The 144,179-nt window shown below is 40.0% G+C and overlaps 4 protein-coding genes, 1 long non-coding RNA gene and 1 pseudogene across 5 annotated transcripts; 3 read left to right on the forward strand and 3 right to left on the reverse strand.

Moving 5' to 3' along the window:
* Positions 1-5,036: 5,036 nt before the first annotated feature.
* On the forward strand, positions 5,037-48,236 carry LOC131676093 (uncharacterized; annotated as a pseudogene).
* Positions 48,237-48,361: 125 nt separating this feature from the next.
* LOC131676412 (uncharacterized) lies at positions 48,362-49,392 on the reverse strand. Its single transcript, XR_009303175.1, has 3 exons — positions 49,256-49,392; positions 49,023-49,191; positions 48,362-48,911 (listed from the first exon to the last, which is right to left on the reverse strand). It is a non-coding gene; the product is annotated as an uncharacterized LOC131676412 (long non-coding RNA).
* Positions 49,393-57,918: 8,526 nt separating this feature from the next.
* On the forward strand, positions 57,919-59,513 carry LOC131681657 (uncharacterized). Its single transcript, XM_058962594.1, has 2 exons — positions 57,919-59,158; positions 59,210-59,513. Exon 1 carries the CDS (start codon positions 58,116-58,118, stop codon positions 58,992-58,994), a length of 879 nt encoding a protein of 292 aa, XP_058818577.1. The 5' UTR covers positions 57,919-58,115; the 3' UTR covers positions 58,995-59,158; positions 59,210-59,513.
* Positions 59,514-117,062: 57,549 nt separating this feature from the next.
* Positions 117,063-119,894, reverse strand: LOC131681664 (nucleic acid dioxygenase ALKBH1). The gene is made up of 3 exons (XM_058962609.1): positions 119,640-119,894; positions 117,774-118,315; positions 117,063-117,541 (listed from the first exon to the last, which is right to left on the reverse strand). Exons 1-3 carry the CDS (start codon positions 119,748-119,750, stop codon positions 117,151-117,153), a joined length of 1,044 nt encoding a protein of 347 aa, XP_058818592.1. The 5' UTR covers positions 119,751-119,894; the 3' UTR covers positions 117,063-117,150.
* A 610-nt stretch (positions 119,895-120,504) lies between these two features.
* Positions 120,505-121,673, forward strand: LOC131676413 (nuclear nucleic acid-binding protein C1D-like). The gene is made up of 3 exons (XM_058955480.1): positions 120,505-120,567; positions 120,632-120,918; positions 121,212-121,673. Exons 2-3 carry the CDS (start codon positions 120,661-120,663, stop codon positions 121,413-121,415), a joined length of 462 nt encoding a protein of 153 aa, XP_058811463.1. The 5' UTR covers positions 120,505-120,567; positions 120,632-120,660; the 3' UTR covers positions 121,416-121,673.
* A 9,158-nt stretch (positions 121,674-130,831) lies between these two features.
* LOC131681669 (uncharacterized) lies at positions 130,832-133,737 on the reverse strand. Its single transcript, XM_058962621.1, has 2 exons — positions 132,501-133,737; positions 130,832-132,437 (listed from the first exon to the last, which is right to left on the reverse strand). The coding sequence occupies exons 1-2, from the start codon at positions 133,680-133,682 to the stop codon at positions 131,994-131,996; spliced, it is 1,626 nt and encodes a 541-aa protein (XP_058818604.1). The 5' UTR covers positions 133,683-133,737; the 3' UTR covers positions 130,832-131,993.
* Positions 133,738-144,179: the final 10,442 nt, after the last annotated feature.

The following is a 144,179-nucleotide window of genomic DNA, read 5'->3' on the forward strand; positions in this document are numbered from 1 at the left end:
ACCACTTGAAGCAAACACTTGTACGCTTTCGCTGAGTACAGGAACGGCCGTTTTGGAAGTTTGGGTCTACGCCTAAACCGATGAGTTCCCCGGCGTCTGCGAGCACCGTAGATAAAGCAACCGCAAGAAATGCTGCATTACTCTTAGAATTTTGGCGTGGCGTAACTCAGCAGAGCTGCCACCTTAAATCGATCGCTATCATCTACTTGATATGGCAATCTGGAATATATTCAAAACACTATTTCTTGAGAAAATAGTTACTGGTCAAATTAATGTCTCATATATTATCTCACAAATCAATAACAATGCTCAAATCTACAGTGACTGATGTAAGAAATTCGTGAAATAGCCAACTCGGCAGCTTTGGCAGCTCTTCGGAATTCAAATCGGCAATCACACCGTCGATCTCGACTTCGTAGGATGACACATATACGCTGTTATCCGGCATTAAAAGCATGTCGCAAGAAATAAGATCCGCTTGTGTCAAACTGCTCACCAACACTCTGAGCTTGTCTGAGCGAACCTTCGAAATTTCGGTCACTGCCAACTAATATTTTGTCGGGGCTCTGATTTTTTTTGAAAGATTCAAATCTTCTACCTATTTTGCCCGGAAGAAGACAACAAACGGTTAGTTCGAACGAGTTGGCTGGATATAATTTCAACCGAGCAGTGCCACTCTGAATTATTCGAGTCGATTCCAATCCGGTCTAGTGAAGTCTAGGGTTTTGTGACAGGAAGTATGGCGGGATTTTCTGTGAAACTAGTTTTTATTCATGGTTGCCAATTTTACTGCTTTTGTCTCTGCAAGTCTGTGTGTAAATAGTCTATATCTAAAACTCCTGTGTGGGAGAGCAGTGATAGTTTGATAATTTTCAGTTTCAAATTCTAGGACTGCCATAAATTATAAATATAGTACTGGACCACTCCTGAACATGCTCTTATAACTGTAAAACACATGGACGCTCGATTTTATTTTCTTTTATTTGTTCTATTTTTTAATAAAGACCCAATCGCAATTTATTAGTGTAAAAGACATTTCCCAGAGCATGGTTTAAATCACTTAATCGCATACAATTTTCAAAAAGCTTATAATGAATGATGCTTTTTCTGGTTTTGACATAGACTTATCTAACTGGGTTAGTATTGAGTAGGATGACCATAAGTCCTGATTTCCCAGAATATGTCCTGGTTTTCACTGGCTGTCCTGGTGTCCTACTGCTTGATTTGCCCTGGCTTTTCTACTGTAAGCCTAACATTTATTAAATCTTCTCTTTATTCACTCTGCTCCATATCGCAGTCACAACCAATCGCATCCATAACTGCAACGAATACTCATCCTCAATCAGAGTATGACAAACAAACAGTTATTAAAGGACAGACTTAAGTAAGTCATCGTCATTCAATTTCACCACACTCGTAATGCTGTACTGATAACCTTTAAAACATTGGCCATGGCGGAAACTTATGCTATGCAAAACAATCGCAACACATCGTTGAGCATTACAATGTTAAAATCAATATTGACGATGATAAGATTGATGTGCGTCTGCACGATCTATCCCCACATACTATCAATAAATTCCTATGCACCATCGTGTTGAAATACGTAACGGTGGAATCCGTTAGGTTTGAAACCCGGAGAAGTTTTTTTCAGGTATCTCCAACAGTGTTCATTACGGAGAATGCAAGTGACGAAGCCTATTCCTTCATACCTCAACTTTCAATACGAAAGAGAAGGCGTAACCAAATCTCAAATCACGATGTGCACATATGAAGCACAGATCCTCACGTGCCAGTTATGGTACCAAAAGACGACACACTACGGGAAACCATCCACTAAAACTTCTAACGAAACAACATCAACTGCAAACATACATCAACATCAACTAAATCACAAGCAACCAGAGCTGCAGCTCAGGCACCAACGAATACTGGAACAACAGAGCCTACGCACAGCGTGTGCGATCCTTGTAATGAACCTACTACTTCCCAATCAACTGCCAGAAGTACTGACAAAGTAAATGACAAAAACACGGCTACACGTTCGTAGATCCAACGAACAACTCAAACCAGGTAATCGTGAAAACCCATACATCATCAATAATGAAGACAACATGGACGAAAACGATCAACCGAGAGAAAGCGGATTAAGCGATCTCCGAGCAACGACATTCAATACTGCTAACCGATCTCAAACCAGAAAGAAGATCTTTACGTGAAATAATATTCGATTTATTCATTTTTATTTACGCATTGTAGGTATTAAAAGATCCACGGCTCCGGTAAGCTAACGCATTGAGCGATGTCAAATAAACGAAATTATAAAAAGTACCTAATCCTACATAACATACATCCGCCAGTATCTCACATCTATCGATAAATTAGTATAATTTGCCAGGTATAGCGCAGGGAAGCCACTTGGGACCGTTGATGTTTCTGCTTTACCTCACTGGCGTGTATTTAGTGCTGAAAACTCCTCGACGGTCCTGTACAGACGATCTTGGCATGAAACCTTTACTGCTGGTGGTGTAGCTAGAACTGCGTATGTGTAAATCCGAAAAAGTGCTCGGTGATCGAATTCCACCGAAAGACTTTCTGGCAGAGCTCTTCGTCCCAGACCCCCGGAACTTTTTTTATTGCCTGTCAGACCCCAGAACTTCTGAAACCTGTGGACACAGCCGATTGAGATGTAACAGAAGGAGGCAATCTCCTTTCGGCTGTCCTGAGTTTATACTCGCCTGATGTGGTCAACCTAGTATTGAGCCATTTTGACGTTTTAATTTGGAGGTAAACAAATGATGTACGTGGCGAATTTGGAGGTAAACAAAAGACTTCTACGCAGTAATGCAAAAATGCCAAATTGGAAATCTCGGTGGGCTTATTTTAAACGCAATATATCTGTTGTATTACACTGGTGTAATCGTCGTGTGTTATCAGAGTATCTCTTTTTAACACTGCACCGGGTTGCATAGTGGTAAAGCGAGAAAGGCTATAAGGTTGTATAACTGAAAAAGTACTTTCTAAATGATCCTGTCAAATAGCAACATATATGTATCGCTTCTTTGATAAATTAATATTATGAAACAGAACAAAATAAATGCTTTTGTGGTTGAATTAGACCCTTTATTTGAACTTCGTTTGGCGCAAAATAAATGCAGTCACATTACTACGTGAATCGACCGATTGGCAGCGGCCATCCATTGTAACTCGTTATCACTCGAACTTCAAAAGTTCCATCACCACCAAAGAGCAAATGTTAAACTACCTACCGGCACGCGAATCCATTCCGAGCTGCTAGTTTCAGCCCATATCCTCCCGGATAAAGGCTTGGTATTAGCAATAGCAGATCTAATCGTGGTGCCTAATCAAAGCAGTGGGTGTGAAATTCGACTCACGCCAATTTCCGCAAACATGAACACTCGTAACCTGCTGGAACGGTACAGTGTGAACTATTACTACCATCGCGGCACTCGGTTCCTGATGCGGAAGTTTGTAATTTCCTCCGTGAGGGTTTTTTCCTCCTTCTGTGTAAAGTCCCGCGAAGTACATTGTTCCTCGAGCGCGCTCGCATCGGAAAATCGTTTGGCAAGCAGGAAAGCGTGAGGCGATAAAATAAATTTCCCTCTCAAATGAACCATTCCGGGGCAGTTCGGAAAATACAAATTGGCTAATTAATAGAACGCTCTAGGTGGGGAAAGGCCGAACCGAAGCTCTCGGCCCCCCCGGTCTCAACATGGTGGACAGCTTCAGCTAGAGCGCGAGTCACTGATCAGCAGCCGGTCGCATCGAACGGATCGAAATGCCCATGTGACTAATGATAACGATTGTACCGTTAATGACAATCATTAGTTTGAATTGTTTTCTATGGCTTAATGTGGACAGAAATAATTGCTCAATGTAGGGAGATCGAATTTAAAGTAAAGGTGGCTTATTGGATGGTGTAGGACATTCAACTTTGTTGTTTCAGAGATTGACATTGGGATGTGAAATTGTGTAGACAATTTTCCAGTCTTTTAAAAAACAGTAAATCGCTGCATTTATGAATATATCTACGTTGGGAAATATTTTTGAGTCAAGTAGTGCTTAAGACATGACGTGAAATGCATTTGAAACTAAATAGAACACCCGCTAAAACCGGTGATGAGGTTAGCATTTTTTCAGGTTTATATTGTATAAATATTCGAATTATTGTCGTAGTTGTAGAGCGTAAGAAAAAGCCGTTTTGATAGCGTAAAAGTAGCAATTAGTTATGGAATTCGCGTTTCGACTTCATCTCATCAGGATCCAACACTAACTTAGTGACAGAACTAAGCTAGCGCCGAATTGACGCTAGCTCCAAAAACGGAGACGCAATTCTTTTTTCTGAGCAAACCCCCAGTCACGCGTGATGTCCCCTTTCCGTGCCCTTTTCACGTCTAATGTGGAATAAACCCTTCGAGGAAAAATGTAGTTTTACCGTTGAAAGTTTAATGACGTATCATAACTGTCATCAAACGACGTCTATCGCCTATTGACGCGACATCTCACTGTCATCGTGTTGCTTCCGATTTCTGCGTTGACAGTTCCTCCCGGATGTAGTTCGAAATCCTCCGGTACTCTATTGTCCTTGATGTCACCAACCGCGACACCGGTTGAACACAGGTCCTCTCACATATCTTCACGATCGCTTGTCGATTTCAGGCCATCCGCGTGCTGCTTCAAGTGGATTATTTTCCCCCTCCCATCCATTATGTTTCATTGGCTCAACACCCATCACCAGATCGCCTGGTACCAGTGATGGCAGCTGGTTAAACCATTTCGGTTGTCGGTGGATCACCCCAGAACACGTCCAGCCGATGCTGAATTTGATCCTAGGAATACCTCGGAATTCGTCCACGACGAGCTAGTTCATCGAACGGTTAAGTTTAACAACAAGAAGCGGTTCGGGTGAGAGCTTCGGTTTCCTCATCCCCCAGTGGAAAATACGTCAGAGGCCTTGAATTGACTACATTTTTAGCACGTCTGCAACCCCTCGTTTTTCAAGCTTCCCTCGAAATATGCCTGCGGTTTCAACGGACTGTACTAGGCGTGCTCCGGAGATGTATGACGCTCCTGGTGGTATGAAGTTCAACTTCACGTTGGCACTGGTTTATGATGCGGACAGTCCCTGCCTTATATGGTACTGTAATACTCGATCAGCTTCCTGGAAATTTGTCCCAATGTCGCTGAACAGCTCCACAGGAGGTCTGTGCCGGACGACGAATCGGCGAACGTACGAAATGCAGAACTTTGTTGACAGACTGTAAACAACTTCAAGGTGAACGGTACAAGGCTAGGCAGATGAACAGTGCAAGCCATCACTTTGCGAAGTAACCCACCCCTGTGTAAATTGCATTTCGCTCGTGATGCCCGCCAGGGTGGCCACACCTACCGATTTTGGTCTTCCCTACCGATTCACAGACGACCAAGGAAAAACTACCGATATTTTGTTATCCCTACCGAAAGCTACCGATTTTTATTGATTTTGGACACATCCTACTCAACATTCATTTTTTAGGTTGGATTTGGTCTGAGATCTGTGTTTTCAGTATTTTACAATTCTATGTCAATACTACGTTTTTGGGACAACAACCCGGCCTACCGATAACTACCGATAAACTTTTAGTGGCCCTACCGATATTAAGGAATTCTATCTGGCCATCAGGGTGGCCAGATAGAATTCCTTAATATCGGTAGGGCCACTAAAAGTTTATCGGTAGTTATCGGCCGCTTAGGGCAGGTGGCAGTGGTGCCATACTGCCATTGGAGGGGTCATTGGTCGTACTCGACGTATTTTGCAGGACAAGCATTCTCTACCCTTTTTCTTGACCACCAATCGATGCCTCGGAATAGCGTATAGCTAACGAACTTCGTATACGACCATTTCGAGTTGCCGTGGCGAAAATGGTGGTGGAATGGATACACCAAAAGTTCCGCGAAACGATATTTTCTCGGTAGAGTCACGGGATGACGTACATTGCAGGCGACGCTCTTAACTGATTCAGCCCTGTTCTCGTAGCAAACCTTTCTCGACCAGCTACGGGACATAGATGAAGCTCTTTTTCCAGATGTCTTCTTTAGCGGTTCCAATTGCAGTGCTATCAAAAAACGGGTTCCAGCACTGCAATTTCATCCGGGTTGTGTTTACGTTGGACCAACTTGAAGATGGTTTCTTCAGCGACCTTCAATTACTACTGTGGCAGCTGTGTTCTTAACCTTCAGATTGGAGTTGGAGGACATCCATCGCCATTTACTTACCGACGTATGCTTCAGCATCTCACTTACTCTACAGGACACGAGCTGTCGATAGTTTCGAGGGTTGTCATTAATCCAGGACAGTGCTGCTCTGGATTCGGTTCGGAACATTTCACATCGACTAAATCGTCTGCTTGTTCGTCCCGGACTTCTCGCCACAAGTCACTATTTCTCCGTAGTGATTGAATTGTTTGACGGGCGCACACCTACTTCTTCGATAGCGTAAAACTGCTTCACCTCACTTTCAATGATAATGCCAGTCGCACGTTGTCGATGCATATGAGGACCATAGGCTTGGCATTATGGGAGCTGTTAAACGCAATTCCCCTCGTGTACGCGTTTTTCTTCGCCGGAAACTCTGACTCGGCAGATTAAGACATTGAACTGTTTTATTCACTAGGTTATGTCTTTTGTGCTCCCTTCACCGTTGCGATCCCTTCCGTTCACATACAAGAAGTATTTTTCATCCAGCGGATATACAACGACCAAGGGCTGCCTTTCAGACCCAACAATGCAGCCAAACCATTTTCCGTGAGCGTCAGATTTGATTCCTCATCCAAGAATGCAAATGTAGCAATCGAGATTTCACTCCCATGTGGGGTCACAGGGATTATCCGAAACAGCATTGACGAAGTCAGACGACAATGGAAGAGATTATTCGCTACAGGTGCGTTGGATACCGGAGCTTTGGAGGTCTCCCTTTCGAGAGTGCAGCAGTGGATCATAGACAATTCTAACAAACGCCAACAACTTGAACTCTTAGCCATCGGTTGTCAAAGTGTAGCACTTTAACTGCAATGCATTTACTCGATGAGAGTTTGCTGCAGTGAATGCTATGAACTCTCTGCTCCATCCAACGCATGAGAGTTCAAGATAGCTTTATTCTTCAGACGTTTAGTATCGACGCGTCTTGCAAATAGTGGATGATCCTAGCTATCGAAGAGACTGCGGCCATATGAAACTACGTAATGAACCTTACTGGGTTCCAATAGGAAAAAAAACTGAAGTTGGTTCCTCCAACGCTCAGTGGAACTACAATTATCTACGCAGAAGAAACTCCTAGGTGTTATCCTAGACAAAAAACTGTTGTAATCTTGAGAGAAAAAAGGCTCGCTGACCCACTAACAAAACCGAACAAAGTGCCTGAGGAACGAGAATCTGTGCAGACTTACCGCTCTACCGTCGTTGTTTCCTCCTCCGTCCCTTGGGTGCAGGGGTTCTGGCGTGCGGCCTGGGCACGCGATTGTTCACCTCCCGTACCTTGAGCCGTTCCACAGCGGCACTGACCAGCAAAAATTCCCAATGGCTCCTTCGATGTCGTCCCACCGAGCGCGTCTCTCGATCACTTTAGTGTGTGTGACCCACAGAACGCCGCGACCAATTATCACACAGGGTTTTCACTTGAGTCTCGGTCAGTCGTTTGCACTCGTTCAGTTGCTCGAACAATTGGCCAAGATACTTGAGTGCTGCCTTGTACTCCATCCGGTCGTTTTCACTCTTCGGTACTGCTGCCTTGATCGGCCAAATCAGGCCACTTTCTGCTTCTCGCCAGAATACCGAGTGTACAATTGCACTACAAAACGACAGAACCGTGCGATCACGGCAATACTTGGGAACAGGAAAACGAAATAAAACACCGACCGCAATTTAAATCCCGAACAAAAAATCTGAAGCAGACTTTCACCGCCTTTTGCCTCGGTGGGCCGTCCGCACTCCACCGGCCCAGAAAATGTATGAACATGCGGTTTGCTTTTTTGGCAGCTCCAGTGCTGCCGTTATTTCGACAACCCATCGCGGGTGTGGTGCGTTCACGTGCGTGCTACACACTCCCGTCTAATACCTCATTATGGCACTTATAATTACTCTTTACCCACTTTAAACGGAACACTGTATTGGAACTCGCACCTTGTATATGCCGTTAATAAAGTAACAACACTGTGGGCATGCAGTAAACTCTTTGGAAAAACTTGAGGTCTCAAACCAAGGTTAGCTTACTGCTCTTACATGACCATCGTCAGAACTCGATTAAATTATTCCTCCATTGTGTGGTAGCCTAAGGTTAAACAAAAGACCGCTCAAACTAAACTAACTTAAGTTCAGAGACTAGCGCTATGAAATCAACACCCACTGCAGCTAGGGAAGCCATGCTTCATCTACCAGCATTGCACAACCATGTTATGGGGGAGGAAAGACTAAGCTCTCTGAGAGTGCTAAACGGTAAACCACTATTTGATGGGGATTTAACTGGTCATCCGAGTATAGTAAAGGAACTCAAACTAAACCCTGTCTTAACTATAGTTCAAGATAAAATGGAGGCTAACTTTGACATCTCATATGAGGTCCATATAGTGGATCGTCAGATATGGGATGTAGGAGCTCCCATGCTACCTCAAGGTACAATATCATTCTATACGGATGATTCCAAAATGGACGAGCTGACTGGCTTAGGAGTCTACGAACTAAAGAAGCACCATCAATGGAAAAGTTGCCTACAGTTTTCCAGACAGAGGTATACGCATGGTTTATTTACGGAACATTGTCCTGCTCAGTATAATCTGAAAAAAATTGGCAACAGTCAAGATGACATTTGTCGATTCTGTAACTACGACCCTGAGAGCTCGGAACATATTCTCTGCCATTGTACAGTACTATTTCTTCGAAGGGAGCGTTCACAAGGCATCTTATGACACCTTACAAGGTATGGCATACCTGTCCCAAACGGATCCTCAGCTACTTTAATAATGTACTAGCCGGTTGGGACGACACATGTGAACAAACAACTAACTCGTTTACAACTACATTGGATTCGGGAAATTTGCACCATGTAGAGCAAACAAGGGCAGCCACAAAAGATAACTTGAATAGTGGTCGCAGTGACAATGTTTCCCCTAACAGAAATGGTTCCGTTGGTTATACGCTGTTTATCCAACAATGACTGCACCGATGATGGCTTGATCATTGCAGCCATGTTTTTTGCATCCCTCCTGCTCTTCTGTCAGGAGGTTATTCTGCTCACAATGGACCCATATATATGTGGTGATGATGGTTCTCAGGATCTTATACAGATTTCATAGAAAGGTAATTGATCTGTACTTTGATGGACTGGACGTGTAGCAATCCTTGGCAAAGAGAATTGTGATACCACGGGTGATGAAACCCGGAAATAAACCTGGTTCGTGTACCGCCCTGTTGAAATATACAGACATCGTGGGATGTGAAACGGTAAGCTTCTCAGTCTTGGACACAGTCTGGTCCAGGTGCCGCCCAATTCCTAAGGTACGACGTAGCCTCGCATACACCAGAGGGTTTCGACGTTGATAGCTCACATCTCATCATTTTCTTCGCCTGCCAATTACTCCTCGCGTCTTAACCACGGTTACTTTTAGCGATGTTGTACAGAAGACTCCCAAATACCGGCCCAAAAGCTAGTGAAATCGCCGATATCCGGTAGACCTCGTAATCACAGAACATCCGATTTCATTGTCGTCGCTTCGCAGAGTCTGTGTAACGCCTGAGCCTTTTTGATAAGACACTCAATTGGTGTGCTAGTGTGTCGAGTTTCTTTGTAACCTGGTGAGTAACGTTACAATGACGGATTCGATCCTCTCCTTGCATATCAGTTCGAGAGCCGTATACGGTAGGATGTTTTTATGTATAGATCGTGAGACGGGCTGCCACCTATACACTCGTTACCGTTGCTGCAGGCTTGCTATGATCAGAAGTCCGTCGTGAGGTGGTCCGTGTTCGGTCACCTACAGCAGCTTTAACAGTCCATGCTTGCCTAGAACTTCCACGCTCAGCGAAGACCAGGGTACCCTTCAACTGGCGCATTCTAACCTTTCCAAATGCGTAGTTCAGCTGGTTGAAGCCTCATCTACCGCCAGGACCGTACCTCTTTTCACGACCCTCCAGCGCTCTGTGCAGAAATTCTCGTTCAGATTCTGCACAAGACTGAGGATGTTCCCATCGGACCTGTCGATGCTGTCGGGGAAATACCAAATGTAAAGCGCTTGTTTTGGAATCTGCGACGCTTCAACGGCTTCCAATAAAGCGCCTTCCCAGGACTTGATCGCAGGTGTGGCATCCTGCAGCCAGTTTATGTTTATGTTTATTACCTTCACCAACAGGCCCCTTGGCCCCAATGGTGGTTGCTTAAACTAATTACATTTTAAAATTGACAACATTTTCACTTTTATCGCATTCCGCGTCCTGTTGAAGTCAAACGCCGTCGCCACACTGTTAAAAATTCGTTGGAGTCCGGTAACAGCGCTCTGGCAACCATAGTTGGTTCTCCTGAACGGAACTCGCAGAAGGGAGTTATTGCGTAGAGCTCGAACGCGGGCTTGAAGATCCAGACGTCCGAGGATTGTAGGGCAATCCACTCTGGCAGAGAGTAAGTCCGAGACGAACAGGGCCCGAGAGCAGTCCCTCCGAATGCTGAGTGTATCGAGGTGTATTAGCTGGCAACGGTTTTCATAGCTCGGAAGCTGAAATCTGTTTCGCCATGGGAGATGACGAAGGGCGAAGCGTATGAACCTGCGTTGGACAGCCTCGATTCTGTCAATCCCGTTCTGGTAGTACGGATTCCAAACAGCCGAACAATATTCTAACGTTGAGCGGACCAACGCGCAGTAAAGCGATTTAAGACAATATACATCCCTGAAGTTTTTCGCTATTCGGAAGATGAACCCAAGCTGTCGTGATGCCTTATCCACGGTGTTCGACGTATGTGGTTTGAATGTTAATTCCGAATCCATGATGACTCCGAGATCTTTGATGTGAGAGTGTCTTGGAATGCTCGAGCCGAAGAAATGGTAGTTAAACTGAGTCGGTTGCCGTTTCCGCGTGAACGTAACGATTGAGCATTTGCTCGGGTTTAAAACCATTCTGTTTAGATCACACCACGTACTAAAGCTGTTCAGTTCCCTCTGAAGAAGCTCGGCATCGGTTTTATCCCGTATTTGTTGAAAAATTTTCATGTCGTCGGCGAAAGAAAGGCGGGGTCCTTGTAATGTGAAATTGACGTCATTAAAGTAGAGGTGGAATATTACTGGACCGAGATGGCTTCCTTGTGGTATGCCGGATGTAGCGAAGAATGGTGCAGATAGACAGTCCTCAGTCCTGTATCTTAGTCTACACAGGCGATTTCGAGATACCCTTGTTTGTAGGCGCACTTCCCAAACCCAACCAGAATGATGGCCTTCGAGTACGACTAGGCCATTTCGTTGAAGGTTGTGCGCTGCTCAGTTTTCAGTGTCTGTCTAGGATCCTAACCAATAATCCTCTTCGCTTGCGGTTCCTTCCTACATCCACTATTGTTCGGCGACTCCGTGTCTGTCGAACACTGTCGCTTGGATGGTGCCTTCACTATTGGGGTTTTTTGCCAACTCTAGCGCTTCAGCGGGTTTGTGGCCGTTTCTCAGCAGCCACCCACAGCGTTTTTTCGCCGCTCCGCTTAAGTAACAAGTTCGACCTGTTCCTCTTGTTTTATTGTCGGAACCCTTAGACCGGCCGGTTTCTCTGCCGGACTAGTCTGTCTCCTCCATGGTCACTGCCCGATCCTCGTCTCTATTTGGAGAGTTGAGAATAGACGAAGTGCAGGATACAACATTCTCCAACGAGCCACTATTCAGCAGCTCTCAAAGATTGCTTTCCGCGCAATCCTTCTCCTCTTCCACGACCATCGTTACAATCTCCTCCAAACACATGTTTACAGTGTTCTTAGTGTTTTCCGTTTTGTTCCCACGAATAGCTAGGGAATGAAAGTCAACCCCGTCAGAGCCCCGCCTGACAGGGTAAGGGCAAAAATACTATGGGGTGCGCCCTGGTATCCCAAAGGTTTCGTGCGCGGCTTGGTATTTGTCATCACTTCGGATCCCAGTCCGGTTCTAAGTGTTGATGTCCAGGTTCGAAGTGTTGATGCCCCCGCCCTCGCCATTCATCCCTTGGCACGGGTCACGTCACACCTTGGATTGGGGCATAAATTTTACGGTACGGATTTTGAGGCCCGCCCGTTTGCACCCTCTTATTTCGATGCTACAGCAGAAGGCTGATAGCAACCAACCGACACCGGTCTAACGACCAAGTGTCATCGATAGACTCACGTGGAGGTATGAGATAGGAAACATGTGAGTACTATGTTATCTCGCCATTTGACGGCACAGCTGCTGTTAGTCACCTCCTACAATATAGGGAACACGGAAACCTTAATGTGGCCTATATTAATTACAAGAATGCATACGACTCCATACCGCACTCGTTTCTCATCAAGGTTTTGGAAATATATAAAGTTGATCCTGAAGTAGTGAAGCTCCTGCGGCAATCGATGGAGAATGTAACCCGCCAGGGTAACAATTTAGCACTGGGTGGAAATATACCCTTTTTTGCGTATACACTCCGTAGAGTGTATTGTTTACGTAAAATTATGCTCACCGCTGTTCGGTACCGTTCACATTTAGTTGTAAATTTTTGTTCATTTTCGCGTTTGTGAACGGTTTTATTCGTACAGATAGGTTAGATAATTTTTGTTTTACGTTTGTGAATTAGTAACATAGGGCTTAGGTAGGCTACCGCTCTCCTCTTGCAAAAAATTAGTGTGCGTTGGTTATGCTGCTCACCGATGACAGCTGTGCGACGAGGCGGTTGGTGTTTGTTGTAGTCGAGTGCGGAAGGCGGCCATCGTGTTAGAGTGGACAGAAAGTGACGAACCACGGCGTAGAACAGACGTCCATTTAGAAGTTTTTTTCTCGGGAGTTTTCCGCCACTAGAAAACGTTTCAGTGCGCGCGTGCGATGGCAAGTAATCCCGTCGAAAAGTGTCGGTCGTGGTTCGGTTACCTTAGTGTTTTGTGGTGTTGGGTCACCGGATATCAGAAGCTAAACGCAAAGGAGCCACTCGCTTCCCCGGCTAATTACCAAGGACCCAGTGACACCACGCCGCCCTCACTGTGGAGGATCAGCCGAACGAGCATAGCTCTCCTCCACAGTGAATCGCAAAGGAGGTCGAAGCAGGTAGGACAACGGATCCACCTAAGGTAGTTTACTGCGGGATCTACCTGGGCCATTCACGGGGAGTGAGTGGACCCGGCGATTTATCGCCCCGTCGCTAGGGAGGTTCCAACAAAAGAGCCTTGCTCACCTCCCTGGCTAATTGTAAAGGACCGCTGCGATAGCAGCCAACGGTACCTGCGGGAGAACACGGCCATCGGAGTCCCGGCCGGTCGGATACACCTTCGCCTTCTGCCATCGCCGAAAGTAGCTGATTAGTTTCACCGGCAGAGTGCAGCACAGAGGAGAGGAGAATAAAAGTCGGTAAATTTAGTTTATTTGTTTTTTTTTCTTTTTTGTTTGTTATTATACGAAAATCCGAACTTCCGGTAGGAGCACCTAGGCCGCCCTGAAAAGAAGGGTACGCCGGGCAAACAAGAACCCGAGTAGCGGGCAAACCCCTACTTACAAGAAGTGCACGACAACACTGTTTCTGGGGCAAAACGATGTGCCGGTTCCAGAGGCTTACCTGAAAAAAGTTTTAATGTGTTTTGTGTTAAATTTTGAAATGTTTGTGTCAAGAATCTTGTATTTGTATCAATATATTGACGAATTGACCAAATAAATGTTTGTGAATACTGTAATAAAATGTGTACAAAACAAATGCCTAATTTACAGTATTGTACAGACATGTAATGTATTTTTTCGCAAATTGTTTAATAGTCTGATTAACAGCCACTGTTATCATATATGCAAAGAGAAACACTCGGAATGAACAAACTGCAATATCACAAGCTCGACGCTAATGCTCGCCATTCTAATTGAATTTTGGCTATTGTCCGAAATAATTCAGCTTCACACACCCGGATCGGGTAAATTGCAGAGATTATTCAATAATATCACACTTCCTTCTGAATCACACCCGTTCTGGCATGTCGCAACATCCCGTCCGTAATTGTAGCTCAACACACGAATATATATAGGAGGACTATGAACAAACACGGCGAAACCCTTCTCCTGGCTATACAGTTGTTCGTCACCCACATACCACCCGACCATTATAAATCCGAAGTGATTGCGAGGAGTGATTCATATTCACATGCAAATTTGCTTTTGATCAATAATTAGATAATGTGTTCCTGGCTGCAACTGCAACTACACTTGAGTTGCACATTGCATTTCCCCGTCACGCCTGCACGCACACGGTATATTGGACGATGTACCGAAGGAATCACTCCAAAAAAGTCATTATTAATGTTTGGTGTTTGCGTTAGAAAATTCGAATATAATAACATGATTCGCGTAAAATTATTAAGATATCAGAATCTCGAACCTAGCACCACGATGAACAACGCAGCTAATTCCGATAAGCACAGACAATGGCAAGGTTCCTCCGCGTGTTGTGACAAGGGAATACGGAATAAACACGACTGCGTTTGCTCATCTAGCGGAACGATCAGACGCACAAACAGCGATAATTGCATAATTTTTCAATTATAACATGCACTTGCATTTCACACATTGCAATTGGTTCCTTCGTCATCATATCGCACCCTTGCCTGGTGGCCCTAGACAGGTTCAAGTATATGATGACGCATCAGTCCGATTCATATTGAGATCATGGTATGTGTTACATAAACAGGCGTAGTGTTAATCCATAATATTTCTTGAATTTTTTTCGTTTTTCAGCTTGTAAGTTCAGATGTGTCAGTTTAGATATACCGCTTTGACAGAGCTGCAATATTTAATCTCGTAATGGAGCTACTATCGCGGATACGGCCGTATTTCCTATTAATCAGTCCCGCTCCGAGTCAGACGCTATTTTGAGCCGCTCCCAAAGCCATGGGGAGACTCTCCTAACACATGTGGGCAAACAAACAATTAACTTCCAGCAACAATGGATTCACTCAATTTGTAACACGTATAGCAACAAAAGAATAGTGGTCGCAGTGGCAAAGTTTCCCCTAAGAGCGAAATTTAACCATTCGATCCAAAAGTCAGGTGCAATAAGCTGTTTCAAATTTGAAAGAGTAATGAAATCATTGGCACTCCCGGCTTTTCTGTTACATTCAATGATAAGAACTGCGCCACTAACAAGGATCGAAAAGCCGATCCTTCCAACAAGTCTGTCGCATTTGTAAAATAAACAATAAACATGCGAACCGACCGAGTCGCGACGTGGCAACGAATGTAGGCCAGTGCGCCGAGTGCAATAACATTGGTCCTTCCAACCGTCCCTGTCACCACGTGTTTATGTCGCAGAAGGTGTGTACACCCACAGGATGCAATTCTATGAACGCGTTGAACGCGATTTCGGAGCCGGCGGGGCACGGGAAATTGTTAAGCATCGAAAAAAAGCTGTCCACTCACAAAATGTTGACCGAGTAAACATGGGAGCTAATGGATCTGGACCGTTGGCTTTTTGGCACACACTGACCGGGTGGCATATTAATTGGGTTGTTTTTTTTGTGGGGAAACTTTCAGAATAGTTATCTCTGCAATATGCATAAAAAATTATCACTACCGTATGCGTCTAGAAGATGTGAAACCGTTGATATTTATTTTTGTTTAGTTGAACACATTTTCTTAATAAGTTATGGAATTTTCGTTTCGACCTCGTCTCATCAGAATCCGACACAAACTTAGTGACAGAACTAAGCTAGCGCCGGATTAGTCCTGTCACTAACTTAGTGTCGGATTCTGATGAGACAAAGTAGAAACGCAAATTCCGTAACTAGTTCAGTTATAGGTTTTGTGATCTTCACACGCAAAGATGATTTTAACAATTTTCTCCATAATGGAGCAAAAATAGTTTTTACTTGAATCGTCCTCCACTAAGTAGTAATATAGCATAGTTCATTTTTGTTACAGTTCAATTGCTTTCTACCAAAGATTAATTGATCGGCGATGTTTCATGTAGAGTTCCAGCAATTCTGAAAAAAATTCAGATTTTGCAATTTAAAAAATATTACATGGCCTAATGCATAACTGTATTTTAAATATTTATAAGAAACCCAAAAAAACTATCGTGAACTGTTGAATTCTATAAACTCAGCTACTATAACTGTGCTGAGCCGTATTAATTGAAGTAACTCTCCGCTAAACATTCCGTAGTGATGAAGCACCCAACGAAATTCTCCGAAACCATTTCTTAATTAATTCTACCAGACAAATCACTGCAAATGCGATTATGAATTCATGCAGCCTTTAAAAACGATGCCCCGGAATGAATCCAAAGCTGGATCCAATTTTAATGGTTCTTGCTGGAATGGTATAAGTAGAAGATGAAAAAAAACCCGGAGCACCCGCTTGATCCAGAGGAGAATTTGACGAACGTTATGAGTTACGTGCCTTTCAGGATATATAGGATCGAAATCATTAGCGAAGTTTCGTGCGGGTCTGCCACGATAGTTCTACTGCGGTGGCTAACGATTCCGGGTAGCCAGCCCAACTGCCATCAATTATCCTCAATTTTCGATTGGCGTAGCGATTTTATAATCATTTTTAGTCCTCCGCTCGGCGGATCTCGTCCCTCCGCCGGAGACTGAGGTCCGACTGACACAACAGCACAGCACTGGAACTGGACATTTAGGTATGGTGTATTCCGTTCCGCAAAAATTCCACTGAGTCAGTTATAATAAATTATGATTTAATTTCAGGGTTCGCTTGTTTTGCCCCGATTTGGAGATCGATGCGACGGATTTTTTTTTTTGCTGATGTGTGTGCTCTGCTCTTTGCGAACGTGTGCGCGTCTTCTGTCGCTCTTCGCTTCGCTGCTGCTGATGATAGTTCTTCTGCAAGGTGCAACGGCCTGGAGCGTCGCCTTGGCCTTATAGTTTGCTGTGTGCACATCAAGTGTCTAGTGTTGCACTAATTTCACTTTTCATGGTCAGCGATTTGCCGCAGGTCGATTTATCACGGCGTTTCGGATTGTGGATGTGATGGGATAAATGCTTACAAACATAACTTTAGGAGTTTTAAATTTATTCGTGATCTAACGCTGGATGCCGTCCGTCAGATGGCACGAGAGTGCAATGAAGATGTTTTGATTTTCATCTGTCAAAACGTATCGAAACGTAATTTTTCAATTTCATAAACTCAATCAATATTCAAACTAAATTGTTCTTCTTCTAAGTAAAAGTAATATTGACGAAGAAAATGTGTCTGCTACCTTTGAAAAATATAAAGAAGATAAACTTCTTGTCCCCCTTAGTTAAACATTATTTGCTCCAATAATCTCACTGATAAAAATGCCAAGCGATATTGCCATAAAAACCAAATGACCCCCTAATCTTACGAAAATAATATTATCCCCTTGTGTAGATATAGGGTAACTGCTCCCTAATTCATCTTAGCTCCTCTATTCATCTCACCCACTTGAACACATTAGTTAGAACAGTATCTGCTATCTCTATTCAACGCATTAGCTCAAATGGTAGGATGAATAAGGGTACGTTGTACTCGACTTTTCACTTCGCTCAAACACGAGCATTTCACATTTTCCAGGCAAAAATTTTAACTGTTCTGCTTCTTAGGAACGTAGCAAAGATGATGACACCTATTTAACCGCAATCCAGTCACTCTAAGTCGAGTTATCAACGAAATAGTGTGACATACTGACTAATGAGATGAATAAGGGCTCGTCTACCCTATAAGATAGCTATAAAATCACATTAGTTTCATATAAAAAAAATCAATATGTATTTCCCTAGTTTTAAGCAATTTAAAGTGTAAAACAAAACAAAATTGGCACCTTTAAGCTAACGCAACGTGCCTTATCAAATAAACGAATTGAATAAAAAAAAACCTATTTTAATCCACCTAGCGGTGCAATTGTGCCTTTCTCGATCATGAATCACGAGAATGTGTGCGTTGTTTATATTCATTAAAGACTTTTAAATGCATATATTACATTTTATTATTATACATCACATGACAACTATATACAGGAAAATAAATCATTATTCGAGTTCTAAAATTTTGAAAAAGAAAAACAGCCACGGTAATATTGAACTGAAAAAAGATGCGAAATCGGCAAAGTCCCAAAAAGTCGATCTTTACAAAAAAAAAAATTTTTCGAGATAACATAAAATCTCGACGTTTCATGCATTTTAAAGATGTTTGGCATCAAAAATACGAATTCGATTTCTGAAATTTCATGGGGTCCCCCCTTTGAAAAATTTTTTGAGTTCCGGCTTATATGGGAATTTCATATGTGACCGGACGATTTAGTCTATATTTCCGGAACCATATAAGCGATCCGTACGAAATTTTATGGACATCTGTGGGGATATTATAGCTATCATTTGGGACTAAGTTTGTGAAAATCGGCCCAACCATTTCAGGGAAACTGATGTGAGTTCGTAAATTTTGAAAGTTGGCCGCTTTTCCCGGGCACTTCCGGAACCGTGTATGGTGGTCATTGTAGTCAACGAAAGTTTGGTTGGCCGTCGGTGACCTAGAACAGCAAATTTAAGTTGTTTGAGAGACATTTTAGCGAAATTTTTACCTTTTTTGCTTTCATCGGAGTATCGGTTTGAATCACAATTTGCTATGTGATCGCACGCCACAACCTGTAACTCCGGAACCGGAAGTCGGATCGGGATGAAATTAAATAGCCATTTACGGGGACGCAATACCTTTCATTTCAGGCCAAGTTTAGTCGAATCGGTCTAGCCATCTCCGAGAAACCGATGTGAATGTTATTCTGAATTTAGATACTTCCGCCGGGGCTTCCGGAACCGAGGATGGTGGCCAATGTGGCCAAATAGACTTTGAATGGATGTTAGTGACCTAATACTACAAATCGAAGCAGTTGTGGTCATATTTTGGAAAAATTTTCACCTTTATACATTCATTGCAGAATTTATTAAAATCGACATTTTCTGCGTGTTCGTACTTATCACCCTATAATTCCGGAACCGGAAGTTGGATCCATTAGAAATTCAATAGCAGCCTATGGAAATGTTGCACCTTTCATTTGAGACTAAGTTTGTCAAAATCGGTTCAGCCATCTCTGAGAAAAATGAGTGACATTTTTGGTCACATACACACACATACACACACACATACATACATACACACATACATACACAAACAGACATTTGCCGAACTCGACGAACTGAATCGAATGGTATATGTCACTCGGCCCTCCGTGCCTCCGTTAAAAAGTCGGTTTCAGAGTAATTGCAATACCTTTCTATTGAGAAAGGCAAAAAGTTAAACTTCTTGTTACATCACTAAGAAATTATTCTTCCGGTTTCAGCTTATACTAAATTGAAATTCGGAAAAAAAATTGAAATGGATAAAAACACAATAGTGGGCGCAAATCACTGGACAAAAGAATGCAGGTGTTGATAGTCGAGGTTGTCCATTGAAAAATTCAAATTCTCGGTAAACATTTCTCGTATCTAAAACAACCAACCTAATCTCAAAAATATAAAAATAATTCCGTGTTTTGATAATTCGTAGCATAATATCGATTTCCACTGAATGTTTTGATATCAAGCGTTTTCTAATCACCTGTAATTGAAATTTTTGTAAAACTATGTTGTGTATATGCTAGAATAGCTGAAAAAATAACCATCCAATGCCATCAACGCAAGAAAATACTTTCGTCGTTATTTGATTGGTACCAATAACGATGGTCGTCCAACGGTGGGATAACAAATTTCTCACAAGTTTCCTATCTCATGCCTCCACGCGAGTCTAAGTCTATTGATGACATTTGGTCCTTAGACCGGCGACGACTGGGTGCTATCAGCCTTCTGCCGATAGTAGCAGAATGAGAGGGTGCGAACAGATCTAGTCGAGAAAACATTACCGTAAAAATGAAAAGTTGATCGGAAATTAGCCCCAATAAGACTTTAATCTGACTAGTATCGATGATCACGGGTCAATACGTATTGAAAATTCGCCGCGTCGGATTGGTATGAATTCCTACTTACCATTTCCTAAGCAACTCTTATTAGATAATCAGCAGTTAAACATGATGAAGTCAGTGCGCAATCCGCCAAAATCATCGTCACAACGCAACGCAACATTTGATTAGTACCAATAATGATATCTAGCTGGCGCGTCGAGCGGATAAATTTCATGTTTAAGAGCCAATGCTACGTAGAGCACTCTAGTTAGAGTGTGGCCAAGAGGCCATGACGTATCCAAACGAACTTGGAATTTGACGTATACACAATAGAAATACGTCAAATTTCATGTTCGTTTGGATACGTCATAGCCTCTTGGCCACACTCTAACTAGAGTGCTCTAATGCTACGTACCAGAAACACCTCGGTGGCACTTCTGTCATCTACATACATTTGCCTTGAAGCCCAAAATTTTGGTTCTTTGGTTCCATTGGCTGTCAGAAAATGCGTTTAAGCTATGTTCATATCTAGTTTTGTACGACGTCGACTCTGTGCGTAATAAATATTTACTAAGCAATTAATTATTTTAATAATGCTAACTTTTATTGTTTAAGATCATATAAACGTAAAAAATGATTGCAGTTGGTAATAAAATCGCAAAGCAGTGATATCTGAAGATTTAGTAAAAAGTTTTATTGCTAAGTTTCATGTTTAAAGTTTATTGGCTTTCCGCGTAGCTTAACAACTTGTTTAAAAACAACCAAATTTCTTCCGTGATTTAATTTCGATTTTTACACCGATGCACAAACAACAGGGACAAAAAATCTCAAGTAACAGATAATTTACAAATATTTCTCGGGGGTTGAAATCGATTTCGATTCTTAATGATTACAGAAAAACAACGAAATCATGAATTCATTTTTTCATTTGTAGGGAAAACTTCTAATGTTCTGTGTGAAAAATTCAAAATGGTAGAATTAGAGTAACCAACTAGGTTTGAACCCCTAGAGGTAGTGACTTTTCGTTTACGTCGAAAAAGATGTATTTGTTATCTCTGGGTCTGTTCGAAAGCTACTCCGGTTAGAGAGAAACTGCCAATGGATGTTTCACTAATTGGAATTAACTTGAAAATGACATTTTTTAACATCATGAAATTCCTCATTTAAAATTTTGACAGTGTCAAAAATATTTGTTGGACACACTGAATGTGATCGAATAAATTTTAGAAACAGTATTGTTCATTCCACTAAACCGTGATACTGACTCGTTCTTATTGCAATGTATTTGAGATAAACTTAGTTAAGAGAGTTTTCAAATAAAGTGTGCATGGAAGAATATCATAAACAAGTCAAACAAAACATCTGTGTAACTAATATGTCATTTTCTTCAAGTGTCCAACAAGCTTAAGTTATGCCGCAAGGTTTAGTGCCGGAGCAGCTCCAGATATTGGCTGATGTTCATAGCGTTTAGTGAGAACTTAGTGATGGATATTGGAATGCCGTACCATCGACAAGATGTTTTGATTGTAATATCATTGCGGATTTCACTCCAGCTATTTTTAAGAACTCCTCCGTACGAGAAACTCGTCGCCTTTTCCCAGGAAAGTTAAGCCTTGTAGTTATAATCGGTTGTGTCACTCGAGCCGGAATAGTAATTGGAACCAGCTGGAATTCCGGCTCATTTTAGGCTGAACTTTTTCTGGGTTGTTATGTTTTCCACTCTGCATCAACTGGCAAACAAGACTGTTAGCCTAACTAACTTTAACTTTAAAGTTCACATAAAGTTCTTACCCGAGCAGAAGAAAATAACTTCAGAATACCAAATTCAAGTATACTCTACCCAATGCAAGAACAACGCAATAAAGTATTGAAGAGCCTTGCATGTTCTACGAATAACTAGTTGATGATGTTATTATAATACCTGAATAATAACAAAACCTTTCGAACCGTCCAATAATAAAAATCACTGTATTTAGGTATTCAGTAAGGTATTGATTTGGTATGTGTAAAAATCACTGAAATATATAAATAATACTAAAATAAAGTATTATACCACATAAGCAGGTATTGAAGCATGTTTCTTCAATACCTGCTTAATACCTCAATGAGGTATTAAATATCAATTAATATCAGGTTTTGGTATGATACCAGAAAGTAGTATGCTTGAGTTATTGATCAGTTATTTTCTCCTGGTCGGGTAGAGTACTTTCAAACAGCCTATGCTTTGAGGGAACTTGAAATCATCTTTAAAGGCTATCATTACATCATATGGTTAGAAAAAATACTTAAAAGGGAAAACCAGACCACCTCTCTTACATGAACTATTGATTGCTTGGGAAAACTCCGTGTAAACTACGTTTATAGTTAACGAATGCTTAGCAACGGCATTGTTAGGAAAATTCCTCTGTCAGAACGATACTTACTTTACTTTTTACCCCACAATAGAGAAACATAATCAAACATTTAATTGTCATAATTTCCATTAAGATGCTAATTATTTGGGAAGAAATCCATATATTCGTATTTCGTACTACCGTTATTTGATTTTTTACATTTTGGTTATTCTAATTTGATAAAACGCTGCTATTAAGAAAGAGAAACTACATGTGTTCAAACTAATTTGGTACCAATTTTTGTGCGACATATTTTGGACACTACTTATTTTATACTTCTAAGTAAAACTACAAAGGAACCTTTTCAAATGCGTAAAATGCATAATCCAAAGAATTACTATTAAATTGTACTCTTTAATCTTATATGAAAGAACATAGCTACTACCGATTCTTCTTGGCAACCGTGGAATTATGAATTGTTTTCAAGAACTGTGAGTTTTTATTGAATAGCAATTAAAGATAAACTAACGATGCTGTGACTTACACAACAAACTAAAGAGTGGGAACGGGCATAGCGTAGTTGGTAATTCGATTGGCTTGTACGCAGCTCACCTGGGTTTAATTCCCAACCCCGCACATAGGGTTAGAGAATTTTTCAAAAGAAATTTCTCTAACTCGAAAAGAGGCGAATGACCCTAAGGTTAAAATTTCTATAAGCAAAATAAGAAAATAAAAACAATCTAACGATCTAGTTTCCTTCATAGGGGTCCAAATTAGGTAGCATTCCCAACATGGCTTTGAGGCAAACATTATAAGTCTGTAGAGCTATGTGCTACCGAAAATGCAGCAAGATACAAGCATGGTAGGTCTGTTGCTGAAACTTTCTCCAAGGAAACGATTTCACAATCACCTACTGAGCATTTTAATCCGATATATTCTAGTATATATCCGTGATCTCTATTTAGTTTGTAGTTTAAATAATAATGCTTTCGTATAAATTGACCAACTTTTCATAAATCTCAGCAAACATACGCAATTTCATTATAATAGTGGACTACTGTTTTAAGTACTGTCAAATGTCACTATTGACATAAGCTTACTTTTTTCATTAGATCGTGTTCTATCAACAGCGTTCTTAGTATTTCTGTAATAGGCGATTTAATTTTTTCAAAAATATCTCGTTTGTGGTTGTGGTATTTTAAATATTTTCTGGTCACCATCATATGTGACTAGTTGCACGATTATTACATTTCCTCTACGAACCATCCTCGACAAGATCGCATGGATGAAATAATAACACGTTGAGGACATCCGACATCAGTTTCCCTAGTTCTAGTTCTTTACTTAGCTTGAAGATGCTAGGGTAGATTACCTCTGCGAAAAAGCTTTTCCAATGTTAGATAACATTATAGTGTCAATATCCTATGTAGAGTTTCATGTCTAACTGAAACATTGGAATTAAATCCCATATCCTATTAATAATGTTGTTGAAATGCTCTGTGCCTCTGTAAAACTAAAGCCGGAGACATAAAATACTCCTTCAGGTTCAATTACAAAAATAATTCGGCTATTTTCCTCCACCTATCAGAAAATTATAGTAGGTGGATCAATTCAAATCGACAATCACACTAATACAGCTACATATTGGAAAGTACTCTATTTCCCTGAAGATTCCTATCAGACCGCAACGCTAGGTAGGTTTATCACATACTGCTTCTTCAATCGATATTTCCACCCGTTTCTTATTTCACCTAATTTTTTAGCTCAGTGTTTGTGTCGAAACAAGTGTAATGTATTCAAATAATATTGCAAACCTTTTAATAGATTTTCATATCTCAGTCACTCGATCGCCATACGTAGAAACAGTGTGAATGTAGCTTAATAATTTGTTGACAACAGCGCCACCACAACAACAAACGGAGGTTTCAGGAAACTATCACCGTGCCACCGGGGTGACCAGAAACCTCGCGCGTGCCATCAATAAAAAATATAACTTATGAGATTCACAACAACATCATATAGGGGAACATGGGGAGACTTGACCAAGCGCAAAATTCTATTTTTGGCTATGGCGTCTTCTATTCGATTCTTAAAAAATTTTCAAAAATATTTTTATACTTGTTTCGATCCCTTAAGGTAATTTTAAAAGTTTGGAATGAAAAATCCTTTCCTTACAGAAAATATTACGTGAGTAATTAATTTGCATTAAATGATGTAATTTTTTATCAAACTTTGTATGGACATATCTACTCGACTCCTAAATACTATTAATGTACTAATATACCATCTTAATTCTTGTGAAGCAGTAAAATGATTTTACATAAATTGGAACATTGGAGTTAGTTATTACTAGAATTTGCATTATATTGAACGCAATAACTAATGTTGGGGAGACTTGACCAAGATTTTATGAGGAGACTTGACCAAGCGGCAATTAGCTAAAGAAAGATACAAAATTCTTGATATTTATTATGCCTTGATATCTACTGTTAATGTTAATCACGACATAAAAAATCCCACATCAAACATAAGTCTTTATATTTTAGTATTAGTAAACAAAGTTTGCAATAGTAGGAATGATTTCGTGACGTGTGAAAATGCAATGCAAGCAGTCCAGTTAAACCTTAAAAAGAAATGCATTAAAAAATCGAAATTTATCAAATGCACCCCTTTTTTATTTTTACTGCTACCTAAGGATCTCAACAATATGGAAAAATAATTACAGTATGTTTTTTGTCATTATTTTTTGTTATGATTTTTCAAAATTCTCTTGGTCAAGTCTCCCCACTGCGGGGAAAAAAACGATCTCAGAAAAACTTTTGTAACTTTTCAAAAATTCAACTAAAAATTCTGCAAAAAATCATGAAGACGCACAATAACTTTGCACATTATATCTCAATAACTTTTGAGGGATTGAAGGCTTTTTAAGAGATTTATGCAGTTTTAGCTGAAATCCTGGTCAAGTCTCCCCATGTTCCCCTACAGGAAGCATACCAACATTTTACAGTAAGATTCAAATAGCAATTCCACGTGCCTACATAACATCCCAAGTAACAATTTTAGTTATATTGAAGTTTTATAGCGTTTAATAAAACTAATATTTAAAACCTCCCACGCTAACTTTATGTTCTTATGTACTTTCTACAGGCTGCTATAAACCCATGTCACAAATTGGCCCAGTTGTAATCAGTAGAACTTGGTATGCAAACTATCATAGGAGTAATAGTTTTGTTACAGTTCTATTCTACTCTATAGGTGTGATATAAAACCAACAGCATAAAACCTTCTCCTGACCTAGCAGTGTGGAAAACCACTATATGAGTGCTATTAAACCATCATAAAACTGTGTAAAGTCTTCCTGAAGAAGTCCATAAAACTTCGTATGCTATCCATGTCAGAACTTTCAGTTTTAACCTTATTTTTTTACTGATTAGATTATTCAATAAAATTTTATCGTGGTTTTATTCCTTAACATCGCATGATGCCAATCATCGAACAAAATGTCATATTGTAAGGTATACATTTTTCTCAGAATAGTGAATAAAAGAACTTTATTATTGTTCATAACACATCCATGCGTGTTTGAAGGCATGCCGTTAAGGATTTATGGTGAAACATCAGGAAAGAGCAACGCAAAATAAATGCGCCCCATGAATTCTACTAAAAAGAGCATTCGGTAATATTTTTCTGCAAATATTTAAACAACAATTAATCAAGTTTTAGTAAAAAATGTTAAATGTTTTGTTAAAATTTGCAGATTCTTTCAAAAAATGTCTCAAAACGTTTGATTCCACCCATCATTCGAACAAGAAGGCGTATATATGAGAAATTTTACTTTGCAATTTGCTATTTTTGCTTCTCTCTCTTCTGCTTTTCTTAAATAAAATTTGGTATACTTGAATCATTCTTTCATAAGACAATTCCTCCTAAAACGGTCATAACTGAGCAATTCATATAGCAAGCGTGTTTATCATGGCACTTCTGCATCTATGTTGAGAGTGACAAGTTTTATGCTGGACTAAACCACAGCTTGCTGGTTTTGATTATTTTGACAGTGACTTTGTCCAGGATGGTAAATGAAAGGTGGGAGTTTTTACTATGTAACGGTGCGGTTGTCAAATTTGAGTATCGCAATAGATTAAAATAAACACACTGAATATTCGCCATCTCTATAGTGTGTTCATCATTTACTGTCAGTGTCATTCCAATCGAACACGAGATTTGTCAATAGTCCTCGTTCGATAAAGATTCGCAAATATTTTCTTCAAATTGTGTACCGAAATCTAGGGACAGATCTCTTGAGATCAGGGATGCCAACGGTACCGATAAACTACATTTTTTTCGGTATATTTACATTTGTACAAGCCGTACAGCCCGCTACGGCGACGCATCACTACAGCTCTTGTCAGAACGGTAGCCAAACCGAGTACATTTTCCCGTACAGCAGTAGAATACATTTTTGTTTTGCTGCTGTACTCCGACTGCTCGGTGAGAGTGTGGCGTAGTAAAGTTTGTTCTCTCGCTTTGTACATTTTTCTCTCCATAGTCAAAGGGAGAGGCCCGCACACGAAAGCGTTGATGCCGGCCGTGGCGTAAATAAACCGCATTCATTGTCGAAATTTTTGAATAAAAATATTAAAAAATGTAAAATAAGGAAAGAGAAGCTGTACCGCTCGCGTCTGGTGGCTGTACTGGGGACAGTAGTTTTTTGTCATGTTACTACTTTGCACACAGGCAGCCGTACAGCGCTGGGCGTCCTGCACTAGCGAATGACTGCAGCATCGAGAGAGAAATGAGAATGTAGGCAGAAAAATTACAGACGCAGAAAAGGTAGGCATTTTGCATCCTTGCTTGAGATACATTTTTAAAAATCAACAAAATTAAATATTTACTTTCCTTCAAAATAGGAATTTGAAATGCATTTTGCGTTGCGTGTGAGACGTCAAAGCCCTGCCACAAACTAACTCTACTCCAACAAAATTTTGAACGAAGTAGATCAGCGTAAGACGCTAGTTGAACAAATGTTTCGGCAAAAAAGTGAAAATTGATGCAATAATGGAAATGAAATGCATTTTTTCAAATTGGATTCAAATTTGCTATGCATTTCTAGTGATCTAACTCTAGACCGAAAGGCATTTGTATGAGCTAATTGTTTATAGTACTAAAACACCGATGGACTTCCTTTTTTGTAATATAATGCGAGAAGTGGTTCTTAAAATTGTTGCAGCGGCTGTTTTTATCGGCAAAGTCAATTTTTGTAAACAGTCAAAAACAAATCATTGCAACCCTCCCAGGTAATTTAGCCACTGTCAGTGATGTATTCTTCATCACACCTAGAAATAATGAAAGTCCATTTATTACATTGCTGCTTTCAATATTAAAAATTACCATACCCTTTGAATCAACTACCAGTTTTTATTTAATTGTCAATAATGACACAATTTTCACAAATGATCAAATTTCGATACTTACTTACTTTTCACACGAATTTTATTTTAATAAATGTGTTTTCCAGCATCAACATAAGTCACCAAATCGTAAATCGTTTTAAAAATGAAACAATTAAAGATTAATGAGCTTCTCGTGATTGACAACTTCATCAGCACGCACAAAAAAGCTCTCACCTTTATTTACCATCTTGATAATCATCCTGGAGAACAGAGATGCCAGATTTGCAGACAAGTCTGCAAATTCGCAGACTTTAAATTTAAGCTGCAGATTTTTTCAATGACGCAGATATTTGCAGATTTTTTAGTTTGGTTGCAGATATTTGCAGATTTTTTAATATAAAGGCTTTTGGTTACACTAGCTTTCCTGACATTTTTTGTTCCTTCCAGACTTTTAAAATTATTATTGCAGACATTTGAAAAAAGTACCTGGCATCTCTGCTGGAGAAACGAGAAAAACAAACCAATCCTCCTGTCAGCGGTTGTTCAGAAATTCTTAAGAGTTATTGTGCCTTGCAGGATAATCGCTCGATATGCGATTATATGAAAGCTCAATTCAGATAGGCGCTTGACTGCCGCCTATAGAAATTCATAGGAAGCTTTTTCCTTGGAGCTTTCGAAAAGCATACAGGAGGCAGAAAAATAAACAAAGCAAGAGAATACCCTCTACATTTATTTGTAATAGAGACTGCTTCTCACTCCTATAGTTCGCTTATGTTCGACTGTCTCATTGGTTAGTGACTCCACTGTAATCGGCTTGCGGAGCAACTGCGGCTATATTTGATGCGCCTTTATTATAAGCGCGACAATAACCTGCAAAGACGAAATAATCCTGACTTGGTTCGTTTTCTGCTTTGGGTCAAAAGAAATTGAGGGAGAATTTCATTTCCAAATGGTATTTTCGAAGTAACTTATTTGCACTACAGTTACTTCATTACATGCAAGTAAACAAAGATTCGAGCTTCTAATGACAATTTTGTAACTCCTTAGTATAGCTCATGCCTTTCATAAGAGTAATTATTTTAAAGAGGTTTTAATATAGACATTCCAAAACCTGAAAACGTGCAATAATCTCCGATAAAACTGTCTTATAACTTAAATTCTTGTTTTATGTTAGTTTTATTCCAGTTTTAACAAAGTATATATAACCGTCTCACAACCACTATATAAACTTGTAACCTAAAGCTTTATCGTGGAAGTCATAACATAGTTTTATAGTGAAATTTAGGAACAAATGAAATGACAGCTACATAAAACCATAATAAAATCACCGGTTTCAAGGATTCTTTCATAAAACCAGGATAAAACAATAATAAATCCCCGAGGCATTTTAATTGTTACTTGAGATAATTTACATAGATTTGGCAGCACTCGATAGTGCATACTGTCAGGTATCAAATGCAAACAAACAGTGTTGAGCAATTTGTTCTGCTCCCAGTCCCAGTTCGTTGGAAACATTCGATCAGAAATGTACATTTACACCTGCAAGAAGCAAATTGTCAAAAATGTTACAAAACTCTGGTTTTAAACTGTGAAGTCCCGTTCCAATTTTTTTCAAAAATTTCTTCACGATGATTTAGTTGAAACCGTAGATCCCTGCCATCTTTTTATTTGTTCTGCTCCCAAGCCCAGTTCGTTGGAAAAATTCGATCAAAAATGTCAATTTTCACCTAAACGATGTTATTTTTTTAAATTTCACAAAACTTTGGTTTTAAACTGTGAAGTCCCGTTCCAATTTTTTTCAAAAAACTCTTCACGATGATTTAGTTGGAACCCCAAATCCCCGCCATCTTTTTATTTGTGCTGCTCCCAAGCCCAGTTCGATGGGAATTTTTTTTTTCAATCATTGTGCATTGCAGTAAAATTTTCGATTTTGGAATCATGGTTGCAAAAATTTCCAAGTCATTGGATCTAAAAAATTTTTATAATTTGTTTTCAGCGGTTTTCAGCGGTTTGTTTTGAGGCAAGATGCTGATGTTTCATGCTATTTTTAGACATATTTCGACAAAAAAAAATCGATTTGGATTTTTTCTTATATTATAAAACAATATTCAAACGCCGCATCCCCTTAATGATGTCCTATTGAGCTAAAAAATTGCATAGATTACTTTTTCGATGTTATAAGCATTTTATCTAAGACTTTATGCGAAAATTTAAGATAATCATTTTCATTGAAATCTTGCCTCTTGAACACCCCTAATTCTCTATACAAACTTTGGTTTTAAACTGTCAAACCCCGTTCCAATTTTTTTCAAAAATTTCTTGTCCAGGGGTTTCCTAGGACCTCAAACTTCCGTATGTCAGCAAATCCGAAGATGTGCTCGGCGATCGAATGCTCACGAGAAACATTCTGACAGAGTTGTGGCTGCGAGACTAGGAAGCGTTCGTTTAAGGTTGGACAGAGAAAGGGTAAAATTCGCAAACGAAAAAAGCATTTTTTTTTCCACACCGTATGTCAGATCTTCATAAAAATCAATCAGCAGTACTGTAACAACATTCTACATACGCTGATTGATTTTTATGAAGATCTGACATACGGTGTGGAAAAAAACTGCTTTTTTCGTTTGCGAATTTTGCGAATTATCTGTCCAACCTTAATAAAAGGGAGGGGGAGGTCTCCTTTTAGACTGTCCTGGGTTTTTACTCGCCTGATATGATCAGCCTCAGTTAAATTCTACAATGGTGTAACAATTTAAATTCATTGGAACTTTCTAAAGTTTGTAGATTTCTTCTGATACACTTCCTCGAAGCTCCGAGGGCTAACTTGAAGTTCGATCTCTAAGTTTTAAAGAAATTCTGTAAAGTTGCTGTAATTCTGTTGAAGTGCGCAGGACTTCCATAAGATTGTGCTGGCGTCGAAGTAAAGCTCTCGAATTATTAAGGGTACGTATCGAGGCACAGGTGTTACGTGTTATGAGAACTCATGGTAAGTGACTACTATTGGATATGTACGAAATTTCGTTAAAATGGGCATCAAACTTTTTAATTTTACATTTTCATTTTACGGGTTGGCTACCTGTTGGCAAAATTCTTATGACCCCCGGGTAGTTTAGTATTCAAAACGTAGTTTCTTCATAGGAGGAAGGCTTCCAGGTCCTGAAAGTCCCGACTTGCCCTACTTTTATACCTTAGACAAATAAACTTAACAACCCTATTAAAAAGCGATACGCGGTCAGAGATGCCAGGTTTGCAGACAAGTCTGCAAATTCGCAGACTTTTAATATAAGCTGCAGATTTTTTCGATGATGCAGATATTTGCAGATTTTCTAGTTTGGTTGCAGATATTTGCAGACTTTTTTGTTTTGTTGCAGATATTTGCAGATTTTTGAATATAAAGGCTTTTGGTTACACTAGCTTTCCTGACATTTTTTGTTCTTCCCAGACATTTAAAATTATTGTTGCAGACATTTGAAAAAAGTACCTGGCATCTCTGTACGCGGTTTATAAACAAACTTATAAACTCTGCATGCCGTCGCACCGCACCAAAAACACCAGTTCCCAGCGGCCGAGAAAGCAAAAGGGGCAGGAAATATTAGTGCAGCGTGGCCGAAAGCGATTTTTGCTGATTTATAATTATCCTTTTAAAATAAATTATCATTTATATGATGAGGCCCGCTTGGCTCTGCCCCATGCTGTGTCTGGCTTGGTCAGCTCTCTTCTCCGTGACGAGCAACTATCAATCATTTCGTCCTTCGTTAGGCACGTTCTGATGATGATGACGACCACAACTACGACGACAACGACAACGACGATGATGACCACGGGGTTTAACTGAAACTGAACTAGATGTTGATTGTGGATACGAATCGGTAAAGGTAGTAATTAATGAGTTCGGAGGTGATTTCATATGGGGGTCCAATGTTGGCCACTGGCTAACGGCCAGTTTAGCGCTTTACGAACTTGCTTGAAGCTGCAAGGATCGTGTTTAATTAACTAGAAAATGATCGGTGCATGGTCACAGAAAATAACCGGCTCAATGATCCGTGGCATTAGCAAAGCCTCCCAAATTAATGATTTCGTCTGATTGAAAGGGAATTAATGACTCAGATGGAAATTGGTTGTTTGTTTGTTCGTAGTGATATAAATTAATATTTCGAACATTCTTAGGTTCGAGGTTTTTATGACTTCTGTGGTCTATAGAATTCAAATTAATTCCTCACGGCAAGAGAATCTCAAAAGCGAAATTTATTTGTTGCGATCTCTCTCGAAGGTAGCTTTTTATTCGATAAGTGTAAAATGGAGGAGCACAATAGTTTCTTTTTCGCGGCATCATGAATTTCTTATCGCTGGAAACGGGGATGGGGTCATTCTACTATCTACAGCACAGAAAGCTCAAATAAACCTAAACGATGGCATAAATAACGTTTAAAAAAGATAATCAAAATGTAAAACGCGGTCGCAAAAGTCGGTGGCCAGGAGTGCGCGATAAGTAAAAAAAAAGTTTTCGCCGAGATCAAGCGCGGAAGCAGAAGGGAAAAAGTTAATTAATTTATAATTTTCGAAATAAATTCTGGTAAATGCGGAAAGTGCAAGGCAGGAGAAAAAAAAACCGTCTCTGGAACAATGTGGTCGGTCGTTATAGTACTTACATTGAAACATGAATCGAAGTAATTTCCATCGCGGTGATGATAAATCCCATTTCGGATCTACTTGGTAATTCCTAGCAGAGAATGGAGATGCGATAAGCGACGGTTCACTTGAATGTACCTATACAATATGGCGTCAATTAAGAAGTTTTTTCGTAAACAATGAAAATCACTTAAATTTCCATGGAAAAGACTGGCATTCGCAGAGGGTCGATTGTGAAAGGCGGGAAACTCAAAAGCGGAGAATAATAATGAGCGACCCAATTATTTTGGCTCCAATTTCGTAGAATCGCCAATGCTCGAAAAGTTATGACAATCATATATCCATGGATCGGTAATCTGATTCCTACATATTTACTCTTTTATCTATCATATTACCATCTCCCAAAATACAGACTGTGTGCGTGTCAGTTAGCCAAACACAGCTATCGATGATTCACGGTACCCGAGAACATCAAAAAGTGCTGATATGACACCGTAATAAGCTGCTTATTGCATCTCAAAGACCTAAGCTCCAGTACACCATTCTCGGAAAAACACCACTCCATTACCCGCACATTGCTGCATCCGTCAGAAAACTCACCATGCCCAATAAGTCTCAGTATAGAATGTTGATTGCCTCGCGCCGAGATCGTTCATCTCCTCATCAAAGCAAAATTCGGAGGACATTTCGGCTCAAATCCCAAGTGGCAGTTTCAAGTGCCAGAAGGAACAATACCGTACTGCTGGACCGCGTGGTTTGATGATGGTCGAAACTCGCTCGGAACAAAAGAACTAAGAAGGAAAACAACAACCATTAGAGCCGCTTCTCTGCCGAGCAAAAGAAATAAAAAAAACGAACCAAAAGTCCGCATAATTAAACGCGAATGAATGCGAAATTGAGTACGGCTAATTTAATAAGATGAAGGTTGTTGTTTGGTTCGCCAAGGCAAACGAAGGGATGTCGTTCGACGGAGGACCCTTTTAGACATTCCTTTGAAGTTTTCGTCCGGGCCCAGGTTGGAACAGGCAATGGAAGCGTTCGTATGCCGACTGCGAAACGAGATTAATGGAGTTGAATGAAGAAAGTCGATGAAGTTGTGAACTAGGCACTCCTGATATAAGGGCACGAGTGCGCTTGAGCATTTATTGTACGGGAGTGGAGTGGTCGGGAGATTCGTATCTAGAAACGGAAGCTTGTTCGAGGCAATTAACGGAAAAAATAAGTCCTCCATTCATTATGCATATTCAACTGGCGACAAAAATTTATTAACTAAATATTCCAGGTTTGAGATATTTAAATCAGTCTATTAGCACAGACTAACAGACATGACACTACGAGGGAATTCCCTCAAAAAACATCGATCTGACAATTTTTCCAGAACACTAGCCCCACCTTTTATTCACGGTCTCAAACACTCATTTACCCAAGAGGGTGAATGTTTTGACGTTTCTTTGAAAAATGAGTGAAGCCAACATAAGCTGGCTTCCTGTCTCGGATAGTTGCCAAAAATGACAGCGAACGCGCTTTAAGTAACGTTCACATTGGTAGGAGCCAAAATTGTTGACACGACCTGAATCTTGTCAAATTCAAACAAACTTAATTTTGATGTGCTTAACTGCAACTGAGGTGATAAAAACGCTCGGATTTTATGGAGAATAAGCAATGCAAGGAAAATATATTATTATTGTTAATATTTACTTATTTTGATTCCCACATTCAAACAGTGTTGTACAGTTCATGTGAATAGACCTTAATCATTTGAAACGTAGCTAGCGCTACTTGCATTTTGTGACAGCTTCAGGCAACAAACAGTTTTCACGGGGCTGCATTTACCCCTCAGGTTTGGGAGCAATTTTTCACTAGTGGTCTATCCCCCACAAGCTTGTTCATACGTCAGTGGCGCCATAATTTCAAATAAGGCCACAGTCCCAATTAAAAATATATTTAAAATGACCGTTAAAGCGGGCGAAACTTTGTCTTTAAGTATTATGTCTGTTAGTCTGTCTGCGCTATTACTAACAGCTTGTCGATTGTAAATTTTGATTTAAATGCGATTCTTTTTCGTCAAATAGAACACTCAAAATTTGCAAATTTGTTCAACAGCAACAATACCAACCGTTACGGATTAGTTAATACCCTAAATTTGTAGAAATATTTATGCAACATTAAAAACAATGACAACTGCCGTTGAAAATCTAATCCTGAAGCTCGTTAACGTTATGGCTTTTGTTGCGATTGTTTCAACTTTCTCCATTATAGCGTAGGCATTTACCATCCTACACCAACCGTTTCAGCTAGTACATTTCGGACAGAATAAGAGACCGACGCTCAGTTGGAGAGCGAACAACCGCCCTAACTGCCACATGCAAAAGTTAGCGAACGAAATAAACCTACCGAATAAAGGTCCGTTTTCAATTGGCGTGGAAATTTGTGGATACAATCGAATGAAATGGGGTGCTATTCTCGGTTTCATTAACAGTTTTTTGTTCTCAGATTCCAAAGAAATAGTAGGAAGGCTGTAGATGCCAGGAGGAACTTTTAATCGATTGTATTTAACGATAAGAAATGTAAGGAACTAACTACTCTATTAGAGATGTGTAATTCCGAAGAAATATTGAATGTTTGGATTGGTGCCAAACCAACATTGGATTAACAGATTGATGCTGCATACTAAAATACTTGAAAAGTTGAAGTAAAGGGTGAAAAAACAACATTTTTTCATGCGCAATTTTTTGATAAGTTAGCTGACTGGGTTGAGTCTACAAATTTTGTGATTATCGTTCAAAAGAGATCGTTTAGTCAGGCAAACTTATCGCTATTTAAAGGGCGAACACGAAATTATTGCGATACCGACAATGTCATGCCAATTTTCTTATAATGTTTAAAATCAAACCAAAATTTTAGGGTAGTTTTATACATATATTTACTTCAAAAATCAAAAGAAAAGTTAATCGATGGAGCCTTGAGTGTAAAATTGAACGCATTTTCGCTTGATGCCCTCCATCAAAGTCTTTACAGTGTCATCCGGTACCAGTTTCTCAGTTTTTTTCCATTTTCTTAACATGTCCTTCTCGTCTTTGACTGTCTTCTTGCTCTTCCGAAGTTCCCGCTTCATCATTGCCCAGTACTGCTCCACCGGGCGCAGCTCCGGACAGTTTGGCGGATTCATGTCCTTTGGAACAAAATGGACAGAATTGGCCTCATACCACTCCAGGACACTTTTAGAATAGTGGCATGATGCCAAATCTGGCCAAAATAGCGGAGCTTCGTCGTGCTGCTGCAAGAACAGCAAAAGGCGCCTCTCGAGGCACTCAGATTTGTAGATCTCGCCATTTACTGTGCCCTTTGTCACGAAAGGCTCACTTCTCAGTCCGCAAGAGCAGATGGCCTGCCAAATGAGATATTTGGAGGCGAACTTTGACATTTTCTTCTTCTTAAATTTGTCGTCCACATAGAACTTGCTCTTGCCGGTGAAAAACTCCAACCCCGGAGTTTGCTTAAAATCGGCTTTTATATACGTTTCGTCGTCCATCACACAGAAGCCATATTTTGTCAGCATCTTCTCGTAGAGCTTCCGTGCCCAAGTTTTAGCCGTCGATTGTTGCCGCTCATCGCGGTTTGGGAAGTTCTGTACCTTGTATGTATGTAGTCCAGCTCACTTCTTTGCATTCTGGGCGTAGCTCTGCGACATGCCGATCTTTTTAGCCAAATCACGGCTTGAGACGTTGGGATTTGCTTTAATCATCCGCTTCACCTTTCCCTCCGTCTTTTTGTTCTCCGGTCCCGGTTTTCTTCCAGCTCCTTTGCCGTGGTCCAACGTCAACCGCTCCTGGAACCGCTTCAACACTCTGGAGACGGTTGAATGGTGAAAGTTCAAAATTTTCCCCAACTGCCGGTGCGACAGGTCAGGAAATTCCAGGTGTTTGGAAAGAATTTGTTCTCTCGACTCGCGTTGGTTCACCTCCATTTTCGTTGAATCGAAAAACACGACTTCGAGTTTGACAGCATGTAAACAATACACATCAATGAGAAAGTGTGCAAAATTTGGTTGATTTTTACCCAATGGTAAAAAAGTTATGCCCTGTTGAATGCGTCGCAATAATTTCGTATTCGTCCTTTACTGCTAAAATATCATTTTTTCAGAAAAACCTCATTTTTGTTATAGGGGACACATACCACTGTTGGTACATTCATTAGTTTGTAGAGCTCATGCAAAGTAGGCGCCCTAATAGAGGTGGGATAAACACAGTAAAACCTCAAATAAACTGAATAAATTATAGAAAATCAAACTAAAAAACAAATGAATTTCAAAAATAATTAAAGCAGAAAATTAATAAATTCAAGAAATGAGTAGAACGATTAATATTAGTGGTTGGTAAATGACTGGACAATGCGTTATATAGACCGGTAATTCGCCATTCCTTAGCCTCTTGTTCAGTAACTCCTATCCCTACCTGCCCGCGGTACCAGCTGCGGTACGAGTAACCATACACTCAGGCAAAAAATACAGAGAATTTCATAGGAATATCGTATAATTTATAGCCGCAAGTAGCACGTATGTAAATCATGAGATTATCTTATAAAACGGCATTTATTTGATCAAATCAGTTTGCTATGATTTCATGTTCCATAAGGCATCTTTGAATTATCTTAAGACAATATTATACATTTCTCTTATGTTTATGAGAATCATAAGATGCTCGCATGAAATTCGAACGACTGGCATATGCAATAACTTATAAAATGTTAAGGTAATCATACAAGTCGTATGTTTTTCATATTAATCTAGTTTTACTACTTTTCTAGTCATCATAAGATGAATCTTATGAATTTCGCTATGTGTTTTGCCTTAGTGTAGGAAAGATCGGGTGGGACCATGGTCGTATGCTGACTGGGAAGGGAGGGCTCCTCTTTTCGGAGGGTGAGTCCATTCGAGCGTCTGTTTCCCATGTTAGGGGCGACCCAAAACAGCGTCTGTTCCCCATGTTAGGGGCGACTGATGTACCGTCCACGAGCCAGTGTGGGACTCTAAACAGAGCTGACGCGATGGTCCTTCGGCGAGACAGGGGGTTGAGGAAGGCCCAACAAGCCGCCCTGGAAAACTAACCGTTACGAACAATGCAGAAGAATACACGAATCGGAACAATCGGCAAAGACCTATGCGACGAAATAAGGACTACGATTGGAAACTCGGAACATGGAACTGCAGGTCACTCTGCTTTCCAGCTTTCGACAAGATAATCTACGATGGACTCTAACCACGCAACTTTGAAGTCGTGGCACTGCAGGAACTTTGCTTGACAGGACAAAAGGTACGGAAAAGCGGGTATCGGGTGGCTACTTTCTACCAGAGCTGTGTGGTACCACCAACGAGCTGGGGACCGGCTTCGTAGGGTTGGGTAGGATGCATCAACGCGTGATTGGATGGACTCCGATCAACGCAAGGATGTGTAAGTTGAAAATCAAAGGCCGTTTCTTCAACTACAGCATCATTTCCATCATCAACGTACACTGGCCACACGACGAAAAGGAAGCGTTCTACGCGAAGCTGGAGGAGGTGTACGACGGCTGTTCGCAACGGGACGTGAGAATCGTCATCGATTATATGAATGCTCAGGTAGGACGGGAGGCGATGTTTAGACCGGTAATCGGGCCAAACAGCTTGCACACCGTATCGAATGACAACGGCCCACGATGCATGAACTTCGCAGCCTCCCGTGGCATAGTAGTCCGAAGTACCTTCTTCCCCCGCAAAGATATCCACAAAGCCACCTGGAGATCACCTGACCAACGCACCAAAACCAAATCGATCACGTTCTAATCGACGGGCCATTCTTCGCTGATATCACCAACGGTAGGTACGAACCTACCGCAGTGCGAATATAGATTCGGACCATTACCTAGTTGCAGTATGCATGCGCTCAAAACTCTCGACGGTGTACAACACTCCTAGTAGTCGGACGCCAAGGCCCAACATCGCGCAACTTCGGGACGCCCAAGACTACGCACAGCGGCTGTAAGGAGCACAACCCACGGAAGAACAGCTGGGCGCAGCTACTCTTGAAGATGGCTGGAGGGAGATCCGTTCCGCCATAGGAAGTACTGCTATAGCGGCACTAGGTATAGCGATTCCGAATCGAGGAAACGACTGGTTCGATGACGAATGTAAGCAGTTAATAGAGGAGAAGAATATAGCACGGGCGAAGATGCTGCAGCACGGAACGAGACAGAATGTGGAGCGATACAAACAAGCACGGAACAGGCAAACCTCGGTCCTCCGGAGAAAGAAGCGCCAACAGGAGGAACGAAATCGCGAAGCGATAGATCAGCTGTACCGCGTAAACGGCACACGAAAGTTCTACGAGTAGCTGAACAGTTCGCGCAAAAGCTACGTTCCGCAAGCCGGCAACCTTCTTACGAACGAGTGTGAGGTGATTAAGAGGTGGAAGCAGTACTATGACGAGCACCTCAACGGTGAAGCAGCAGAGAACGAAGGCGGTATGGCAACGGATCTTGGAGCACGCGCAGAAGACGATCTCCAAGAAGTCAAGGAGGAGATCGGTCGGTTGAAAGCAACAAAGCTGCTGGTGTAGATCAACTACCCAGCCAGCTATTAAAATACGGTGGTGAAGCATTGGCTAGAGCGCTGCACTGGGTAATCGCCAAAATTTAGGAGGAGAAGATTCTTCCGCAGGAGTGGATGGAGGGTGTCGTTTGAACAATCTACAAAGGGGTGACTAGTTGGATTGCTGCAACTGCGATCACACTACTTAGCACCGCCTACAAGGTCCTCTCCCAAATTCTTTGCCGCCGAATGTCACCATTTACAAAGGAGCTCGTGGGGCACTACCAAGCGGGATTCATCGGTTCTCGGGCCACCACGGAACAAATATTCGCGATTCGGCAGGTTCTGCAGAAGTGCCGCGAATACAACGTGCCTACACATCATTTGTTCATCGATTTCAAATCGGCGTATGACACAATCGATCGAGATCAGCTATGGTAGATAATGCACGAGTACGGGTTTCCGGATAAGCTAACACGATTAGTCAAAGAGACGATGGATCGGGTGATGTGCGTTGTTCGAGTATCAGGGACACTCTCGAGTCCCTTTGAATCTCGAAGAGGGTTACGGCAAGGTGATGGTCTATCGTGCCTGCTGTTCAACGTTACGTTAGAAGGTGTACAAATGGCACGATCTTCAGGAAGTCCGTCCAGCTTCTTAGCTTCGCCGACGACATTGACATAATGGCACGGAACTTTGAGGCGATGTCGGAAACGTACATCAGACTGAAAGCTGCAGCCCTCAGGATAGGACTTGCCATCAACGTTTCGAAGACAGAGTACATGAGAGGAAAAGGTTCTAGAGACGACAATGTGAACCTCCCATCCCGAGTTCGGATTGACGGTGACGAAATCGTGATGGTCGACGAATTCGTGTATTTGGGCTCACTGGTAACCGCCGAAAATGATACCAGCAGAGAAATTCAGAGATGGATCTTGGCGGAAAAGGTGAAAAAAAATTGATGAGAAATTTCACATCTATCTTAAAACTTAAGACAAATTTGATTTTTGTAACAGGAGCAGCACTCAACAGTTGGATCAGGGACAGGAGAGAGTAGGCAAACTGGAGATTGGCGGCATGAGTTAGAGCCTCACACTACCAAGATGTCAAGGAACGGGTTGACGTGTGGAATTCTGCCGAGAGGGAACTCACCGTGTAATATTCATACGCACTTTTCAGTGGGTTCGTCCGTCTCACTTTCGCAATAGCTTGGTTCTTCTCACATTCTCGTTCGCGGGAACAGCGATCGTACAGAAGTTCTGAACGGTGGGCACGCAGATGTATTCGTTCGCCCCGCTTGTTTTTTCTACTGACGATGCTTTTTCGGGGTAAAAAAATCTTTGAGGAACGCCTTTTCGAAACGCGCAAAAAACGTCCCGAAATGACAGCAATTTCATTAATTTATTTAGTTCAACATCAATTTCATGATAACACTGAATCAACAATTTGCCTCCACAATACTCGATTTGTAGCTGCAGCTCTCCAACGTCGGTTACGCCCAACACTCGCCAAATCACGTTCCACCTGGTCCGCCCATCGTACTCCCTGCGCTCCTCGCCTGCTTGTACCAACCGGATCATTAGCGAACACCATCTTTGCAGGATTGTTCTCCGGCATTCTTGCCACATACCCTGCCCATCGTATTCTTCCAGCTTTAGCCACCTTTTGGATACTGGGTTCGCCATAAAGTGCAGCGAGTTTGTGGTTCATCCTTCGCAGCCACACACCGTTCTCCTGCACACCGCCGAAGATCGTCCTTAGCACCCGTCGCTCGAAAACTCCTAGCGCTTGCAGGTCCTCCTCGAGCATGGTCCAAGTCTCGTGACCGTAGAGAACCGCCGGTCTTATAAGCGTTTTGTACATGGTGCATTTGGTGCGGGGTGAATCTTTCTTGACCGCAGTTTCTTCTGAAGCCCATAGTAGGCCCGACTTCCACTGATGATGCGTCTTCGGATTTCACGGCACACGTTATTGTCAGCCGTTAATAAGGATCCTAGGTAGATAAAATCCTTCACTACCCCGAAGGTATCCCTGTCGATCGTAGCGCTGCTTCCTACCCGGATCCTGTCGTTTCCGGTTCCGCCTACCAGCATATACTTTGTTTTGGACGCTTAAACCACCTGTCCGACCTTCGCTGCTTCGCGTTTCAGTCGGGTGTACAGGATAATGTCCATGTCGTCCGCGAAGCATACCAATTGGCCCGATTTCGTGAAGATTGTTCCCGGCTGTTGAGCTCGGCTCGTCGCATCACACCTTCCAGAGCGATGTTGAATAGTAGACATGGGAGTCCATCACCTTGTCTCAGTCCCCGTCGAGATTCGAATGGACTGGAAAGTTCACCCGAAATCCTTACGCTATTTTGTACACCGTCCATCGTAGCATTGATCAGTCGAGTCAGCTTCCCGGGAAAGCTGTTTTTGTCCATGATTTTACATAGCTCTACGCGGTCGATACTGTCGTATGCCGCCTTGAAGTCGATGAACAGGTGATGCGTTGGGACCTGGTATTCATGGCATTTCTGGAGGGTTTGCCGTACGGTGAAGATCTGGTCCGTTGTCGACCAGCCATCGATGAAGCCGGCTTGATAACTTCCCACGGACTTATTTACTTTAGGTTATAGACGACGGAAGATAATCTCGGATAGCACTTTGTAGGAGGCATTCAAAATGATGATCGCTCAGAAGTTCTCACACTTCAAATGGTCGCCTTTCTTGTGAATTGGGCAACTTTTCCGGGCCCAACTTGATGAGTTGTGCTGCAATACCATCTTTGCCAGCTGCTTTGTTGTTCTTGAGCTGTTGGATGGCATCCTTAACTTCCCTCAACGTGGGAGTTGGTTCATTTCCGTCCTCAACTGCACTGAGGTAGACAAATCCTCCGTCGTTGCCTTGGTCATCTGTACCTACATTCTCCTCGCCGTTCAGGTGTTCGGTGCTGACAGCAACTTATGGAAGAGTTTTTCACATCACACACGACGAACCGACTGAATAGAGGATCCAGGTATACTCACTTTGTAATATTAATACTAATATTAACCCTATGCTCATGTTGTTTGTGGTTGTTTTTAAACAACTATAACTTTTGATTAATGCAAGATTTGGTCACAAAATGAAATTAGGCTAATAAATGTAATGGTTGCCTTTCATTTGAGTATTAACAGTTACAAGGATCAGCTCTAAAACTGAAGTTATTGCAATTAGTCTAATTGGGTTCCGATGGAGCAGTGCTGCCAGGGACAGTTTTGGCTGGCTGGATGTTGTTGGCTCGAATCAAAACTTGTTGAAAGTAAACAAAGTTCATTCCGTAGCATCAAACTAGCGCCCAAAAGGGCGAAATCGTTAGAGATCAACGGGGTGCTGGAGCGTCGCCAAAAAAATTTTATTTCCCAGATTAAATTTTAGGAAACTTCCCAGTTAAGCTCAGCCGAAATGCTGGCTGGTTCTAATACGTATTCCGGCCCGCCGCCGTCGGAAGCAAGCGAACCTGTGATCCAGGGGCTATCCCTAGTTTAAATCCGACTGAGCAGCACGCACAAAAGCGGTGTGGCGTAGCCACATTGGGCGGTGGATTCAAAATAAAATCGGCAACGCTAGTAAAATGTAAACACAAATGAACCTATCGTCAATTGACATTTCGACGAGTTTTGATACGAGCCAATAATAGGGGCCCGTTTACGGAAAATTAACTTTTCATATATCTTCGTTATGTTGCAATATTATCGAAAACTGATAAATTTTATCAATTTAGGCTGTCTTCGGCTACGTTTTCCACGCAAGTGGACTATTGCAAATATTCTAGGAGAATTGTATTGAGCATTGGGCGGTAAAAATTGAACAGCTCCTAGCACTGCGAGAGAAGCACCAATCTTTATGAAAAAAGGCTTTTCGTGTTTCTTAACCACAGTTTTCAAGAAAAAATAGTTTTAAAACCCTACATGCACTAGAAAAAAGTTGGGCATGAAAGGGTTAATATTATTATTATATTTCGGGATTTTTTTCCTAGTACCTTAAAACAAATCTCATTATAATGTCGGATAGAAATGTTGCAAAGGTCAAATAGAAGAAAAACTGATGCTGGTTTTCGTTCGAAATATGTGGAGAGTTACTTTAAAAAAGGTCACATAAACTCCGAAAAACATGACACAAAAAATAAGTTTATGCTAACGCTTCTAGGCACTGGAACGACTCCCCCAATAAAAATGAACTATACACGTACTATAACCCCTACGGTAAAACCATTCCTTATATAGCTTGGATGATATTCTGAACACGTCGGTAAGCTATTTAACTATAAGACTTTTATTAGGATCCGGCAGTTCGATTTCAATCTTTTTTTAAGTTTGTGTGAAGGGTAACGAAAAAACTAGTTTTTTTTTGTTCTCAAAGATGGCCTTTCTTAATTAACCCTACACGCAGAATTTTATTTATGCATCGATAGCATACTTTTCTATCTGCCTCTCGTTTGTTCTGCTGTAAATTTTATGCATTGGAAAAATTCGGTCTGTCCCCTCATTGAGTGCTTACTAGAAGTATATGCATGAAAATGTATAAAGATCACAGCAGAAGAAAAGAGACGGGAACAGAAATGTATGTTAACCATAGAACGTTGCACTTGTGTTTTCCACCTTAGAACGTTCAAATGTACCCCACGTGTTTAATTGCAATTTTCGCAGGTAAAATGCAAGCAAAAGAAATGTATTATACATCATTTTCTTCGTTTTTTAATTGCAAAAACAGCTGTGTAAGTGAAAGTACGGAATTTATTAAATCAATGATACATAAATTGGTTTGTACAAAAAGAAAAGTGAAAAAATCGCGGTTTTGATTTTTTTCACAAAAATTACTATAACTTTGCTAATTTTTAACCGATTTGAACAAAAATCAAATGATTCTAAAAGTTGAAAGAATGGTCTAGAAACATAATAAAAAGGAATTTCGACATTTTTGAAAAAGTGCAATTATTTGGAAGAGTAAAAGTTTAAAAATCGGGTTTTGGAAAATACCATGAAATGGGATGGAAATTGAAATGAAAAAAATATTTCTAACCAGTAGTACACTAGTAACACGCAACGTTACAGTTACAGCAGTTACTGTGCACAAATTATACTTGCGAGCCATTGTTTTGAAAAACTATAAAAAATAAACAATAAAACAATAAAAATCTGCAAAAATGAGAAAGATTTCTTTTCCACTTCAAAATTAAATTAATTGAATAAATGATTTAAAACGATTATGTAACACAAATTTAATTGTCACTTATATGGTAAAACAACCAGTATTTAAACTGGTATTGCCACGAGTCACATTTGCACGGACAGAATGAAACCTGACGAAACACTAACGGCAACCGTACACTGGGGTACAAATGTACCTCACGCCAACTTTGACACCTGCTCCCACGAAAGCTATAAGCAAACTGGCTATAGCACCTTTTCCTACTCTTACTAGTAGCTCTAAATTGAATTATGGTTACGGTCCCAGGTCGATAAATGCCGAATTCTCGTCTTCACACGGCTCCAAAAAAGGCGTGGGGTACATTTGTACCCCAGTGCCACGTTCTAGGGTTAACTGTGCATATTTTTGTTTATCAGAGTAAATGATAGGCGATTTGGAGATAAAAGCTGAAGAGGATGTGATCAAACAACCCGTCAAATAAAACTTGGTGACGTAGGATCTAGCGTCGGATTGACGAAATATTAGCTGAGCCGGAAAATCTTCTACAAGAAAAACCTAAACTATCTAAACACAATATCCATTTTCCAATGAAGAGCTTGACTTGTTTTTTATTTACCCTCAAACATTCGATTGGACGGAATCAAGCTGAACCTGTTAAAGGAAAACACGGACTGCCGCCTAATTAAACAAACCGGTTTCTATTTGTGAACAATATCCCCGTCCTATTTAAATACGATTGGTAGACGAAAGTATCTGGCCGATCTGTTTGCTGGTAAATCAATCTTGTATTTTCAGGTATTCAACCCCTTGGGCAAACATATTTGTGTTTTTATCTTACTATTTATATTGATCAAATGAAACGATGTAAACTGTTTTGGGTCATATTACAAGAGAAGTGAAGACAAGTTCCGGAGTTTAACGTTTTCGATTTTGCTTTGTTCGGATCAAACATATCATATTGTTTATTGTAGATACACATCATGTAAACAGTGGAATACAGGAACTATAGATTTCTGGAAACATTCGTCGTTAATCAAGCAACTTGCAGGTTTCTTTCAATCGTCCATAATCAATTCGTAAGATTATTACTTCTACCTACTGTTTGAAATCACTCTCATAAAGTGAACGAAATATCCTTTGCATAAAAGGAATTGTACAGTAGTGGGTAAAAATATAGACAGTAGACTGGTTCAATTTTTGACTTTTAGCTCCACCAGACTCTACTTATTCCTTTTATGGCCCTTAGTAATTGTGCAAATTTTGGTACCGATCGGTTGTGTCTACGGACCCTCCAAAAATTTCAAAGTTTATATGGAAGTTTGTATGGAAAATCGGTTAACATTGAAAATAAATTCTTAATAAATCACCTCATCAATCAATTAATCAGAACACTATACATTTCTAAAGGTATTCTTCTACTGAACACATTCGGGGAACATTTCAAGTTTATGAAAATTCGCTGAGAAAAGTTATTAACTAAAGAAGTAGCATGACTTCAAAACAAGTGGATTTTATTATTAATCATAGCAACCCTGTTTGAATAGCTGTATCTGCCATACGCGAGAGCTGGGTGGTCACCCAGTCAAAAAGGGCAAGTTGCTGGCTAGCGGGGGGCTATTTGCCAACTCGGATGCGCTAATTGCCCTACAATTTGCCAGCAATTTGCTGGCAATTAGGGGGCTATTTTATATGCAACATTAATAAAATCCACTTGTTTTGAAGTCATACTGCTTCTTTAGTTGATAACTTTTCTCAACGAATTTTCCTAAACTTGCAATGTTCCCCGAATGTGTTCAGTAGAAGAATATCTTTAGAAATATATAGTGTTCTGATTAATTGATTGATAAGGTGATTTTTTAAGAATTTATTTTCAATGTTAACCGATTTTTCATACAAACTTCCATATAAAGTTTGACATTATTGGAGGGTCCGTAGACACAACCATTCGGTATCAAAATTTGCACAATTACTAAGGACCATAAAAGGAATCAGTAGGGCCTGGTGGAGCTAAAAGTCAAAAATTGAACCAGTCTAATAGACAGTGTATGTGAGAAATAAAAAAAATTTGAGTTTCTGAAAGACTACATATTAAACTTTAAGGAGTTATTTCAATTTATGACAGTATTTTTGGAGACCCCGAGCCAAGGGGCGTGACACTTCCAATAACTCATAAATTATTATACAATTATAATGTTTTTGTAGATTTATAGACGATTATAAAATATTATAATTTTATAGACAGCTTATACTTATATAACTTTCGAACTTGTTTTCGAACTTATTCTCAGTGTGCGGTGAATTTATGTCAGTTGTCCCTTTTATTTGTTTACATTGTTGATATCAAGACGTGCATAACTAAAATTTATGGCATATTCGTTTTTGACTTTGCACTACACCGGTGTAGTCGGTGCTACACTCATTCAAACTTGGGTGTAATCAGTCTATCTCTTTGCACTACACCGGTGTAGCACCAAGAAAAAACGAAAACGCCATTAAAAAATGGAACACCTTTGTACCTGCGCCATAAAACAAGATATCCGGAAAAGATCAAAGAGGTCAAATTGCTCATGGGACAGCAGGTACGTACAACAATGATACTAATCCTCAAACCACTCTTAATATATTCCCACTCTTCCAGAATGTAGAACAATCCTCTCAAAGGTTCTATCATTGAATTTAAGCAACATCAGCAAAAACACTGAAGGTAGTATCATAATCTTCTGCCTGATTTGGAAGCAAACGGAAGAGATTGTGGAGCTGTTGAAGAGTAAACGGATTGATTGTGAATCGTATCATGCGTGTCTTTCGCTGAAGCAGAGGCGAGAGGTGCACCAAAGCTTTGTCCGAGACTGCATTCAGATTATTGGCCACGATAGTTTTCGGAATGGGAATCGACAAACCGGATGTTGGACTGGTCATTCACTATGGTGCGTCGAAGGATTTAGAAAGTTATTATCAGGAAGGGCGGTAGAGCTGTCCGGGATGGACAACCATCCAAGTGTATTATGTTTTGGAGTCGCGCTGGTTTCAAAACACATGAGCTACTACGAGAAGATAATCAGGGATCGACGAGAGCGATAATTATGATTTTAGTAAAGACACGGAACATTTGTTGTAAGCTATCGAAAGTGGTGATACAGGTATTGCGCTGCCGATCGCACTGCTGCGCGGCTCCAAAAGCAAGAAACTATGATCATTACTTGAAAATACCTGTCAGGGTCTCGGGAAGTCAAAGTCACGAAATGAGGACCGGTGGAAACCATTGACCGTTTTGCTTGAAAGAAAAGGATGTTTTAGAAAAATGGACTACATGTGAATAGTTTACTTTTATTCGCATGTTCGAGCGCAAGCACTGTATGATACAACATCGGACTTTCAAAGCCGGCCAAAGGCGCTCCCAAACCTACTACCGCTACCTGTAAGTGGAAGTTCTCGTATACTGGAGCAATCAGTTGTGCAAAAGCAGGACTTTATTCAGGATATGGTGAATATTCTCTTGAAAAAGCGCTCCGAACTGGCCACCGCTTACGAATGTATGCCCTATGTGATTGCTTCGAATCAAGCCCTTCACCAGATGGCTACCATTGGACCGCTGAATTTGGAGGAAATGAAGCATGCCAAGTTAGATGAGTTCTCTGATATTATGATTCAAAAATTTGGCAAAGAATTTTTGTCCTCCATTCAGCAAAAACTGAACTTTTTACCTGGTACTGTAACAGCAGTGATGGATTGTCTGTCATGCACTGGGATTTGAAGCGGAGCCCACTGTAAGTTATCATCAACCCAGCAAACAACTTGGAAACTCTGGTTGGAGTGTCCCTCAGTGGCGGATATTGCCAAGATTCGAGGCTTGTTAGAGACATCGATTGCTAGCCATTTATATGAGGCAATCAAACATGGCTTTCCTTTCTGCTGGCAAGAATTCGCCCGAGTGGACGTCGATCGCAGGTCGTTTGAACACATCAAATCGAATCTTCCATCTGCTTTGATATGGATAAAATTTCTGCACTGGATCAGGCAGTGATAAAAGGCGGTGATGCGTCCTTTGGCGGAGGCTCCAATGTTCAATCCGAGAGTACTACGAACAATACTTAGAAATCAAGGAGAATCATTGTTTCGACACAAGGCATCAAATGCATTTTGGAGGTCATGTTTCAAATAAATGTTTTTTTAGTTAAAAATATGATTGAAGATAAACCGGGATTTTTGTAAACCTTGCTATTGTGTGCAGTTGACCGGTTGTTTTCTGTTACTGTTGTTGAGCGATTCTAGCCAATTCGATATGAAGAAATGTAATTTTTTGAGCGCGATATTTGGGATTATTGCGATACAATGTACTGATCCTTTCCAAAATATAAAAAAATCAGCTTGCTGCGGCATTACTACCGACCGGTCGAATGGTGAAGTTTCAATTTGCTGCTGCTGTGAAATATAGGTGATTGGCGCTGACATAGTGGCTGTATCACTTGGGATGGTTGAATTATCGGTGCTAATACAGCTATTTTAGTATAAGCAAATACATATTTGTATTTGGTATAAGGAACTGGTAGAAAACAAAATTGTGATTTGACAAAGATGCGTTTTTGTGTCTGGCTACGATTTAACTGAAGCACAAAAAATCCCTTCCGAGCACCTTACTGTTGTGTTTGTGGTTAACCGGTTGTCTTCTTACTGCTGTTGAACGATTTGTGGCCAATTCGATCTGAAACAGATGTGATTTTTTTAGCGCGATCTTTTTCTTCAAAGGATAGGATTATTGCACTACAATGTACTGAACAAGGTACTGATCTGTTCGAAATTAAAAATGACTCACCTTGCTGCAGCTGCTGCACTGACTGAATAGCGGTTCCTCCTGCTTACGGTGCTCCTGGTTGTTAGAGCAGCATTGCATACTGTTGCTGTTGTGCCTGAACGTGCCGTTGCTGTATCTGCTGCTGAGAAATCTGGGTGACGATAGTTTTAATTTTTGCTTGTTGTTACAGCTGCTGATGTTAATTACTGGTTATTTGCGTTTGACCATGGATATGCGCTGGATCATTGTCTTACCTTTCACGTTTGAAGAAATGAACATGGTTTTGCCTAGTAACGGAATCGGTGATGATGTTGTTTTGCGGGTTCTAAGCTGTGATGGTTATGGTTCTTTTTTCAGGGAACCATGCATAAATTTGACAGGTTCTAAGCTGCCGTCAAATCGGGTTTGATTAATAGATGAGGGGACAAAATAATCGTGAGTAAAAAAAAGAACTATGTGTAAATCTAAAAGCGTACCTACCATTTTTTTGTTGATGCAATACTATTTTTCTTTGTTTTTTTAATCACACCCGTTGCTAAGACTACTATGGTAACGGCTGTTCGAATTTTTCTTTTCGAACTTTTAACAATTCGAATACAGTTATAATTTTTATAGACAAATATAAATAAATATAAGGAAGCATAAAAAATATAAAACCAGTGGAAATATTTTTATAAAAGAGTGTCACACCCTAGCCCCGAGCAAAAATTACATGGTCAAAGTTTTTATTGTTTTAAGAGGTAGTGGCTCTGCCTGTAATGGGGAGCTTTAGATTATGTGGATTACTGCATTTTCTGGCATAGATTTTTATTGTAAGGTAATATATCAGATTTATGCATTTTTTATCCCCATAAACGAAAAAAAGAAAGTGATCCGAGTTTTCTACTCGTCTAGCTGACAGCAAGTGATGTCAGTTACTGACGAGTAGAATACGAAACACAAAGATCCAACTTTTTTATTTTTAAGAGTAGAAAACAAGACAAGGCGAGGTATACTATAGTTTGCAAATGACACTTGGGATCACAAACATATTGGGTTCTTTGCGGACACAGTTAACCTCACTTTTCTTGACAGTTTGCTAGTCACCGAAAAGTATTCAATTGCGGACTTCAAAAGTGTTGGTGCAGACACCATATTTTGTTTTTTTAAATAGTTCAAAAAAGTTTACAGTTTAAGTTAAAAAGGACACCCGCTATTAATGCTCAATCAAAATAAAATTATTTCAAAAAGATCTCTAAATGCATAACTGCCAACAAAATTGGCCTGTACTGTATATCGCTCAGTCAGCGATAATAAATATTCGAACGAAATTTTCATTCAACAAATAGCATATCTCTGCTAGCCGCGGCTAAAACAGACAAAAACTCCATCCTTTTACTGCTATCCAGAAGAACAAATTCAACATCGACGGATAGAAAAGAAAGAAAAACAGTTTCGAGTAAACTACCTGCGGGTACAACTTTTGTCCCTCTATCCAGCGACAGCGGCATCCGTTTCATATTGTTTCCGGACAGTTCCGTGCAAGGATCTGCCAAATTAAGCAATGGCTCACAGCACACAAAAAACACACGAAGGAGCCGCCGGAGTTTCCACGCAAGCCCCAGCCTGGAAGGGGGTTTTCATATCGTTCACAATGTCGTCGGTGACAGCGAGTGCAAACTAACTATACACCGTTTGTAGAGATGAGTTATCCTAGCTTTCTCTCCGTTTGGCAACACTGTGGTGGATACGTTCGGGTCTGCAATGTAATGGAGTAGCGGCGGCTCCTTGCCAATGCTTGGTCTTTTATAAACCAGCGAAGAATAACAAACATAAAATTGTGCCAAAAAGCACTATCAAAACACGCTATTACTTCGACAAAAAGATAGACAATAAACATAAGAAAATGAGGAACTCATCTGAAGACAAGCATCCTGCTCGTTATTATAACTCACGTCACAATGAAGGATTTTTATTTGTTTTTATCCCGTTTCTTTGTGAAAACTAATTTCGTTAATGTAAACTATGAAATGTGAGGTTTTAAGCGAAGTTTCCCCAAGCATAATCTGGCATATTTTGGCAAAGTGGATATGTACAATGAACATTTGTTGGAAATGTTTTTAAATTACATTTACTCAAAGCATTCGAAACACAGTCTGTCGCATTTTCCCGCAAAATGTCATCCGTCATTGTATTTTGAAGTACGGATCATCGTAGGCTTTTGTTTTTGCATTTGCTTCTTGTCTGACAAATTTTTACAGCCATCTTTGTGCAGCTAGCATCGATACCATGCAAATCAAAGCAAAGAGTCCGTTATTCTGGTACATTCCTGACATTTTTGAGCAATGTGGGATTTTTCTAATCCAGCAAAGAACGGCGAACTCTCAAGTTCCGACTCCTCGAAATGCTAAAAGCTCGGTTGGAGCCACCAGCAGAATCCGTGAAAAAATGTGAATTTCTTCCACTTTGCCAATATTTGTTTATCGCCTACCGCTGGAATCGCTTTCAAGAGCTACATAATTATTTAAATAATCCTTTTTCTAATGCTGATTTCGTTTTTAGAATCGAGTCGCTCTAGGTTCGCTCTGAACTGTCACTTTTGTATGGATTTAGTAAATATTAGAGCGAACCTAGGGCGACTCTGATCTAAAACCGAAATCAGCATAAGTGATCGTGGCTGTGATGTTTGTACACTTTCATGCATCCGCCATTGTCAGTCGAGCACTCGATCAGCCCCGATCGTCGAAATGGGGAGGTGCTAAATGGTGAGTTCGTACAGCGGTGATCCTCTAGTACCGCATCGTACGTGACTTTTACGCGATTTCAGGTAATTACGAACCGGACCCGAATGCAAATGACGGCGTCTTGCGCCGGAGATCTTCGAGCTATTAGTAAACAATAAAATGTTTTATTTTTCCGCAGTTACCTTACCTACATATTAAACCATTGTGTGGAACCCATGAAGGAAGCATTCGTTTCCCATTAGACCGAAACTGCCGGGTGGTGCTGGTGACGAGTGGGAATAGGAAGAATAAATATTCGTACGTTTTTTTTTTCTCTCAAGCTCACAGCTCAGCAGAACCTGTAGGAGCCACTTGAGCACGTTCCGATTTGGATGGGTATAATATTTTAATTTTAACCTATCGGATGGTCGAAAGTAGACAACATTGAGGGACTGAATGATTGATGAGCCTTTTGAAATCGTTTTATACCTAGTTATCGGACTTAGTCTATTCTGCGATTCGTTTATTAATTTATTAACTGACAGGCCAGCGTGTGGCTTTTTGTTTTGTTGATTGTTTCAGGGCTAAAAAAAATATCTTCTCTGGAGGTGATGTAAAGTTTTTATGTGTATATATAATGTTTTTTATCGAAACAAAAAACGTTTTAGTAATGCTTTGATATCATACACATTTTATTTAACAGACTGCGAGCGTTGGCTAAATTCCGGTTGACGAAAACTAAAGCGAGTATTGAGAAGGTCGATTAACGACGGACCAGATGTTTACTTAAATTTAAAAAATATAACTTGCGGACTCAACATCTCCTTGTGGATTTCAAGGCAGCGTACGATTCGGCGTAGCGAAACGAATTATGACAGATAATGCTTGAACACATCCTTTCCATACTCAACCATTATCTGCCATGGGTAATGTTTGAACACGAAAATTGGAATTGGTATTTACTACCAAAAGGGGAAAAATACTTTGGGCCTTGCGTTCAGTTTGCAAGTCAGAAAACAAAAGTTCGTTGTTTGAGACATTCTGACATATTGAGCTAGTTTGGATTGATCATTACCCTAGTCCCAAGTTGGTGATAGTTACTGATGATAAGAATGTGAACGAAAACAAATCCAACTGTATCGTTCTTTGCGCACTTTTTATCAATTCTTCTATTTTGACGAATAATCGACTGATTTGTATCATATCAGACCAGATTTATCGTCTTCGTGTATGTAATAAAATAAAAAAAACATCACCCATTCATAGCTTTTTCTAAAATAAGGAATTCATTTTAATTTAACTAAACGTTGCTTGTCAAAAAAAACTTGAGTGGGTTGAGACTGCATATTGCTATTTCGGAAAGGAAAATGATGAAAAAATGGCACTTTCCGTTTATCTCTAGTATGTCAGAATTGGTTTTTAGGAGCATTTAAAGATTTTTTGTACTACCAATTATAAAAATAGTCACACGGTGGGATTGAAAATTTCGCAAAATACAAAGTGAAATAAGGAGCTATTTATGACGTACATTTGAGTGCTAAATTGATGGCGTAATTAGTACACAAGGCCACGTTCTCAAGTTGTGCACTTTTTAAGTCAAGAATTCTGAAATAAAGGCTTGAAACCAGTTTTTTCATGGCCAAGATCGCATTATTTCGCAACCAGCAATCAAAAAAATGAGAACGATTTTGTTTCTACTTCAAAATTAAATTAATTAATTTGAATCAATAATTAAAAACGATTATATAACCCTAGTTGTTACTTATGTAGTAAAACAACCAGTATTTAAACTGGTATTGTCACGAGTCACATTTCCACTGACAGCACGAAACCTGACGAAACACTAACGGCAACCGTACACTGGGGTACAAATGTACCCCACGCCAACTTTGACGCCTGCTCCCACGAAAGCTATAAGCAAACTAGCTATACCACCTTTTCATACTCTTACTCCAGTGGATAGGTGCTATCGGTGCCTAGAATCCGGCCACAAGTCGTACGAATGCAAGGGAATAGACAGGAGCAAATCATGTCGTCGCTGCGGCGAGCAGGGTCATAAAGAGCGGGGCTGCACTAAGGCGCATAAATTCCTGTCGTCGCTGCGGCGAGCAGGATCATAAAGAGCGGGGCTGCACTAAGGCGCATAAATGCCTTATCTGCACCGCCAAGAGGCAAACCCGTAACCATGCTATGGGTGGACCTTCGCGTCCCTTCGGTGAGGCCAAGAAGAGGAAGCCGTGAACGTCACACAGCTGAATCTTAACCATTGTGCAGCTACCCAACAACTGTTGTGGCAGTCGGTCTCGGAGCCGAGGACAGATGTCGCCCTCCTATCCGACCCGTACAACATCCCTGCCGACAACGGCAATTGGGTGTCGGACGGGTCTGGGAGGGCGGCAATCTATACAACGGGACGGTTCCCGGTTCAAGAGGTAATACACTCCTCAGCCGTTCTATTGTAGCTGCTACGCTCCACCAAGGTGGTCCATAGAACAGTTCAACCAGATGATCGACAGGCTCTCATCAGACCTAGTGGGCCGGAAACCGGTAGTTATAGCGGGAGACTTTAACGCTTGGGCAGTAGAGTGGTGCAGCCGCTGTACAAATAGCAGGGGCCAAGCGCTACTGGAAGCGCTTGCGAAACTCGACGCTGTGTTAGCCAATAATGGCTCCGCTAGCACATTCCGTAGAAACGGGATGGAGGCATGGATTGTCGTAACGTTTGCCAGCCCGGGTCTGGTTCCAGGCATGGTATGGAGGGTAGACGAGGGCTACACCCATAGCGATCACTTATTCGCTTTAGGATCAACTATGGTGTGCAGCATCCGAGGGCGGGTGATCCCTGTAAGGTACGCGGGTGGAAGTCCAATCACTTCGACACCGCGGCCCTGGGACTGGAGGCCAACACCGACAGTCTAAGCGGGGATGCGCTGGTAGCCGTCCTATCACACGCGTGCGACGCCACTATACCGACGAAAACCCTGCCAAGATACGGCAGACGCCCGGTATACTGGTAGAGTGCCAGGATTGCAGCCCTACGATCAGCCTGCCTCAGAGCTAGACGTAGGATGCAAAGAGCCCGCACCGAGGATGCAAGAGAGAACCGCCGTGAAGTGTTTCGAGCTGTGGAATTGGCCCTTAACAAGGCTATTAAAAGCAACAAGAGAGCGTGTTTCGACAACCTATGCGAGAGTGCCAACGCGAATCCGTGGGGTGACGCTCACAGAATCCTGATGACTAAGACCAAAGGGGGCTCTCCACCCCCAGAACGGTCTCCGGACCGTTGTGCGAGGATAATCAAAGCACTCTTCCCGTCTCCAGCCACAAGCCGCTGGCCACCTGCACTGCAAGACATTGTGGGCGCGGCCGAAATGGTGGCTCCGGTGACGAATGAAGAACTACTCACAGTGGCTAACTCCCTAGCAATGAACAAAGCTCCAGGGCCGGATGGAGTTCTACACAGCGCTCTCAAAGCAGCGATCATAGCGAACCCGAATATGTTCAGGCTAGCTATGCAGAGATGTCTTGACGAGTGCCGCTTCCCCGATAGATGGAAAAGGCAGAAGTTGGTGCTGTTGCCGAAACCCGGGAAGCTGCCAGGCGACCCATCGGCGTACAGACCAATCTGTCTGATCGACACGACTGGCAAATTGCTGGAGAGGATCATCCTCAACAAGCTAACCCCGCACTCAGAAGATAGAGACGGCCTGTCCAGCAACCAGTTTGGTTTTCGAAAGGGTAAGTCCACGGTGGACGCTATCAACTCAGTGATAAAGACTGCCGAGATAGCGATCCAACGGAAAAGGCGAGGCATTCGATATTGTGCGTTAGTGACACTTGACGTGAAGAACGCATTCAACAGCGCAAGCTGGGATGCCATCGCGCTCTCGTTACACCGGCTTAGCCTATCGGTGGGTCTGTACCGGATTCTGGACAGTCACTTCCCCTCTTGGGGTCAAGATCGTCGGCTTTGCCGACGACGTAACCTTGGAGGTCTACGGGGAGTCAATCCCTGAGGTAGAACTAACTCTGTGTGGTAGCTTGGCATCTACTAATGAACGTGTACTGGGTCAGTGCGTAAATTGCATTCTCCATTGTAAAAAAAGTACTCTTACTAGGATCTCTAAATTGAATTATGGTTAGGGTTCCAGGTCGATATATGCCGCTGAATTCTCGTCTTCACACGACTCCAAAGAAAGCGTGGGGTACATTTGTACCCCAGTGCAACGTTCTAGAGCTAGAACACTATATATCTGGCAGCATCGTTATTTGGTGTGCTCGCGACTACCATGTTTTCAAAGATTAAAAAAAAATATTTTTGGGATTCCCGTATCCCGGAAATTAGATAACCGGACTTCCTAGGATTCGGGGATCCTTGACAGACCGAAAACAAAACAAACATGCTTCGCAGCAAAAACAATTGGTGCACCCGCGACAATCCTAATCTAGTGTTCTGTATCTACTATCTGGATAAAAACTCGCCATCTTTATCGTATCCAATCCGAAGAAAATCACTTCGAATCCTTCTCCAACGAGGGCCATTGACAGGTTTCGTACTCGATTGGAATAACACTGACAAATAAATGGTAAACAAACGGTGAAGATCGCGAGTCTTTATCCAGAGGGACTTAGCGTCATTAAGCGAAACGAGCGGGTGTTTTTTTTTGGAGGCTTGCATCACACACGCCAATGGCAAAGTTTAAGATGTGACGATAAATCTCTACGTAAAAATACACTTTTCTTGTGATATTTCAACCTAATAACACATACCTCAACAGAAAAAACGACTTTCTGACCGATCTTTCTTCGAATTCCTCTTGAATATACTGTATATCACTAAAAACAAACTTTGAACAATATTGAACGAGCACACCCTCTAAGAACGGTTGGTTTCAAAATAGTCCAATGAAGGACGTTCGTTGGACCAATTTGAACGACGTCCAAATAACCGTTCAACAAACGTCCATCGTTGGACTCGTGTTGAACGATTTTGAAACAATTTTTTGGACGTCTCAGTGGGCAACGAGACGTCCAACAAATTCGCCAGTGCTGCCACTGTTTTCCACCAGGCAGTATTTGTGACAAAAAGAAGTAATAGCGAAATCAACTCTTTGAAGATTAGAAGAGTTAACGACGCTGAATCCCTCTGGATAAAGACTCGACACGCCAATCGTTTGTTTACCATTTATCTAGGGTTACCAAATGGGCTGAAAGCGAAATAAGGACATCTTGAATTTTGACAAATTTTATTTATCTTTGACCAAAATGTTTTTGGATGAGTGGTGTTAAGAAAAGATTTCCAATATTTTTTTTAGAACAGCGCTTTTTTGTTCTTCTGGGGTCCTAAGAAACTATGCAGAATATTAGGTCGTGGCATCCCGTGTTACATTTGAAATTTGTATGGATATTAGTACGAGAAATCTTTTTTTTTTTTCATTTTCATTTCCAAAAACCAAAGTTCCTTAAGTATAGAACTTATTGATTAAAGTCCATGAAGTAACTAAAAAATTTGACGACTGTTCTAGAAAGTGACAGCTGTTTAAAATTCGATGGTTCGAATTAGAGGACAAATAGTTTTTTTTCTGTCAGCGCTCGACAAGATGAGAAACATGAAAAGTATTAATTTGTAACTTTTCTTCAAGCAATATAATTAATCAATGTTTTGAATCATTAATCTGAACATAACAAATCAAAAGACTATAAGAAAGTTAACAACTAAAATGGCGAGTAAAATGTTTCATTCGCTTGAGTGAATTTAATCTAATTGATTTCAAATATAACATGGATTGAGATTAAAACTAAGGACATTTGAAGTAAAATTAAGGACGCTTTCCCAAATCATCGAAATTAAGGACATGTCCTTTAAAATAAGGACGGTTGGTAACCCTACATTTATCTGTCAGTGTCATTCCAATCAAACACGAGACCTGATGTCAATGTCATTCCAATCGAGCAGAAGACTTGTCAAATGTTGCAATCTGATGAATGAATTTTGGAAAGTATTGTGAGAGTCAGTTAAAATATTTTGAATAAATTTCTGAATTTTTTGGTTCAGTGTATTTTCACCGATTAGTTGTTTGTGTTGATCGCTCCAGTTATTTTTTTAATATTTGACGTGATTTGTGCCGTTTAATCGTCGTTTATCGTATCAGTCGATCTTAAATTTTGTTTGCGCCCTTGGTATTGTGAAGTTGTAAAGTGTTTTCTACAAATTTTGTTTTGTGTCGTGAAAAAGTCCAGTGAAAATCGAGATTGTTTACATCACCGGACCTGTGTGTAATTACCCACAAAAAATTCACGCGCTCATTTCGCCATCTGCACGCGAGTAGAGGAAAGTATTTCCCACCATAACTTGGCGCACAGTGAGACGAAAACGAAAAGTCGGATCTAGGGCGGGTAGAAAATCGGCATTATGACAAGTGCATGCGATCACTGCGCGAAAACCGTCAAATCGGACGATGACTTTATCGAGTGCATGGGATTTTGCAAAAATGTGGTGCATATGCAGTGCGGTAAACAACTCAACAAGCCGTTCTTGAAAAAACTTGCCGAAAATCCAAATTTATTTTGGATGTGCAATGAATGTGTCAAGTTGATGAAGTTTGCTCGCTTTCGCGACACCGTTTCCTCGCTTGGATGTGTTATCGCTGCTATCGCTGGGAAAACGGATGACGTCTGTGCTGAACTAAAGGCAGAGTTATCAAAAAATAACCAGCAAATTTCGCACCTCGCCAGAAAGGTTTCAACAGCCACTCCAGTCCGGCCAAATTCCGGTACATCTCGACCACCTCAGAAACGTCGTCGCGAGGATGGTCCTGATCCGAGCAGTATTCTTGTCGGCGGTCGAAAGCTAGTCGATAATAGCAACATTCTCACGGTTCCTCCTCCCACTCCGTTGCTCTGGATGTATCTTTCCCGCTTTCATCCCAGCGTTAGCAAGGAGACAGTCGAAAAAATGTCCAAAGAAGGGCTAAACTGCAACGAGGAAATAAAGGTCATTCCGCTTGTTAAAAAAGGCATAGACGTCAGTACTCTGAACTTCATATCTTTCAAAGTTGGAGTTCACCCAAAGTACCGTGAAGCAGCTCTTAACCCTGACACATGGCCGCAAGGCATATTGTTCAGGGAATTTGAGGATAGCCGTACCCAGAACATTTGGTGCCCACCGACTGATTTTCCTACGCCTTCGGAAGTCGCATGTATTCCGCTAAGTCAACCCGGCCCATCAACCCTACAGAGGACTCCGCAACGATTGGCAATGCCACTATACCAAGCTACACCGCCATTGTGAAGGAGTGTCGACGCTGATCGCATACTGGGACGCAATGCAGTTGGTACAATGGAAGCCCTCGATCCCCCCGCTACAGTCGAGCCCTTGCAGCCAGCGTTCAGCAGTCGTCCCGGTCCTGTATGTGTGGGTGGAGAAGGGGTCTTCCAAGCCGCCTTTCTCGGCAAGTATTATACAAATTGTAACGATACAACGGTTAAACCGATTCACGCTTCTAGTTCATCGTCCAACACTCGCCGTAAGCTACTACCGTCCCGTTCCTGCTCTCCGCATCGCTCCATCGGGGTTCAACGCATACTGGGACGCACCGCAGTTGGCACTATGGAAGCCCTCGAGCCCCCCGCCACAGTCGAGCAATTGCAGCCAGCGATCATCAGTCGTCCCGGTCCTGTGTGTGGGATGGGTGAAAGGGTCTTCCAACCCGCCACAAATGGCAAGTATACATCTGATCCGAACACTTCAAGCGCTGATGTATTCTTCGCTTCCAGTAATTTGCCTTTTGCTCTAACATCTTGTGACGAGATGTCAACTATTTCTGTCGCCGATGATGATCGCTGCATTCTGGAGCGCGATGCAGTTGATTCGCCCTCTGCAGAGCCTGATCCGTCATCCAATAACATCGAGATTTACTACCAGAATGTTGGTGGCTTAAATTCATCAACGGACAGCTATTTGCTCGCGACCACGGGCTGCTGTTATGACGTCATCGCCTTAACCGAGACGTGGCTCAACAACCGTACTCTGTCTCACCAGGTGTTTGGTTCAACATTTGATGTCTTCCGCTGTGATCGCAATGCCCTCAACAGCCGCAAGACATCAGGTGGTGGTGTACTCATCGCCGTTCGCCATGGTATAAAAGCCCGAGTGATCAACGATGAGCGGTGGGAGAGCTCCGAGCAAGTGTGGATATCAGTGAAACTTGCCGATCGCAATCTCTTCCTGTGTGTCGTGTATTTTCCACCTGACCGAATTCGTGATTACAGCCTGATCGATGTACATCTTTCCTCCGTTTCTTTCATCACCTCGATCGCTGCCCCATCTGATGATATTGTTATACTGGGCGACTTTAACTTACCTGGCTTGACCTGGTGCCCAGCAAGTAACGGATTTCTACGATTGGATATCGAAAAATCTGTGCTTATCAACAATGCCAGTTGTATCTTGGACAACTACAGTAGCGCAACTCTTCGGCAAATTAATAATATCATCAACGAGAACGGACGTACATTGGACCTCTGCTTTGTAAGTGCCCGGGACTACGCTCCGTACTGCTGCGCCGCACCGACACCTTTAGTCCAGCATGTGCGCCATCATCCCCCACTACATCTTGTACTCGCTGGTAACCTAGGAGTGAGTTTTGAAGACGTCTCAAGCTCTATCGTCTACGATTTTAAAAACGCTGACTACGACAGCATCGTTAGCACGCTGTTGGATATAAATTGGGACGAAAATCTTAACAATGATGACGCGAACGAAGCAGCGATGACGTTTTCTAATATTCTTAACTACCTAATCGACCGTCATGTGCCAAAACGAACAGTCAGCACAAATCAACACCCTCCCTGGCAATCAACAGTGCTTAGACGATTAAAAACTGCCAAACGAGCCGCATTTAAAAAGTTCTCGAAGCATAAGACACTTGCATTACGAAACCACTACTTTCAACTCAACCACGAATACAAACAGCAAAGCAGACGTGCCTTTTTTAGATATCAGCGAAACGTCGAACGTCAACTGAAATCCAAGCCCAAGTCGTTTTGGAAATATGTGAACGAGCAGCGAAAAGAATCCGGGTTACCATCTTGTATGTCATTAAATGGAGTTTTAGGCACCGACACTAAGGAAATTTGCCAATTGTTTTCCGACAAATTTTCAAGCGTTTTTTCCGACGAGAACCTTTCCCCACAACAAGTCGCTGCCGCTTCAAATCTAACTCCTTCTCTAGGACGAACCATCAACCGAATTTGTGTCGATAATGCTGCCATTCTTGCAGCAAATTCCAAGCTGAAAGCATCTAGTTCCCCGGGTCCAGATGGCGTTCCTTCGATTTTTGTCAAAAAGTGCATCAGCGGGCTTCTTGAACCACTTCGGCGAGTCTTTGTGCTATCACTCAATACTGGAATATTCCCTTCCTGCTGGAAAGCAGCGCACATGTTTCCAGTTCACAAAAAAGGAAACAAATCGAACATTGACAATTATCGAGGAATCTCGTGTTTAAGTGCAGTATCAAAACTATTCGAGCTGGTTGTCTTAGACCCTCTTTTCTTTCACTGCAAACACTACATTGCAGACGATCAACACGGATTTATGCCTAAACGATCGACAACGACTAACCTGCTCTCGTTCACAACATATGCAATGGATGGATTCGCTGACGGATTGCAAACCGATGCTATTTACATGGATCTATCTGCGGCCTTCGACAAAATCAATCATGATATCGCAATAGCGAAGCTGGACAAACTCGGTATTCATGGACAACTTCTGCGCTGGTTTCGTTCCTACCTCGAAGGAAGGCAGCTCCAAATCAGCATTAAGGACTGTCTATCTACACCATTCTTCGCTACATCCGGTATCCCACAAGGAAGCCATCTCGGTCCAGTGATATTCCTCCTCTACTTTAATGACGTCAACATCAAATTACAAGGACCCCGCCTTTCTTTTGCCGACGACATGAAAATTTTTCAACAAATACGGGATAAAACCGATGCCGAGCTTCTTCAGAGGGAATTGGACAGCTTTAGTACGTGGTGTGATCTAAACAGAATGGTTTTAAACCCGAGCAAATGCTCAATCGTTACGTTCACGCGGAAACGCCATCCGATTCAGTTTAACTACCATCTCTTCGACTCGAGTATTCCAAGACACTCTAACGTCAAGGATCTCGGAGTCATCATGGATTCGGCACTAACGTTCAAACCACATACATCATCCATTGTGGATAAGGCTTCAAGACAGCTTGGGTTCATCTTTCGAATAGCGAAAAACTTTAAGGACGTATACTGTTTAAAATCTCTCTATTGTGCGCTGGTTCGCTCAACACTGGAATATTGTTCTGCTGTTTGGAACCCTTACTACCAGAACGGTGTCGACAGAATCGAGGCCGTCCAACGCCGGTTCATACGCTTTGCACTCCGACATCTTCCTTGGCAAAACAGATTTCAGCTGCCGAGCTACGAAAACCGTTGTCAGTTAATACAGCTCGATACTCTAAGCATCCGGAGGGACTGCTCTCGAGCCCTGTTCGTCTCGGACTTACTGTCTGCCAGGGTGGATTGCCCTACAATCCTCGGACGCCTCGATCTTCAAGCTCGCGTTCGAGCTCTGCGCAATAACTCTCTTCTGCGAGTCCCATTCAGGAGAACTAACTATGGGCGCCAGGGCGCTGTTACCGGACTCCAGCGTGTGTTTAACAGTGTGGCGACGGCGTTTGACTTCAACCTGACAAGGAATTCGATAAAAACTAAAATTATTCGTATTCTGAAATGTAATTAGTTTAAGTAACCACCATTGGGGCCAAGGGGTCTGTTGGTGACGGTACAACAAATAAACAAACAATAAACAAACAATAGAATTTCTAATGCAAGGTAAAAAATATATATGTCATTCCAATCGAGCAGAAGACTTGTCAAATGTTGCAATCTGATGAATGAATTTTGGAAAGTATTGTGAGAGTCAGTTAAAATATTTTGAATAAATTTCTGAATAGAATTTCTAATGCAAAATAAAAAATATATATGTCATTCCAATCGAGCAGAAGACTTGTCAAATGTTGCAATCTGATGAATGAATTTTGGAAAGTATTGTGAGAGTCAGTTAAAATATTTTGAATAAATTTCTGAGTAAAATTTCTAATGCAAGGTAAAAAATATAACTTTAATCATTACGGTGCCTACTAAAAGCTGCTTCAACCATTGCAGCTATCCGCAATGTTGTAATTTTCTGGTAAACCAAAGAACCGGACCCATTCCGCACGAAGGTCGTAGTTTACCGGGAAGCAAAAAAAACAATAATATGTTTAAAACCGTAGTTTTATTGGTACAAAACTTCACACAGCACGTCATGATGAAAAAATTATCAACGTTGCAACTCTGCGGTAACTGTAGTATACGAGTCAACTGAAGTTAACGCTGTGACAGTGGTGCTAGCACAGAGAACAGACATCCATGATCGAACAAAAATATTTAAAAAACGTGTGTATACATTTGAATTAATATACGATAAACACTAGCGCCGCCACACCAACCTATCCCAACTATCCATCTAATCCATTCCGGAACCGGTTCGAAATCCTGACTGGATTCAGTATGGAATCTTGCTCGAAGAAAACAACCGATTCCGACTCTATCGGTTCATGCATTTGAGCTGGAATTCATACTGGAAGTCCGAACCGGTTCCAGACTAGTTTGAATGGGTAGAGGAATAACCGCTGTGAATTCTGTCGAACTCAGCCACAAAAAAACATGGCGACAGTAGCGCACCTGGTTTGGATATCCCAACTACCTTCAAAACCGTTAGATTTTACACAAGTTGAATGCTGAAGATGGACGTCTGTTCTCTGTGGTGCTAGTTTGCAGAAAATATTTTATTTAATTGGGATAAGATGGCGAGTCTTTATTCAGTAATTCAGCATCTTTGAGAAGAGTCTAAACAGTACCTATTTTTGCCAGGACAGTGTGAATTGATTTATTATTCGTCAGTCTCTACGAATGTACGTAGTGGAATTATGCGAAAAACGAAATTTATTTGTCTAAATCGTGAATAAGAAATCTTTCGCCAGGAATGCGTCCACCGCTGTGCCAACGGGCTGGAGTAGCCCTAAATATTAGTGAATATTTTGAAAGCAATTGGATGCTCTCTTGCCTTTTCAATCGCGTTTGAAAGTTGTAACCCGTCAGGGTAACAATTTAGCACTGGGTGGAAATATACCTTTTTTTGCGTATACACTCCGTAGAGTGTATTATTTACGTAATGTTATGCTCACCGCTGTTCGATTCCGTTCACATTTAGTTTATAAATTTTTGTATAGTTTCGCGTTTGTGAACGGTTTTATGCGTACAGATAGGTGTAGAAAATTTTGTTTTATGTTTGTGAATTAGTAGCATAGGGTTTAGCTAGGCTACCGCTCTCCTCATTCGAAAATACAAGTGCGCTGGTTATGTTGCTCATCGGTGACAGCTATGCGATGAGGCGGATTGTGTTTGTGATAGTCGAGTGCGGAAGGCGGCCATCGAGTTTTGGCCAGATAGAAAGTGACGAACTACAGTTAAAGACAGACGTCGATTATTTTCGAAAAAGGTTACCGCCACAATAGCTTGTGAGCTAAGTGCGCGTGTGTGACGGAAGAGATTCCCGTCGAAAGTTCCGGCCCGAGGTTCGGGCACAGTGAAAATTACGGTGTCGGTTCGCCAACAGGGGTAAGCTAACAGTTAAGGAGTGTATTCGCTTCCCCGGCTAAACAATAAGGAACCGTGACATCGACCGTTCGCGCTATAGAGGATAAGTCGAACGAGCCTAGCTCTCCTCTATAGCTAATAGCCAAGGAGAACGAAGCAGGGCGGACAAAGGTTCCCCCTGGGAAGTACACTGCGGTGACTTCCGGGATCGGTTACGGCGAGTACACGGCCCGGCGATTTATCGCCAACGTCGCTAGGGAGGTTCCAATAAAGGAGCCAAGCTCACCTCCTTAGCTAAACGCCAAGGACCGCTGCCGGAACAGCCAATGGAAAACGGGAGAACTCGGCCGTTGTAGTCCCGGCCGGTCGGATGAAACCATCGCCTTCCTGCCAGCATCAGCAGTATCGGATCAGTAGTGACCACGAACAGCCACAAGGGAGAGTAGGTGAATAAAATCGGTAAATTTAGTAATTTATTTGTTTGCTTACTTTTTTTCTTGTGAAACAAAAATTCGAAATTCTGTAGAAGCACCTAGGCCGCCCTGAAAAGAAGGGTTCGCCTGGCAAACAAGAAGTCGAGTAGTGGGCAAACCCCTACTTACAAAATTTAATGTCATAATCCAGTTAGAGAGCCCAAGCGGTAATATTGTTCGACGTGTGCAACCTCAAATAGGATTAAAAAACAACACCCAATGAGACACATCTACTTCCCTTGTGCAAATTAACAATTCTTCTAAAACTAACAATTTCAGTTCTCCGAATGATCACGAATAAGTGTACAACTGGCATTATTTAATTTTTGCATTTTTCTTTACTGATAGAACCGTCATGAAAGATACGATATTCTGAAAAAATGTCTTATCTCTGACGCCGTACTGCAGAAATGCATATAAATTGGTAGGCGAACAACACAAAACCGAAACGTTTGCTCAATCTACTTCATATCTTGACTACGGAATAGCGACACGTGGGACAAACCATTAACTTTGTGATTTTGAGTCAACCCGTCTTCTTGTCGGCTTCCAGACGGTTTAAATAACAGACAAAATTTTACGGATGCCCATCTAGATAGCTTCACCAGCCTGACACCGATCCTACTTCCCGGCTACTAAATATCTGCTGAGAGTGGAGTATAGACAAAACACTCGACCCATGAAACGCACCAGACCGGGGGACCCGTCCTCCAGCCAGCGGTCCGAAACCTTTCGGCACTGTTTCATCTTATCTCGAAGGTTGATGGATTAGTTTCATGTTTCTTCGCTCCTGTGCGTTCCTACTACGACCCGACCGCTTCGTTTCACCATCATCGCATAACCGTCGCTGCCGCCGTTCATTAATTACCTCTGGGTGGGTGGAGGCCTCGCTCGGATGCGCTATCGCGAGCATGGTTTGGTAGGTTGGAGAATTTAATGTCCCGCATACTTCAACCGTCTATAAAGGAACTGCATGTCTGTGAAATAATCAGAAGACAAAAACAACTACCACGATTAAAAGTTTATGGGAACTTTTTTCTTTTGCTTCACTGCCCTGCCGCGTTCAGGCGCCGACTGCGGCCACCGTCGCCACACCCGGTGGCAACGAAGATGCTCTTGCCTGTGTGCGGTTAAAACTGAAGAAAATTTATCTAAAAGGAAGAGTTTCTCATAATAAAGGCTTCTGAATTGTTACCTTCGCATGGTTTTTTTTCGGGGGCTTTCGGAGATACCAAAGCGCATTGTTAGAATACTCGTAAGCCATGGGTGGGCTGATTGAAGCGGTTTAATTGATTTTCAGAAGCCGTCGGTGATCGCCTGCCGCGGCTTTGGCTCTGCCTAATGGCTGACAGGTGATGGGTCTGATTGGTACGACTAGCCAGATAATCATCGACAGAAGCTCGCGGGATGGATTTTATGGTTCCGAAGGACACCTCGTGAGCGGGTTGAACTCCGCATGCAGAGGTCAATTCTCACGTAAACATTGAAACCGCAGAAATTCATCAAAACTCAAATCAATGATCGGCAGATCAGTCGAATCGATCTTTTGCGTCGGGGTCGTAAAACTTGATTCTGATGATTCTGATGCCAGCAATCAGTTGGCGGTCCGATATGAGCGGTCAAAAAATACCGTGAAGTAAGAAGACCTCCGACAAAAACCAATTTCCGTAATTGAACTAATTCCAACAAATATAGCCTTGGTGGGTTATTACCGGATCTGCAGCTGCCTGCGGGTTTTAGCGGTAGCTCCAGAAAGTGTCTTTGTTGATGATTTTAGCTTTAGAATGCCTTGACACGCAATTCGTGGCTCTCGGGTGCTATCGACGTGATGTAAAATTAGCCAATTTAAAACACCCTGGGTCTCACCCGGTTCAAACATGTGACCGGTAGTGGGTTTAATTATGATCGCTCACTTGGAAGATGGTGTTAACGATAATGGGTCTGGCGATGACGCCGTCTTAGTCTCCCGAAAAAAAATAATACTGCATCCGTCAAGATCAGGGCGATAAAAGACGGGTGAAATCTGGTTCGTCATTATGGACCGGTAGATGGTGTAAAGGCTAATTGCTTTATGATTGCACCCTTTTTGCTGGCTTGTTCAAAACTACTTATTAACAAGTTGGTTCAGAATCGTTTCTTGGCAGGATTCGTGAGATGTTCATTTGTTTTTGTTTACTTGTTCAATTTTGGAATGGGCGTTGTCTGATGGGCGGAAGTGCGCCTAACCATCATGACAATCGTGTATTTTTCAGCGATCACTTTAAATGGATGAATCGACGACGAGCTCTGACGACTCTATCTCATTATCCCGAGTTTCAGTATCACGAACACCCCAATACTCGAGTACCATTTGTTCGATTGTAAATATTCTAAGGCTATGAAACATTTAGCGATTTTTTAAATTTTTTATTTTTTTGGTAGATCGATAATCATTTTCTCTCGAATAGTTCAATTATCTCGGGTTGAATTTAACCGAGAGAACGACCCATTTCAAATGTTTACATTTGGAAAGTTATTTGGAAATAACAGTTGCGAAAACCATGAATTGGAAGAGGTGTGAACATTAATGATGTTTTCGTTTCCATCTTTCTCCCTTCATTTTCAATTCAAAAATATTGACAACCTCAATTAAGGACGGCAAAATGTGTCCACCTTTCTTTCTGCATTATGAATAAAAATTTTAGCTATCGAACTGTCCAATGTAATCAGTGTTGTTTTCAAAATAACTATCGAAGTGTCGGATTTCAACCAAAAGGTTAAATTTCGCCAAATGGTTACCAGACTAATAATACATAAAACCACAGAGAACAGATATCCAAGTTCAACCAAATAGGATAATAATACTTGTACATTTGAGCAAATATCCATTAAAACACTACCAGCATACTAGCCCGAATATAATTTTACAATACCCTTTTACCCTACAATCATGAAACAATAAATATTATAGTTATTACTGTTTCAACATTGTTCAACGCTTAGTTCTCGCAGTGTATTTACAATAAAATTTCATGTACCAATCAATTTTACTATTCAACATAAAACTGATACAGTAAATTCACGTTAAATTTTACTGTTTTAGAGAAATAATGTATGGAAAAATATAGATTTATTTAATGTTAAGATGCATAACATTACATTGAAATTTACTGTAGAAACGTCAAAGTTTGTTGTTTTTGTATTGAAGCATAACACTAAACTTTACTAAATTTCAATTTGGGAGCGTATCCCAACCAGGGTTTTCAGAATTCATTGATGATCAAATTCATGCGCTCGTCTGGGCTACGCCACATTGGGTGGTGGACACAAAATAAAATTGGCAACGCTAGAAAAAATGTAAACACAAATGAACACTCCGGATGAACCTATCGTCAATTGACATTTCGACGAGTTTTGATTCGAGCCAATAATATGGGCCCGTTTCTCTGGAAATCAAAACAACTTAAACTCAATTTTATTATAGGAACACTTTTCCTTTGATTTAACCTTATTTTACATTTTCTTACCTTTATTTCATACTAGAGATGAGATAATCCTCGTCGTCAAATGTTGTGTTCCCGTGTCGGACGATTCAGATATCCAATTGACAAGACGACTTCACTTATAGAGTACTTGACAATCTGTAACTGTATTAGTGGGTTCAACGATTTGTTTTCCTCCACCTGTCATAGGTGGAGGAAAACAAATCTAAAATAGCTTTTCGGTCGGATTATTTTCATCATGGAGCCTGACTAACCGGTATTGTGCATGTCCGGAATAAGTTTTACAGTATCATAGAGCATTTCAAACCCTTATAAATACTTTAGGCGAGCTATTTAAAATGTTCAAATTGGCTGACAGTTTTATATATGACAGCTGGAGGAAAACAAACCCCTAATTGGTGTGTGGTATGATTTGCATAGAACTCGAAAATTTCCGTTCTTTATCCTTCGCCTGACCACGGCTCACATATACTAGGCTAGCTCGTGAGAGTGTAAACATTTGACGAGAGCGCGTCATAAAAATCGTCGGCGAAAACAATTACATGAAATTCATATATTGTTTGCTGCTAACGAATGATCGGCACCTGGTAAAACACAAGGAAGCTATGCGGATGTCCAAAACCTTTGCCATGATCAGAAAATTACGGTGGGATATGTTTTCTATGGCATGCATCCAAATTCCCGATTTACGCTAATAATCACATAGATGCACTGATTATCCACTGTGTATAGTGTAATTATGGCGTAATTTACGTCAAAAATCCATTGCACACTATTTTTTCCACCGTAAGAGCTCAAATATTGTCAATTAACAACTTTCGAGAAATCCGTTTGTTTATCTCAACGATTTCTCTGACGTCACCGAAAACTGTCAATTCGCGGAATAGCAAGCCTCCTTTCTGTGAGCCGTGCGCCTGACTAAACCGAGGGATTGCCCTTCCTATGATGAATCTCAGGGATAGACCGTTCCAACATCAAATTATGGTCTTGTCAAATTTTGGTCTTGTCAAACTGCAAATGACGTGAAAACCCAAGATGATACCAGATAAGGTATAGGCATACGTAAAGCAAGAGTTTTGGTTCCACAATTGGCAACATCTATATTGCGTAAATGCTGCTTTACTTCCAGAAAAAAGAAGTTGTTAAAATCGAAATTAATTAAAACAATGTTTTGAATATAGAAACTAGTGCTTTCAGCCTTTTTGAGGATCTCAAGGCGTTTGCCACCAATAATATTATTGTACACACATGCATGCACCTTATGCAGATTATCTTGAATCTGTTTTGCGCTTGTCAAATCTGCCACTCTTCTTATTCTTATCTGGACACGCTCTTCTTCCCTTTGGGGCAGACCCTCGGACTAAACCTCACTGACAGCTCATCCGCCCAGGGCCGTACTTCGCATACTCTCCACAATATATTTTCCCAGTGCTTTGAGTATCACAGAAAGAATTAACATAGGCTTACCTAGGGTTACCAACCGTCCTTATTTTAAAGGACATGTCCTTATTTTCGAGGTTTTTGGAAAGCGTCCTTATTTTACTTCAAATGTCCTTAATTTTAGTCTCAAACCTTGGCATATACAGGGTAGTCCAACATGAAGTTTTTTAACAGGGCATTTTCTATTAGTTAACGGGTACTAACTGCAAACTGTCATGCTATTGTAGTTTAGTATTGTTTGCCATTTAATAATGGAACGACTTACGCTGGCTCACCATCTTAAAATTATTCAACTATATTTCGAAAATCAGCGATCTGTGGGAAATGTGTTTAATGAACTCCGACCATAATATGGTCGACATTATCGGCCAACTGACTCAACTATTGGCCATACAACCAAAAAGTAAGCGTTGTAGCTCTTGTTGGGTGATTAGCAAACAAATCGACCACATCCAGCACGCAGTGAAGAAAACATAGCGGCGGTGACATCCCCAAGCATTGGAAACCAACATTACTCGAGTAATTAGCTAGATACCACTTGAAATACTCGAATCCGTCACCAATAATTGGACCAGTGGAATGGACTACCAACATTGTCAACATTCAAAAGAAATTGTTTTCAAACAATAAATGACAAAAATGTTCTTTCGATTGACAAATAAACAATTCGCGATTTACTCCATTTTTCAATTTTTTTACTAGATTAAAAAAACGTCATGACTAATCACCCTGTATTAAATTATTCAGATCAACTTTATTCCAAGAGAATCAATTTCAATTCCTTCCAGCGATTTTTTTGTTGTTAATGCATACTCTCTGCGACTCATGGCAACCAAAATTTGTTTTACTCAGAAGTAACCAAAATGTGTCGGATAGCTCAATATGAGGTTTGGCCAAAGTTTGGTATTGGCACTACATCATTCTTATTTGTCACGATTGAGATTCAACATCCCAGTTCAACCGCTGGAAAATTAGCCAGAATTCCGACTGTTTTTTTCAGAACTCTGGGTCAAGTGACATAACTGGCATAACATTTGGCAGGCATGTCCTTAATTTGCTCTCATTTCATTTGGTAACCCTAGCTTACCCTTAGGCTGCTTACAGAGTGGCGGCGAGAAGCTGAGCTGGCGCTGATGCTGACATTAGAATGCGAGATGCGAGAAACCTGCTTGCTGCAAGCCAAATGGGTGATGTCAGAGTGAAAGCCGAGCGGATCTGCGCCGACTGCCCGCTTTCACTCATCCCTTTACTTTGCTGCAGGCAGGTTTCTCGCATCCTAATGTCAGTTCCAGCTCCAGCTCAGCTTCCCGCCGCCACTCTGTAAGCACCCTAAGACAAGACGTGACAATCGCTTTCTTATTTTTCTTTCGACATTCTTCTTTTCGCACATTTTCACCCTGCCGAAATCTTCCGAACAGTGTTGCTATTTTTATTAATGAAAATGGAGTCTGTTAATTTTTTTATACCGGCAATATGTTCTAAGTTGAATACACTATATTGATGAAGGGCACCCTTTTTACATGTCATGGATGTTTAGTAAGGTTTGATGAAGCCCTTTTCTGAAAAATTTTAGATAATATTGTGGCATCTGTTTCATTTTTTTAAAGTTAATCAACCACGTATACGGTAAATGCATGATAAATACTAGTTTCACTTTGCCGCACAATTACTGCTCAATTTAGTCATTTTTACTTTTTTACGATAATAATTTTATTTGTCAAAAGTAATGACAATCTTTTCCAATAAATATAGAAACACTGCCAAACATCATTTCGCTATCCCTGCAGTAACATGGCGTACGGTGCAAAAATTGTCCAAATTGGTCCAACGAACATCCTTCATTGGACGATTTTGAAACCAACCGTTCTTAGAGGGTTACCAAAGCAATCGGCTTTTGTTTGACAGCTCGATTACTATATGGGTTCGGTCACACTGATCGAAACAACAGGGATAGGTTATTGCCAATCTTAATAAATACAGTCGTGATTCGATGGTTGGACACTATTTAACTGGACCGCTTTTTAGTTGGACCTCCGCTAGTTGGACCATTGTCCAACTAAAAAGCATCTGAACGCCAAAATCTTACGTCAAATTTACTTTGACAATCAATCTGACAATATTGAGAGATGTGAACAGATACATTTACACTGCCAACATCTCTTTTGGAGAGTTTTTGACATTTGTCTGACGGTCCAACTAGCGAATCAAATTCGTTAGTTGGACAAGGCTGTGGCCCAACCAGCGAATCACGACTGTATCAGATTCTGAAAAAAGGTGTTTCTTGTTTCCCTAATAGTAGTTAGCCTGGTGCGGATTGAGACTTTCCCAACCAATTCATGGAGCTGGATACTGATACTATGCTATAAAAAACGGTGTATAACAAAAGGATTTTTTGCGATAATCTTCCGCAGGAGGAAATCTTTCCAAATTTTTTACTAGGTTATATAGGACCGAGTCGGTTATGATTCTGCAGCTCTGATGTAAGACTCGTATCACTCATAATTTTAAGCAAAAATTTGTGGATTCGGGGAACATACCCAGCTGGACATTTTGTACAGAATTCTGCAATGTTTGAAACTTTCACGTGCGATATGACGATCACATCGTGCATTTCAGCAGATTTTTGTCGCGTTTTAAGTAAAAATTTGCGCGCTGAACGGTTTTTGAAAGTCTAACTAAACCTAAAACAAGTTAGCACCATTTCTACTAAAGAAATTTTGTTGACTCTTATATCAATCTTTTGCAACACTGTGGGGGGGCAAAAACTATATTTCATAACTTTTGGGGCTCACCCTGTATTATTTACAGAATAGATTATACATTAATGCATAGACTTGACACCTCTAAGGGCCGATTTCTTCACCCTTGTTTAAGTTTTAAACCAGGTTCACCAGTACGATTAAACCTGGCTTAAGCACTAAGCGAGGATGAAGAAATCGGCCCTAAGTGAGTAATTTAAGTGACGTATGTTTATTTTTTTTTTTATTTAATTGGTACATGTTTTTGGTTCGATAAATTACGGAGAGCAGCTCGACTTGATGACTACCAACTCAACAGCTCATGCGATACGATAAGTCATTAAACTGACCTCACCAACAAAACCAAAAAAAAATAAACATATCGATTCACATCGCATTTAATATTTTTCCGTCATAAATTCAGCCGACAAATCTAAACCACTTGGAAACAGAAAACACCTGCTCGAGCCACTAGTTCCGATGCAGACCTGCACCGCAGAAGAAGAAAGGGCAAACGTCATTGTATATATACATACGATGTAGACCGCCAACAAGCGAGACCATGCAAACCATTGGCAGGGTGTATGCCGTCAATATTTCAGCACTAATAGAATCGTTACATTCCCCAATTACCACTCGTGGTTTGATAAATCACCAACAAGCGATGATAAATGTGTGCCACTTTGTAACACTAAACACATCTTTTCGATTAGAGAGCAGCCCGCGGTCAGGGGATCAGTTCAGGTTTCGATTTCGGCTTACTTATGCACGCCAGTGGCTGTGCGGTGGTGCGGTGACGAAGAGAAGGACTGATTCCATTTGCATTAGGCGTCGCCCCGACACGGATGCAGAGATCATAAGCCTCGCGCCTAATTCAGGTTACTCCGGATCGGCGCTCTTTATCTTAATTAATAACAAAAGGCAACGCTAGCGGACGCCCCTTTGTCACTATATTGCGACCACACTTAGCATGCGGAAAATCGATGGCCTCTAAAGAGGTGGTCAACCTGGGCTTGGACCTCTGCTTGGTGTTATCTGAATGGTATAAAATCCAAGTTGGCCAGTCGCCTGTGAGGCTGGTGGGAACTTTGAGTTCAGTTGTATCACTGCGAAACGTGCGTCAGTCTATGTGGGGGAACTGTTGCCAGCTGGAATGTCTGGCAAATGAATAAGTTTATTTCAAGATTTACAAATCCAATAAAAATAGAAGGGCGGCGAGTAAAATAGTGTAAAAACCAAACTACAATCACTTTCGAAAAAGTAGCTTCACAATGAACAGACGAAGGTTATGATTATAATTTATTGGTGCATGGAATCGGAAATTTATTCATCTGAGCTAATAGCCACCTACAATATTCCTCTTCGGCTGGGAAGACACACGCACAAAAAGCAATTAGCCGGTGGCTAAGCATACCCGTCCCAGGCGGGTTTGAACTGAATAAAACTTCGATTCATTCCATAAAGACTATACCACAGACAACAAAGACATAACTGTTATAATCTGTATATTTTTCGAGGTTCGAACCAACCATCCCAGGCGTACTCTGTCTGTTTATCGCTGTGATATAGGTTTCAGTAAGAAGAGCGCCAATCTCTCCGCAGGGATCGTTCCTACGGAACACGAGAAGCCCAACTGCAAAAAAAGATGGTACAAGGAAAACGAATTCAAAGTCGACGCCCGCCGCGTATCTAACCGACAATTAAATGTACCCTAATAACAAGGCCCACCGTTTGCCGACAAAGGCCTACTACTCTGAATGCTTAAGGTTATTGAGCTGAACTAAAATACACACAAATGAGATCTTATGCATAATGATACCGACTAGTGTTCCGAGTCTAGCAGGTCGAACAGCCCGAAGAGTTCGTCGATTCCGTACGATTCTTTGTAATCGGCAAAGTCGAAAAAATCGAAGAACCCGCTGAGTTCGTGTGAAAACGAGTGTCCGGAAAAGTCGAACAGTTCGGCTGAATCGAAGAAGTCGAACATGTCGGAGAAGTCGAAGACTTGCAGGTATTCGAAGATTTTCCAGAATTGGTGGCTCATTTTTGGTGTGGTTTGTTTGTAAATTTCCTGTCAATGTAAAAATAATAATTATTAAAATTAAACTTATTTAAACTGCAACTTTGAAATGATTATATTACCTGAAACTGTAGAAAAACAAAGCTGTTTATTTGCAATTTACTCTCGGGTTATATGACGCAATGGATATACGATAGTTAAAAGATTCACTTATCAAATTATTCTACATTTCACTGTACCAGGTCCCAATCGACTGTTTGCGTTTTTGAGTGCGTGCTCGAATTTATAGCTGTAGCAGAGCGTAAAGCCTATCATTTAAAATTTGGAACAAATTCCTGAAGGAAGAATGCCTTTCTCCCATGTCTACAATATCAGTCCCGGTTGAGGCAGTAGCGATTAGGTCAAAGGGGTACAAACGCAAACTTTGTACTCCATTCGCGATTACCGATTGATGGGTTGAATTTTCACGCGCTGGAAGAGTACAGTTGAATGATGTTGAATGAACGTGGGTAGTAATTTGTTGTTTAATGATGTAAGAGGTTGGTTATAACTTGTTTCGATAATAATAGGGAAAAAGACGAAATCTTATATCTTGGTGGGGTGATGACCGTATTGAAAAACAAATTCCATTCGTATCTCAAATTATCTATTCTGGTCTAATTCCGAATCCTTTTCCTTCGGCAAGTGAATGTGATCTATATATATTTTTGCACAAAACTGCAGAACAAACATTATATAACATTTCAGTTTACGTAATATTTTAAAAGTATTTTAAAATAACCGCAGCCAATCATTACCACACGGTGCATGGAGCCCGACGAATGATCGCATTAGTTCAAAAGCCATGTAGCAATCAAAGCAAACCATCGATGCTAATGGAAACGGTTTCAAATGAATGAAAAAACGCCTTCTATTTTAAGGTCCCTTGCCATTCGAAGGAGTGATCATTTTATTAGACGTATAGGTAGAGTAGATATAGTATCGCTCTTCTAGCCGAACGGTAGTCAAATAGAGAGAAGAAATCAATTCATGGTTCATTAGCGGTAGGTACGTTTCGGTTCATAAGTCAAACGGATTTGGAATTGATAATCGTGGAACTAGAATGGACGCCCGGGCTGCGTGCGCGTAGAAAATGGATCTGATGCCGGTGTCGGTTCAGTAATCTGCAATTATACTGATTTTAATGATATATTTGTGGTTCCCTTTAGTTTCATGTTGCCGACCGATCGTTCGCCAGGGCTGTGGAGTAAAACATCCAGTGAATAATGAAAACGGCGGAATTAAAATTGTATACCGAAAGAGTTTGGGCAAAAAACTTTCAATGAGTAATGTGCGAAGGTATACTGTAGATCTAGTAAAACTACGGTGTGTAGATCAAATTAACTCAAAAACATTATTTTCAGTAATGTGTACCTCGGAAAAGCTTCAGTATTCCTGGAGGACAGAATTATTTTGAGCATAACATTAACTCGATTAATCTATCTATGTATATAAAAGTCAATGTTTGTATGTATTTGATTTATGGACTCCCAAACGGCTGAACCGATTTCCGTAAAAATGTATACGTAGTAGGCATTCGTTATGGAGCGTCTTCGTGTGCTATTGGTTGGGGATTATCTGCCCGCCGGATGGCGCTTCGGAACAAATTGTGTTTCACTCCTACTTCGTTGAAAGTCGCAGCAACGCGCGATGGGTATTAGCTAGTCCATTATAATTTAAATCTCAAACTGATCTTGAATGTAACAAAAGATGGGTGGGAAATGCAAGAGACATAACCAGAGTAAAGTAGAATACACGTCTGCCTGTTAATTCTTAAGCAGCAAGTGTTAATCGTCTTCAGGCTTGACTTTTGCAATTTTATCGTAATAACTTGCTTGAACATATTCGAATAATAAGCTGTTTTTTTTATTTCTAACGCATCACAATTCGTTCAACTATCATGTCGTAATCATAAAAATGCTTCCAAGCATCTATGTTTGGTCTCGTGACATGTCGTGGAATCTAATTGCGTGATCGGTCATGAGAATAAGTTGAACATTTTGTGTTGGTTTGCTAGCTTAACCCTTTCATGCCCAACTTTTTTCTAGTGCATGCAGGGTTTCAAAACTATTTTTCCTTGTGAACAGTGGGGTCAAGAAACACGAAAAGCCTTTTTTCATAAAGATAGGTGCTTCCTTTGCAGTGCTAGAAGCTGCTCAATTTTTATCTTCCAATGCTCAATACAATTCTCCTAGAATATTTACAATAGTCCAATTGCGTGGAAAATGTAGCCAAAGACAGTCTAAATTGATAAGTTTTATCAATTTTCAATAATATTGCAACATAATGATGATATATGAAAAATTCATTTTCCGTCGTCAGCGTAAACTGTTCCTGGCAGCACTGCTCCATCGGAATCCAATCAGACTAATTGCAATAACTTCAGTTCTAGAGCTGATCCTTGCAACTATTAATACTCAAATGAAAGGCAATAGTCACATTTATTAGCCTTACTAGTTTTTGTGAGCAAATTTTACCTTAATCAAAAGTTATAGCTGTTTAAAAACGTTGTTGTCCACAAACAACATGGGCATGAATGGGTTAACCTGTACGAACCAGTACACGCTGCGTTATATAGTACTTTCCGAGCCCCTGCTCGACCGGAATGACATTTGGTGCGCCCTTTGTTTACTTGGCTGATCAGCTGTTCACAGGTTTTCTAAAGAACAGCTGATCAGCCAAGTAAACAAAGAGCGCACCAAATGTCATTCCGGTCGAGCTGGGGCTCGGAATGTAACGCTTGTAACACAGCATAATTTGGTTGATCTTATGCCTAGTCGTTTAACTCTTTGTGATTTTGTGGCTACACTGATAGAATATATTCGTAAATCGTTATGCATTAGTTTCGTACAGATAATTTTTATAAAATATACGAATTTTTCGTACATATGATGAATCATTCGTAGTTCTATGGAAACACATTTATTTTTTAATTACGAGTTTTTCGTGAAAACCACGAAACGTCTTTCGTTGGCTTATTACGAAACATCTTCGTTCGGCAAACGAATTGTTCGCTGCTATATACGAATATCTTTATATTATTTATTTACGAGCACCATTCGTCGAACCTTCAATGTCAAAAGAGCTTCAATATGGAGTCATTCTTGCTATACGTCAGATAATTGTTGATCATCACGACGGTCTCGGTTTGACTATTAGTAGCCGTATCCGTGTCCACCGGTTTTAGGAAGATTTTTTAAACCCTTTCCGCTTCCAGTTGATCCAGAATCCGGAGCAGTTCGGATTCAGTTGAGCCATCGCAAACTCAACCTTATTCATACAACTCGTTGGTTTTGTATGAATAAGGTTGAGTTTTTTTCTGCCGGAGCAATGTCAAAAGAATATGCTATTAAATACGAAAACTTCTCTTAGATTAACGAAATGAATTCGTGCGACCAACGAGATTGATCGTAATATACATAGAAGTTTATTAAAATAAACAAAACATTTCGTTTCATTCACGAAAATTAATGTCGTTTTCAACGATAACATTCGTGCAATGTATACTAAATAAGTAAAATTTACGAAAACTTTCGTTCATCAAGCTACCATTTCTTCATACCACAATAAAATCGATTTTGCCAGATCTGTTTTTTAACTAAAAAAATCGGTGTTGTCAAACATCGATCCCAAAAGATGGAACGAAAAAATAAGAAGATAATAAATACGAAAACTTTTCTAAGATGAACGAAATGAATTCGTGCGACCAACGAAGTCGTTCGTAATATACACAAACATTTATTGAAATAAACGAATCATTTCGTTTCATTCACGAAAAATAATGTCGTTATCAACGATAACATTCTTGCCATGTACACTAGATAAGAAAAAGTTACTAGAACTTTTGTTCATCAAGCGTCCATTTCTTCACACCACAATCTTTCTAGTCCTCAATAATGATGAGCAAGTTGAAATAGAATTTAATTAATAAAAAATCGGTGCTGTCAAACATTGATCCTAAAAGATCCAATGCCACAAACGAAATTAATATACATGAACGTTTATCAAAATACATCAAACATTTCGTTTCATTCATGAAAAATAATGTCGTTATTAACGATTACATTCGTGCAATGTTAATTAAATAAGTAAAATTCACGAAAAATTTCGTTCATCAAGCGGCCATTTGTTCGTACCAAAAAACGATGATGTCAAACATCGATCCCAAATGATAGACTGAAAACAATAAGAGACTAATAAATGCGACAACTTTGCTAAGATAAACGAAATGAATTCGTGCGACCAACGAAATCGTTCGTAAGATACACACACGTTTACTAAAATAAACAACACATTTCGTTTCATTCACGAAAAATAATGTCGTTATCAACGATAACATTCGTGCAGTATACATTAAACGTGTAAAATTTACGAAAGCTTTCGTTCACCAAGCGGCCATTCTTGTTCATAAAATGAACGAAACCTACTATTTAGAATGCACGAAAATACTTAGTTGCAGAAAACGACGAATGAATTCGTGCATTGCATGATCGATTTCATGATATTTATGAATTTATATTATCAGTGTACTTCTCATAAAGGGCGAACACAAAATTATTGCGACACATTCAACAGGGCATAACTTTTTTACCATTGGGTAAAAATCAACCAAATTTTGCACACTTTCTCATTGATGTGTATTGTTTACATGCTGTCAAACTCGAAGTCGTGTTTTCGATTCAACGAAAATGGAGGTGAACCAACGCGAGTCGAGAGAACAAATTCTTTCCAAACACCTGAAATTTTCTGACCTGTCGCACCGGCAGTTGGGAAAAATGTTGAACATTCACCATTCAACCGTCTCCAGAGTGTTGAAGCGGTTCCAGGAGCGGTTGACGTTGGACCACGGCAAAGGAGCTGGAAGGAAACCGGGACCGGAGAACAAAAAGACGTAGGGAAAGGTTAAGCGGATGAAGCATGTCGCAGAGCTACGTCCAGAATGCAAAGAAGTGAGCTGGACTACATACATACAAGGTACAGAACTTCCTAAACCGCGATGAGCGGCAACAATCGACGGCTAAAACTCGGGCACGGAAGCTCTACGAGAAGATTCTGACCAAATATGGCTGCTGTGTGATGGACGACGAAACGTATATAAAAGCCGATTTTAAACAAATTCCGGGGTTGGAGTTTTTCACCGGCAAGAGCAAGTTCTATGTGGACGACAAATTTAAGAAGAAGAAAATGTTGAAGTTCGCCTCCAAATATCTCATTTGGCAGGCCATCTGCTCTTGCGGACTGAGGAGTGAGCCTTTCGTGACAAAGGGCACAGTAAATGGCGAGATCTACAAATCTGAGTGCCTCGAGAAGCGCCTTTTGCCGTTCTTGCAGCAGCACGACAAAGCTCCGCTATTTTGGCCAGATTTGGCATCATGCCACTATTCTAAAAGTGTCCTGGAGTGGTGTGAGGCCAATTCTGTCCATTTTGTACCAAAGGACATGAATTCGCCAAACTGTCCGGAGCTGCGCCCGGTGGAGCAGTACTGGGCAATGATGAAGCGGGAACTTCGGAAGAGCAAGAAGACAGTCAAAGACGAGAAGGACATGTTAAGAAAATGGAAAAAAAACTGAGAAACTGGTACCGGATGACACTGTAAAGACTTTGATGGAGGGCATCAAGCGAAAATGCGTCCAATTTTACACTCAAAGCTCCATCGATTGACTTTTCTTTTGATTTTTGAAGTAAATATATGTATAAAACTACCCTAAAATTTTGGTTTCGGTGTCGCAATAATTTCGTGTTCGCCCTTTAAGTTTCAATGACGCAGCGCTACTTCTCATAAGTTTTAATTGGATTTTTAGTTAGCCTTGACTTATAAATACGATTTTTTTTCTTTTAATCAACTCTTAGGCAAGGAGTACAACTAGCTAAAAAAGTTATGTGAATTTGTTAATCATTTATTAGTTTATTGTTTATAATTAAAACTCAAATATCTCGTTTCTTTACAATAAATGCGGCTGTGTCTGAACTAAAAGTTCTAGAGATTTAAATTTTTTTTGCGAGTAACTTGAACATTGAACTAAATAATAGATTTTTTGCAGTTTTTTAAAAAAAATTAGGCCAGTTTTTTTGAAAAAAAAAACTACAAGCGGCAGCTGTAAGGGGTTGCACGAACTGTAGACGTAGGACTATACTACTTAATGTAAATTATTTATTTTCTTAGTTATTTTCATTTAGAGTAATAATAAATCAAATATATTTCTTACGTATAGTTTAAGCACAACCAATCAACATCGAATGTTACGCATGCAACCGCCAACAAATAGGGATGCCACATTGAAATCTGTGTTTCGGTCAAAAATATCTTTTTGCCATCTGTAATAACTCAAACAGAAAAAAATCTGTGATAAATTTCCGAAAGATCTGTGAAAAATCACAATATTTCCAAACATCTGTGAAAATCTGTGAAATTTTCATCAAAATGCCAAAAATATTCCATCTGTGAAAAAGAATCTGTGATCAAAAATTGTGAACAAAAATCTGTGACATTCCAGAAAAATCTGTGAATATGATAATTCTGCGAACAAATTAGATATGCCTACCAACACATTCGCCTCGAACATTGAACCCAAGCGCACAAAGCAAAACGTGTCAACGCTGATGATGATGGGTAGAGCGAACAAGACAACTAGTACCACGACACTATGTTAACCGTGTTTGCAGATGGAGCTCGAATGTACAAGCGATTTTGTGTACGAATAATTGTGTTCGAGATTGTACATAAAAGTGTGCTGGAAACGAGCACAACACAAAAGAAAGCATGGTGTTTGAACAGACAAGCTCCCTCACGTATTGGACGGCACTGGGTAGCGTACCTCCACAGACAGTGTAACACACAGTGCAGTGATCTGTTCCGCCTGCCGTTCAACAGGCAACTGAGCTTGTCCGGCCAAATCCGTTCATTCATAGAAGCGTAGCGCGCTAGGTACATAAATCTGTCGTGCCGGACTTGGGAAGCACTATCTTCTGTGTGTAAATGTACGATATTTTGACTAGGTTGTACATTATTTAAATTTTTAATGCCATGATATCAAAAATCTTTGGGTTTATCTATTAGAATCCATTTTTAGAAGTATTTCGGGGCGATATGCGCAAAAAAAATTAAAAATTTATCGTGAGATGGCTGAACTATATGCGTTTAAAATTGGACCACTTTTCGTTACATATTATTTTTGTAGAATTTGCAAAGTGCACCTCCATATCGAAAACAAAGACGTAGTCCTACGTCAAAATATCAAGATATGCAAAAATGGAGTTTATTATTATGTTGATCTATAAAAGATTCTGAGAGACAGGGATAACTTCTCAACTACTCAACAACTCTCGCAGATTACGATTCTAATAACATAATTTGAAAATTCAAAATGGCGACTACACAATGGCAGCTTTACGAAATTTGCGAACAATTGGCATAAAACTCGATTTACAGCAGTTTTTGAGGTCGCTGATTACGATTCTGATGTCAGAATTCGAAAATTCAAAATGGCGCCTACAAAATGGCAACCATTTTTTACAAAATTAGCAAACGTATAAAGAAAAGAAACCAAATGTAGTTACCATATTAAACCCGCCATTTTTAAGTTTGCGCCCAAAAACCACCTTTTGCCTAGTAAATTCGCCATATTGGATCCAATATCACGAAATTTGCAGTTACAACATCACCATCGTGATCAGCAACCCCAAAAACCCCTAGAAGACTTTATAGGTCAATATAAAAAACATGAAATTTACCCAAACCAAACCAAAAGTCGCTATATTAGATCCGCAATTTTTAATTTGACGATTCTAACGTCAGTACCAAAACCAGCGATCCCGAAAACCCCCTTAGGCCAATAAAAAAAACCATGAAATTTAGCCTAGCACAGTCGCCATATTGGATCCGCTATTTTGAATTTTACATTTTTGACTTCAAAATCAGAATCAGCGACCCCGAAAACCTATATATATATGTGTGTGTTAACCATCCTATCTCCCACTAGCTGACAGTGATTTGCAGAGAAAAGATGTTTGAATGTATTTAAATATATTCATGCAAATAACTTGGTTCATGGATTTGGGTAGGTGTTAGCTCAATTGACTTCTCGATGATCCATTACGTGTACATCGCCAGACATGTTCCGAGGTCATCGTTCAAACAACTAGCCCCGCCTTAATGTATTGTTTGTATCAATTGGATTTTAACATTACAGTAAAACTTCCTTCCCGGAAGGAAGAAATCGACGCGTATTTAGTGTATTTAAATATATATGTAACTAGCTAATATCGATCATGGCCGTACAGAGCAACAGGGAGTATCAGCGATTTATATAGAGCAAGTTAAGTGGGTGTTCATAGACTACGAGTCTTTGGCTGACTAAACAAACCGTAGAAAGTTACATAACTATTCTCGTAACCTCTCTTTTAAAAGACTCAGTGTTCTCTTTCATTGCTTTGCGATCGACTCCGATGAGTTTTCGTGATGATAGTATGGTTTTATTGATGGTACGTTATATTGAGTTACACCTATATTCGCCGATCGCAATCAAGTTATACTTCCTTGCATAGCAATAACCGACTGGTTGCGTTTATTGCTATAGATTATGGTCAGCTTTTATTTTTGTTAGGTGCACTCGCGTCACTATTCTACTTGCTAGGCACTGTTTCTGTCATTCGCCATACATTCGAACCCTAAACAGCCAGAAACCTCTTCGTTAATCTAGAAATACATACAACTAAACCACATCTAATCTATCTACAGATGCTTAAATGTATAAGAAAAACTTTTTTTTTCATGCCAGTCCATTCAAATCCCCATGGAGCATGTCTTCATTATTCAATTAATCACGATATAAATCAGACCGAATCCGGTGACTCTCAGCGGGGATTCAATTGATGGGGCTGCTATCTTCAAATTGCAATCGAACGAGAATAACGAGAGAGAGAGAGAGAGAGAGAGAGAGAGAGAGAGAGAGAGAGAGAGAGTACGAAAGCGGAAACCCGGACCTATTCTGGCAAAAGTAGGTTCAGGTACGTAACTTCGGGAGCATTCAGCAAGGGAACAACTCGACTTGGCCGACTGAGTTCCGACCAGCAGCTCCGAGCCAGGCCACAAGGGGTAAGAAGTGATAATTGAGTAATTAGATTATCATCTTGTTTTGTGCTTATTTAACTCAACTTCCTCCGTTCGAAGTTGGCGAAAAACGGTGCTCCAATGGTTAGGCATGGCCATGTATCTATCTATGAGTGAACGTTTCGCTATCCGGCCGAGGAGGCTCAGTCGGACCGGGCCGAGCAATGAATGAGATAATCGAATCAATCAGCAATTCCATTCACACAGCAAACCAGCTAGATTAGACCGTGTAGACCTAAAAAATGAGTGGCTAATATTTCGAAACAGAAGTGTTGTTTGTGTGTTTTGGCTGTTCGTTGGATTGGTGGTCGAGAGATAATTTGGGTGGCTTCTTGGAAGGAAACGGGGAAATTAGACTCGGGATGAAGCTGATCAGTAGATTGGCTGGAAAGACGCATTTTGTGAATTACTGTTATTTCCCAGCCAATTGGTGGTGAGTTTGGAGGCGAATTACCCAAATCACTGCGGTCATTTGAGAGACCGCTGTTAGGCTGCAGTCGTTTTAAGCTTTGACGCTTCATTACCGGGTTAAAAATTGGCTGTCACATTTCCTACTCAATTTTCACACAATCGTTAATCAGTTTTTGGTACCGACCTTTTTTCGCTCTTCATTTGTTTTTGACAACACTAATAAGTGCGAATTAGATGCCATATTCATAAGTACCTAAATTTAGGTTAAAAGAAGCTATTTTATGGGTTGTTTTATTTTTCCGTGAATATACAATAAACTTTTGGTTTCGAGATTACAGTATCCCTATTTCAGAAAACAGCATTTCTTCCCCGAGAAAGGTAAAACAGTTCCCATTCTTTTCGCGACCAATTGGGTCATTAAGCTATATATAGTTTTCCGTTCCATTCGACAAAGTTTAGGTCCAATATACATAATATAACATTATTTAGTAAAAAAATCGTTGTAATACGTAAAAACGAGTTTTTTGTTTTTTAAAGTAATTTTTTGTAAACTTGGCAACCATACATAGGAAAACTGCGGTTGTTTATATCTGGCCTATCAAGACAACACCCAAAATGAAAAAAACTATATGCATTGGATGGTGTTTATGTCAAACAAAAGTAGCCCTGCGGGAAAACCGAGAAAACATGTATTGTTTTTTCTGACAGGGCATCATTTGTCGTGAGATTCGATATGTCAAATGCTTTTGATAGTGTCAAATCCAGACTGTCAACATATTTCTTTATTTAAAATTTTAATATTATTTTCACGTTTCCTGAGTTGGAAAAAAACATTGTTGAAATCACGAAAATCAGCTTTATCGATGTATGTAATAAAAAAGATTTTTTTTTTCTCATTTAATAACCCAATTTTCAAATGAGAACGCTCCCTAGACCCTCGTCGCTTCAACACCAAAACCCCAGTCGAGCCAATCAGGCTAATGATACCACAAATGCGGTAACTCAGCGTCATTCCACCATGTTGGTCGTGCCATTTTGTCCCCAGATGCAGCTTACACTCCTACATTGTAATGCGATATACTGTTTCGCGCATAACCTCGATCGCTGCACGGGTTCCATTCTTGATTTGAAATTTACCCCTATTCTGTTTGCACATGTCGGCAGTGTTGCTTGTTGAATGAGTACCTGCATGGATCCTTGCAGCGGCAGTGTTTTGTATGTAAAAGAAAAGGAATCGCTTTTGTTCTGTTTGGGGTATGTGCAATGTGCATTAGCAAACCAGGAGCCACATTGTGAAACCAAGATGAAACGAATATATGTATGTGGAACAAAAAAAAAATGTTTCGAGATGCGCCATGTCACCACACCTTTCTTTTCATAAGAAATGAATACGCCTCCTTACAAAAAATGACGTGATTTTGAATGATGCGTTTTGCTAACGGCGGTGTAAATCTTTGAGACAACTACAAAATTATCAATTTGTAAGTAGTAAGAGAACAGTATTAGTCCTCTACCCAAAATTTGCTTATAAAAGCTAAGTGAGAACAATTGCAGTTTCTTGCAAAGTTTTTTTAGTGCAATATTTTCTAAAACTTTACCGAAAACATGCGATTCTAAATCCTGGGATCTCTGGGCGTGATGTGGCTAATAAGTTCTCTACAGCCCACAGCAAACTTCCCAACATGACGCTGAAACAAAACCCGGGTTAGTAAATGATAGGTTTGCGTTACGACTTCGTCTCATCAGTACCTGACAGACCGACTTAACCACTCAGATAGATATTAAATTCAAGACCAGGAACGATGTCTTCGGAGGAATTTGTAGACATTATAAGCCCTTTCATATGGTGTTGTCCTTTTAGTGATTAGCCCTTCCAAAAGTCAGATATACTTACCAACTTTATTGCAAGTGCACCTATATCTTTCATTTGAAATCAAGTTTGTAAACATCAGTTCAGTGTTTGCTGGAAAATAGGTATGACATTAGCTCGGGAACTTAACGAGTTCCCAGGAGGCCTCAAGATCCGGAATGTGGTCAAAACTGCTTTATTTGGTCACTAGTGATCTAGACCCGCAAATCCAAGTAATGTTACACTTAATATTTTCTACCGAATCTCAGCTTTTTTGCATCTTTTGCCGAAATCTCAACAGCTGAGATCTCGGCTAACAATTTTTTTGCTGGTATATCAGTAAAAGTTTATCAAACGTCACGTGAGACTCGGATAATATTTCGCCGAAAATTAGTAAACAAATGTCACTTTGCTGAGATATCAGTATCTTAACTCGCTGACTTCACGGCTGTTGGGAAAATAGGCAATCCATTAGACGTTTGTTTGACAATTCAGCAGTGGGTTTTGTCAACAAGTCTACTCCTGCGAACAGAAAAACTCGTCCGACAAACAACTTTCGTTAGTCCGATTCGTTTGATGTTGGATCAAATCAACGATATTGTCGGACGTCGCACCCCTCGGAGTAACGTCAGAATAAATAAACAGGAAATAATCAGCTGATCTGAAACGTCTCATGGATTGCCTAATTACCAATCTGAATTGAGTGTGTAAACGTATTTGAATATGTATTACATCATTCGGACATCATAGGGTAACTCCGGAACCGATCAACTAAAATTCAATTGCGTCTTATGGGAGCGTTATACCGTTCATTTGAAACTGAGTTTGTGCAAATCAATTCAGCCATCTCTGAAAAAATTGAATGACATTGTTTGACACACACATACATACACACATTCATACACACACAGATATTTTGCGATCTCGACGAGCTGAATCGAATGGGACATGAGTCTCGGTCCTCCAGGCCTCGGTTGGAAAATCGATTTTTGGAGTGAGTGCATAGTCTTTCGACCATCAGTAAATGTCCCTCCCTGCATTTACTTGGTGTAATAAAAAGGACCTCATTTCAAAAGTCCCCACATTTGACTGGAGCTCCACTTTTTCCTTCTGAGATTCTCTCATCTCGGCGATGGTTTTCTTGTTCTTAAGATAATGCACACTAGATTGAAATAATTGCTTCTAGTCGTTCACTTTCTGCTAGATAGACAGCTGTAGAAAGTTGACGGATACTACTTTCCACTACAAAATTTGAAGACTTTTTTCTTCCTCTTTTTTGGGGGTCTGGCATCCCACCTGAGTCTAGCAGCATGGTGTTTTTTTATTTCAGCAGAGTTCTACTTTATCGATTTTGCCATCAATTTATCGAAAATAGCCAACAAAATCAATAAAAGCTGTTTTGTAAAAAGATTTCGTATATATGAAAATAACATCTTTAAATTATTGAAACTATAACTACTACCTAACTTATAGTATAACATGTTCAAAAATTTCGTTCGAGTTAAAACTGCTATAAATATAAGCTTAATTTTTTTTTTTGCGTATTTAAATTGTCCAGACCTAATAGTTTCATTAGCCTTACTAGTATATAATGCCTTTTATTGAATTGGGATTGTATATTCAAGGCAGTAAATCTTGCACGAGGCATCCAAACCAAAACCTTAGCAGATACCTGTTCCCCGGTTCACAAGGAACCACAGCTCAATAAAACATTTCATTATTTACACAAATTTCCCCGTATGACACCTCCGCAAGCCCATCGAGGTCGGTTTGCAACATGGCAAGGAGGTAAACGCACGGTGCAAACCAACCTACGGCACCTACGCGGTAAAACATTTGGCATCCCGATTCGACCGGTCTGACATACTGACGAAGATTCACGACTTTTGATTCACATACCTGGTCCAATTTCCGTACGTGTACCGGTTCCAAGCAGAAATAATAATTTATGGGATCACCGATACAGAGAGCTCAGTCGACGTTCGAACCAGTTGGTTCCAAAATTTTAGGCAATAACTCAGACTTTAATTAGATTGGATAGGATAGATGGCACTTTTATTCACTATGAGATAATAGTACTCATTCTAATTTAACTAATTAACTAACAAAAATCTACGAAAACAATCGAAACGGAAATAATTAACCTCACCAGTGTGTGTTAATTTGTTAACTGGATCACAGAGAACAGACATTTAAGCAAGAACAAACTTTCCCGAAAAACCTGTGTAAACATTCAAATGAAAATACGTTGAAAATCACCATCGCATACAAATTTGCATGCGTGAGTCACCTTTGTATCCAAGTTTGCACACAAGTCACGTGTAGCGATTGCTGGACGATCGAAGCGCCGGCCAGTGGCAAGTTGCTACTTGCTGTTGTCATTTCAAAGCGACTGTTTTATTGCTTACACAAGCTGAAAATTTTACTTGTATGTCAGTTCTCAGTGACTGGATTACTAAAAATAAGAAATAAGACGTAAAAGAGAATGAGCGAAGACTAATAATTTAATAAGAATAATCCCGCAATGCTCTACCAATACCAACTTGAAATTCAAAAATAACTTCACCGTGCTCGAAAAAAAAACGATTTTTAGGAGACGGAGTCGGCTCGAGTCGGTACAGTTGACTTGACAATTTACCAACAAGTAATTTATCATTCGTTGGAATAACATAAACAACACTTTGAGCAGATTTCTTAAAAAAAATATTGATTAGCCAATTTTCGCAGAACACTAGCTCCACCTTTATACACAGCCCCAAACACTCCTTTGCTAGTGGTTTATCCCTCAGGCTTGGAAGCAATTTTTCACTAGGGACCATTCATAAATTACGTAACGCGTTTAGGGGGGGGGGGAGGTGGTACGAGAAGTTGTGACATGTTGTGACATATGGGGGAGGGGGAGTAAGCTAGATCGTTACGTAACATGTTTTTACTGAACAAAAAAAAAATTTTCGAGGAATTTGTTACGTAATAGGGGAGGGGGGGAGTAGAGAATTTTGTGACAATTTGTTACATGGGGGGAGGGGGGAGTCAATTTTGGGCGATTTTCGCGTTACGTAATTTATGAATGGTCCCCTAGTTGTCTATCTCTCGCATAGATCAGTGGCGCCATTATCACAAATGCGACCACAGTTCTAACTGAAAATATATTTAAAATGACCGTTAAAGCGGGCGAAGCATTGTTCTCGAGTGTTATATCTGTTAGTTTGTGATATTTCGTCCGATCATATACTCGGTTCATTAGCCAGTGCTCGCTGACGAAGTCGACCAATAAGGACAGTAAACATTAGGTACCGTTAAACGATTAAGCAGTGATTAAAAATATGGGTCGCAGTAAAAGTCATTTTATGTCAACTCCGTTTGCCTGCGCGGGCTAATGGTGCAGTCTTTAACTGTTAAATTTTCTATGGGAAACGCATTAATGGCAACTCTGAAAAGGCTCGCCATTCACAAAATTATCGTAGAATTGTCAATAAACAATTTCTCTGCAATTTCAATGCTCATCAAAACAAGGATAAAAAACTGTAAATAGCTTCATTATATCCAACTAAAGAAACCGAATGGTCAAACGCACGATTCGACGGGGAGAGTAATTTTTAAAGGAGAATTGACCCAATTAACTGACTTAAACCAACGATACATTCTCGCCCCGGGTCTTGCCTAGTGCCATAAGATGAATACAACTGCTAGAGGATTCGCTCTAAAAGCAGCACGCTGTCATAAATCATAAATATAGCTTAAAATTAATTACACAAATTTTTGCAATCCACTTCTCACGTTGGTACTTTGCCAGCACTCATCCTCATGGCAACTGCACACACTGCATATGTGACTAATCTAATTTTGTGAATTATTTTGCACAACTTTTGGACTCGTTCTTTTATTTTTCTCTCCTCATTTATAATCTGGACTGTGTGCGTTTATGCAGAGGGACAAAAAAACGCAGCGTATGTTGTTTATAAATAAATCAGAAGTACTAATCAGCATGAAGATATGGCGTGTATGGGACATGATGAGGATATTCTGTTCATCCAGTTGGGACCGATGCTCGAGAGAACCGGTCATTAAAGAAAACTTTATTCCAGAATAGAGTTTGGACTTCGGGCAATCAACCTTGAAACAAGGTTAGGAGTAGCAAAAAGCTATCAATAAGAGGGACTTCCTGTTGAAATCTATTAACACTCCAATCAGACAAAAAACTGAGCAATTTATTTATAAAATATTGTTTCGAGAAATATGCGCAGCTTCCCATGGTACGGGCTCTGACGTTATTTTATATTAGTGTTATAAGCGTCCAGGACACGCGAAATAGATTATTGCCCTTATCATACCTAGTCACATCCCTCTCAACACATTGGTACCTTTGTACACGGTAAAAAAATACTCACGTTGATGGAAAGTGATTTGCAGTTGATTTCGCACTACTTGCTCAACATTTCAATGCGATGTGTCAATCTGTTGGAATGGATCATTTAAAAGCACTACGAAATCAACAGCAAATCACTTTCATTTGAAATGTGTTGTACATTACTTCTAATAGATCTTGCATTTAACTATATACGTACTCCTAACGGTATATCCCATTATGGATTACCTGAGAACAAATAATTACATAATTAATTAACTACAAGTAAAATATACAATACTCACGTTCTACATTACTTTAGAAATGCAAATTTTGCATTTTTGCCTCAATTTCCGAGCATACGTTTGTATTCGATTAAAGACTTTAGTGTTTTGACACTTGTAATTAAAGATGGAACCACTCAAATTCAATAGATTAGTACAGTGGTGCGAATTCAACGGATATCCATTTCAATTTAAAGATCATTTCTATTAAATAGTTTTCAAAGACCAGGTCATTCTGATACGAGTTATAAATCCTTAGAAAATCAATGCTAAATCACTTCAATTGTTAGTGATACATGATAAACTGATTCAAGTGCAACATCATTTGAATTAGACGTGACAATTTTTTACCGTGTAAGATCTTCGTTGAACATAATTTCTAGCAGGTGTAAAATTCATCCGAATGAACATGTGCCATACGTGCAAAGCGCCTCTTGTTATGTTAAGTGCTTTGCAACGAGTGTCTGCATTTAGGCGCAACAAGTTTCCAACAAGGTAGCTAAACCGTTTATTGTCCTATGCCATCTTCCCTGGAATGAAATGAGAGGTTTGCAAATAACGGTAAAAACGTTTGTAAATGAAGGCATGAACCGCACGACAGACGTCAAAGAGATTCGATTTTTTACATGTACTACTTTCAAAACATATTTTGAAATTATTTTACATTTTGATAGTGTCCATGACTGGGGAAATTTTCGCAGAATGATTTCTTTTCTGAACAAATAGATCAGTGGTTTTCAACCGGGGGTAAAATTGACAATAGGGATTTTGAAGGGTGTGCTGTTTAAGGCATTTTCTTGTGCAGATTCGTACTGTGACTTAATATCTCGATCCTTTTTCTGTTTTTAAAGCCCGAGACTATTGAAAAAACATTTTTTTTTTCGTTTTAGAACAATAACACATCCAAACCCATACGACTTGCACGACTCTATAGGTTGCATCATCAAATCTACCATAGTTTGCAGATGAAACATGGGATTGCAAGCTGCTAGCGGATTGCAAAAGTACCAGATCATGCTGTATGGGGTGCTGTCCCATCCCAGTTAACAATGAGGCGCACGACATATTTGCAGATACATCATTTAGTAGGACAACTGTCAGTTTGTTGGTTGAATTTAATTTGTTTTTTTTTTAATGTAAAAGTCAGAAAAGAATAATTAAGGTTTAAAAATAATATAAGTGTACTCGTAATCAATACATATAATAAGTGACACAATTTTTCCAAATTAAAGATCCCTATTGTTACAGTAAGAAATGATTAATATAATAATTTGTTAGGAAATGATTAATATTATAATTTGTTAATCATACATTAACGTCGAATATTTGACTTTATATATTGTTTCAGTGTGTCCAGAATTATTATTCTGGAATGTTCAGGAACAGGTTTCTACTGGAAACAAGTATGGTGTTCATCTAATTGAAAATGGAGGTACATGATGGAGATTAATATTCGGAAATTTGTTGAAAACCTCGCAACTAGATGTTCATGTTGGTACAACTAAGTTCGTTGCAAACTTCCAATCAGCATCACTTTAAATTTGCAGACTTGTAAACCTTTTTTTTCCATTCCTTGTTTTGAGACAGGTCCGTGCGTAAGGGGAGGGCCTTGAGGATTCGAACCCCACCCATCAGAGTTCTGAATTACTTTTGTAAATATATTGACTTCCTGATCAGGAATAAACATTTTATGCAGCGAGCCGTTTTGACACACAATGTCATTTGGGTTCGATCATTCTAGAAACAAGTGTTTGAAGAAACCCTGTGAGCAGGGCTGCCACTATTTTTCGAAGCTATCGAAATTCGACATACATTTTGGTCTTCATAGAACGTGTATTGATCGATTTTTGTTTGGGAAAATATGACCAAGATTTCCAAAATTAGTTTAAAATTTAAAAATCTGGTAGAATGAGAGATTTGTCTTTTGCTTACAGCTTGAAAAAACCCTGGTTGTGCCAAATAAATCCGGCATAATGTCATCCCCACCAGGGCAGGAAATATTCGAACCGAACCTATGTTCGAATACTTTCAAAGCACGAAGCTTTGCGTTATTGGTTCGTATACACAAGCTTCGCATCACAATCGCTTACCATCGTAATTGCGGACATTTGGGCGATACTTTTGCATGCTCTTCGGCGAGGACAAATGAAGCTTCTTGTTCATTTCATTGATGTTCGGAAAGATATGTAAAAGCTTTTGCGTAGTTTTCGACGAACACGAGCTAAGCTCTTGGTTCGTGTGATCGATATTTTTGAAACATTTACATGGAGCTTCGAAACGATATTCGCGAACACAGAAAATAAGATTACCTCGAAGTATTTCAGAATCACGAACATCGAAAGATTATATCAATTTAGCATCGCGAGGGCCATCGTTAACATGTTCGCCGGACGATATTAGTTTTCTTTATTCAAATACCTACCTACTAGCTATGCAAAAAAAGTATATTCTAGACAGAGGCCTTGTATTAAGAATGGAATAGGTGAAAAATAATTGTGACAATGTGTAGCTTATGAATGCTGGGGTTAACTGAAAAGTGACGTAACAAGTTTATTTAAGATACCCTACTGATATATTACCAGTAGGGATAAAATCAAGATTTCGCTACAGGGCGGGGATAAATTTTCAAATGAAATAAATTAGGGCTAGAAAATGAAGTTAAATGCAATGTACACAACGTATTGAGTGGCTCGCTTATCTTAGTCATGTTCCTATAGTCACCTACCAGTTATGTCAGTTTCTTGAGGATAAAGATATCGATATCCATTCAAAGGAAAAAATCGATTATCAGTTAAATAAATAACGTCATGATGTGTATGATTAATCCTAGAAATAAATAGGGAATGTCAATAAACTCGACCATTCCCGATTCATATTTGGCAGTTCTGGTCGTTTTGTAAATCTTGTTTTCGACTAACAGTAAAACCATTTTGATTCAGAAGTATGTTTTAGAAGGGCGCATGTTTTTTCGTGCACTTATTTAAAAAAAACGCATTGAATCCATCTACCAGTGTGATGAGACATTTTTGCCTTTCTCATATAGAAAGGTTATGCAATCACTCTGAAAAACGTTAACCCAATCCCGGCCCGGAGGGCCGAGTGTCATATCCCATTCGACTCAGTTCGTCGAGATCGGAAAAAGTCTGTATGTGTGTGTGTATGTATGTATGTGTGTGTGTGCATTTGTGTGTGTATGTGTGTGTGTATGTGTGTGTGTATGTATGGCACATTTTTGCCTTTCTCATATAGAAAGGTTATGCAATCACTCTGAAAAACGTCAACCTAATCCTGGCCAAATTTTTTTTCGACTCTCATAAGGTTTCTGGATTTTAACAGGGGCGTAGTTGATTGTTTACGGAGAGGGGTTACACCCCCCCCTCTACTGTTCACTTCCCTCCTTTAAAAATCTCCTTAAATCACCCCTCAGACCACCACCCCATCCAGCCCTCATACCCCTCCCTTTCAACCCCATCATCTTTAAACCACCACTATATCACAAAGCATACCAATTTAAGCTCGGGAGTCGTTCGTTCATGGGACTTTCGCCCTCCTCACATACCCACCCCCGCATGACAAAATGAGTTAGCAAGCAGATAACATTGATCTAATGCTGATTAGGCTAATGGAGTATTATATTTTTTTATTTCAAGTGTTTCACCGTCAACTCAAGTTCGTGGCTGGCATGCCATTGTGTATAAGTGCAAAGTGTACTAAGAATGTAATGGACATTTCCACAATTATGTTGAACATAAAAAGCCTCCGTGCCATAGTTTAGAGAAATGAGAAAGGCACAATTGCACCGCTAGGTGGATTAAAACAGGTTTTTATAACTGTTTTCGAATATTATATCGGTTGAGAACTTTTAGAACATGATATTTCGAGAAATTTTGAAAGTGAAATTCAATCAGTTGTAAAGTTATAGAAAATAGCCTTTTAAAATGAACGGACAATTGAATTATTACTAATACTTTATGAATACATTATCTAAGTTCTTTATTCAATGCAATATGTATGCAAAAAGTTAAAAACTGGATTTCCCTTGAGAACTGGGCCAAAAAATCGAAAAAAATGTGTTGGCGATCCGAGAACTAGAACAGAAATTGTAACTCTTGGACCTCTGAAGTGCATGCGTACAAAATGCTATAGTCTAATGTTTGTTTTCATTCATTTCATTTAATAATTTTCAGTTGAGCAATTCTGTCGTAAACTGCATTGTGGAGCGAGGGTCATAACTTCCTAAATTTAAGTGTTCCCATTAATTTAGTACACTCTCTTTAACATAAACTACTCTAACGAATGAACGAATGGGAGTAGGTTCGATAAATTTTGAAAGAAGCCGTTAAATCAACCACTTAAGGCATTACACCACCGCAAAATTAAAAAAAAATCGAAATTGATCTTGATTGATTTTATTATTCCATATCAACATTTGAATAGGGTTAATAAGATTTGTGAACAAACTTTTGTTTTGCTGATTTCTCTTATGTGGTTTTTGTTTGAGGCGAAACTGAGTCAGTTCCTAACCCCAACTGCTGTCAAAATGTATGAACTGACAGCGGTTGGGGTTAGAACCTGACTCAGTTTCAGGTTCAAGCGAAATCGCCATTAATTTGTTATCATTTCAACACAGAAAACATTTGAAATCGATTCTACCAAGGGCAAAGATGTTGATTCATGTGTATTTTTCATAAAATTCAACTCTGTAGCGGAAAAATGAGCGAAATAAGTTTGTTTACAAAAGTCTCATTAGCCCTTTTGAAGAATTACTATTGTATTGATCTAAAATATGGGTCTTCAATATAATATATCAAAATATGGAATGCGGCAAAAAGCGAATAATAATGGAAAGACAGTATTCGAAAAAGTTCGAGTTTAGAACGACTTTCATTCTACTTGGAGTTATTTATTTCGCTTCTCATTTTCCGAGATTTCCCTTACATAAAGCATTTCGGCTATAACTGAGTCAAAAAAAATACAGGGGGCCCTAAGTATTTCTTTCATTTATTTTTTATTAGTAAAAGTCAAATAAGGAAAGATTACATCATAGAGAAGATAAACCAAATTTTGTCCTTTTCAGAATTGTTTTTGGATTTCCAACAAAAAAAAAATCAGAACATAGAACATTGTAAGTTTTTTGCGTTTCTCCATCAGTAATTAGTTAACAAATACAATACAAACAATTTGGAATATCCTTTTCATTATTTATAACAAAACACATGTACAGGAGTCAGGAAATAAATTTCATAAAAGTGGAACATGTAATAAGTTTAACACTTCATTTATTAAGTGAACAGATTCTGTCGAAAATGTTTGAAAATAAATATTTTGTCTCTTGTGATTAGGTAATCAACCAATAAACTTATAAAACAATATTATAAAAATCATTTGGAAGCTTTCCTCTTGGTTTGGTACAGGTGCCTGGAATGCAACATTATAATTCAACTAATGACAATAATAATGGATTCAAGTATGTAGGTACTAGGTTAATAAATTCATTTGGTAAAATTAAAAATAACGTTTAACACACAAATCATCGCATATTATTGAGTGAATATGACTAGCCGATTTAGGAATGTTGCGCAAGAACGTTAGAAACCGCAACAAGTTGAAAACAAAGGCCAACGGACTACGCCTAACTACCCCTCAGTGGATGCAAATAACTGAAGTTCGCCGTCTAACTGAACTCAGACGTCAGCTGTGAGATTCCATCCGAAAATTGTTCTTTTTAGGAAGAATTTGTTTTAGATAGGTAGATTATTAAGAGAGGGGTAATGGTTTTAGCGTTAAAAAACACTATTTGCGATTTTTTTTTAGAAATTTGGGCGAAGAGAATTGATCAAAACTTTTGTACATTATATTGTATCATTTCATCCAAAAGAGTCATTTCACAAAAAAAATAAATTTCACGCTGAAACCCTTACCCCCTTAAACATACTTTATACATCTTCACCTAAACTCCTTGGCAGGGAAAATATACTCCGATTGAAGAAGAAAAGACGAGTTTGCAATCAAAGTAGCTAGTAAACATAATTGTATTCCGAAAAAAAGAATTTGAATTTCACTACCAATACGCTCATTCAAACTCGTGGCTCATAAATTGGTAAGGTATGCGACGCACCTAATCCCTAAATCCTAAATTATAATCTTAACATAATCCATTTTATTTATACTCAAAATAAGATTTACAGTTTATGCTTTTAAGACAGATAGTCACGTAGCGAACATGTTCGCGGTGGCCTCATGATGCTGATGCTTGAAGCGATATAAAACTTCGATGTTCGCGATTCTCAAATAAACGAGGTATTCGCTTTATATGTGTTCACCGAATATCGCTTCGAAACTCTGTGGAAATGTTCCAAAAACGCAAAAACCACGAGCCACGAGCTTACCTCGTGTTCGACGATGTGTGCTTCTAAGGTTAATGTGAACTTTTTCGAACATTGTAAAGAGCGAACTAGATGCGAAGCTCGCTTCGTCCGAGCAGAGATAAGTTTTGCCCCTAAATGTTCGCAGCGATTGTGTCAAACTCATCGATTGCATGTGGTATGCTTGAGAAGGTGCTTCGTGAAGCTTCGAACAGCAATCAATTCATTTTTCGAACTTTTCCTGCCCTGATCCCCACTGGTGTGTATCATAGAATTCTGAATATCTGGAAAAATCTGGCAAAATTTAAAAAATCTGGCAAAATGTCTGGCTTGAGCAAATGTCTGTTCAGTTGGGAAAAATCTGGAAAATTCCAGATAAATCTGGAATATTGGCATCGCTGCCTGTGAGAGTGGCTGTAGAAGGGTGTAAGTCAAGTTGGTGGGCACCGCTGGATCGGTTCACGTCTCGACAAGTTTCGATATGAAGAACAGCTGTGCGTAGATCATTTACACAGCAAAGGTCGGTCAGGGGCTGTCAACAGCAGCTAATGAGGAAAAGTAACGAACGAACAACACGAACACGGATAAAATTGGGATATCTTTGTCCTGAGAAATTTCACCGTAGGTGATCTCTGCGCCAGAGTGGCTGATAACTAGATGACTAACGAACACGGTCATTGGTATCGGGATAAATTCCGCCGCCGGGAAACTCTCAGCACCAGCTGGTAGATAATTAGGAACGAGTATTGTCATAAACGATAAGAAACCTTGCGGAGACAGTTGTAAAGAGATGTAAGTCGTTATGTTCGGCATCTCTTGATCGGTCTTGGCGCGTCTTGGCAAGTGACGATATTTACAGCTGACCTGAGCAGGTAAGTTATACCACGAAGGTTGGGTAGCAAGCAAGAAATAGCATCAATAGAATAAAACCCGAACGATTTACACAAAATAAAAAGAGCTAGAGCACAATGACTCCTGAGGATTTCCATGAGAAACCGGCCGACGGCAAAATACAGTCGCGATTCGCTGGTTGGTCACTTTTTAACTGGACCGCTTTTTAGTTGGATATCCGCTAATTGGACCCTAAGACAAGACATAGGAGGGGGCGTTTTTGTTCCAATTTTACGTCAGAATGGTCCGGCTCCTGATTGGTTGATTCTGATTTTTTGCACCGTACGCAATGTTACTGCAGGGATAGCGAAATGAAGTTTGGCAGTGTTGCTATATTTATAGGAAAAGTTTGTCATTAGTTTTGACAAATAAAATTATTTTCGTTAAAAACGTAAAAATCAGAAGTTGTGCGGCAAAGTGAAACAAGTATTTATCATGCATTCACCGTATACGTGGTTGATTAACTGTAACAAAAATAAGACTATAATCTATTTTTTTTCAGAAAATGGCTTCCTCAAACCTTACTAAGCACCCATGACATAGAAAAATGGTGCCCTTCATCAATATAGTGGATTCGAGATACAAACAATTGCCGGCATAAAATAAATTATCAAGACTCCATTTTCAGCAAAAACTGCAACACTGTTCGAAAGATTTCGGCAGGGTGAAAATGTACGAAAAAAGAATAGAAAGATGAACGACGCAATAAAATATTATTGTAGGAAATCCGTGACCAAACGCCATCTCTTATTACTGAAGAAAAGAATGTCGAAGGAAAAATAAGAAGCCGATCGTCACATCTTGTCTTAAGCGGACCCTACACGAGACAAGTATATTGTCAATAAAATTATTGACAAGACTACTTCAATACGTCAATCCCATTTGTATTCTACAGAATCAATATATTCACGATAAATATATTGATCAATAATTGGTTTATTGTCAATATTTCCGCTCGTGTAGGGCCCGCTTTAGGTTGGACCTTTGTCAAGCATCTGAATGCGAAAATCTCAAATTCACTTTAACAATCAAACTGACAATAATTAGAGATGCGAGCAGATGCATTTTCGGTCCAACTACCGAATCAAATTCGTTAGTTGGAGAGAGGGTTACACCCAACCAGAAAATCACGACTGATCGGTTTATGAATCTCCGTGGTTTTCTCTGGCAATTACAAGATTTTAATATAAGTTCAATTTTCAAAAGGGCGTAGACATTGTGTGCATTACTTTCCAAAATTTTTTGTTCGATTACCGTATTTTAAACAGTAAAACTATGAGAACGAGTTACACGGAATGAATACACTCAAGTTTTTTTTACGCGTTTTTTTTTTGCGCGGTATTTTTACGCGGTTTTTTTTACGCGGATTTTGAAATTTACGCGGTTTTCATTTACGCGGATTTTGAAATTTACGCGGTTTTCATTTACGCGGATTTTGAAATTTACGCGGTTTTCATTTACGCGGTTTTTGAAATTTACGCGGTTTTCATTTACGCGGATTTTGGAATTTACGCGGTATACATCAATGAGGTCCCCTTTATCGCGGATTCTTAAATTTAAGTGGTCTTCATTTACGCGGATTTTGAAATTTACGCGGTTTTCATTTACGCGGATTTTGAAATTTACGCGGTTTTCATTTACGCGGATTTTGAAATTTACGCGGTTTTCATTTACGCGGATTTTGAAATTTACGCGGTTTTCATTTACGCGGATTTTGAAATTTACGCGGTTTTCATTTACGCGGTTTTCATTTACGCGGCTCGTATCCCCCGCGTAAAAAAAACCTGAGTGTACTTCTGTAGGAAAAAATATGCACTGAAAAAAATGTGTAATTTTTCACAAAAACTTATGTTAGAAACTTAAATTTCAAAAAACCCAATTTTTTTAATTTTTTTCATTTTGTCAACGAAAATCTAAAGAGAAAAGGAGCATTTTAATTTCATGATGGAGAACTTTTCTTTTTGAATATGATTTCAAACGCCATTTCAAATCAAAAGCCAATAACAAAAAATTTCTGACATGTAATGGTTCTCGAGATATTTTAAATTTGGTTTTAATAACACAATTGTTTTGTTTTATTACGGACCTTTTAATAAATTGCCCGCGTTGCTCCATCAACAACAATGGGTTTTTAAAAAAGCCCATACAATTTCCTACAATTTTCCCTTTGACATCAAGGTGATATTGTAAGCCATTTGAAAGCTATATGAAAACAACCGCAATATGATTGAACTATATAGTTTTATCGCAGAGAACAGACGTCCATCTTCAGTATTCAACTTGTGTAAATATCCCTAACATTTTTAAGGTAGTTGGGATATCTCCACCAGGTACGCTACTGCCGTCATATTTTTAGTGTCTGAGTTCGACTGAATTGACAACCTCTACCCAGTCAAATCATTCTGAAACCGGTTCGGAATTCTGAGTGGATTCAGTATGGATTCCAGCTCAAATGCATCAATCGATTGAGTCGGAATAGTTTGCTTCCTTTGAGCTAGAATCCATTCAGGATTCCGAACCGGTTCCGGAATAGGTTTGATGGTTAGTTGGGATAGCTGGCGTGGCGGCACCAGTGTTTTAATTCAAATGTTTACACAAGTTTTTTTAATATATTTGCTCGATCATGGATGTCTGTTCGCTGTGGTTTTATCATCGGACCCTTCGGTTGCATAGTATTCCGTCATACTCACTTAGAGTCTTGATTTCAAGACAAACGATAATGTAAAACAATTCCCAGTAAAGCTCAGCCGGAATTGAACTGGAATTCTGGCTGGTTCCAGTTCGTACACGGGCTCCAGTGACACAACCGATTCTAATTAGAATCGGTTGTGTCACTGGAGCCGGAATACGAACTGGAACCAGCCAGAATTCCGGTTCATTTCCGGCTGAGCTTAACTGGGTTGGCTCTCAAACGTGAAACTGTTCCGCTCGACGCGCCTACTATATTTCATTATTTGTACCAATGAAATGATGACCAAAGTACTTTCTTGCGTTGATAAAATAATTCTATTTTAATTATTCTAGAATAATTATTACATAGTTTTACACAGAGAATGATAAGAGAAATAGGGGAACCCGGGACTATTCGGACGTACCTAAGCAAATCGCCCTTTTAGGTGGATAGATGTGAAAAAATTTACCGGTCAAAGGTCCTACTAACAAGTTTGAAACCTCAGCTATATTTTGGTGCCATAAAAGGTTAATTTGCACCACTCAATGGCATCGCTAGGCGACGATTTGCAAACCTCTACGTTTTTCCATCCTTTTACAATGTAGGGGTAATTCGGACCTCCCTACGGAGCAATTCAGACCGTCATTTTTTTATATTTTTTTACAATGGAATTATGTTTACCTATGAAATATTTATAGGAGAAGCAAAAAAATAAATTGCTTTACAAAAACTTAATCTGGTAAATCACAGCTGTCGATTGGCGGCCCATGTATTTTCTTTGCTGTGGCGTATGCAATGGCGTGCGCAGCCACAACCCGCTGAACGGTGGTTGACGGAATAGGGGGTCCGAATAGTCCCGTACGCTCATTTCGCAGAGCGTCTCGGAAATATCTGTGTTTTCACCCAAACAAAAATCATTCCATTAAATAGAAGCCTCAAGCTTTCCAAAACACTTTATTTTTTTCACTTTTATTTATTGCTTTAATCACGGTTTCACCATTATAATAATTTTTGTTTTGAGGATGGCAAAAAAATGAAACACGTTGCATCTCCTTTCTACAAAGAACAAAGGATCAAATTTAGCTCTCAAAATTAATGTTCAGCAAAGCTGTTCCGCGAATATGTACGATAGTCAGAAAGTCTTGCTATTTTCTCAGAAATCGAGGGGTTCTGAATTACCCCCACTGTCTTAATAGCGCCGGGTCCCCTACCCCTTTTTTCGTTTGCTACCAAAACATTCAGTCGAGATCGATGTTTTGTTGCGAATTATCGAGACATGAAATCATTTTTGTATTTTTGAGGTTAGGTTGGCTTTTTTACATACAGAAAATATTCACCTAGAATTTGGATGGGTAGTGGATAACCTCGACTATCAACGCCTGGACTCTTTAATCCAGTGATTTTCGTCCACTATCGTGTTTCTCTCCAAATTTCAATCTCAGAATTTCGTTTTAGTATAAACTGAAATCGGAAGAACGAGTTCTAAGTGATGTGCATAGAAATTTTTCTTCCATATATTTTTCAGAGGTAGTAAACATATTTTCTTCATCAACATTACTTTCCATAGAAGAAGTAAACTTTATTTAGAATATTGGTGAGTTTATAAAATTAAAAATTTACTTTCCCGTGCGTTTTAACAGAAAAAAAACATCATCATTGCACTGTCGTGCCATCTGTCGCTCAACTTCCACGCTCAATAGTGTGTGTTTGGGCATTCTTGTCAATCATGTCATATGGTTACGCACCTCTTGCGGTTGTTTGACCAAATTTCAAGGATAAAACTTCTATCGCCTCATTATTTTAGTGTGATGTACGAATGTACAAATAAGCAAAGCCTAAGCTTTTGTATAACAGCTTGTACCCACACCCAAAGCAGCGCGCTCACATTGCTCTTCTGCTTGCTGAAATGTTATAAAAATCGACAGAAAATTGATTAAAAAAAATTAAGCAATTAAAAATGAAATCCTACACTGAAAAAAATCCAAACGTTAATTCTATTTGCTTCAAACCGCTTAAAATTCATATGAAGAAGAAATGCTATTGTTATCACGCGCACACATACCTTCTATGTGTCAATTGCATAAACTATGTATGCACACACATAAGTTATATATGCATACTGTTATAGAATGGGGTTTTATGTGCCTAATAGTTATGAAATGTAAATGTAAGATTAATATTTCTTGTAAATACACACATTAGGTTTATGTTCCAGCAAATAGTGTCTATATGCCTCGTTAATTGCAAAAAACTATGTGTAAAATCAATAGGTATAACGTTTACTTTTTTTTGGGTGTACGTGTATCGATGGAGAAATCAATTTTGTATATACTGCAAAAATTTCAAAACTATTAACAATCATTTGCTCGAGTTACATTTCGGGTTAAAAAAATCTCTTATGAAAAATTTCTAACCCTATGTCCGGGGTCGGGACTCGAACCCAGGTGCGCTGCGTACAAGGCAATCGATTTATAAACTACGCTACGCCCACCCCCACATTTTGATATTATTGGCGTTTTCCATTTATGATATATCATTTTTCACATCCTAAAGCACAATTTAGACCAATAAAAAATATGCGATCGTTTTTTAACTCTACTGTAGTCTTACCCCTTAATAAATGTTAACCAATTTTGCTCAAATTTGGCTCAGAGTTTCATAGTGGAATGGGAAAGAAGTGGCTGTTAGTCACACGAAAACCAAGCAGCTTTCGCTTAGAACGATATCTCCGAAAGCACTATATCTGTCGTCTAGCTGCGAGCGGTTTTTTACAGCTTATAAAGAACACTTTTTGGTGGTATCCAATGGTGAATTTAGATCAAAATGGTACGTTTACGATAGCAATTTTTGGAAAAAAATCACCTCAGAAGCAGAATTCGAACCTGCAACCCTTGAGACTCTGGCCCAATGCACAAACCCTTATGTTACCCCTGCGCTATGATTACGTCCCAGAAAGAACACATGATTGTCATATTGACGACAGTGATCGTACCATCACAATCAACCGTCCCCATCATTTAACACAATTGATCTACTTAATGTCCCCGCTGGTTACCAAGACCTGAGATTTTTTATCGTCTGGTTGATTTTAGTTCATCGCCCATCGGACTTTGGTGGGTGACAGAGCTAATGGAGACTGTCGATTTCTGTTCCTTGCCCAGACAGCAAAGGTATTGCGGGAGCAACTCTACCATTCTAATTAAACAATTAATTAATTTTTTGGGTTTTGGCGTAAGCGCCAATACCTTATTTAAGACTGAGACGACATCATAACCCAGGGATAGTATAAGGGTATGTCCATTGGGCCGGAGTCCCAAGGGTTGCAGGTTCGAATCCTGCCTCTGGGCGACTTTTTTCACATAACTGATTTTCGTTTATCGCCATTTCGAAAAATGGCGGCATCTTCGTTAGTTACAATATAAATTTCTAAATATTTGAAAACATGACAACCTTTAAGTGTATATTTTTCTACATGATACTCATTCTCAGATAGTTCGATTGTATAGTAACGGTTCTCGATTAATAAATAAATGTCAAAATACCAACCTGCCAATAGAAATTCCCAATTTTCTATACAGATGAAACAGTAAAGACTGCACCTGAATCGAAGATGGTCGACCAATAACATAAGATTTACTTCGCTGAGATTATATTCTAAAACTTGCTGCTGTTTTCTACGCCTTTTTTTCTATTTTTCGACCACTCCCCCTATTTATTATCAACTATATGTCTTACACGAAGGTAGGCTTTATCGAGTTAAAATACAATGCAACCACCGAATGCTGCATACATCAGGAAATGCGCTTTGTGCAACATGTCAAACTCGTCATACCCTCCGAAGCGTGGTGCTGAATTGCACACCGCGCGAAATAGAACAATGAAAAATTCGCAATCCTTTTCAGGGAAGGAGGAAGGAGGAGGTATTGTTAAATGCTTACCTACCTACCTATGACTGCTGCTGGTGCTACCACCATGACGATGTAAAATGCACGGATGTATGCACCACTAGGTTAGAAATGCACAGGTCCTGCATAGAAGTGCATTATGAATTGCTCTGGGAATGAAAACATAAAAAATGGACTAATTCCGCTAAACGTGCGGTAAGACTTTTCTGCATATTGGAATTTTAAATATGGTGAGTATTAAATTTTTAGTGATAACTATTACCGAAAACTGCAATAAATTCCCAAAAGGTAAAATTAAATTAAACCATTTTGTATTAAGGACACAAGACCTAACTAAAAATAAGTTTTGCTGTTTTTGGTGCTTCGAATAAGTTGATGTCATCAATCAAGCTTATTGCAATACTGAAACACTTAGTTTGACTAAATTGGCATCTGATCATATGAAGATTTCAAAATGACCTCTTTACACCTCTAGTCTGAGATTTACAGCTTCTTACTTAAATGTGTACACTGGTATTTCAAGCTCACTTGTCCGAACATAAAAGTCTGGTCTCTATTACTGAAATATGACAGCCTACAGAAATGGTAGTATCTAATACCACAGATAACAGACGTTTAGGCTAGAACAAAATTTCTTCAAAAACCTGTGTAAACTTTCAAATTGATAAACGTTGGAAATCCGTGTTTCACTATTGCCATCTGCGCAACTGTTTGCTACACGTGTTTGACAGTTGCACTCTAACTTCATTTTATCGATCACTACGCCATCTACAAACGTTTGCCAAACGTGTTTCAGACGTCTGATTTATTCCAAATTTCAGTAGCGGGTATTTACACACGATTCAAATCGAGCCTAAACGTCTGTTATCTGTGCTAATACTATGGGCACAGAGAACAGACGTCCAGCATTCAACTTGTGTAAAATCTCTAACGGTTTCGAAGGTAGTTTGGATATCTAAACCAGGTGCGCTACTGTCGTCATGTTTTTTGTGGCTGAGTGCGACAGAATTGACAGCGGTTATTCCTCTACCCAGTCAAACTAGTCCGGAACCGATTCGGACTTCCAGCATGAATTCCAGCTCAAATGCGTCAACCGATACAGTCGGAATCGGTTGTTTTCTTTGAGCTAGATTCCATACTGAATCCATCCAGGATTTCGAACCGGTTCCGGAATCGATTTGACGGATAGTTGAGTTAGGTTGGTGTGGCGGCGCTAGTGTTTTTAGTATATTAATTCAAATGTTTACACACATTTTTTAAATATTTTTGTTCGATCATGGATGTCTGTTCTCTGTGCTATGGGTACTGCGATCATGACCAGGTATTATTTTCAAGAAAACATCGAAAAAGCTTGAAATTTTCTACTTGGATTAAATTGTGAATATATGAAAACTTGTACACATCTTGATTTCTTATATACTTATATGTGGGATAGATTTGAATAGATGAAAGCGTAGTAGCGACCCAATTGAGTTATTAATCCGAACATCAATAATAATTTCAATTTGGAATCGATCACAAGACTTTCTCTTCGACTTGAAAACTTCTGTTGTCAGAGATTTCCCGAGGATTGACTCAGATTTATCCCTATTCTCGGTACGACAGCAAAAACACAAGAACAAAAATGGCGTACGTCGAACACAGTCGCTTGCAGTGAAAAGATCTTTTCTCCATTGGTTGGTACACGGTAGAGAATAGGTGAACGAGAGTTTTCTACTGCACAATGTAGACTTTATCGCACAAGGGGATTTTGAAAAGTTAACCTTTTACAACTCCGACATAAAATATGAAGGGTAATAATAGCTTCCGTTATCGAGCTAAAAACTTTTAGGTACAACAATAAAGTCATCAAACAATGAATGTTTGATTTAATGACTTAGGAATATTCATCACAATCAGGTTAAGCAACTACAAGTATAGTACGTGGATTTATTGTTGGATCTTGCTATTGACGAAAGAGAAATGAAGGTAATTCAACCTATACATAGAATAATTTGCAAAAGTACTGTCGGGTTTGAAGCTTGTAAAACATATCTCCCCTTTTCGTAGTACATCATTACACCATCATTTTATAGATATCTCTTAAACAACGACTCGGTGAGAGCGATATGCTTTTCATTACACTTAGCAACATTAATAACAACAAGTATTTTATCCAGAAACATACCCCTACCCACTTTTAACAATTTACCACCTTTTAAAGTTTTCAAGAAGGAACCGAACAAGAAGTACGAATTGTGCCCCCGTCAATCCGCACTAGCTCAAATATCTAAGGGTAGACGGGGTGAAACGAACACCCGGGACAAAATACAACGCTTCGAACGATAGTATGATCATTGAGAACTGACATACAAGTTTTCAACCTGTGAAAGAAATAAAAGCGTCGTTTTGAAATGACAACAGCAAGTAGCAACTTGTCACTGGCCGGCGCTTCGATCGGTCAGCAATCGCTATACGTGACTTGTGTGCAAATTTGGATACAATGGTGACTCACGCATGCGAACCTGTATGCGATGGTGATTTTCAACGTATTTTCATTTAAATGTTTACACAGGTTTTTCGGGAAACTTTGTTCCAGCTTCTTATATGTCTGTTCTCTGTGGTATGATATAAGCACCAGAAGAGTTACTTCGAAGTCTCCAATAGCTAAATTCAATTTGGGAAAGGATTCATTCAAATCTCGCAATTACCGTTCCGGAACTAGAATATAATATTGCTTAAGTGTATGCATTTTACTCCCTGCTCCCCCTACATCTTCTATTTTGAATGCTACATCCACGGGGTCCTTGTTTACCAGCGGTGATGGAAATGTAGGAATGTACATATTTCATGGCGGATTTTCCTAAGAGCCTCTCCTTCTCCTCCTGGGGGAGCCTTTTCGAGTCGGTGCTATTATCGCGCTACGGTGACGACGGCTACGACGCTACTACAAATGGGTTCCGGAGTGAATACGAGACGCGCCCCGAGTATAATGAATCTTTTTCATGCACTAATTTGGTGGGAGTGGAAGCGTAAATCCTTCAGAGATTTCCACTCACTCGCTAACAGCACGGTATAGAGTAGGTGGGGTTTTCAATAAGTCAAGGAGATTTCACATACACACATTATACTCACGCCCATATTTGTTTAAAAAGCACCGGTAGTGTCGGTTACGTGCTTGGAAAAATTCTAGATAACAATCGCCGAAAGTTTCTTGCTTTTTGCTTTTCAATTGTCGCATTATAGCTTTGAAAGCTGCTCTGTTATTTATGGTAGATTTTTTATGGCGTAAATAATAACACTGAGAACTGACATACAAGTAAAGTTTTCAACTTGTGTAAGAAATAAAACTGTCGCTTTGAAATGACAACGTATTTCCATTTAAATGTTTACACAGGTTTTTTGGGAAAGTTTGTTTTAGCTTATATGTCTGTTCTCTGTGATAATAATTGGTAGATTGTTCCATATTGCTGTCAACAAATAATCGCATCATCGCATCAGTACCGTGGCAGACCGACTTGCTCGCCAGATAGACAATCATTCCAGACATGAAAACACTACCAATGGTCATAGGCGACGTCCCGCAAGTACTGAAGTTCTGCTTGGTGATGAGAAACAAAGCGCTATGAAAACGTAATTTAGGCTGACAAACCAATGCATCGCACTATGTAATTATATAGTTGCATTAAAACGTGGAATATATTTTAAAACCAGGGAAAATATAGCATCAAATCGATGTGTTGGTCTATGGAAATCTGTGTTTCGCCAGTCTTCTTTTATAATCTGAGGTAACTAAAACAGAAAAAAATCGCTAAAAAACTGTGTTAAATTTCCAAAAACTCGGTGAAAACCCGCGCAATATTCTCAAAAATCTGAGAAATGCAAAAAATCTACAATTTTTTCGGTTGTCATCATCATTGAACATCGGTAATCAATCAGAATTAAAAAATAATGATATGTGAAATCAATAGATTCAATATAGCAAATTTTATCAATGTAAAACCACAGACTAACAGACATAACACTATGAGGGAATTCCCTCAAATAACATCGATCCAATTTTCCAAGAACACTAGCTCCACCTTTTATTCACGGCCCCAAACACTCGTTTACTGGTGGGTTACCCCTCAGGTTTGGGAGCAATTTTTCACTGGTGGTCCATCCCCCACATCCCAATCAAAAAAAATGCGGACGAACATGGTCAGGCGATTTAAAAAGTTTGACGTTTGACTCAACTCGCCTGTGCTAATTGCCCCTCGGAACAAATGCAATTTGCGAATGCGATTTAAAGGCAATTTCAATACTTAGACAAATTTTCTGGCGGCTGGTTGTTTTTTGCGTTTTTCAAACATGGCGGTTCATGTTTGGCTTAAGTTTAAAATTGTTTTTTTTTAACAATTTGTATTCCCGCTTGTATTTTGTTTGTTTTGTGCACTTAATTTAGCCAACGAATGTGGAAAATTGTGGAATCGTGTGTAAGTATAGTGGAACAAGATCTCTGAGTCTAAATGAAAGTCAGATTGTGGTAAGTTTTGGTGTGCAATACGAATTTCACCATCGATGCTTCCTATAATTTGGTGGTGATTACTTAGTATACTGGTAAGTATATGTGAGTAGATAGTGAATCCGAAAATAATTATTATTTTTAATTTTCATATCAGGCAATTAAGGGCGATTAAATGGCGCGTTCCTTGGGCGGGTAGAGCGGCAAAAAAATGACGGCGGCAAATCGCCCAAATGTTGCACATAAAATAGCCCCCAAATTGCCAGCAAATTGCTGGCAAATAGTAGGGCAATTAGCGCATCCGAGTTGACAAATAGCCCCCCGCTAGCCAGCAACTTGCCCTTTTTGACTGGGATGCTTGTTCATATGTCAGTGGTGCCATAATTTCAAGTGTGGCCACATTCCCAAATTCAAATATATTTAAAATGACTGTTAAAACGAGCGAAGCTTTGTTTTTAAGTATTATGTCTGTTAGTCTGTGGTACAACCACAGATGCAAAGTCATGTCAAATGAGTTCGGTGTGTTTCCTTCACGAATTTCCTAACATAAACCGATTTTACAGTGCAAAATATGTTTTCCTCACGAAATAATTCAGCGCCTTTTTTTAACGATAATAGCACAGAGAACAGACGTCCATCTTCATCATTAAACTTGTGTAAAATCTCTAACGGTTTCGAAGGTAGTTGGGATATCCAAACCAGGTGCGCTACTGTCGTCATGTTTTTTTGTGGCTGAGTTCGACTGAATTGACAGCGGTTATTTCTCTAACCAGTCAAACGAGTCCGGACCGGTTCGGACTTCCAGCATGAATTCCAGCTCAAATGCATCAACCGATAGAGTCGGAATCGGTTGTTTTCTTTGAGCAAGATTCCATACTGAATCCATTCAGGATTTCGAACCGGTTCAGGAATGGATTTGACGGATAGTTGGGATAGGTTGGTGTGGCTGCGCTAGTGTTTATCGTATATTAATTCAAATGTTTACGCACGTTTTTTAAATATTTTTGTTTGATCATGGATGTCTGTTCTCTGTGATAATTGGCTTACAGGAACCCTACACGTGCAATAAAAGTATCCTTACTTAGTAATTACTACTAGAATTGTATGAAAATTACGCCATTACTCCTTAGTCAAAAAAGGCAATTAGCAACTTAAGTTGCTGGCCAACTCGGATGCGCTAGTTGCCCTTCAATTTGTCAGCAAATTGCTGGTAATTAGAGGGCTATTTTAAATTGCAACATTTGGGCGATTTGCCGCCTTAATTTTTTGATGCCCAACCCGTCCTTAAATCGCCCCAAATCGCCCACGGAACGCGCCATTCAATTGCCCTTAATTACCTAATATGAAAATTAAAAATAATACTTATTTTCGGATTCATTATCTACTCACATATACTTACCAGTATACTAGGTACCCAACAAACATTTCGTGGTTTTATAAACGTTTTAACAGTTGCTTTATTCAGCTCTAGCTGAACATAGGAAGTATACGTGTAATCATATATCGTTTATTCCACCCTTAAACATCCGGGATTTGGAGAATTTATTCAGCTTTTCTGATTAAGACACATGAAAGAACAATTCTTCAGCACGTATACAGTCTGAAGAAAACCACAGTTCAGCTTTATCAATAAACCTTTTCGTTACCGCTATTCAGCTGAGAGAATTATCATAGGAAAATTGTTAAAAAAAGACATTTATTTCAAGTTATACACGCCATCAATCTCTTTGGAAGCCATATTCTTTTATTAGCGTTACGTTACAGTTAGAGAAAAATTGTATTACCTTATTGGATATCATATCACGTACCTGGATCCGAACCAGCAACCTGTTGAATACTAAGCACTTACCTTACTGTCTGCACCAATCTTGCATACATCGAATGCTTAAGATTTCACCGATGTACCGACAAGTCTAGGCTGCTGAATAGAGTCTGTACAAAGGCTACAGTAGCCTTCTATAGATTTGAGTGAACCAAGTTGGCTTGGGTTCGAATACCAACCTACGATATTTTTTTTATTTAATTTTTTTTTTTAATTTAATGATTTTTAGAACATTCGGTAATTTTAAATTAGATAATTTATTTATTTCAAAAATGATGATTATAGTCGTTTTTGTTTCCAAGGTGAGGATTTATGGTTGTCACAAAACATTTAGATAAGTAAAAATGGGTGTTATATGAAAGTGGTGGTAACTGAATGATGGATTGAAGTCATTTATAATTCTAAGGTGGCAATCTCAATTACCACTCCCTGCCAAATGATGTTCTTTCAATTGTGATTTTTTTTTGGTAAGCGGAAGTCGCTGTTCGAATTCAATAGTTTATTTATTTATATCAATTAAGTTCGCCAGCGTGAATAATCATTTCATTGTACCTTTGTTTGCAAGTCGATGGATAGAAAAAAAATCATGGTAACAATTCTGGTGTCTAAAATTTATAGCAACGTTGGAACAAAAAGTTTCTCTTGTGTTCAATATGAGAATATTCATGTTTCACAAGTAAACAGAACCGTTTCGAATTAAAAGGTAAATTTACATAAACGAGGGCGCGTGTGATTTGGTAAGCTTGTACATTGAAAAACTGTAAATCGTGTATTTCCCGCGGTGAAAACTCAGTAGATATAAAAAAACTAAATAAACTTTCTTTATTTCTTTATTCATTTATTGATCTATTGCTCCTTAACTGTAATATATGCAAAACATCTCAATTGGAATATACCGAAATAATAAAAAAAATCCTTCACATAATAGTAAAAAAAAATATTGTGTGTGTATTGGGACTCGAACCCAGGTCGGTTGCCATTCCTCATGATTTGCTAATCGCGCCAATTTTTGTAGTAGTTACAATTACCTTTGTTAAACACATAATTCAGCTAAAAGTCAAAGGTGGTATAACGGCAAATGTAAAGGTAGAAACAACCTCTTGAAGACATGTAGTGCAGCTTAATGATTAAAGGTAATACTTTTGGTAACAGCATCGTTTATTCAACTCGCAATTCAGTCTAATTAAGATGTTTGAATAAAAGCTTTAATATTGTCGCTATTACATTTATTAGCAGTATAGTTCAGCCTAGTTGGAACTGGCGAATACTGGATTTTAAATAGGCTGAATAAACTGTTAATGTTTAAATAGTTCAGCGAAAGTTTTATTCAGCTTACATAACCTTTAATCTGCTTTAAATCAACACGTAGTCTTATAGTTCAGCTCCTAATGTTTGTTGGGTAATCACCACCAAATTATAGGAAGAATCAATGGTGAAATTGGTATTGCACTCCTAAACTTACCACAATCTGACGTTCATTAAGACTCTAGGTCAGAGATCTTGTTCCACTATACTTACACACGATTCCACAATTTCCCACATTCTTTGGCTAAATGAAGTGCACTAGACAAACAAAGTACAAGGGAGAACACGCCAGTTGCTCAAAAACAATTTTAAGCTTAAGCCAAACATGAAACGCCATGTTTGAAAAACGCGAAATACCAACCAAGTCCATTTCAGCCGTCAGAAAATTTGTCTAAGTATTGAAATTGCCTTTAAATCGCATTCGCAAATTGCATTTGTTCCGAGGGGCAATTAGCACAAGCGAGTTGAGTCAAACGTCAAACTTTTTAAATCGCCTGACCATGTTCGTCCGCATTTTTTTGACATGGTACTTGTATTTGCTATTTGCGCTTGAATTAAGTAATGCAGCGTATCCCATTTCGGTTCAAATGCAAGGACAATTTTTAAAACAGAATTTGATTGATTGGCTTAACTCATTTAACCAATTTTATCAATTCTGTAATCTTAAAATGTATTATTAATGTATTATACTGAGCGTGGTGAATTTTCTTGCACCTGGTATGTTGCACAAAATGTTGCATAACACCGGGCTGATTTTTGGTACAATTTGTGTTCTCATTCGGCCCTTCGTTATCCAAATTCCCGATATTATGTCAGATCGGCTAAGCGCGGTGTTTCATTGAGCGCGGCCGTTCCTTTTAATCGGGAAAGGCCGCGTGGAATTTTGGGTAAATGCGCTAATATTTCGCAATGAAAATAAACCAAACTCCGTTGACTTCATTTTGCATCTGTGGCTCTGAACTGCCAGAAATCTTAATTGAGCTCTTGTCAACCGGTTTCATGAACACTGTGATGTTCCTTGGTTTAAAACAATCTCATTTACATTTTTTGGTTTATTTTTTTCAACCAAGTTTTGATGTAATGTTTGTGTCATGTGACGTGTGCGTACATGAACCGTGGAAAAGTCTATTCACCCTTGATCGAGCGAGAAAGGAATCAAAATCTCGGGGAATCTTGAACACCCCCAATAGATCCACAATCTGCGATCCGTGCGATCTCATTCCCTACCATGGTTGTTCTTGCCTGTCTCGCTTCACGAGCGCAGGTAGTAGATCGAAGATGTGCGAATAGGCCTTTTTCTTCGTACTTCTTACGATAGCCGGTCAGCTGTACCATGTATATATCAGATAAAATAAACCGTCGCGTGATCAACACGTTCTTTCGTTCCGCAAAAAATACGTTTTTGACATTAAAAATGTCTTACTGCACTATCTAGGGCTAGGTGTCATTCTAAAATCTAAACTATCTCCCATGTAACGAAACTATGTAAGGTTTGCACGCTTATAACTCCGATATTACTAGATGGATTTTAATCATTCATACACCAACCGATTCAGAAACACCTAACTTAAATATTGGTAATAATTCAATATCTCCCCAATAAAAGTAGACTTTTGGAAATTGGTAAAATTAAAAAGTTCACGAAAAACGGGAAAATTACCATTCGGGAGGCAGATTTCTCAGACACAGCCGTCAAGAGAGGGCAGCTTAGTTGCTCAATGAAACACGAAAAGTCATAAATAGAAGCAACGCATGTCCGTTTAAATCAGTTGTTGCTCTTATCGCATACGAGCAACATAGTCTCCGGGCGATGCAATAAGCTAGCTCTATCGATTTTCTGTAACGTTGGCATTTGCACACACTCGCATCTAAGTGACTAAACAATATACGGTTAGTTTATAAATAGAGGTGACGCGTACCCGTTTGAATCAGTTTTTGTTCTTATGTCGAACGGGTAAGATCATGGCTGCAGCGTCTGGGCACTACACTAAGCGGTAGACGCTATGCATTTTCGGCAGCGGTGGCCGTGTGCGGATTTTTCGGGTACAAGCACGGTGTCACAGAATGATTTGCAAAGTGGGTGGGCGGGGTGGTTTGGATTTAATTCAATACGGTGTGTGCTGCTTAGAGTGTTGCGTTTGAAAAAAATATATTTATTTTTATGCATGCGTGTGCGTTGTAACTTGTTAATCCATGTTTACGGCGCTTTGTAGCTGCGTAGGGTAAAGAGCTTATCGGTTTTCATGTTTCATATTTCGGTTATATGTTTTTTTATCAGTAAGGCATCTGACAACGTGCTTCCGTAGTTATTGCACTGTTCAGCAGCGTAGTATTTTATATAGGAGAGTACACTCTGGTTTCTTTACGCGGATTTTGAACTTTACGCGGTTTTCATTAACGCGTTTTTTTAAATTTACGCGGTTTTCATTTACACGGCCTGTATCCCCTGCGTGAAAAATCTGAGTGTAATTGCATCGGAAACAATCACATTCCCAGCAGAACTAATTTCAAACACTTTTGTTTCGTACTGCACACAACGGAAAATTTTAAAACAGAACTTACCGTCCCAGCAGCAGTTGAAGCGGGTGTTCTTTTTCGACTCAAATTCAAGCCATGTCTTAAGCGTTACTGGACTTAAAATTGTTTTCCCAGTTTATCCAGTCAGAATATCTGTCCTACCCTATGTATTTAAAACACAGTTCTAATTGCGTTTTAAAGTATACAACAAATAGAACGGTTGGGTATACTAATTTAAATTTTAAAATAAATCTGTTTTAAATTATGAAACAAACCGCTGTACTGAAGATATAATTATGTCAGTCCTATTACCACATAAAACACCTATATAACATAAAACGCTGCAGAATTGGTTTAATAATACAATGTTTACACAACAGACTTATAACACGTTTTAATAATTAGCAACAAGAAAAATGTCACCAAGATAGCATAAAAACCCGTTTTAACTGGTAGTGCGAACGTTGCATAACAATGTAATTTATCAAATAATTTCATTTTTTCCACCACTAATCGATCAAGAAATACTTAAACTTAAGATTGTTTACTTAAGTTCATTAGTACATTATTGAAAATTTAAATGGAAAATGAAATTTCATATTTCATGGAGAATCTGTATATTTCCGTTGGCGGGCGTGGGCTTCCTCATCACAGCTCTCAATATGAAACTTTTCTTTTGAATATATTTTCTGGACCTATTTTTACTAGATGGATCAGCCAAATAATGCCAATCACCTAGTGAGATACTTGATTAATTAATAAATTACCGTTAAAAGACCTTCAATAAATTATGTTTTGATGGGGAGGGTATATAGCAAATTGTAACATATGAAAACAGGCGAGTGAACAAGAACGTGAGTCGATATGTGTGATAGATAAAATTCATTTACACGCTCTTGAAAAAAGCTACATTTTTAATGTCACCGTGGTCGTGTCCTGTACACAACCGTTTAATTTTTTAGTTCGCGCAATAAAGTGTATTTTTTCGTTTATAAAATTGAAAGTGTTCAGAAGTGTCCGAAGAATCCAGACTTGCGCGCGCGAACAACCCTAATAAAAAAATATATACGAACTTCAACCCATCCCAGTGAATGAAGAGGCGGCTACGCGGGTTAAACTAGATGCTGGTGATCGATAGGCTAATCGCTAATGAAACTTTGTCCTAGGCTACCCGCCGTAACTTGCCGTTTTTTGTAAAAGTGGTGCAACGATTTCACATATTATTTGGATGATACCCTGAACAGGTCGTTAGGCTATTAAATCATACAATGTTTATTGGGGCAGCTTTTTACGTGCCATCATGGCGGTTTAAATTGTTTAGTTCGTAATACGTTTAATAGCCCTTTTTTGACAATAATCGTTTACGCCAGCTTGACAACAACGCCCAGTTGAAGAAGTCAGGCGTTCATTGAATAAACATTCAACGCATTGGACTAAAGTAAGATGACATCCGCTTACTGGGTGGATGACGTGAACGATTATTGTCAAAAAACGCAATTAAACGTATTAGCATCTAAACAAGTTAGACCGCCATTATGGTACATATGTGTGGATAAGGATAGGCTAATGTTCGTTTGCAACTCTCCAGATTTTTCAATCATCGCATCTTTTTTTCAGACTGAAGATAATTTGCAGATATTTGAATTCTTTACAGATTCTTCAATAGATTCCACGATATTGATGTCGAATACCGGGAATTAATATATATCCATTGGGATACATACTAAAACAGATTTGGAAGACAAAATACACCTTTGGAGTGAGTTGGTATCTACTTGTCGTCTGGATGGTAGCTACGCGTTCCCGAACCTCCGGATGTTGGTTCCATCGTGGCTTTTACTCCCACACTCATTAGCTACAGTATAGTAGATATATACTCCACATACAATCTGAATAAGATAAAATCACGTAATAGACTTCTTTCAACCACTATGTACTTTTTAATAAGAATGCGCGAAAAATTTTATGAATTAAAACGGAATAGTTGACGTTAGATTCACCGATGAAACGAATGGATACAGAATAGAGTGGCATCCTAGGGGCAGATCACTTGTGATGCATTTTTAAAAATCAACGAAATTAAATGCATTTATTTCCATCAAAATAGAAATTCATAATGCATTTTGCGTTGCGTGCAATGTCTTTTGAGTTGCGTGTAAGACGTCAAAACCCTACGAAAAAACTAGCCCTAAACATTCCACAAAACGTCGAACAAAGTGGATCAGCGTAGGACGTTTTTTGAACAAACTTTTCTGCGAGGGAGTGCAAAGTTGATGCAAAAATAGAAATTAAATGCATTTTTTCTAATTTGATGCAAATTTTTTATACATTCCTAGAGTGATCTGCCCCTAGGTGGCATCCCTGTATCCTGAATACAAACAATCCAATATTGGGTCTCCGCAATTCTCTTTTTAGATGTTCTCTAATTCAATTCAAATATTATTCCAACAATATACATACGAGTAACCTGCGCAACTGCCAACCCCAGGAGATGCTTCGGTATGAACAAATCACAAAAAATTGGATCTATTTTCCAACAAACTTTCCCCATTTAGCAGGAAATTTAAAAATTTGATGCCACATTAAATCCTTAACCCTCTAGACGGCTCTCACTTACAGATGATTTTCTCCCTCATTTAAAACTTGCCTAATATTGATGTTGATTCGGCTATTACTAATGTAATCAACGAAGTGATGACGCTGTGACGAACCCGTCGACCGGCAATCGTTCCAAACGGCGGTCGTCGAAATGGGGCTACTACTGCACACGATAGTTTGAACTTCCGGTCCCCCTAATGATGATTGTCCTTCTTGCTGTTCTTGCTCCTCTGCCCAAAGCTGTTGCACCAGCTCGGCACTATCGGGAAAAACTCTCGGCACCGCATGATAGCACAGGCGGCTAGCTCTGGTCATAACGATAACGTCACCACTCCGCAAAAGCAATGCATCCGGGCGTTCGTCCTTGCTGGGGCCGCCAATCAGGAAGACTGCCGGTTGGCCGAAACTAGATGGGTGAAAAGAAAATAATTTTTCGAGTTTTGTCTCTAACCAGCAGTACGATATGTTAGAGATTCTACGGTTAGCAAATATTAAATCTCTTATTCAACGTCGTTGGTATTAAGCCGTGCTGATGAATTAGTTTGAAAAAAAAAACAATATTTTTACAAATGAACTTAAAAAAAGGTAGTAATGACAAACTACAAGATCTCTGTAATTCAAATGTAAGATTTACAAACCTGAACGAAAACAGCGGAGCCTCTAGGTTCCTTTCGGAATGGTCGGTATGCCCCGCCAGAGTACTCCCAACCGGGTAGTAATTCACTATAGCCGCCTGCGGATGAAACTGCTGAAAACCAAGTACCGCGGCAAAATGGTGGCACATGCTGGCCAAATCAGCCGGAAACTCTGCCCTTGCTGCATCGTCGTAGACTTTATTCGTCCAATCATAGTGATATCCCAAAGTTGTCCACCGAAGACTTTTCAGGAATTTATTCCGCTCAGTTGGTTCTTCAATGGATTGCGCGACATTCCACCAATCGAACTGCGTCTCGTGGCCATCAGAATATTTCTCGAAAACACTGTTTGGGATGTTGGTGCGGTTGGGAGTCTGTGGATAGTCACACAAACTCCGTCGTATCCAATACCGCTGAGCACGTTTCGTAAACGGATTGCTGATAAATAGAAGGCCAGGTCGGCCAACTAACTCGAATACACGCCAGGAGCTACTGTTGATGATCCCGGGAAAGCTTACATTCTGAGCTATAGAACTGGAAATGTCCTGCAACGATATTTGAAACAATTAGTTGCGGAATTTGCGTTCCATCTTCGTCTCATCAGAATCCGACATTAACTTAGAGTCAGAACTAAGCTAGTGTCATGTTGAACGTCTAGCTTAGTTTAGCTTAGATGGACTATCCCTACTTGCACTTTGTGATTGACCGAATGAGTGAAAATGCACAATGAACCAAAAAATGATGGGAGAAGCAAATCATTCTCACTGTGCATGTTTCACTGATTCAACATTTTCATAAAGTTGTTCATTACGACGCCGGTTACATCCAATGCTGTGCTACCAGAGAAGGAAAGGAATGTTAGTTCGACACTCACTGTTGATAGAAACCCAAAGTACCTGTGCATCTTCACGAGCATCACAGGAAAATAATTGTTAGTAGGAGAGGGAAAAATCAGATGTCTAGACTACACGATCTAAGCAATGTGTACGAAAGCCGTTTGCGATCAATTTCCGAAAATTTCTATCGAGCAACTTGAATTACGGACATCCGGCCATCGGGAGTGTTGCTTCTTACTTATACTTCCACGATCATTTTAGTTTGTATTTATGTTTAGTTTTCGTTTACCTTGAGCTTTAGTGAGCCCCTGGTTGCTAACAAAAGGGAAAAAAAACAAAATAAACGCAATAAATTCAGTCGAAGGTCGTGAACAAACCGAAGCCACTACATGATTTTATTCATGGAGAAAATATGGAATAATTTTGAGCGGCCTAAAAAAATACAAAACAAAAATACACCAACAGGTACAAGTTCAAGGGGGCATAGAGGCCAGGACGCCACGTGTATGAAAAACAAGTTTAAATATAAGTATGAAACTAATGCTGATTTCGTTTTTAGAACGGAGTCGCTCTAGGTTCGCTCTGAGCTGTCACTTTTGTATGGATTTTGTAAATATTAGAGCGAACCTAGGGCGACTCTGATCTAAAACCGAAATCGGCATAATGCACTCAAAAGTGACAAATCAATATTAATTCGTCAAAAGGGCGAAAGTGTTTTTTGTAAACAAACTTGTTTCGCTCATTAGTATGCTGCAGAGTGGAATTTCATGAAAAATATGCGTTAATGTAAATTTTCGCCCTTCGTAGAAGTAATTTCAATTGTTTTCTGCTTTGAAATTATAGTAAATTAAGAAAAGCCATCAAAATAAGTTTTTTTACAAATCTTATTAGCCCTTTTGCAAATTTAATATGGAAATGTTCCCACCTTCCTTTTTAATTAATTTTGGTATCATGCACAAAAAACTAGGTGAAATAATTTACGCGTACATGATTTGCTGATTTCGTGAAAAATTAACAATCCCTTTTTGTTTACCTTTAACCGCGAATCTAGTCCGTTTCCGTCGTGTTTACAAAGATCTATCACGTTTTCAAAACTTGGGGGTGGATTTCTTGCTTTGTAAAATTTAAATGCCTGATCAAACATTGCACTGCATCTCCTCAAAGAGAATATTTCTCACTTTTGACAAACAATATTATCAACAAAATGTATTTTTAGCGAATAGAGATAGTTTATTCGCTGTTATGCCTGCGTGACATTTTACTCTAGTACCACTTGGTGGATTCACAGTAGTAGAATATTTTCCATCGTGTATACAGTGTTGCCAATTTTCATTCTGTGTCTGGACTTACAAAACAGTTTATATCTGGATGCCGTGCATACCAATTCGATAGCACATGAATTAAATAGACGAAAGCCAGGCGTTGCATTTATGACTCATATGAGTAATTGAGCTTGGATAATTTGCCACTTCGACAATAATACTCACATTTTCACAGGAAATTTTTTTGGCATACACGGATAAATACAACGCATCTCTCCGGACATAAAAATCTGCCGGAGAATGTGCGAATGAGTTTATCGCGATATCCTTTTGCGCTCTCTGCCTTGCAACCGCTATTCCAAAATGCAAAAAAACAAGTCTATCGTATCTCTGTCGCTTTTCTTGAAAATTAACTGTATATTTGGTCCTAGGGGCAGATCACTTGCGATGCATTTTTTTTAAATCAGCGAAATTGCATGCATTTCTTTCCATCAAAATATAGAGTGAACTATATTAAAAAAATAGATGTGAACACTTTTATTGATTTACAAGAAAATAAGTCCAATCAGCCACCACCGCTTATACCCCTTAAGAAGTAACAGATCACGAAAACAACGTAACAGTGCAGCACAGGGCATAAACGTCAAGAACATGATGGAAAACATTCTGATGTGAAGTGCCCTTTTGTTTTGATCAGAGGTAATGTGTTTTCGGATCATTATCCAAAAAAAAATAATGCAAATTCCGGCTCAATACTTTCCAGGGCGCGTCAAATCATATGTCCGTACCACGATGGACGTGGACACTGTCGAAATAGAGGACTTCGATTACGGTGAACTGAAAAACGACACTGCCTTTATCAACAAAAACGAAAACCTGTCAGAATGCATCGAACGGATCCGGCAAAATCTGGCCATTGCCAGAGAGGACTACAAAAATTATGAAAGCTTTACGCTGGAGGAGAAGGTGAAGTACGATCTGCATTTGTCCTATAGCATCAATTCGCTCTACTGGATGTATCACAAAATTATAGGATTGGATCCCAACAAGGTAGGAAGATTTGTAGTTTTATTCGGCATCAGGATGGATTAATTTTCTGAACGAGTGTGCTTCCAAATTAATAAAATTTCTATTTGATGTCATTATTTAAAATGTTAATAGGGTTCGTTCAGAAAAATGATCCGTAATGCCGAAGAAGGCCGATAAACGTTTTCGAATTGGCATGAATTCAACTGTAAATTGAATAGCAAATGTTTTATTTTTAACTGCCGTATATTTATTGCACAATATAATTCTGCACACCTAATTTAATTTATTTATGTCTAACAAATAATCTGCGACAGCACGGAATCAAAGACGAGCTCGCTCGCATCAAAGCTGCCATGATCCGGGAGAAGGAAGTCTACGACCACAAGTACAGCCGACCGTTGCTGGACCAGGGTGCAGCCAAGCGCTTCATCCGAGCGGGTCTGTACGACCACAAACATCGGGATAAGCCGGAAGCCATCGATCCACCGCCAAACAAGAAGATACGGTTTGACGACTAGCACGGGAAAGAGCTTTTGTTGTTCCTTTTTCAGGGTACAAATTTTCAACGATTGGGTGACGCTGCATTGATGAAGGCTACCTGACGAAAACCTAGTTTTATATAAGTCGATTATTTTCCTCATATTGCAGATTCCGTATCTGGATAACTGCAGCAGTAGTCAGATTTGGAGTCGACAATACTTTCATTTGCTTTAATTGCTTGTTGGCAAGAATCCTCAGCAAATATTATCCTAATTAATAAAAGATTGGCAAAGAAACGTAACAAATATTTTAGCAATATGCGACATTTTTATTATCCGAAATTTATCCAACTTGTATTATACACGGTCACTTTTCCAAACCGCAATTGAAAACAGTTGCTGATTCTTTGCAAAACCCCGCTTTGTACCAAAGGGTTTTATACTCTAACATCTAGCATATAAAAATTGCATAAATTTTTATTAACCAACTAAAAAGAAAGGGCTTCGACGAAAAATAGGGTTTAGGTCAGACGAAAAAGGTAGGTCAAACGTAAATCGCACCCGATGCTTAGTATACAGCACATAAGGGTCATTATCCTTTTTTGATCTTATCCGGAGCAAACTGACGTTAAAGACACGTAGTATTTTTTCTTACTCAAATTATGAAAAATATTTGTTTTTATATTCATTCTATATATACAAACATTATTGTGGGAACAAACACCGGCGGAACATCACGCCGGCAACGCAGCGGACAAGCCCAAGACGGTGGAACAAGACCAGGACAACGCGCAACTTGAACAAAAATCGCGTGCAATGAAACGTGTTTATTGTTGCTCTTGTCGAATGTTGACTCCAATTTGGTATGCTTTACCGCTCCTAGCGACATAATATATCTACCGCCATGGCCTCCGACGGACGGTGTTTCAGAACCACAACGCTGCTAAATCCCTTCGTGTAATACGTTCGGGTGTCGATATGCTTCGATCTCCGTGACAGCCGAATGAAATGAAATCAATACAGCTGCTATTATCTTCAAACACTACAGTCGGTCTATGTTGTTTCTCTCCCATTTCTTCCAACAATCGCCTTAACCAAACAAGCTCTCTACAAGCCTCCGAAAAAGCCATATATTCCACCTCCATGCTTGAAAGGGAAACACTAGTCTGTTTACGGTTTGCCCAACAGTCGCCTGTCCTATTTGATACAGGTACTCGGTATTCGAATCGCGATCCGATGTATTAGCGTTCCAATCAGCATCGCTGTAGCCCAGAAGTATCAAGGACTCATCTGCAGATTGTTGCTACTCGTTCATAATAAATATCTGATCACACGCTTCAGTAGGCAACTGACTTGTCTGCACAATTTATATATACGCTCATCGCTATTTTTCGCCACATACAGCAGCGCTCTTACTAGACTGTGGTAACACTCGTTATCTCTTATGGCGTTTTTGCTTGACCCCGAAACTGAGCAGGTTCTAACTAGGACATATATGCTGCGACGATTGCGAACAAAATGACAACCTTCAATCCCATTGTTAAAATCTAGCAGTGCTCCCAAAGAGATAGGTTGACTCGGCTGGCTCAAGAATTTGACGGATTTGCTGGCTCAAGATGGCGCCTCCGCATATCTCTCACTGGAGGATAACTAATTCTAACCCTAACCACTGTCAGTTCATACGCTTTGACAGCAGTTGGGGTTAGAACCTGACTCAGTTTTGCTTCAAGCAAAAACGATATTAGCTTCTTGTTTCCTTCGCGGCATCTAAAATATCCTATATCGATTGAAACATTTGATCCCTTTGCATACTCCAGACCAAAACGAATCGCAAGCTTTTTGACTGATCAAGACCGAAAAATCCATTGCAGTGTTTTGTGGCTCGAATGACAAGTAAATAGCTAACTTCACCCATCGATGACAGCGTAATATTCTTCTTCAACTCATTCTCAATCTACATGATTTCCTCTGCGATGGTGCTAGCAACAATCATATCGTCTACGTGGATGATTGAGTAGACGAATCCTTAATCAGCTAATCTCTTGATACATAAACAGGGACCCGAACTTAACTGTTCGAAACCCAACGCCATCAGAATTTCGTTAATCGTACTATTACAGAATCTGACAGCTTACTGGAAGGCGTACAGGCTACACTGTAGTCTGCACTCCAACTTCTCCTTCCCAGACTTAACGAAACCCTTTGGTTACTGCATGTACAGCTCTTCTTTTAGTTGACCGGGGAGATAGGCAGATTTCACATCAATATGGCGAACGACCATCTTCTTCTGTCCAGCAATCGTCAACAGAATCCGAAAGGTCACCTTTATGGCAACCGGAGCGAACACAGCATCCCAATCGACGCTTAATCTCTAAAAAAGCCTTAGATTACGAATTATGTTGCCAGAACTGTCCCATTTGCCACCTAGGGACCATTCATAAATTACGTAACGCAAAAATTGCCCAAAATTGACCCCCCCCCTCCCCCTATGTAACAAAGTGTCACAAATTTTTCCATCCCCCCCTCCCCTGTTACGCAACAAATTCCAAGAAAAAAAATTTTTTTCTTCGATGAAAACATGTTACGTAACGATCTAGTTAACACCCCCTCCCCCCTATGTCACTACTTGTCACAACTTGTCGTACCCCCTCCCCCCCTAAAAGCGTTACGTAATTTATGAATGGTCCCCTATGGTTGCACGCCTAGCTGGCAACTCCACCAGCGACCACGTTCCATTGTTTATTAGTGCATCGTATTCTTCAGTCAGCGCCGCTATCCACAAATTCTGCTACGGCCCATTCACCACCTCTTCGTAGCTTCTAGGCTCTTCTGTAATCGTCGTCGTCGTCGCAATCACGAGACCATCGAACAACTCTTCCAAATCGAAAAGGTGTTTTTCGATATCGGCCCCCTGCCATATTCAAGCTGTATATGCGCCGCAGCAGGGTCACTCGGAACGTCATCATCGCCTTTTCATGAAAATCTTTCAGCTGATTCTGTACACCACCCATCGAATCAGTATTTCGAACTAGTTTTAGCTGGCTGTCTTCCACGTACAGTATGACAGTCAATAACGCCCTCTGGTCAGCTTTGTTCCAGGCCGGTGTGAACGGTTCCGGTTTTGCGTCAGACACAACAGAGCTCAGATATTCTCTCTTCAAGAACATCGCCATGCGCGTCTTCCACACTGGCTAGTTTTGATTATTTAGTCTGTCGAACAAATATTTCTCGCCCATTTCGTCTACGCGATCAATCAATACTCGAGCCAAAAAATAAAAACATTTGCGACAAAATTTCTGCTTGCTACGATTCAGCCACCCGCGCACTGTAACGATCTGTAAACAGTCAACTGCTAGTAAACCGAAGCAAACAAAACCTCACTTTCGGCCCAAAAAAAAACTTTTGTCCGAACTTCCAGAGCACACTTTCATTTGTACCTCCCTCTCGGTCAGCGTGGCAAGCAGAAAGTTAGCAAAAGTTGAGCAAATCGAAATTGATGCTGGCAGCGTTTCTGCGAGCATTTTGCGTGATTTGTGCGAGAATTCTGGCAACGAATTCGCTCAAATGCAACAACCGTTTCTGACAGAAGCGGTTAAACCAACGGATGCTGCTCACTTTTATCCAAAATAGAGCCAAAAATGTACGGCCACATCTTTGTTGTAGGTATACATGCGCTTTCAAATTGTCTGTGGACGAGTTCGCTACACCGGTCATCTGTTTGTCTGTGAAGACTTGACGTGACTCAATTCCTTTTTTTCACTCATTGGCTCTACTACATAAAAGCACATGTAATAATTTTTATCTAAAAAATTCCCGATGTTTGAAATAAAACTTCTTCATGCTAAACCTGCGTTTCGTTATCGGACGGATTAAAAACCAGCAGGTTATGGGCCCAGCATGATGGAAGCCGAGAAAGTAGTATACCCACAGTTAAATGGTAAGAACTTCGCAAGTTGGAAATTTCGCACTTTGCTGTTGTTGGAGGAGAAAAGTTTGTCGGACCACGTAGAAAAAGAACCTTCGGCAGCAAATTTGGTAAGCGTAGAATGGAAGCAAAGAGATGCGAAGGCTCGAAGTTTAATCGTCAAGTGTCCGGCCGATTCTTACTTGGAATACGTTCGGCTGAAAACCTCTGCACGCGAAATGTGGCAAGCTCTTTGTGATGTTTTTGAAAAGAAAGGAGCTGTTACTGAGATGTACTTGCGGAAGCGGTTGCTGAACTCGAAATATAAGGAAAATGAATCGATGGAACGGCATTTGTTAAACTTTGAGTCAATCATCAACGAGCTGCGTGGAGCAGGTGCGGATGTTCGCGATACGGAAGCGGTGAGTCATTTATTGTTGTCTTTACCACAATCTTACGACAATGTTGTCACAGCGTTGGAAACAGTCGAGCCGGCAAATTTGACGCTGACGAATGTCAAGGCAAGACTTTTGAATGAGGACCTGAAGCGTAATGAGCGTAGCAATGTTAAAGCTGAAGATGTACAGCCTGCAGCTTCCTTAGGAAGAATGAGGAAGTTTACTGGAAAGTGCTGGAAATGTAAACAACGTGGACATAAAGCGTATAATTGCAAACAGGAGGAAGTGGTGGATGAAACTGACCAGTCAGGAGGACAGAAGAAAGTTTTTCAGCTAAACCATTCAGATGAGTTCGATCAATCAGGAGGATCAAAACGAGGATCTTTTGCGTTTATTCAAAGAAGGAATGGAAAGTGCGAGAAATCAAAACCACGGTACGAACGATTTGTTGGATCATTGATTCAGGCTCCACAGACCACATGGTTTGTGATGATTCATATTTCATGACAGAAAAAGAGCTTTCAACACCCTATCCTGTTTCGCTCGCCGAAGAAGGTCAAACTATTGTGGCTAAGAAAGTGGGTTTCATTGCTGCATCCAGCTATGTAAACAACGAGGTGTTTCATTGTGACATCCAAGACGTATTATATGCCCCGGGACTCAGGCACAATTTGATGTCAGTAAGTCGTCTGGAGAAGGCTGGTTTTGCTGTAGTATTTAAGAGCGGTGTTGTTGAACTGTGGTCGAATGATGTCTTGTTTGCAGTAGGAAAACGTTCTCAGGATTTGTACGAGATAACCTTCGTAGTGAATCGTCGGGAGGCTAATGTAGTTCAAGCATCAATCGATAAAAATCTCCTATGGAATAGAAGACTAGGCCATTTAGGTATGAAAAGTGTTCGTGATTTGGCTAAATTGAAAAAGGTAAACGGAATCGATTTCTCAATTACAGAGTCGTTGGGCCTTTGTGAACCATGCGTCATGGGAAAACACTACCGACCGCCTTTTCAAACTCGTGATAAGCGAGAACGTCGACCACTGGAACGTGTTCATACCGATGTATGCGAACCTGTCACGCCAGCTACATGGGATGGCAATAAGTATTTTCTATCATTTATCGACGACTGCACTCATTTTACTGTTGTGTACCTCATTGCTTCCAGGGACGAAGTAGTAGACCGATTTAAAGATTATAATATAGATGGTAGAGGCGGGATTCAATCTCCCATTGGCCAAACTAAGATGCGACAATGGGGGTGAGTATGTTTCTGCAGAAATACGAAAGATCTGTCGCGAGAGTGGCGTGGCAATTGAATACACGATGGCATACACTCCGGAACAAAATGGTTTAGCAGAAAGGATGAACCGTACTCTTGTGGAAAAGGCTAGAGCGATGATATACGAAAGCGGTTTATCTAAAGACATGTGGGGAGAAGCGATTATGGCAGCTGTTTACGTTACAAATCGGAGTCCAACGAGAGCTCTATCAAGTGATACTACACCAGCCGAGGAATGGTTTGGCGATAAACCCGATTTATCAGTTTTGCGTGTTTTTGGATGCAAAGCTTACTCGCATATCCCGAAGCACAAGCGAGGAAAATTTGATCCAAAGAGTGAAGGGCGGATCATGATTGGATATGCTATTAATGGATATCGTTTGTGGGATCCAATAAACCGAAAAGTAGTATTATCTCGGGATGTAATCTTCGATGAAAATGAATTTCCGAATCGAAACTCAGGTGAGTTCGAAAATCAAGCCACTTCGTTAGTGTACCATGAGGATTGTTCGACAGTTTCAGGAAACTTAACATGGGAATGTGAACGAATCGGCAACGAGGTCGAGTGCAATGAAAGTTCGAGTGATGAGGAGTTTCAAGCGTGTGAAGAGATAGAACAGAACACCGATCAATTACTGGAGCCTGATATTTCCTATATCGAATTAACGCGGAATCAAGAAAATGAATTACATGATGAATCGATGAATGCAATCCTTTGCAACCATGTCGTCGTAGTTGTAGATTGCGAAAACCGCCAATTAGGTTTGAGGTATATGAAACAGAACCGGCAGCTTTGTTGGCAGAGGTGTATGGCGAAAGTAATCCCTCATATGCAAGCTTGGAAGGTCTACAGGACGAGTTGAGCTGGAAACGTGCTATCGAGGAGGAGCTGGACTCTCTGAGAGCCAACGTTACTTGGGACATTGTTGAACGCCCTAAAAATGTCAAAATGATTTCGTCAAAGTGGATCTTCAAAAGGAAATTGGATAAAGATGGTAATTTGGAACGCTACAAGGCACGTGTGGTTGCACGTGGTTTTATGCAACAGGAAGGTGTAAATTATCAGGAAACATATGCCCCAGTAGCCAAACTGGCCACTATTCGATTCTTACTAGCGATTGGAATTCAACTGCAGTATTACTTCTGTCACATGGACATCATAACCGCATTTTTACACGGACATTTGGAGGAACCAGTTTTTATGACGCCACCCGAGGGAATCGATGTATCTGAAGGCAAGGTTCTCAAGCTTAAGCGATCATTATACGGTTTAAAGCAGTCGCCAAAATGCTGGAATAAGCGGTTTCACGATTTTGTTATTAGTTTGGGTTTCAAACGCTCTGATGCAGATTATTGCTTATACGTTAAACAAGACGGGAACAGTACAATATATCTTTTGCTGTACGTGGATGATCTATTGATGTGTGGAAATGATGAAACCGCCATTAATAACTTGAAACTAAAATTGTCATCGGAGTTTCGCATGAAAGATCTAGGGGAAATTGAATATTTTATGGGATTGCGCATTCAAATTGACAGACGTCTTGACAAAGTAACTATCGATCAACCTACGTTTGCAGAAAACGTATTGACACGGTTCAGTATGCAATGTAGTAATCCTGTATCTACACCTATTGAAGCTGGCACTAAATTACAACGATCCAGGCAAAATGATGGAGTGAATACTCAATATCGACAATTGATTGGAAGTCTGATGTACCTCATGCTCGAGACTCGACCGGATCTTTGCTTCGCTGTGAGTTATTTCAGTAGGTTTCAGGACTGCGCTGATCAGTCGCATTGGAACTACCTGAAAAGAGTATTGCGGTACCTTAGAGGTACTTCATCGCTTAAAACTTGTACACAAAAGGAACCCAGATGTTAATCCATTGAAGGGATTCGTAGACGCTGATTGGGCAAATGACCTTGACGACAGACGCTCTACTAGTGGTTATCTATTCGAAGTATATGGTAACGTGGTGTGTTGGACAACGAGAAAGCAAGGAACAGTTGCGTTGTCAACAACAGAAGCAGAATATATCGCTGCGGCTACGGCTGTGGCTGAAGAAATTATTCAACGATGTACTCATACCACTTAAAACCCCGATTCCGATTCTGGAAGATAATCAGGGTGGTCTATTCATAGCAAAAAATCCTGAAACTAAGCGTTCCAAACATGTTGATGTTAAATACCATATAGTACGCGAAAAGGTTTGGAACAATGAAGTAGAGCTTCTTTATCGGTCATCACAGGAACAAACTGCAGATATCTTGACTAAACTGCTGCCGAAAGGACCATTTGAGAAGTTTCGCAGTGCAATGGGATTGGAAAGAGGAGGAGTGTAGGTATACATGCGCTTTCCAATTGTCTGTGGACGAGTTCGCTACACCGGTCATCTGTTTGTCTGTGAAGACTTGATGTGACTCAATTCTTTTTTTTTTTCACTCATTGTCTCTACTACATAAAAGCACATGTAATAATTTTTATCTAAAAAATTCCCGATGTTTGAAATAAAACTTCTTCATGCTAAACCTGCGTTTCGTTATCGGACGGATTAAAAACCAGCATTTGTCAGATGTTTTGCTCGATTTGTGCTAAATTCTACCAGGTAGGAATAGGGATCTTTAATTTGGAAAAATTGTTCCAGTTTTTCATATGTATTGGTAGCAGGTGTCCTTACGAGTACACTCATATCATTCTAAAACCTTAATTATTCTTTTATGATTTTTAAATTTAAAAAAACCAAATTAAATTCAACCAGCAAACTGACAATTGTCCTACTAAATGACGTATCTGCAAATATCTCGTTCGCCTCATTGTTAACCGCACGCTCATTGATAGTAACTCAAATTTGAGTGGCTAGCCACTCAATTTCATAAAAACTGCACATGGTCAAAAACTGAGTTCGCCTCGTTTACTCAGTTTTGAGTTTTGGATGCAAATGTCAAATGTGAGTACATTTTACTCAAAAAGCAAATTTGAAAAATAATCATTCAGTATTTTTAATATTATTACAAAGAATCTCACCGATACTTCGAGTATCCTTTACCTGTTCGTCCAGACGCTAGCGATGTCTGGAAATATAATCCGACGACGTTTCTTCACATCTCTTTTATACCAATCGGTACATTGTAGAACTAGCAGAAACTATAAAAAACACGAATAGAAGTTAGATTAGAATAAAAACAAAACTCAGAGAAACCTACCTTTTAGTTTTCTGAATGATCTGCTTCGACTCTGCAGCTACTAGGTCCGTGGCTTGATCTTTTATTAAAGTTTTAGACGATGTCGAACTCCTCGCACTTTTTCTTGAGGATAAGTAATTTTTTCACTCAAAGATTTAAAAATTGAATGGTTACTCACCAGCTGAGTTAACTCTACTCAAATTAAAACTCATTTTTTGACATATTGCGTCTATTTTTCAAATTGAGTGCTCTGAACTCAAATTTTGAGTAGTTTTGAATGAGCGTGCGGGACAGAACCCCACACAGCATGATCTGATACTTCTAGAGAAAATTTTCAATAAGACGTAAGTAACATTGAGAGCCTCTCTTTGTTTACTTTCTCTTTCGTTTATTACGACGTCATTACAATACTTTGCACTAATTTTCCAGTACATATCGAAAGCCGACGGTTTTTACTATAATATTATGCAAAGAGTAGAGTAGTAAATGTGGAAATGGCCGAGTAATGAACAGAAGAGAAAGACCCCAAAGAGAATCTCTCATTGTTACTTACGTCCTTTTGAAAATTTTCTCTAGACTTTGTCAATCCGCTAGCAGCCTGCCATCCCAAGTTTCATCTGCAAACTATGGTAGATCTGATAAGGCAACCTATAGAGTCGTGCAAGTCGCATGGGTTTGGATGTGTTATTATCCTAAAAGGAAACAAACTAAAAAATGTTTTTTTCAATAGTTTTGGGCCAAAAAATTTAAAAAGACCTGAGATATTAACTCACGGTACTAATCTGCATCAGAATATGCCTTAACCCGCACACCCCTAAAGATCCCTATTGTTCTTGTTCTAATGTGGTTTTGCTGCTGCGAAATTCCATTCCAGATAAAACCATGTTTTAGCTGGTCGAGAAACCAGAAGTCGCAGTAGATTTTTATTTTGGCTAAAAGAAACAATCAGAATAACAACAAACAAGTTTTGTGAGGTTTGCACATTTGCAGTGTTGCTTGTAAACCGTAGCTTGGTTGCTAGTTGAATTGTTTTCACTGAATTAAGATGGCGTCTCTTTGTTATACTAGTCAGAGTGTATGTAAGGAGAGTGAAGACAACTGTCATAATTATCTATCAGCGATATTCCAAACGAACAAACAACATCTCAAAATATATGGATTTGACTCGTTTGGAATGACACTGACAAATAATCATTGTTCCAATTTTGACAGTGTCGTCACTCTTCCTATATGCACTCAGATGCTAGTGTCTTTAGTTTACACGTTTGTAGAAACTGAACCATGAACATGATTAATATTAATTCTTCAGAAGTTTTAAGGAATGAATGAAAATTTAACAAAGTTCATCGATGTAAATAATAAAAACCAGCATAGCAGAATAGTACATTTAATGACCCTATTGTTGCATTTCTGCATTTTAAAATTATTGACAGAAATGGTCTACTTTCTTGCTACACACTAAGCTAAGAATAACTATGTTAGCTAGAAAAACAAACAAAAGAACGTCGTAGAAAAAACAGCATTGTATGAGAGCCTCCAACGAAATCGAACGATGGACGCCAGGGACGTTGCCCAACATCGATGTTTCAAAATCGTCCAATGCTTCTAATGGACCAACGTTAGGCAACGTCGCATGCATCCATGATTGGACCTGAGTTGACAGAATTTGAATTTTTGGGCTTCTCAGTGGAAACTTATCCTAATTGGATTCCAATGCTATCAGAATAGCCATTTATATTATTGGATTCATTTTAACAGCTGAAACGTATCCAAATGATCCAAAATGGAGTCTCCGCAGTCCTCTTTCCATCTTTTTTTTCCAATGTGAACTAGATTTCTGAGAAAGCTCTAAGTTACTGTGCATCATTATAAAAACCAACGGCAATATCTCGACATTTGCGCCGCAAAACTTTCCCCGATGGCGTCATCGGGAGCTCATCCACAAAATAAACACCGCCCCTTAGATGTTTCAAATCATGCAATGTGCTAGAAACAGCATCTACGATATCGTTCTCGCTCACTTCCGATCCCGTAGACTTGACAACCAGCGCAGCCGGTAGATCATTCCCTGGTACAGGTATTCCGACGACGCAAACGAAGACAACCCCTGGAACTTGCAGAATGACATTCTCAATCTCCGTTGGTGATATCTGATACCCGGCGTATTTTATGATGTCTTTCTTACGGTCAACTATGAACAACAAACCGTCTTCGTCGATGCTTGCAATATCTCCCGTGTGCACCCAGTCTTCTGCGTCCAACATTTCCTCCGTGGACTCAGGGTTCCCGAGGTATTCCTGCAATGGTCATAAAATTAACAACCACTACCAACTATATAGATCACACAGATATAGTAGTACCATAAAGACATACGGCTTTTTAACCAGCAACTCGCCTTGTTCTCCAAAATCAACCAGATTCCCATCATCATCCACAACTTTCGCTTTGACCTCGTTTGACAAAACTCCAACGGAGCCGTCTTTGTATGCCACCTCACTGATGGAACCGACCCCACCCAATTCAGACATACCATAAACCACCACAAACTGACCGTTCGAAAGATACATTTCGAACGAACGTTTCAGACCCGCAGACACTGGTCCACCTCCACAAATGACCAGCCGTAAGCTGGAGAAGTCAGCCATTCCAATAGTGGACTCGTTCAGAATACCCAAAGCATGAGACGGAGGAAAAAATATTACATTAACACGATACTGCTCCGTTAAACCGATCATCATACCGGCAGTATAGCGCTCCGTAGTAATAATCCTAGTTGAGCCCGCAGCAGTAGCCGTCAATAAAGTACCAATTCCGGATATCCAGTACAGCGAACTTAGGCAAAGCACTCGATCCGATTCAAAACAAGACCAAACATTCGTCATGTTGGCAACACAAAGCGCGTGAGACAAGCACACTCCCTTTGATTTCCCCGTTGTGCCCGACGAACACAGGATTATCGCCAGTTGTGTTGCCGGATCCTCTATTCGCAACGGTTGGTAATGTTTCTCGAGGCCGGTTTCTACTAGCAAATCGTCAACACGAGTATAACCGTTGACTCGAGGTCCAAAAACAGTCAGGCTTGGTTCAATACTTGCCAGTTCACAAGCTGCCCTCACTTCATCAACCAAATCTCCTTCACAAAAGACGACCTTCGGTTTGGCGGTGGCAAACATGTGTGCAAAATCGTCCCTATGAAAATTTGGATCCAGCGAATTGATCGGCAATCCTTGCATAAAACATCCAAATACAACAGGCGCCAACTTTTCGTTGTTTCTTGCAATAATCGCCACCACATCTCCCATCTCATATCCCATCGCGGCAAGATTTTGCGCTACACGCACACTTCGTAGACGCATCTCACGGTACGTTACGCGAACTCCACTATCCGCACTGATTTGTGCTATCTTCCACGGTGCACGATCCATCACTCTCCAAATTAATTCTCCAATTCCCTGATTGGGGTTGTACAGTGGCGGCAAGTTGCGGCCACTCCATGTTTTGTTCTCTGCATCGTAAAACGTGTACACGTCACGTGGGAACATGTCCACTCTGTAGAGGAGACGGATATCGTTGTCGCTGGCTAGACCACTGTGTTACCGGTCAAGGGTAGATAAGGAATGAAGACGAACCGCTTCTGCTGACCGATAAAATGTCGCATTCTTTTGAGAAAATCGATACGACAAGCTGACGAAAATTATACGGCAATTTAAATTATAAAGTCTGGCTGTTATGTACGTATGATGTTATTAGAGGGAAAATCAAGACATCTTATTGAACAAATTGTGAATGATGTGAAATTATCGAGTAGGAATAAAAATAGACTCGTGTTAGCTCTGGTTGAATTTGATTTCTTCGATGATCGTTTAAATTGAAATTTCGCGTGAGCTCATAAAAAACGCTTCACAGAAGGGTCATCTGTAAGCCAAGTCTAAAAGTTTGTGTTCTGACTTCTTCAGTATCAGGCTCTAACATAGCGTCAGATGGACTCTAATCCAGACATGGAAGCACGGCTTGTGTTGACAACCAAACAACTGCTCACTAGCGACATTCCGCAAGCACAGAGTTAAGGTTCAATCTTTGAAAAAAGGATAAATAATTCTAAACTTATCGAGAAAATCAGCATTAACATTTCGACTTGGTCTCATCAGCTTGGTCTTGTTGACTTAACCATCAACCATAGATCTTCATTTAAATCAAAAACACTACTGACGCAATTCGCTGGCAACGCTAGCCTTTGACCAGTTATTGACATGTATAAGTCGTTCCAACTAGCGAATCTAATTCGTTAGCTGGACGTAGAAAAACTCTAGAAAGAGAACTGCGGAGACTCCATTTTGGATCGATTGAATTCGCGTTTAACTGTCAAAAAACGAATCCAATCGAACATTGCCTATCTTTATAACATTGGACGTGTTGCCATACAATGCCGGGGCATACGTCACCAAAAATGCTGTTTTTCTCTCCGCAGTTCTCTTACTAGAGTTTTTCTAATTGGACGCTGACAGTGGTCCAACCAGCGAATCAAACATATATTTCCATTTTCAACTGCAATGATAATGTTGCCGCCCTAACCTACAAAATCATTGTCATACAGCAAGGCCATATATCACGTCAGACCAGTTAATAAATTGGAATATGTTTACCATTCTATTAAGAATCAAATAAATTAGTTATAGTCCTGAATTACAACATCTATATAACAGGCCAGTACACACACACGACTCGCTTTGTAATTGGAGCAAACGTCTATTTGAATTACACATGCGTTCGTTCTCATCAACTTGACCGACGACAATCAATATTTAATGTGACCCCACTACCCTAGTCGAATAATCCGTACAAGCAGTATTCATAAATTCAGTCCTTGTAAACAGAATTAGAACAGTGGCATGAATTATGGCATGGTTATATTGCGATTATTTCAAATTGCTGTCTAGAACCTACAAGAAATCGAAAATCGGGTGATAATTATAGTTAACATGCAAAATTACAGTTCCCATGCAAATAGTCGTAAATAGACCAATTCAATTCATCCTGAATCCAGTAGTTAGAGCAATGATTATCAATGTACTATACGGGGACTCAAAATGTAAGACGTCATAAGGGCGTTCGATTCGAATCGTTGGTTCGCTTAAGCATGAGGAACTAACAATTTTCACGAACTTTTACGATCGGTATTGTAACAGATTTTAACGCATTTCATTAATTTTAAAGCGTGTAATCAATGGAATAGTGTACCTTACTAATGAGATGAATAAGGGACCATCTACCTTATTTTGGTATAATAGCCAATAATCAAATAGCATATACAGGTTCATTAGAACAATAAAATTCGTCTTTTATTACATATCCACTAATTCATTCAAAAACATTTTTTAAAGATATCATGCATTTTTCAAACCTTTCAAACGTCAAAAATCTTTTTGATTGATTTTCTATGAAAATGTAACTAGGTCCTTGTTTAATATTAACAGCGTTACTTGAGAGCGATTAAAAACACAAGGATTTCCCTACAATTCTCAGTAGGATTTTGATCAGATTTTTTGGTCAGGATGTCATTAAAAAAATTCGACGAAAAGTAGAACAAGATTCCGTCAGATTGTTAGCCATCATTCTTAACAGGATTCCTTGAATGAATTCTTTCAGAATCACGGAAATGATTCCTCCAGAGTACTGCGAAATATTCTCCTGATAAAGAGGAAGATTCCTTCTTAATCCTTAAAGGTAACAGTAATTAAGAAAGACAAAAAATATGAGTGTCTTTCCGCGACAGACTTACAACTCCGTTTTTTTGTACTTCCGAAAAAAATAACTCGCCGCTTTTACGTTTGTTCCTTAACATTTTGCATAATATATGCGAGTCGAGCTCAAAGTCTTTCGATATATACTGAAACAATTATAAATCATAGGAGTTTCAGAAGTGCGACTAAAATGTTGCGACTGGTTGCATTTTTTATTCATTTATTTATTACTCATTTTTGATTTTGACATCATACGTACTACTCCTAGATTAACTTAAATTCCTGTTTCTACTTAAAAATAGATTTTATAATATCGAAGCCAAAAGCAATACAGTCGTAATGCGCTGGTTGAACATTTTTTAACTGGACCGCTTTTTAGTTGAACCTCCGCTAGTTGGACCATTGTCCAACTAAAAAGCATCCGAGCGCCAAAATCTCGTGTCAAATTAACTTTGACAATCATTCTGATAATATTTTTCACTGATTATGCAGCGCATCGACGATGACAGCTATGCGGCGATGCGGTTTGTTTGCACGGTGCACTGCAGAAGGCGTCCATCGTAAAAAGTGAGAAAGTTTCGAGCCACGGTGATTGAACGACGTTGTGTTGTTTCGCTGTTCGGACGAATCCAGCCCGTTTTAGTGTGCCGAAGAATATTCTCGCAAAAGTATTAGGGAATTAGTGTTTTGGTGTTGGGTCGGCGGAAAAGGAAGCTATAGGAGTCACTCACATCCCCGGCTAAGTATAAAGGACCCAGAAGACGCCTTTCCGCTCACGCTGTGAAGAATCAGCCAAACGAGCCTAGCTCTCCTCCACAGCTAAACATCAAGAAGTCCGAAGTAGGGCAGACACAGGTGCCCCCTGGGAAGTACACTGCGGTGACTTCTGGGATCTCTCTCGAGGAGCAAGTAGAGCCGGCTATTAGGCAATCCATGAGACGTTTCTGATCAGCTGATTATTTCTTGTTTACTTATTCTGACGTTACTCCGAGGGGTGCGACGTCCGACAATATCGTTGACTCGATCCAACATCAAACGAATCGGACTAACAAAGTTATTTGTCGGACGAGTTTTTCTGTTCGCAGGAGTAGACTTGTTGACAGAACCCACCGCTGAATTGTCAAACAAACGTCTAATGGATTGCCTAATACTTCGCCATCGTCGCTAGGGAGGTTCCAACAAAGGAGCAAAGGTCAAGGACCACTACCAGAGCAGCCAACAAAAACCAAAGGAGAACGCGGCCGTTGCCATCCCGGACGGTCGGGGTTACGAAAATCCGAAATTCTGATAGACACCCCTAGGCCACCCTGTTAAAGAGGGTCCGCCAGGCAAAGAACAACCCGAGTTGTGATTATCTCGTTACTTACAAGCATAGAGTTAAAAACCATTTTCCTTACGCATTATTGAATCTCTAAGACCTGACTATACAAAACGTCACAATTTTAAAATCTTAAAATTGTACTGTCTTTACTTGCTTCTTGTTCCTACACGGTAAAAAAAACAAATCTAATTTTTATGTGTAAAAGCACATAAATTTCTTATTCATACATTTTATGAGTCATTTAAAAATTATAAGTGTATTATTAAATCTATGAAGCAAAACATGATTAATACGTGCATCAAATATACAATGTTTTAACACGCCTCATCAAATTTATATAACACTGCCTTTGAAAAATATCATTTCAAAGCGTGGCAACACATGAATTCTATATGCTAGCAAACAAATAACTATTATGTGTGACACATATACTTATGGTGATACTTATGATGTTTCTACACACATTTAAGATGTGTTTAAGAAATTAAAAATATGGGTGACACATGAACTTTAAGTGTTGTCAATATATTTTACATGTGTAGACGGGATATTACAAAAATACATAATGTTTCACACATAATTTATATGTGCTATTCGTGAATGTGCCAGAAAATCAAAATGGTGCAAGTAGCAGATAAATGATGAGTTTTGTTATAATATTTAGTGAGTTTCTCTGTGCAGAGAAACGAAGATTACGCGAGAAGTGGATAAAACAAAAAAGATAAGCCCTGTTTATGATTTTTTCCAATGTAGTACTGACCCCGTTCTGTAGGTTTCAGACTTGTTAAAACTGTGTAATTGTGGAATGGTGGCTTTCTGTTCTGAGAGACTTCGCAGCTAATTCTTATCGACACACGCTACGAAGGTAATTGAACGATTAAAATTAAAATGTGTACAACTAATGAAACTAGCATAGCTAGTTTATGCAGACCTAATCCACTATGCAAGAACCATGATGGTTTTATCAATCAAAATGTAAAATATGATTCATTTACTCTAAAAAACAAAGAAGGGCTGGCATAATCGAATTGAAAACCGTCGGTAGTGCAGGGCGTACTGCAGGTAAACATGTGATAAGGGTGTAATGCACTCAATATTTATTTTCGGGTAACTAATGTTAGATTTATAATAATTGCACCCATAGCTGGAAAAAATAGGCAATGAGCTCTCTCAAGCATCGCTAGACTCTTGAAAGTGCTAAAAAATTGCCATAACTGCTGTAAAACTAAATTGAATACGGGGAACTTAACAACAACTTTATTTCCCTCTAAAGTAAGTTGATATAAGCCCTTTTTTAAAAGTCTTAGTAAGGTGGTCCATTCTTTTCTATTTCTTCTGTAAGTCTTGGTTTGGCAGCCCTGTCAGATTTCTGTGCGTATCCTGTCGGGTTAGTTGAGCTAGGGCGAACTCGGTTTCGCTCGCGTTTTCTGGCAAATTTTGACAGGAACAGAGAAAAACCCTGGCATAACTCGGACATAAACTGTGCAAAGATCCTGGCAATTCCTACCTGGTAGAATTTAGCACGAATCGAGCAAAACATCTGACAAAGATGTGGTAGGAAGCGTGCAGATCGGTTGCTTTAACCGCTTCTGTCAGAAACGGTTGTTGCATTTGAGCGAATTCGTTGCCAGAATTCTCGCACAAATCGCGCAAAATGCTCGCAGAAACTCTGCCAGCATCAATTTCGCTTTGCTCAACTTTTGCTAACTTTCTGCTTGCCACGCTGACCGGGTATAGTAGCTCCCTCACTAATAGTAGGTTTGTTCCAGTACATGGAAGTTACTCCTTGTTGCTCCGGAGCAAAAAATTCTTGCTCCTTTTCACTCCGGTTTGCCACCCAAAGAAGAAAAAAGAGAAGAACATAGTACAGGAACGATTTTCTCCCTGTTTGCTCCGGAGTACTTCCAGTTTCTCCTGGTACTGGAACAAACCTAGTACTAGTTGTGGAATTAGAGGTACTAGAGGCAGCTTTACAGTTAGCAATATTACATGAACAGAAGCTACAAATGTGGCATCCGTTTGTGCCGGCTGTTCAGAGATCTGGCACGTATCCAGCTCTTTACCTATCATTTTGAAAAACCGGTCTACATCGTTATGTCCGCAATACGTTATTTTGACAATACACACAGACCCGTAGCCAGCATTTGTTTTCGAGAGGAGCTAAAAAATTGAATGTATAAATGGTTTAATTCCGATAGGTTGTCACTAGGTTTGTTCCAGTACACGGAAGTCACTCCGGAGTAAACAGGAGCAAAAAATCTTTGCTCCTTTTTACTCCGGTTTGCTACCAGAAGAAGAAAAAAGAGAAGAAGAGAGTACAGGAACGATTTTCTCCGGAGTACTTCCAGTTTCTCCTGGTACTGGAACAGACCTACTGAAAACTGAACGAACTTTTGAAAGGTGTAAACAATTCCAATACAAACTAAAAATACTACTATCAGTGAGGAAGCTACTACCAAGAACATTTTTTTCACACCGTTGCCAAAACTTCATGAAAATCAATCAATAGTACGCTAACAATGCCCCGAATGCATTGATTGTTTGATTGATATGGTCGCTTTTTCAGAAAACATCTATTTTAAGAGAGTTAATCAGATGTTGAGCTTCCCTGGAAATGCTGAAAACCAGAGTAACAAATTACTATCCCAGATATTGCAGATTAGTGGATACAGAATTTGTGCGGATAGCTTTGAGGCTCTTTCCTGATATACGAATGACCCCGAGAAGTTAATCCAATCTTCTGCAGTGATGGGACCTCGGAATTGATGCCTCGTTGGACGTCGACACATGAAGGAATTGTTCGGAGTTCTCAAACCAACTTTTAAGCTGGTCAGTCGGAAGGTGGTGGTATGACGCGACGTCGGCGCTAAGTGTTTATTCCGTATGTCAAGGTACCCACACGCCATTTTCGGATAATTCAGATGTCAATTTGCACTCCACCGACGGCAGTACTAGTGAGATTGCTATTGATCCACCTTGGTTAAAAGGGACCCTATTCTCACAGTCACGTCACCTGGTAACTAGAAAGAAATTTTGTTCTAGTCACTAGGTGACGTGACTGTGAGAATAGGGCCCCAGATGCCGAGCTTGTCCATCTTGTGCTTTAATCACATCTACGATCTAACCTCTTAACCAACCATTCCGCTTACTTCCCTCCACAACGATGACTAAGTCCCGATACTTTAAACGGCTAAATAGATTCGAATCATTTTGTACGTCTGGTTAAGGTTGGTAGGAACTCTCGAAGCCAGCTGGAAGTGGTTCACGCCAGCTGTCTAGCAAGCTACTTCCAAGGTGGAAACCTATGTTAAATGTTGATGTTTCCGGATGTGCAATACCTGTATGTACAGAACAACAGGAACTGTATCAGTGGCCTAGAGTTGTCGTTTAACTCGACATCTACAAATACTGTTCCCAAACCTTCGTCACTAGGTGGCTATGGATGGTCCGCGATGGAAGACTTTGCGGTTTTTAAAGAGCGCACCATGCGCTCCTAAGAATCGCCTGTATGAGGCGCGGATGGTTGACTGTTGGTAACATAGTCCTCCTAGCTATCCTATACATATACTTCACAAGAATGCTGCTCGCTCTCAAGAAGTTGCATTAAATCGTCTGACGGAAATTTCGCACGACCGGCTGGAGAGACTATGTACTAGTTGCATCCAAATGTACAGACGTATCGTGAGGCAAGTAGTCGGTAGATATGCCATCATGATATCACAGTCCAGATACAATGAACTGTTGACGCATTCCGTTGCAAACTGTTTCCCCTTTCCGTGGAAGAATTTTCGATGGTATCTTTCCGCTAGAAAGATGACTGTAGAATGCTTTCTCGGTAATATCATTGGAAACTTCACATCAGACGCAACAGTCGGCGCTTCGCAAATCCTACTCTTCATTCGAATTATGCCTGATTCATCTAAGAAAACCGGTAGTCGATGCAGTGAACAGGGTTTCGGGATAGGTGCTGAATTTGTGGAATACTCTGGGTAACCCCGCAGAATCGTATGCTCGTCTGGATATGTTTCAGCTTGTACCAGCTACCAAATTTGATTTTCAGAATTGCATAGGTCCCTCTGTGATAGACACAATAAACGATTCCAGTTTGAGAATCTATGGTTGCGGCATCATTTCCATGGAAAAAAATATAGCACGTAGTTCAGCTTTTACATCCACCCTATTCGGCTAGTTTTATGACGAACACCGATCCCGCACCTTGAATGTGAACTCCGGCTAATTCGTGTCGAAACTTGGTTCGTGGCTGCACCAGCCATGTTCAAGGTAAGAATCTCACCTACACGGCAGGCAACAAATGCATGATATCGTCAGATCGTAGCCAGTAGTGATTAGTTGATGAATCTGTCCAGAAGTTGTGTTTAGTTATCTGGATATCCAGGTAGCTCAACACTGAGCCCATCAACCTTGTTCCGAGGATCGCCGCTTATAGCTCTAAACGAGAGATCAGTAGTTTTAGCGAAGTGACCTTCGTTTCTGCGACTTAGAACACACCGGGGTCTACCATTTTCCGCACAGGCTACTTCACTGGCGTTCACGAATAGATGGACTTCCGCACCTTTGAGAGCACAAATGTTGACCCCCTTGAAAAAACAACGTAGCATCTTTACTGCATTAGATGCTGATTGTTCTGACACCAATTTTATCACTTAACCTGCAATTCTTCCGTAATGGAATCATCCTAGTCCCAGTCACTTTTCCAGATCTGCTGAATGAGGAGCTTCTCATGTACAACAAACTGTTCAATCAGTCGTAGCGCGTCGAATATTATGACATTACAGTTCGCAACTGGGTACTCGTCAAAATTTGGGGGAGGAGATTCTTCCGGAGGAGTGGATGGAGGGTGTCGTTTGTCAAATCTACAAAAAGGGTGACAAGTTGGATTGCTGCAACTACCGCCCAATCACACTACTTAGCGTCGCCTTCAAGGTCCTCTCCCAAATTCTTTGCCGTCGATTGTCACCATTTGCAAGGGAGTTCGTGGGGCACTACCAAGCGGGATTCATGGGTTCCCGCGCCACCACGGACCAAATATTCGCGATTTGGCAGGCTCTGAAGAAGTGCCGTGAATACAACTTGCCCGCACATCATTCATTCATCGATATCAAATCAGCGTATGACACAATCGATCGCGATCAGCTATGGCAGATAATGCACGAGTACGGTTTTCCGGATAATCTAACACGATTAGTCAAAGCGACGATGGATCGGGTGATGTGCGTTGTTCGAGTATCAGGGACACTCTCGAGTCTCTTTGAATCTCGACGAGGGTTACGGCAAGGTGATGGTCTATCGTGCCAGCTGTTCAACGTTACGTTAGAAGGTGTACTAAGGAGAGCGGGGATAGACACGAGTGGCATGATCTTCAGGAAGTCCGTCCAGCTTCTTGGCTTCGCCGACGACATTGACATAATGGCACGGAACTTTGAGGCGATGTCGGAAACGTACATCAGACTGAAAGCTGAAGCCAGTAGGAATGGACTTGCCATCAACGTTTCGAAGACAAAATACATGAGAGGAAGAATTTCTGGAGACGACACTGGGAACCTTCCATCGCGAGTTCGGAATGACGGTGAAGAAATCGAGATGGTCGACGAATTAGTGTATTTGGGCTCACTGGTAACCGCCGACAATGATACCAGCAGAGAAATTCGGAGACGGATCTTGGCGGGAAATCGTGCCTACTTTGGACTCCGGGGGACGCTCCTGTCGAACAAAATTCGCCGCCGCACGAAGCTAATTACCTACAAGACGCTGATTAGACCGGTGGTCTTCTACGGCCACGAGACCTGGACTAACGCACCCTTGGAGTTTTCGAACGAAAGATGTTGTGTACCATCTATGGTGGCGTGCAGATGGAAGACGGAACGTGGCGTAGCCGAATGAATCATGAGTTGCATCAGCTGCTGGAAGAACTATCCATCGCGCATACCGCATAGGACGTTTGCGGTAGGCTGGACACGTCGTAAGAATGTCGGACGACGACCCGCCGAAGATGGTTCTTGAGGGCGACCCACAGGAACAAGAAGACGAGGCGCACAGCGAGTACGGTGGATCGGCCAGATAGAGGACGACCTGCGGACCCTAAGTAAGGTAAGTAACAGTTCGCAAAACCTGGCGTTTAGTTGGCGTACTTCCACTTTCGATTAATGGTTCTATTTCTTGTTTCATGCTGCTCTTGTTCAAGGAGAAGACGTCCTCTGTTGACTTTCTGATCAAACCTATCACTTGCTTCGAGTCTAGCTATTTGTCCAGGTTCATAGATACTTTATGACGTTCTTCCGGTTCATTGATTCTCTCTAAAACTTGGACTGAATTAAAGCCGAAGTTACGAATTTCGAATCCTGCTTGCTAATGGAATGGTATTTTACTTTGGTGATCAACCGGGCGGTTTCCTTTACCGTTTCCACACCGTTCAGATAGTCATCCCCGTAGTGGATCCGCGTAAAAGCTTTTGCTAATTTCGGAAAGGATTCAGTAAACTTTATCTGGACACAGAACCGAGGATGTCCCCAGCAAATTCAGTTTTTTCGCTAATGAATTCGCCCGGAAACTGTTGATCTGGCAAGGAATTTATACCTGTGGACCAAACAATAGATTCAAAGATGTATAAGCAAGTACCTGGACAAATCATTTTCTAATGTTTGCAAAGGTTAGGCAAAGTACTGGCTTTTTCATACAAGCTTTTATACAATAAACCTTTCGTTTCGAGATGCGCAATGTCATCTCAGATTTGGCAATCTACAACTACTGCCATGAGGTGCTACAGTGCAACGGTACAGCGACAATAGGATAGATTTCGTCGACTGGGATATCATTCTACCCAACTGCCCGCAATTCCTTCCAATCGAATAGTATTAGACAATAATAATTATCAAGTGGAAGTTAAAAAATGGAGACAAATGAAGACACTGACATAGCTGAAGTTTACCGGCACAGCGGTAAAGTGAGGCGGGAATTCG

This window comes from Topomyia yanbarensis, chromosome 1, assembly GCF_030247195.1.
Source record: "Topomyia yanbarensis strain Yona2022 chromosome 1, ASM3024719v1, whole genome shotgun sequence".
Lineage (NCBI taxonomy): Eukaryota > Metazoa > Arthropoda > Insecta > Diptera > Culicidae > Topomyia > Topomyia yanbarensis.

Bases quoted from the DNA above. Each gene is read 5' to 3' on its own strand.
- LOC131681657 (XM_058962594.1), top strand. From the start codon at position 58,116: ATGACAAGTGCATGCGATCACTGCGCGAAAACCGTCAAATCGGACGAT.
- LOC131681664 (XM_058962609.1), bottom strand. From the start codon at position 119,750: ATGTTTGATCAGGCATTTAAATTTTACAAAGCAAGAAATCCACCCCCA. The intron at 118,316-119,639 runs GTAAACAAAAAG...ATATCGTTGCAG, and splicing joins GACTAGATTCGCGGTTAAAG to GACATTTCCAGTTCTATAGC. The intron at 117,542-117,773 runs GTTTGTAAATCT...TCACCCATCTAG, and splicing joins GCTCCGCTGTTTTCGTTCAG to TTTCGGCCAACCGGCAGTCT.
- LOC131676413 (XM_058955480.1), top strand. From the start codon at position 120,661: ATGGACGTGGACACTGTCGAAATAGAGGACTTCGATTACGGTGAACTG. The intron at 120,919-121,211 runs GTAGGAAGATTT...AATCTGCGACAG, and splicing joins TAGGATTGGATCCCAACAAG to CACGGAATCAAAGACGAGCT.
- LOC131681669 (XM_058962621.1), bottom strand. From the start codon at position 133,682: ATGTTCCCACGTGACGTGTACACGTTTTACGATGCAGAGAACAAAACA. The intron at 132,438-132,500 runs GTACTACTATAT...TGACCATTGCAG, and splicing joins AAAAGCCGTATGTCTTTATG to GAATACCTCGGGAACCCTGA.